Below are 119,322 nucleotides of genomic sequence, written 5' to 3'. Positions count from 1 at the left end.
CACCGCCGCTCCTGCTGCTGCTGCTGATGATGTGTTTTACGACTCTGGGAGAGAGGGGATGGAAAATTGCTCACTACAGCACATTTAGGGCGCGCAGATTTTCATATGCAAGATTTCCAAGACTAGGAGATTATTTGATTGCTGTAACTAGTCTCAAGCAAAAACTGGTGATTGTCGTGAAACCATTTATTCATCCGTTGCAGAGCATCAAGCAAACAGTACAACAACTGAACACACAAAATGGCTACGCAGAGAGAACAATGGTACAGCAAACAGAAGAGGGCTTAAGATTGCTTTGCGGCTGATGATAGCCATCTTAGAAAGTCATCCTGATAAAGTGATCCCCCACCATTTTCCTTCTCCCTGTCCTCCCCCCTCTTAATCAAATGAGCACTGTGCAGCTGGTGGGGTTGCAGCAAAAAAGGGGGTATGAGTGAGTTGGGCGGGGGGGCTTTGAGGGATGGCGTGAAATTATTGCCTGCTGGTGTATATGTGTCACTGGGGGAAGCAGGGTAGGGGGTTGGGCTGTGTTGTGCGTCTGTGTGTGTGGTGAGGGGGGTGTAATGTCATTGCCTGCTGGTGAATCTGTAGTGGGGGCTCATTTAGATTTAGATTGGTTATGTGAGGAGGGAGCTGAAAGGCCAGCTCATGTTTATGCATGAAGCCCAAAGCATGCTGTTGTGGTGGAAGCCCGAATTAAAGAGACAGAGCTGAAATACATTCGCACTTTTGTTGCTTTGCTTTTTCGGAAAAGGCTGCAAGGTGAAGTCACACTCTGCCTTTGTGTACGTGTAAAGTATCTAAAGATACCTGTTTGTGATAGTTTTGGGGGATTGTACGCACATATACAGATTGAGTACGCCTCGATCCAAAAAAAAACATTACATTTTTTTAACCACTATTCAAGTTGATTGTAGTATCTCCTACAGTTGTTAGGGCATAGCACTCAGTCATGCAACGAGAGTCATCAGTAAATGTCTCAGAAGGAGAGTTTGTTCAGCACTTCATCAGGTATAAAGTGGTTTTTATTTGGAAATTTGCTCCCTATCCATCTTTTAAATGACTTTTTAATGGTAGCCACACCATCCTAATCAATCATGTGGCAGAGCCGACCTGCACACGCAAATACACTATTTATATATCCGACATTTTGCTGCAAATGCTCTCTGCTTTGTGATTCCTGTTAATGAGTGGAACAATTGTTGCCACTGTTTTTTTGGATTTGACTGACTTTGGTCGAGACTTTTTACACTCAGTGTAAAACGAAACATTCTGTACACCAGATATAACATGGGCTGGATTAAATTGTCTACTTTTAAAAAGATAACAATCAGCTTTGATTTGTGGTCACTGAAAGGAGATACAAGAACATGGCTGCAATCAGAGTAGCTGGGGAAAGCGTTCCATTCCTACGCCAGTGACGAAATCCAAATTTGCTGGAATAACGTACCAACACAGTAGTAGTCATAATTACAGTAAATATTTGTGTGAAAAACACATCTAGGCCATAAAACAGTCCAATGAAAAACAGTAAGCACTGTATACTGGAATGAAAGTATTTTGGTGGTGGGTTAACATAATTGCCCTACGGAACTAAGGGCCGATTAATGTGTTCCATTAATGTGTTAGTTTTTGTTGTTCCGGACTTCTGGTTGACTTCCGTGTTTTCTTCCTAACAGCGTGGTCTCTTACTCAACATTTTAAAACTTGGGATACGTGCTGCGTTAAGGGGCAGTACAAGATTTTAAATCTGCCGTCTAGTAAAGTAAGACGCTAAATCGGTTGCAATTAAACGGACACGGTAACAACAGATATACGAAACGGCAGCACCTGCAAGGATATACTCGGATGAGCAGTGAAAATTTATCGTAGTATATATAAATTTGTAACATTAGATTACATATCATATTGGAATTAAAGTACACCTTTTTCACAACCCCTATGTAGCGGTATACATCTATACAATGTAACAAAACAAAAAAAACAAAACAATTATTTTCCTTATACCTATGTATAATACGCGACTTTTGATGAATTTCTTTTTGGAAAAAGCTTATTATACATTAGAAATTACGGTATATTTGTATGAAAACACTTTGAGGGCACTAATATAAAATATAAAATCAATCAACATTCCAACAGCTTCTTCCCTCCTGCAATCAACTTCTTAAACACCTAACCTACAATTCCATTGCAACATGCTGGCAATTTTTTTTGTCTTTTTGTCTTGAGTTTGTTGTCACATTTCTGTCAGGCCAATTATATATTACTCGTGCACTCACTGTAGTACTCTCACCACGTTGCACTATTTGCATATCTGTTGTTGACCAATACTGGCCACTCATGCCAGAGTAGCATCTGCACCACTTGCACACTGACTGAGGAGTATCTGCAACATTTGCACAATCAACATTGTCCCAGACTATTGTACTACTCGCTTGAAGTCTCGGCGCCCTTTGCACAATGGTCATTGCACGGGACTATTGCAATATTAGTCATTCGAACTGCTCTAAGTGCTAGACGACTGCAGCTTTTTGCACAATTGTCCAAAAACCATGGTCACCTATGCTAACGCAGTAGTAAAGTTGTAAATATTGGTATAAAAAACGTTTGTAGGCCATAAATATAAAACGAATGAAAAACAGTAAGTAGGGCGGTAACTCAACATGCCCGCTTGTGCCACATGACGACATATTCTTCAAAGTTGATTGCCTCAAAATGTTGTATGGCGGGACCGTCATAAACCGAGAACACGCTGTAGCAGTTTTGCAGCTTGAAACAGTCTTCTTACTTTGCCCCTCTCATGCACTCTCTCATGCACTTAATACAACACAATCACAATAAGAGGAACACTCTCCTTATGATGCAGTGCAATTCTCCAATGCTGCTAACAACACAATATAGTTCAACTGATGCGTAATGTTAGCCACTGAGTGTACACAGACATCCTTGTCTAAAGAAACACTGTGTAGTCCATAATAAGTAGTCTGTGGTTATAAATTCATGAAGTCGATGAAGCAGCTTGTCATTTTTTTCGGGTTGTTTTTCCATCCACTCTTTTTTTTCGGTGACGCCAAACCATCCCCCAACGGCACATGCCACCCCCTTCATAGTACTTTACATCTATAATGAGATACAAATACGCATCAGCAGGACAATGTCCTGCGCCACGCGTCACTGTGTGAATATTACTCACACTTATTAGCTGGATTATGTTAATCTTTACACTCCCTGCTCACAGACAACAGACTCGGCATGATACGGCGTGGTCACGGTGGCGTGTGTGTGTGTCGTGGTGGGGTGATTGCCGTGTTGTCAAACTGCTCTGCATGTGAAAAGGTGGTCTAATTATAGCACTTATGCAAATGTGTATGCGCGCACAAACATACTGTAGGTGCCGCAGCTCGCTTACTGCTCATGTCAAAAAGACAGCGAGAGCTATCGGTTTATTTTGACGAACAAGTGATGGCATCACAACAGCTCCGTGCCTTGGAACAGCACATTGTTTATTATTAATGGTAGTACGGATGTTTGGGCATTTCCGATGGCGTCGATAGGGTCAAACTCACAATCAACTGAAGGACTAAGTCTGTTCTTGGAAAATGTCAAGACTTTTTCTTTCCCAGACAGAAACATTGATAGTATCCCTGTTGGAATGATTGATTGAGTCTGACACATTTTAATTACCTCCAAATTAAATGAATTGGCTGGCAGACTATAAAACATTGCTGTTTAATAATGAGCGCCTCCATTTGCCATTTTTTCCCCCTTTCCTACATCCAATCCCATTTTGCCTGCCCGCGCCAAATAACCTCTCTCCATTTAATGATATGCAAATGAATTTTCATGAACCCCATGATCCCATGCGATGATTAAACTGAGATGGCATTAGCTGCCAACGACCGTGTTTCCGTCTGTCTCCGTCCTCTGCTCCTATCCATGCCATCTCGCTGCTTATCCACAACAACGGCCAACTTGTGTTATTAAGGCGGCCGTTCCCTTATGAATTTTCATTGGGAGAAAGGACATTTTGCATATTATTCCAGCCATTTGTTTTTTTCTAGCAAAATGTTGGTTCTCACTCGGTTAACATATTACAACAAAGTACAATTGCCATCATGTACTGTAGTCAAATCACACAGACGAATTTGGTAATCTTCCACATCCCCCCCTCCCACTGTTTCAATTCAGTCCGGAATCCAGTTCCAGATCTGCTGTCGTTTATTGTACTCCATTTGCATAATGAAGGCCGGGCTTAATTAAGATCCCACTGGAGTCTGGAGCCAAGGATGAAGAAAAGAAGGAGGAGGGGAAGAGGGAGTTCCGGCATTCCTCAGCTTATCCACACATTTCCAAATAGCAGGCGCAATCTAAGAAGGTGGGAGGAGGCGGGGGGGAGGGATGAGAAAATCCTTGACGAGCGATTAAATCGCTAATTATGATCGGCTGTTGGAATTAGTGTGTGGCGGTTAATTAGTTGCAGATCCGACGCCCAGACAGTTGCCCGCCCCTGACGGCGTCAGCTCCCTCCCTCCCTCACTGGCAAAAGCTTGTCACCCCGGAGATGATGCCAACACATCCCTGCCTTTAAGCCTGCCAGTGGCCATCCCTTTAAGAATGTCCCAGGTGTGCATGTGCAAGAAAGAGATGCTTCATCATACTCATCCACCGCTCCCGCTGTTCTTCATTAGCCTCAAAATGATCCATTCTTTGCAGGTCCACCTACTGCGCGTTCCCTCGTTCTTAGCTCTTCTCCGTAATGGAATGGTACGTCCGTTTGTCTTTGGAATGGGCAGATGCCTTCTTCTGGTGTTGGCACTCAGCAGTTGGCATCAAGGAGATTGAGTTTGTCCTGTCAATACAGCCCAGATGTGATTGTCTCCAGACTGCAACCGTCTGCAACTATTCAGTGTCCGCTTTTACGACTATTTCCGTACAGTTTCTCCTGGCGCTTGTAAACGACTCCCAGTTAACGCTTGGCACGCTGCCATCTCCGTTTCGTGCGCCTCCCTCGAGGGCATGCCATCTCTGAAAACACTGATGGCGAACGACAAACGCCCTGCTCACCATATGGGGGGCTCCTGTTTACAAATGTTTGTGCTAACTTGGCTTGGCAGTGTGCCATGTTTCTCCCTGTGCCCTCGCTGCCCCAGAGAAGATGCTAACATAAGAACACTGGCACACGTCGCTTTGGCACCGCTTGTCGTCTTTGTCTAAATAAACCATGACTAACAAGGGGAAATCCTCTGAGGTAAATCGGCTTGTATTCGAGTGGGACAGATGTCCACAGATCGCTTTAGCTTCTGGCCGCGGCAAGCACACTGGCATGGCGCCCGCCGGCTGGCACGCACTCGCTGGCATAGACGGATAGACCCCGTTTTCGCTGGCGTTCTCGTACGATTATTCATCACCGTAGCTCTTGAAATTAAAAAATGATCTATTTCATCGTCAACGTCTTTCATCCGAGGATTGCTCCACTGGCCGCTGGCATGTCGCTTGCATCTGTGCTCCAGCTATTGGCAGCTTTCCTTTTCTTCGCAAGCCGCGCTGGTTGGTCGGCATCGCCTCATCGCGCCTGTGTCAGGGTGGCATCAGGGTGGCAGTATACAAAGGTCTGCTTCTCTTTGCCTTTCTTATTCTCCTCGCCCCTTTGCCCATGCCCGCCCCCGCTCAAGCCCTGACTGGATGGCACTGTGCCAACCTGCCGCCGCCATCGCTCTCATTTGTAGCTCATCCCTTCGTCGCCCCCCACCCCAGTCACCACGTTTACATCGCTCTCTCTTCCTCATCCACTTTCCGAGTCATTAGTAGGTGTGTTTTAAAATGTGGCGTGTTTGAACAGCGTACACACACGAATGCAACTTTTCATTCTTGAGTGATTCTTTAGTGACGCCAGCAGTCGCGGTCCACTTTTGACTTGGGAGACTTTTTGGCACCTGAAGGAATGCCCTGCAAGTCTGGGCTGTGTATAATTACTGCAGCACTTATCCCACTGAGACAACAGGAGAGGAATGGCACGAGTCCCAAGTTTAGCTCCAGTTGCTTTAGTTAACTTTTACCAACCCCCATCGTCATACGTGCTCCACTTCATGTGTCCCCGCGCAAGTCGCAAACATAAAGAGAGCTGATCTGATTATCAATAAAACCCATTCTGTACAATTGCTTGTGCCCACTATACTTAAAATGACCCTTGCTCCTTTTGTTTTATTTCCCCCCCCCCCTCCTCTTGTGTCAGACAAAAGCTTTCAGCAGTGGTGAAGCCATTAAGCAAATACTCTCATTTAGTTCACAAAACATAATGAATATGTAAATGGGGTGTGTAATTTATGCATGGGGCTGAGAGAGAGTTCTCCTCTTTTCAGCCCTTGTTTGTATTCGCCGTATTGATGCACCCTTTTTTCTTCCAATTTCACATTCACACACCAAATGTCCTTCTTTTCTGTGGCCACACCCTGTGAATGAATCCACGACGGACCTCTTGGGATCTGGCGGTTGCGTGTTTGGTTTTGTCTTTTGCACAAATCTTTTGGTTCCTAGTGTCTAAATGTTCTCTCTCGGCGACACACTCTTTTTCTCTGTTTGCTTTCGTCTCGCTCAATGTGTTCTGGCCTAAAACAAATCCTGCAGAGACGCATTAAACCAACAACCGAGTGTTTGAACAAGGTCAGTCTTCCAGGAATATGAATAACGACTAATCTATTCAACATCACATCCCGCACTTGAATGCGGTGGGTTCTTGTGTTTCCCCCTTTGTCCCTCTGCGGTTGTGTTGATGTGTGGTCCAACACCGCACGGTAAGCGTGTCCTGATAGACGAGTAGCCTTGCGCTAGTCTACAATAAACACCTGTAATAATCGGCCTCCCTTGGCGATCACCATAGCAACAAACCACGGCACCGGCGTGAGTTGCATAGTAAGATGTTCCCCCAGCCCGCAGCAGACTGTACAGCAGTCGCAAAGCAGGTACGAGGAAAAATACCCGCTCAAATGTCTGACGCGCTCCAGGCCCATCCCTTCTGTTTATCGAACGACACGCACTCTCATATGCGCCTCCTTTCAGTCTCGGCCCGTCTTAACAGGTGCTGATGAGCCGCAGTCAATGATTGTAATGAGTTATCGATCACCGTGGGAAAACGGAGGGACCGAGTGGGGTGAGGGGAACCGGAGGACACTCACCAATAGAAGGAGGGAGGGAGGGGGGGAAACAAGAACTTCATGAACTAATTGGAGACGGGAGTATCGACAATCGCTTTAATCAAGTTCTCATCTACTGTTGTGCTGCGTGGAATAGCCAAGCGGCCTCAGAGGGTTAAAGCGATGTGGTTAGGATGACCACGCAGTACCCAGATGCCAGAGAAGGGCTAAGACGCAGTATCTGTATTTTCCTTTGGCTTTTTTTCTCTTTTTTTTTTGCCGTGTGAGTGTGTGCGTGGAGTGGAAGCAGACGGCTTTAGGGAAGGGGGAGGTGCGTCGTATGTGTCGGCTGGCGTTTCAGATAATGAAATGCAGCAGGGAACAAAGAGCTGGGGGCCCCCATTCTCTGGGCTGCGGCTTCATTTTCACTCCCGTCAAGTCTATGATTCTTTCACGCACTCGTTCTCGTTTCTTGTGTTGCGTACGTGTGTTTATGCTTGTGTGTATACGAGCGGCTTGCTGTGCGTACGACAACCCCACCCCTCCTCCTCCTGTTAGTATTCTGCATGGCAGATCCCTCTAATGTAATAACTGTGTCTGCATGTCTAATTTACAGCAGGAGAGAGTAAATAGCCTGTGGTTAATTACAGTACATGCCCATATGTGAGTGTGTGTGTGTGTATACATGCGTGTGTCTACATGCACGTAGGTGTGTCACAATGATTAATGAGTAGCAAATAGCTCCACCAGTGGCCCGTTTCTTCTCACTTACTTTTTAATCTGTCTTTCCATTAATTTTCCCTGAGATGTTATTATGGTTTTGGAGCGCCGTTCACGAGGATGCACATGTGCGGTTGTTTTGTTTTAATGAGAGCAAGGCTTTAAGTGCACCTGGACTGTTGCTTTTACCCAGTTTATGCTCCTCTCTGCTGACTGTTCAGGTCCCCCAGGGGCCGGATTCTAACGGCACTAGGGGTGTAACAGTACCCAGTAAAATTGGTTAGGTATGTAATAGGCATGGGCCGTTATCAGATTCTGGTAGTATGATAACAAGTGATGTACCAAATTTTCGGCCAACAAAATTGGCCCAAAGTGCATTTTCGCCTTTGGTCGCCGAGACAGGATGTTGCGATGACACAAGCAAAAACCGCAGCCATCGCACGCTTCTCTGGATAAAGCTCGGCGGGTCCACCAATGAAGAGATGGCGTTCTTTGTGGGGGTCTAAGTCTCGCTGTTTTGCGGCTACCACGGTCAGTCAAAATGTGTTTTAATTAGGGATGGGTGATGATAAAACAATAAGGATCCATATCTCAAAGTAACTTTTCCTTGATAAACATTTACGGGGGTCACTAGACTTGGATGAATTGCGTCCGTCCATGTTTTGACAGACAATACAAATAGCCAATAAAAATGCGAGTTGCTCCACACTGAACCAATCACATGGCGTCAGTAGAACCATGCCAAGTTATTTTGAAGCACACAGGCGCTAATATTTGTAGCCTACTGCTGCAGTCGTGGACGAGCACTGGGGGAAAAAAGGGAATGAGAGTACCCTCGGAAGAAACGAAGGGAGACAGAGCCCAAAACTGAACAGATGACATTGTTGACAAGAAAGGGTTGAAAAGTTGGTAGTGTGGAGTTTTTGGTTTTGTAAAGTCTGACATGAAACAGTAGCATGCAACCACCCCCATCTGAAAACAAACAAACTGTATCGCAAATGACATGTTACCAGTAAGCACAGTTGAAAATAAGGGATTTAAGTGGATTATGATTTAATTAATGGACCCTTGTTACCAACTCCCGGGGCGTAAATTGGAATTGGAAAACTTGAAAGCTGTTTTATGGTGTGGTTATACGTTCATGAATATACGTTTCATTTGTCTTTCAGTTATACAATGTTCCATGTCATGTTCACCTTTTGACATTAAGTTGTTAAGCGTAACAGGAAACATTTATGCTAAAAAAAAAATTAAAAATTCATTTGTTTCGTATTGTTGTATATTATATTTCCGACTTTGATTTCAAGCGAGGGCAAATGCTCCAACGTGGCCCGAGTGCCAGTACGCGTGTAGGCCACTTAAGCAAGTGTTTCAGTGATATGACAGTGGGTAGGTGATCACTGAAAATGCTGAGAATGCGAACCCTGTTACTGGTTTCATCTTGGTGGATTTCTACTTCCTGTTTGGCTTGATAGGATTCTCAGCTGGAGCTACTGTTGACCAACCTTTTGTAAATAAAGGACCTTGTGACTGGCATAGTGCATTTGAGTCCATCTGTTTGAGCCATTTGACCGAAAGTAGCCGGCGTGAAGACGTAGAATGCTGCATTAGCTACAAGCACTAGCTTGATGCTGAACGACTAGCTGTTATTAATCAACTTTTTGGAACAAAGGACTTTAGCTTTATCCTTTGGGATGGACGTGATGCTTAAGATTCCATCTGTTTGAGCAATTTTTGAAATTACTGCCTGCACGCTTACACAACACTACATACACTTTTTTGTTTGTCACATTCCATTACAGATACACACCCAGCTATTCTCAGAAACATATAGGGTACGTTCAGAATTTCACTCCAAGCGTGCTCTCTACACTCTGGAACGTTTGGAAACTCAGAGCGTAGTTGGAGTGTGTCGTTCGGTTATTCAGAGTGCGACATTCTGGGAATGCTCGAGTGCACTCCCGCCGCTCTGACTGAGGAGACAAGAACGGTCGGAGCGTCAGGCAGGACAAGATGTTTACAGGCAGAACTGACACCTTCAATATGGCGGACCCACTGACGTATCCTTGTAAATGGCCAACATGCTCGTTCCTAAATTCATAAAATATGGAGTGCCCTCTGCCTCTCTGAACATTGTACTCTTAATTAAAGGAGTACTGAGTGAAGATATTGCCTGCTACGTTAGCTTCCTGGTAGCCAGCCGCTGACTATCTAGCGATATCCTTCTACTTTAACGGAAGAGTGTGTCATGTTCTAACATTTCATATTACATTATGAGTTGACTTAATGTTATACTTGTGTGACAGTTAATTGTGTTTTGTGATCAGTATGTAATGTTAAAGCGTGAGATGTGTTGTTTTATTGTTTGTAATACTAGACTGGTTAACTTATGCATATCTATTTGTATGACAGTCACTAATGTTAAAATGTTACTTGCAGGGGGTCCTCGGCTTACCGACATGCGTTTAAAGATTACAAACAGTGGGCAATGAAGTAGTTTGTGCAGCGGTGTAAAAATAAGTTGTCAGGCAGCACAAGGTATGCTCAGTTAGCACAATATTTGTTTTTCATTTGTTTGTTTTATATTAATGGACTAGAAGTCATTTTACACAAATATTTACTGTAATTACAACTTTTTTTTATTGAAACAGTGTAAGTAAGTGATAGGGTACTGCGTGTTACTACTTGCATACAGATTCGGTTTACATCACCGCGCTGAATTTAACTGAAGACCCGCTGTACGGGCGAGGCTGTCAGTTGCTACTGAAACTGCGAAACCATGTCACTCTTTAATTTTTTATTTTTTTTTTATTTCAAGGGAGAGTAAGGGGTGCAACAACAGAATGGGGACTAGAGTATGATACTGCAGCAAGTTAACATTAGCAGGTGTCTTTTTGGTCACTTCTCTCAAATGTTATAACATACCAATGAGCAACCAGCAGTGTTTTATGTTGCCCAAATGGTATAAATTTCATTTGCTGCTGGAGGAACAATATCTCCGCCGTAAACCAAGGACCTCCTTCATTTTTTGGGATGTGCAGTTATTTTGTTAGGTTTTATGATGGCGGGAGTTTGGACTCTGGAATTAATGTTGATGGGAAATTGTGTTTTCAAGGGCAAAACACGACAGCGACCGAGCAGCATCATAGAATGGATTCTTTGTGAATTTATGAGTTCAACTGTAATTCCCCATGATGTGACACGTAATTCCACGTGGCAAAAGTTAAAGCATTCTCCGATAGCCCCACTAGTAAACAACCCTTCCATGTCGTTTGACCAAGGCAGAGTGATTGAGAAAACAAGGGGGAATGACTTGAGTGAGTGATTTTTCTCATATTTACAAAGGAATGTATGTCTGGCTAGCCTTCTTCTCAACCGCAGTAGTTTGACTGTGTGAAGTGTCAGTTGAACAAAAATATGCTATGTGAGGTAAAGTGCTTGGAAGTGAGACTTAATGCCGATTAATTCAAAAATAAATCTGGTAGAAATTCAGACATAAATAACATGACCATTGAGGGACTGGCTAATTCATTCAGGAATAGATAGCAATAAACTTAAAGACCCACCAAAGAGGCAAAAAAAAGTCTTATAAATTTGACACGCCACATAGAAAAGCATTGTTAAAAAGTCTGCCAAATTTGAATGAATTAAAAAAAATGAAAGTCGCCGTGCATGTAAAATAAGGGTCTGAAATAAAAAATGAAGTGCCGCCCTCGAGTTACAGGACTGTATGGGCGTGTCATCTGAAGGCGTTGGAGACGAGCCCTTCAGTTGCCAATCAAATATGTTCGCTGCCTGTAGGGAGTCAGCTACTGGCTGAATAATGTGTGACGCTGTGGTTACGGTTAATAAACAGTTAACTTTCCCGTGTCTCTGTTATGTGGAGAAACCCACACACAATTCCGAGCAAGGGCCTGATGAATGCAACAACCCCGCCATGGATGAGAGAGCTTAGCTCACGGTCTAGCGAACATAATAAACAGTTAACTTTCCCTTAGGTGTCTCTGATTGTGTGGATCTACGTGTCGCGCATTGAGCAAGGCTTTTGCATATTGGATGAAGCCAACGCCGGTCTGCTTGCGGTCCATGAGCCCTCTAGCTAATAAGTACTAACCTAGCCGCTAATAGCAGGTCACTTCGCAGTGAGCTGTCCAACTCGCTGTCAGCTCGCTGCATAATTGTTATGATCATTGAGGGACTGGCTACATAATTGACTTTTCTATTGCTCGGATTAATGGCACTGATGTGCTGTTTTGTGGCTGAGCGCGCTCTACAATAGAGCCAACGTTAGCTTGCAGGTTAGCTATTATATTTTGTAAAATTACTTAAAGACAACCCAACCAAACACATTCTGTCCCTTCCGAAGTGGCTATTACTCCACAAGGCAGTTTTGCGATCTTCTCTGTACAACTATTTACGACATCCATTTGGCAGGTTCTGCTGGATTAATTTGGATTTTTTTTGAAAAAAAACTCAATCTATTATGGGATATCTGGCGGTGCAACCCCCCAAAAAAGTTTTCATCATCGTTATCGGTTCAGGTCAGTGGTAGTCACTTGCGTCATGCCACCCAAAAGTACCCTGGCGCCCATTGTTTACAACATTATGAAAATGTATATTGTTTAAGAGCATAACTTGGCCGATGCACAAAGTTGCATCAAAGGCAACTGGCTGTCTTGGTCCATCAAAAAGCCTTCTAGTGTTTACTTTCAGTTGCTTTCCATTCAACTTATGCGGGTTCGCCAGGTTTTTTTTCTCCTGACGCCCATCTCTTGTGATACGTCGTCCCGTCTCTTCGCAAAATGCCTCAATGGACAGAACAGAGAGCTTTATTGACAGTACACGGCAGAACATGGAAACAGCGGGTCAATCCGTTTAGCCCAAGGGCCCATACACCAATTCACCAATTTGTCAGTGTTAGTTTGAGAGAGAAAAGCAGCTAATCTCTCCTCTCTGCTCTCTATTGATCACACACTTAGACTCCACTTCTCTGTCTAAACACTATTGATTCTCCCTCTCCCTCAATCTCATTCGCTCTCCCTCTCGCTTGCTGCGCATACCGCTGCTTTCAACACACTCCTCTTCATACACTGAACAATATGGATTGCATGTGGCCCTGGCGAATGAGTCACACACTCCTTGAACATATTTTAGTGGCAACAAACAAGACAATGAGTGATTCCTTTATCAGGAATTCTCGGGTTTGCTACACAGGAGTCCAAACTCTGCGCTCCCTGCTGTGCATATTCAAAAGCGTGTGCACTGTCTCATTAAAATCAAGCCATGTGCAGTGAATGATTAAAAATTCACTGCTTGTTACCGCGTCTGCTGCCTTTTGTTTTTTTGCAGCCTTACATCACAGGGGTGCACTTGAAAAGCAAGATGAAGGTGGTGATTCAAGTGAAAACAAGGGCAGTAGTTTGATCACATTTAGCTAGTGGAGACCCATGTCATTAATCTTTTTTTCCACATAGAAATTAAGTGGTTAAAGAATGGCCCAAGTAATCCGATGACTGTGTTATGTTAATGAATGGGGGAGAACAGAGAGGGTAATTCATCAATCAGTGAATTCTGTGAGTCTTTCTCAAAATGAACAAGAAATTCCAAGTGGTGATGCTGTTGTGTGGCGACAGAAAACGCTTGCCTGGCTTTTGAGGCTTGAGCTCCCCTTAGTGGTAATGCTATTTCCTTACAAATAATAATAATAATAATAATAATAATAAAAGGACAGGTTACAAAACTGGCTTTTGTGTAAATTCTATCAGCTGTTTGATAACAGTGGGGTTGTGCCTATGCAGCACATGTGGTAGGTATGCTTTTTGGGCCTTGGACGTGTTAGAAATGAGAAAGACGTATAAGCACCTTTCACTCGTTGGAAGATGCCTCAAAGTGTAGAAGAAGACAACGGGCTGATAGCGGTGAGAAGGCTCCTGAAGGAAGTGCTGCTGGGACGGGAGGATCCGGATAGCTTCTTCGCAATGTGCTTGTCCATCTTGGGTCACCAAGAGACCCGTACCCGCTTTCTGTCCGTCGTCCAACCGATCCCTGCACTCCGCTCTCCTCTCCATCTACAAGGAATATTTCGCAAAGGTCTTTCATTTTGTGACAACGTACATTTAAAAAATATAGCTGTCATTACGTCAAAAATGTGTTAAAAAAACGAGAACTTCGTTTAGTTTGGACGAAAGTTTTTGTTTTAGCTAGTGCAATTTGCTAATTCCTCCGTCCGTCCATTTTCGACACCGCTAGCTCCCATTTAGTTTTTCGACAAAACTGTCAAGTTTTCGTTTTTTCCTTAACGAAAAACAAACATCCCTGAATATACGATTTATCATTGTCAAGTTAAAAATATTAAGTCCATTAATGGTTCCTTTTCTCTAAGTGCCCTCTTGTAGCACTTGACTGCGACTTACCTTCAACAACAAAATTATTTGTGATTCATAAAAATGACATAACACACGTTATTTTCTTAGACTAAATTTATCAAGAGCACTCAAAAATTTATTTTATAATAAATATTTTCATATAGAACGATCAGTGGCTTACTCACCTGAAGAGGGTTAATCTACAACAGACACCTGTTCAAGCTAATGCAGTGACTCGATTAAAATGTGTCGTTAACATTTATTATAGTATGCAGTGTTTATCTTCTGTTTTGGAATTATTATTACTATTTTTTAAATTTTTTTTTTGGTGGGGGGCACCTATCCCTCTCTGAAAACTCACCTATCGCGGTTTTGTGCTGCTTCTGAAACACCCTAAAATGCCACATGGGACCAAAGTCCTCCCTAATGGTGCTTTCCCACCATCTTGTGACATCGCACACACAGAGGATGTAAAATTGCTTGTGAGGACAAATTAGAAATGTGAAAGATTTCTAATATAGATGAAGTTACATGGGCCAGTTCCACTGATTCCTCCTTTCGAACACCAACTCCCCTCATGTCTTCCCCTCACGACATCCATCAACCTCCACTTTGGTCTTTCTGTAGCTCTCTTGCCTGGCAGCTCCATGCTCATCATCCTTCTACCAATATACTCACTATTTCTCCTCTGGATGTGCCCAAACCATCGAAGTCTGCTCTCTCTAACTTTGGCTCCAAAACATAGAACCTTGGCTGTCCCTCTGATGAGCTCATTTCTAATTTTATCCAACCTGGTCACTCCGAGAGCAAAACTCAACATCTTCATTTCCGCGACCTCCAGCTCTGCTTCCTGTTGTCTCTTCAGTGCCACTGTCGCTAATCCGTACATCATGGCTGGCCTCACCACTGTTTTATAAACTTTGCCCTTCATCCTAGCAGAGACTCTTCTGTCACATAACACACCTGACACCTTCCTCCACCCGTTCCAACCTGCTTGGACCCGTTTCTTCACTTCCAGACCACACTCACCATTGCTCTGGACGGTTGACCCCAAGTATTTCAAGTCCTCTACCCTTGCCATCTCCTCTCCCTGTAGCCTCACTCTTCCCCCACCACCCCTCTCATTCATGCACATATATTTTGTCTTACTTCGGCTTTTTTATGGTAGGCTGAAGATGATGAGTTGGAACTTGCAGTGACCCTGGCTCTACTTGAAGCGCAAGACCATCCAAGAAACCCACTACAGACATATGATGGTGTATCCACTCAAAGTGGCCACACAAAGGAAATAGGAAGTGGAACTCAAAAGCTTTGGCATCAGAAAGACACAAATTTGAACACGTCTGGTACATGTCAGACTTTTTTCGCCATGCAGGACAAGGTCACAATAGGTGCCATGATGGAGGACCAGTCTGAGAAAACAAAAGCAGACGTCAGCTTCGAAAAGCGCTGGCCCAGCATGTCGTCAGTTTGCCCCAATCTCCATCGGGGGTGACGCCTATGCTCTTTGGGTCCGGAGGGACTTGAGGCTGTCTGATAACCCCGCTCATCGGCTTGCTGGAGGTGGGCGCCCTGTCATACCAGTCTTTATCTGGAGCCCCAAAGAGGAGGAGGGGCCAGGGATGACCGTGGCTGTGGGAGGAGCTTGTAAGTTGGTTATATCACAATGGTTGGGTGAATAATTGATTTTATTGAGTTTATAGACTTTTTCATCATGATGTCAGTGATACAAGTACTTTCAGGTGGCAAAAGCTCAAGCATTCTTTTAATAAACAACAACCAAGGCAAGAAAACAGGCTAAATTGCTTGAATGACAATTTCTTCTTCTTTACTCTTTTTGTGGGGGAAAAAAAACCTTTTATTTTAAGGTCATATTCCCCAGTCCAATATATGTCAATTATTATCTCCAATATCATCTGTATTAATTCTGGCTATCCCCTTGTGACAGGCAAATACTGGCTCCATCAAGCGCTGTCCTCTTTCCGTTCATCTCTGGAGCATATCGGCAGCCATCTGGTCTTCCTGGAGACAAACGGCGTTGGAGCCACCAGTCTGTGTACGCTCAAAGTGCTGGTGAATGAGACCAGGGCCCGAACTGTGCTGGCCAACGCCCTCTATGAAGCCTGGCTGAAGGAGCGGGATGACGCGGTGGTGTCCACACTGCAAAAAGACGGGGTCCAATGCAAGATGTTCCACTCGTACTGCACCAGAGACCCTTACTCTGTCAGCACGGAGGGTGTGGGACTCAGAGGTGGGTCACCCACTCAAACTGAAATGATTCATTGAATAACTCAAATAATTTGATTACAAAAATAAGTTGGAGCAAAATCTCAGCCTCAGTGCTCTGCCGTGTTCATTTTTTCACAAGGACTAATCTTACTACAGATTTAACGCACCACTCCAGGTAGAAATAAGTTGGCGCAATGGCCATGAGCCAGGAAGAAAGTGTGTCTAAAAGACTGAGAATGTCCAAAGTTAGGTATCATTTCACACCTTCATAAAGATACAGTGCAAGCGAGGATGACGATCCCAAGTGGACAACAATAACACTTCACATGCACATTTTATTGTTTAATAATGCAATATATTTAGATTTTAGGACTCGATGGGACACTTGGTAGAATAATCAATTCTAAAAATATTAGATCGCTGCAGCCATAGTTTTTAATTTGGCTTTACGACATCTCAATTGCCAGTTTCCTTTTTTCTCCTGAGTGATCCACTTCCTGTCATTTCAAAACAAAAGCTCATACCTGTTGAGCAGGTCACGGCTACCAAGACATGACATCGCACTTATAACATAAGGACTCACGGCAACGGAAAAATTGCGTTCACTTCTTATGTTTGTTAGGAATTGGATCTGTGTCTCACTTCATGAGCTGCTACAGACAGAACCGAGCAGGCCCCGCATTTGGGGCTCCACTGGACCCGCCCGTGTCTCTCCCCGCACCCTCCAGTTAGCCTCAGGGTATCCCCTTAGACGCAATGGGCCTGACACGCATGCCACGCAGGAAGGACGGTACCACGGTCAGTCATCACAGCAGAACAACGTATCAAACTACATCGAACCGTTACAAAATCTAGTCGTCAATTTTAATTCTTGGCTTTCAGATTGATTGGGCAGTGAACATTCGCTAGTCCTGGGATTTCAGTGAAGAGGGAGCACATGACAGGCTAGAAGCATTTCTCCATGATGCACAGACACTTTGTGATTTGCAATTTAAAGATTCCCATTCAAATGTATGTCGACACATACTGTAGACTTACAGAGCGTGTGGTGAAATACCTTCCAACGTGAGGTGTCAGACACTCTATTCCATTCATTTCCCCAGGTGTGTACAGATACGACAAAGAGTCCTTCGGGCAGGGCTGATGCCCCCAACACCAGCACTCTATCGCCGTACCTTCATTATAGTCAGCTCAGCCCCCGCTGGTTCCTGTGGGATGCCAAGGGGGCGCACTGTCAGCCACCGAAATTCCAACGCAAACTGGCATGGAGGGATTTGGCTTATGCGCAGCTCACGTTGTTTCCAGATCTTCCATGGGAATCCCTCAGGCCTCCATACAGGGTTGGCAAATAGTCAGCGTTCATGTGTTGGGGTCCAGTGTTTGACTACCTTTATTGGGGCAAGTCACATATTTGACATTAAAATAAGCGCAATAGAAAATGTATGGATGCCTCTTGTGATGTTTGTAGTGACTGCAGTGGAGCAGCGATCGAAGTTACCTAAAGGCTTGGCAGCGAGGCCGAACAGGCTACCCTCTGGTGGAGCCATGAGGCAGCTGTGGCTGACGGGCTGGATGAACAACTACACCAGACGTGGTGGCATCTTTCCTCATAGTGTGTCTCCATCTACCCTGGCAGGAGGGATACCGCTGGTTCCAGGTAAGACATGCAAATCAATATTTGCGTGCCAGTTTAGACTGTAATGTACAGCCAATGCGTGTGCGTAGGATACACTGGTGGACGCCGACGTTGCCATCGACACCATGACGTGGCAGAACGGCGGCATGTGCGGTCTGAATCACTGGAACTTCGTCATGCATCCTGTTGACGCCGCCATGACGTGCGACCCGTACGGCAGCGAAATGGTGTCCCGAACCCACTGAGTTGCCCTATGATCTTATTCACAGACCTTGGAAATGCCCGGCGTCCCTGCTGCGACGTGCAGGTAAGGCCTGCTGCGCACCTGAGACGGAACTGGACAATTCAAACAAATTACAATTGATGACTGACCTTTCCAACGTAAAAACTGCAACCCTTGGTGGTTACCGGGAAAAAACGTTTTGAGGCATCACATATATTATTAAACCACAAACATAGTGTGATTGTCAAGTAAGAAGCAGCTTGCCTTGACCCCTGTAGTTATGGTATAATAATACAAAGAGATGAACCGGGCGAGAATAAAGAAGAGTGTGGCTTTTTAAAAGGCTGTTGGGCTCATAGCCTTTTGGCTTTGTATTCTCCCATGGATTTAAGCACTTTTCCTCTTCCATATTCTAGAGGGCATAGTACAGCGGCCCATGATGGTGAGACATCATATTGCACATTTTGATTCACTTAACTGTTGCCGAAGGCCTTGTGACAGCTGACACTCACCGACTCCCCAACAGTCGTAATGTGTCCCTACCACATTACACCGACATTATATCATATTAATTGGCCAATTTGTTTTGAAACTTTGGCAGCAATTACAACCTCGTTTTTTTTTTTTTGATGATGCCACAAGCTAGGCACACCTATCTTTGTCCAGTTTTGCCTATTCCGCTCTGCAACACCTCTCAAGCTCCATCAGGTTGAATGGGGAGCATAGGCACAGCCTTTTTCAAATCTCTCCAAAGATGTTCAATCGGATTCTGGCTCTGGCTAGGCTGCCCAAATTGTTGTGTGTAGAATATTGAGGGGGGGGGGAATTAAATCTATTTTGGAATAGAATTGCAAAGGGCTGGAAAATTTCGGTTAAGCTGGAGAGTTTCGGTAATGTTACAAATTGGACAATTTCCATGAGAATTGTGACAATTTATGGGAATTACCGAGGGAAAAATACGGTAATTAATGAAAAGGTAAGCAATTCTAAACATTGTTTTGTCATAAGCAGACAAAAAAATGGGTAGATCTCTTTGCAAACCTGGGATGCAATTGCAACCCTATTTTGGAGTAAGGTTTTCCCATTAACAAAATGTGGAAAGTTTCCAGTGCTTTTGTGGTGTTCCCATTAAAATAGCCCTGTTCGTGTTTACTTAGGTGTGTCGCCCTGGTACAAAGACAACATTGAGAATATGTGGACAAACGCACGGGCTGCGACTTGGTGCCTCTGCCGCCCCGCCTGGTCTCTGAAGCCCTGGGCTTAGTGCACTCTCCCAGAAGCGAACACTTCCTTCTTCCCGTCATTACCCGCATGGAATTCAAGTACCAGCTGGACGACCTGGACGCAGACACCACCGCCAATCCTTACAACGCTCTGCTCAGGGGCTACGTTAGCCACAAGAGGGACGAGACCGTGGCATTTCTCAACGAGCTGACTTCGCCACCAGCGTCTTGCACGAGGGAGCCCTGAGTAGGGAGAGGCTGGAGAGCGACCGTCGCCGCATGGAGGGTCTCCCCCCCACAGAGGCTCCCGTCGCGGGGACGAGCCAGACACACCACAAACGCAAAGGACCGCTTTTCTATTTTACAGAGTGGGGCTATTCTTACTACACAGGTACGAATAGCCTGATACGCACTCACAAGCCCACTTTCCAGTCCAGTCAGGATTTCGTGGGCTTATTGTGATCGTTACGGCCTAAAATGCCCAATTTCATGACAGCACTTTACAAAAAATTTGGGATATGTTGTGATTTTTAAGAGCTTTTGTGATTAAAAATTAGCATTAAACTCCCCCCCCCCCCCCACACCGTTTTCCTCTGCTTGACTCAGTGACTTATCTTAGACACTCATGCATCGCATCTCTGATTACATGATACGTTCAACGACAGTAGTCCCAAGCCAGTGGCGTGATAGGAAATTGGGGGTGAGCATGTAATTTTCATCTGAATGGCATTAGGTGAGAAAGATTTAATGTTAGAAAGTTCATAAAGTGACAAAATAACCATGAGGTACAAATGTACGTACTGCCCAAGGGAACACCAATAGCTTAGTTTTATGTTACATAATGTAATGCTTTGAGTTCGTGTGGATGGAAATACGACGTACCAGTTATTTACTGTTTAAGTCAGTTGTCATCTTTATTTTATTTTGTTATTCCACTGAGTAGAATTTCCATTTTGTAGTTCAGACTTTTTTTGCTTCGACAGGATTTTTAAATGCAATTTGTTTACAATACTTAATTCCACACCACTAATATGCCATTGTTTTATTTGTTTACTTGGTTTGTACCACTGCTGCACTAGACAGACAAAAACGTATCATGTTGGGATACCTTTATTCAAATAAAACAATTTGGATGTAATTTCTTTTTTTCTTTTCAATATATTGCCTATCAGATCAAGACTCTCTATCAGCAGACCAAAGTAACTTGGACTGGTGCAAAAAATGTGACTGGGACATTCCGACATTCAACTTGATATTTTACAGCCAGATTTTGAGAACATTAACACAGAGAGAGAGAAATTAAATGAGAAAACAAATAAACAGATACCTGTACTTCCACTGAAAGGTAACCAACCACTCAGTGGCCCGGATTGCTGTGGAGTTCCCTGCTGCCACCTTGTGGCAGAAAGTCTGAAGCTTACTCGCTTGCAACACAACGCAAAACAAACTGACAAGACACTGCTGCGTAGGCATGAAATCAAAATTGGCCACTTAGACCTGCAGTATAAATCAAACCATACAGAAATACAGTAACATGTATGTTTAAATGGTGGCAAATATAGTAAAAAGACAAGAGTGTTGATTTTTACTTGTGAAAGCTCTAAAAAAAACAAAAAACTAATAGCAATCAGAAAAATATGTTAATCATGATGTTTATTGAAAAGATGTCCACAGTGAACATACAAATTCAAAGTGCTTTTTTGCCCAGGACATTTGTGTCTGCTTGACTGAAATATCAGGGAACAAATGGACTGACTTGAGAGTGACTCGTCTTCTCTTTTGGAGGCTGCAAGAACGAAACACTGGCTGGTCCCTGAAAGTAAGCATGCCTTTAGCAGCAGCTATTCTTCACATTTTCCCAACACTGGTAGAGCGGTCCGCCGAGCGTTTGTGAGGAGGAAAGAGGGAGCGGGTTTTAGTCCTCTATGGAGCGGATGTACCGCTCATAGGCCGCCTCGTCCATCAGAGAGTCGAGCTCAGAAGGCTTGGCAATGGTCATCTTCATTAACCAACCTGTTTTGAACACCGGCCATCAAGTGGTTAGATCGTGAACCGGCTGGACTCTGACAAATAATATCTCGTCTTTAACTTCCTTACTCATCCTGATACTGTTTGTTTTGGTACACTAAAAAAATGGTCATGACAGGTCAACTGTAAAACTAAAACTTTTACGCATCACAACACAATTATTAGCTACGGGTGTCCGAACTGTGGCCCCGGGGCCATCCATACTTCAGCATCCCACAACATACTAAAACGAACATTTGCTGCTGTGTCGTTTTCATCTATCACTTACTTGTTTTCAACCAATCACATAATCGCCAAGGTGAGACACCAAGTTCAGCTTAATACAGAATGATCCAGGTTTGGTTTTAGTAAATGTGATGTGATTCTGTTGCTGCTCAGTGCATGGGTGGATCTATTCTAGTGGGACACAGGGTCGCTGAATTTTTTGCAATACCAAGCTTTTTTTTTTAATATATACATACAGAAAGCTATAAATGAAACTAAATATATTATAGCTTTGCATAGCTTTACATTCACTGATGGGTTCTCCGTTGTTGTCTTTTACGATTGCGATGAAATAATGTTTTTTTTTAACCCTTGCAAAATACGTTATCAATAAAAAGCATTCTCTAGGAGTGGTATGTATTTTTTAAACTAACAGGTGATGCATCCAGCAGACGTTCAACTCCCATTCCAGTACACAGTGCAGAGAAAAAAGGTACCACCCCAATTCCAATGAAATTGGGACGTTGTGTTAACCAAATAAAAACAGAATACAATTATTTTCAAATCATGTTCAACCTATATTTAATTGAATACACGACAAAGACAAGATATTTAATGTTCAAACTGGTAAACTATTGTTTTTAGCAAATAATCATTAACTTAGAATTTTATGGCTGCAACACATTCCAGAAAACCTGAGACAGGGTCATGTTTACCACTGTGTTACATCACCTTTTCTTTTAACAACATTCAATAAACGTTTGGGAACTGAGGACACCAATTGTTGAAGCTTTGTAGGTGGAATTCTTTCCCATTCTTGCTTGATGTACAGCTTCAGCTGTTCAACAGTCCAGGATCTCCGTTGTCGTATTTTACACTTCATAATGTGCCACACACTTTCAATGGGAGACAGGTCTGGACTGCAGGCAGGTCGGTCTAGTACCTGCACTCTTTTACTACAAAGCCACACTGTTGTAACACGTGGAGAATGTGGTTTGGCATTGTCTTACTGAAATAATCAGGGGCGTCCATGAAAAAGACGTTGCTTGGATGGCAGCATTTCTCCAAAACCTGTATGTACTTTTCAGCATTAATGGTGCCTTCACAGATGTGTAAGTTACCCATGCCATTGGCACTACCACAGCCCCATACCATCACAGATGCTGGCTATGGTACTTTGCGTCCATAATAGTTCGGATGGTTATTTTCCTCTTTGGCCTGGAGGACACGACGTCCACAATTTCCAAAAACAATTTGAAATGTGGACTCGTCGGACCACAGAACACTTTTCCACTGTGCATCAGTCCATCTTAGATGAGCTCGGGCCCAGAAAAGGTGGCGGCGTTTCTGGGTGTTAAATATATTGTAGAACTTATCATTTATTTGCTTAGCTTGCATTAGTATTATGGACGATTTTGAGAAAGGAAGATGTCTCGCCTTCAAGAAGATGACTCAGCAGGAATCATCCGATAGAAGGGCGCCTTGACCAAGGACGTGGCCGGTGTTGGTCTCGTGTCTTCACCATGAAACCCTCCCCTTAGTGTATTGTGTCTTGTAGCTTAGTATGTTATGTCTTGTAACTCAGAAAGCTCCCTATTTCAAATAAATACAGGAGCGACGGGAGAGATTGTTTAGAGCGTGATGAAAGGCTATAATCTGAACAATCTCCCAAACGTCCTCCTCATGAGCAAAAGAAACCAGCGTCTTCATTCCTTTTGTGTCTATTTTTATAGGTGTTGGGTGAGATAGATCCAACACTGGGTGTTGTTGATAAATAGCTTTTGCTTTGCATAGTAGAGTTTCAATTTGCACTTACGGATGTAGCGCCGAACTGTATTTACTGACATTGGTTTTCACTGACAGTGCTCCTGAGCCCATGTGGTGATATCCTTTACACATTGATGTCAGCTTTTGATGTTGTGCCGCCTGAGGGATCAAAGGTCACGGGCATTCAATGTTGGTTTTCGGCCATGCCGCTGACATGCAGTGATTTCTCCAGATTCTCTGAACCTTTTGATGATATCATGGACCGTAGATGATGAAATTCCTAAATTCCTTGCAATTGTACATTGAGGAACATTGCCCTTAAACTGTTCGACTATTTTCTCACACACTTGTTCACAAAGAGGTGAACCTCGCCCCATCTTTGCTTGTGAATGACTGAGCAATTCAGGGAAGCTCCTTTTATACCCAATCATGGCACCCACCTGTTCCCAACTAACCTGTTCACCTGTGGGATGTTCCAAACAGGTGTTTGATGAGCATTCCTCTACTTTCTCAGTCTTTTTTGCCACCTGTCCCAGCTTTTTTGGAACGTGCTGCAGCCATAAAATTCTAAGTCAATGATTATTTGCTAAAAACAAAGTTAATCAGTTTGAACATGAAATATATTTTCTTTGTCGTGCATTCAATTAAATATAGGTTGAACATGATTTGCAAATTGTATTCTGTTTTTATTTATGTTCAACATGTCCCAACTTCATTAGGATTGGGGTTGTACTTCCTGCCATCTAATAGAAGACCATTCATTTGTCACTATGCCTCACTGGCATAAATAGATGAACAAAGATACATTATTTATTGTAAATATAATTTTGGAGCACTTAAGTACACAAGTATATACAGTAAATGAACAAGTCATCTAAATAGACACACTGCTCCATCTTGTTATCAGTTATCGTTTTTTTTTAAACTCGCTGATCGGCCCCAAAAATTCTGATCTTTTAAAACCTAGAAAAATATGGTTAACACTAATTAACGGCGCCTTAGTATGGATGGGATCACAGGGAAACAGACACGCCATGTTGGCTTGAGGTCAGAGGAGCGCGGTGGAAAGTCAGGATTTTCAAAACCTGCTAGCGAGCAGGTTAGGTTTACACAGTCTGTTACCATTTAGACTGACTCGCAATTTCTCTTACAGAACTGTCTGCATGGATAATTCAGACTTTCTCCCATCTGAACTCTTCTGAGTTTTCACATAACCTGCTTGCAGGAATAACCCTCAGCTCTTTTTTTTTTTGCTTACCATCTTTGTAGCAAGATTTGTTGACCAGGCCTGGTTTGTCAGCCAGCAGTGCGTTAACCTCCACCACCTCTCCAGTCAACGGGGAGAAGAGCTCACTGGCTGCTTTAACGCTTTCCAGAGCTCCAAACTCGTCTGAAACAGCACGGGTGGACAAATACTGGTAAGTGCATTTAATAGATATATAGCTTTAAAAAAGATGTTGGCTACCTTGTTGGGCCAGCTGCGTTCCGACCTCCGGCAGTCCACAGTAAACCACATCCCCCAGGGCCTCCTGCAAGCAAGATTTGGTATTGAACAGATTTGTCGTTGGTGTCGACATTCGGATAGATCACTTCATTCATGGTTGCTTTTAAGAGGACTGTTTATACACCTGAGCAAAATTGCTGATACCGACAGTCCCGACTCCATCTTCTACCCGAATCCATTCGTGTTTGTCGGTGAATTTAAGTACTAAAAGAAGACACAAAACACACACAAATGTTACAATACAAACAGCGCGCGCAAAAAAACAACAAAAAAAAGCTCGCGCGCACGTCCTTCAACTTTAGCTCGTGTTAGCTAATAACACGCTAGACGTTCCCATCCGGAAAAGAAATACCTGCTGACAACTGGCCCGACGACGAAACGCTTCTGAGGAAGAACGATTTGGGACATAAACGATGAGACGGAAGCGGTGCCGAGCGTGCAAGTAAAGGCAAAACCGGGGAAAAGTTGGAAGAAAAGCAGCAGCGGACAATTCTACAGGCGGACATCTTTCTTCTTCGTTTGACATTAAGCGGTGATAGGCAGTGGGGAAATACTCGCAGCTGTATATGAGCGCCGCCTGCTGGTCTGGAGAAACACAGCCATCGCTTGGTCAATAAATAAAAATCTTGATTCAATTTTTCTTTTTAGGTTGCCTAATGTGACGGTGTGTATTTTTAAAGACGATTTTGAATTTTCTCACCTTTTGTACATTACAGGGTTTTCCACAAAAACAATTTTTCAGTTTGGTGGGAAGTAAGTATACCTAATGCAGCCCTATGGGGGGCAAAAGCCAGTGCAAACTGTATGCCGGTTCCAAGCCCGGATAAATGCAGAGGGTTGCGTCAGGAAAGGCATCCGGCTTAAAACTTTGCCAAACAAATGAGCGTTCATCCAAATAATTTCATACCGGATCAGTCGTGGCCCGGGTGAACAACGCCACCGGCGGCGTCAACCTGAAGGGCGCCGTTGTAAATTCAGCTTCTGTGGGTCGAAGTCGAAGAAGGAGGAGAGGTGGAAAGCGGCAGAAAGAGAAGAGGAAAGCACAGAGCCTCGAACTGAATGTGGGGACTTTGAATGTTGGGACTATGACAGGAAAATCTCGGGAGTTGGTTGACATGATGATTAGGAGAAAGTTTTATATATTGTGTGTCCAGGAGACCAGGTGGAAAGGCAGTAAGGCCAGAAGTTTAGGGGCAGGGTTTAAATTATTTTACCATGGTGTAGATGGAAAGAGAAATGGAGTTGGGGTTATTTTAAAAGAAGAGTTGGCTAAGAATGTCTTGGAGGTGAAAAGAGTATCAGATCGAGTGATGAGGCTGAAACTTGAAATTGAAGGTGTTATTTACAATGTGATGAGTGGCTATGCCCCACAGGTAGGATGTGACCCAGAGGTGAAAGAGAAATTCTGGAAGGAGCTAGACGAAGTAGTTCTGAGCATCCCAGACAGAGAGAGAGTCGTGATTGGTGCAGATTGTAATGGGCATGTTGGTGAAGGAAATAGGGGTGATGAAGAAGTGATGGGTAAGTATGGCATCCAGGGAAGGAACTTGGAGGGACAGATGGTGGTAGACTTTGCAAAAAGGATGCAAATTGCTGTAGTGAACTTTTTTTTCCAGAAGAGGCAAGAACATAGGGTGACCTACAAGAGCGGAGGTAGAAGCAGGCAGGTAGATTACATCTTGTGCAGATGATGTAATCTGAAGGAGGTTACCGACTGTAAGGTTGTGGTAGGGGAGAGTGTAGCTAGACAGCATAGGATGGTGGTGTGTAAAATGACTCTGATGGTGGGGAGGAAGATTAGGAAGACAAAGGCAGAGCAGAGAACCATGTGGTGGAAGCTGCGACAGGACGAGTGTTGTGCATCTTTTCGGGAAGAGGTGAGACAGGCTCTCGGTGGACAGGAGTAGCTTCCAGAAGACTGGACCACTGCAGCCAAGGTGATCAGAGAGGCAGGCAGGAGAGTACTTGGTGTATCTTCTGGCAGGAAAGGAAATAAGGAGACTTGGTGGTGGAACCTCACAGTACAGGAAATCATACAAGGAAAAAGGTTAGCTAAGAAGAAGTGGGACACTAAGAGGACCAAGGAGAGGCGAAAGGAATACATAGAGATGCGACACAGGGCAAAGGTAGAGGTGGCAAAGGCCAAACAAGAGGCATATGATGACATGTATGGCAGGTTGGACACTAAAGAAGGAGAAAAGGATCTATACAAGCTGGCCAGACAGAGGGATAGAGATGGGAATGATGTGCAGCAGGTTAGGGTGATAAAGGAAATATGTTGACTGGTGCCAGCAGTGTGCTAGCTAGATGAAAAGAATACTTCGAGGAATTGATGAATGAGGAAAATGAGAGAGAAGGGAGAGTAGAAGAGGCAAGTGTGGTGGACCAGGAAGTGGCAATGATTAGTAAGGAGGAAGTTAGAAAGGCATTAAAGAGGATGAAACATGGAAAGGCAGTTGGTCCTGATGACATTCCTGTGGAGGTATGGAAGCATCTAGGAGAGGTGGCTGTGGAGTTTTTGACCAGCTTGTTCAATAGAATTCTAGCGTGTGAGAAGATGCCTGAGGAATGGAGGAAAAGTGTGCTGGTGCCCATTTTTAAGAACGAGGGTGATGTGCAGAGCTGTGGGAACGAAAGAGGAATAAAGTTGATGAGCCTCACAATGAAGTTATGGGAAAGAGTAGTGGAGGCTAGACTCAGGACAGAACTGAGTATTTGCGAGCAACAGTATGGTTTCATGCCTAGAAAGACTACCACAGATGCATTATTTGCCTTGAGGATGTTGATGGAGAAGTACAGAGAAGGTCAGAAGGAGCTACATTGTGTCTTTGTGGATCTAGAGAAAGCCTATGACAGAATACCCAGAGAGGAACTGTGGTACTGCATGCGGAAGTATGTTATAATAATACAGGACATGTACGAGGGCGGCGGCACGGTGGACGACTGGTTAGAGCGTCAGCCTCACAGTTCTGAGGACCGGGGTTCAATCCCCGGCCCCGCCTGCATGGGTTTTCTCCGGGCACTCCGGTTTCCTCCCACATCCCAAAAACATGCATGGTAGGTTAAATGACAACTCCAAATTGCCCGTGGGTGTGAATGTGAGTGCAAATGGTTGTTTGTTTGTATGTGCCCTGCGATTGGCTGGCAACCAGTTCAGGGTGTACCCCTCCTCTTGCCCGATGATAGCTGGGATAGGCTCCAGCACGCCCGCGACCTTAGTGAGGAGAAGCGGCTCAGAAAATGGATGGATGTACGAGGGCAGCAGAACAGCGGTGAGGTGTGCTGTAGGTGTGACAGACAAATTTAAGGTGGGTGTGGGACTGCGTCAGGGATCAGACCTGAGCCCCTTCCTGTTTGCAGTGGTGATGGATAGGCTGACAGATGAAGTTAGACTGGAATCCCCGTGGACCATGATGTTTGCAGATGACATTGTGATCTGCAGTGAAAGCAGGGAGCAGCTGGAGGAACAGTTAGAAAGATGGAGGCATGCACTGGAAAGCAGAGGAATGAAGATTAGCCAAAGTAAGACAGAATATATGTGCATGAATGAGAGGGGTGGTGGGGGAAGAGTGAGGCTACAGGGAGAGGAGATAGCAAGCGTGGATGACTTGAGATACTTGGGGTCAACAGTCCAGAGCAATGGTGAGTGTGGTCAGGAAGTGAAGAAACGGGTCCAAGCAGGTTGGAACGGGTGGAGGAAGGTGTCAGGTGTGTTTTGTGACAGAAGAGTCTGCTAGAATGAAGGGCAAAGTTTATAAAACAGTGGTGAGGCCAGCCATGATGGACGGATTAGCGACAGTGGCACTGAAGAGACAACAGGAAGCAGAGCTGGAGGTCACGGAAATGAAGATGTTGAGTTTTGCTCTCGGAGTGACCAGGTTGGATAAAATTAGAAATGAGCTCATCAGAGGGACAGCCAAGGTTCGATGATTTGGAGACAAAGTTAGAAAGAGCAGACTTCTATGGTTTGGACACGTCCAGAGGAGAAATAGTGAGTATATTGGTAGAAGGATGATGAGGATGGAGCTGCCAGGCAAGAGAGCTAGAGGAAGACCAAAGAGAAGGTTGATAGATGTCGTGAGGGAAGACATGAGGGCAGTTGGTGTTCGAGGAGGATGCAGGAGATAGGCTTACATGGAAAAGAATGACGCGCTGTGGCGACCCCTAAAGGGATAAGCCGAAAGGAAAAGAAGGAGGTGGGAAGTTAGTATACCTACAAATACTTTGTCGATGCAATTAAGTAGATTTGCATTTGTATTTTACTTGAGTATTTATTTTTATCACCACTTTTTACAATTATTCCCCACATTCGAAAATATATTTTTACTTTCTACCCCTAACTGTCTCAAACTGGATCGTTACATTTTCAAACTCCTCAGATGATAAAAAAAGAAGCCATTTTGCCACTTCTGTTTAGTTATGTGTAATTAATAATTAAAACCAAGCCATACATTATACTAGAGGTGCAACAATTAATCCAAAATTCATCGATTGTCAATCTACAACTATTCTGATAATTAGTAGTAAATATTCTCAGATTTCTGTAGAACCCCATGAAAAGACTCAAAATAAATAAAATAACCCTAACCCAAAATAAGACCTTTGCAAACATTTGCTTTTCCACTTTTGGAATTGAACTCTGAAATAAATTAACTTTTATCGAATATTATCATTTATAGAGACGTACCTGTGGTATTTCAAAAATAAAATTCCAATTTGTATATTTTCACAATGACATACCTGTGGTATTTCAAAAATAACATTCCAATCTGTATATTTTCAATCTAAAGTGTGCAATCCTCTAAATTGGGCATTTTAAATTTCATTCACAGTAATAAAATTACCATTAAAGAGGGAAATGTAAAATGGAAAGGCATTTGGTCCTGATGACATTCCTGTGGAGGTATGGAAGCATCTAGGAGAGGTGGCTGGGGAGTTTTTGACCAGGTTGTTCAATAGAATTCTAGCACGTGAGAAGATGCCTGAGAAATGGAGGAAAAGTGTACTGGTGCCCATTTTTAAGAACAAAGGTGATGTGCAGAGCTGTGCGAACTATAGAGGAATAAAGTTGATGAGCCACACAATGAAGTTATGGGAAAGAGTAGTGGAGGCTAGACTCAGGACAGAACTGAGTATTTGCGAGCAACAGTATGGTTTCATGCCTAGAAAGACTACCACAGATGCATTATTTGCCTTGAGGATGTTGATGGAAAAGTACAGAGAAGGTCAGAAGAAGCTACATTGTGCCTTTGTAGATCTAGAGAAAGCCTATGACAGAGTACCCAGAGAGGAACTGTGGTACTGCATGCGGAAGTCTGGAGTGGCAGAGAAATATGTTAGAATAATACAGGACATGTACGAGGGCAGCAGAACAGTGGTGATGTGTGCTGTAGGTGTGACAGGAGTTTAAGGTGGAGGTGGGACTGCATCAGGGATCACCCCTGAGCCCCTTCCCGTCCAAAGACCAAAGAGAAGGTTGATGGATGTCATGAGGGAAGACTCTCTCACACCAACTGCCCGTTGGTGTTCAGAGAGGAGGATGCAGGACATAGGCTTACATGGAAAAGGATGACAAGCTGTGGTGACCCCTAACGGGACAAGCCCAAAGGAAAAGGAAGAGGATGGTCCTGTGTCTCTTTCCAGCTTTGTTAGGGTGATGGTCCAGCCAATAAAACTCCCAACCCTTCTTTGTGTACCTTAATATTACAACACTTGTACAAGTATACTGTATACTATACAGTAATTAACGGCATGGATCTGTTTGGATCGTCCTTATGCAGTATCATACATGTCCATTAGAGAGCGCCCAGAAAACAACCCTGTCTTGTTTCAAAACATGAAAAATGACAAAATAGGAGACTAAACCAGGGTCTCTCAAATTCGCTTCCCAAACTAAAATCTATCATGTATTGCCATGGCATTAATATATACAGTACATTTGGATAAAGAAACAACACACTTTAATCAAAAAGCCTTTGAAATTGAACCTTTTTACACCCTGGATTATGCGAGAAGTCTTCCCCCAATGACTCAAAACCCTTATTTAACACTTTTATTAATACAAAGCAACATGATATATAAAGAAAATTTCACTCTGATGCCATGAGGAGTTCTACTGCTCTGAAATGCATTAGCTGCAAAAGTGGCATGTTTTTAGAAACAACAAAATAAAACAAACTCCCTTTGTCCTGTTCTGGCTTCTTAAAACTAGAATGCTGTAAAACAAAAACAAAACAAAACAAAACCAAAAAAAAAAAAATACACAAATGACTAATAAGTGTTCCCTCATCCCAGCTGACCCACCCTCGCCCCCACCCCCAGCCCACCTTTTCCTCTAGAAGCGGGCTAAAAATCTACAAACATAAATAAAGAAAAGCACATTTTGCTTGGCTTTTTTTTCTTCCCACAATTACACAGCTTGTTGAGAGTCCATCCAGTGTCCACTTTTCCTTCCCGTAATTCTGTAGGTGAAAACACAAACCCCCCGCAAAATACAAAAACAAGACACAGACACCGTGACAGTACGGAGAAAGGACAGCTGCGTGAAAACGCAAGGGAAGAAAACTCCTGTGTGTGTGAGTGCGAGCGTGTTGCTAGGTTAGGTTCGACTCGTGGTGGTCCTTGGCGTGTAGACAGTGGGGGGGTCTTTAGTCTGTAAAAGTCTCTCTCCTCACTGCGGGAAGGAATTGGAAGGTTGTGTATCTGTATGTGTGGGTCTGTGTGGGGTGGCGGGGTGGGAAGACAGGAAGTTCATTTTGGACCACAGTTAGGTCGCCACACACATACACATACACACACACACACACACAGCCTATCCGGTGACATCTAGGTGGTTCTCTCCTCGCCCTCTGTCTCCTGCTTGGTCCGGCGCAGGTTGCTTTTCATTTTCACAAACTCAGGAGTGTTCTCTTGCTCCTCCTCGTTCTTCTGTTGCTCCAGTTCCAGCTGCAAGGACGTGTAGGTTCGATTAAAAGCGGGCCCAGTGCAACGATTCAACACGCATGTTATAGATATATATTTGCACTACGATGTCATACACACTGTACTTCTGGGTGGCCAAAACTCCAGATTGCACCTCTCGTAAAAAAAACCCTGACATGTCAGTTGATCAAGGCAGAGCGATTGAGGAAAAATGGGAAATGATTGAGTGGTGATTTTAACCTTGTCTTTGAATGTGTGAAGTGTCAGTTGGAATGCTGATGTTGCGTGAGGTAAATAGCTCAAGAGGGGACAACGAATGCTGGCCGTAAGAAACATTTCACCAGGTAAGTGGATTAAAAACTAGACATGGTGGAATTTCAGACATACAGGTACATCTCAATAAATTAAACTGTCAAAAGCTTAATTTAGTTTGGTAATTCAACTGAAAAAGTATGTATAGTTTTGATGATTATATCTTATAGCACACGAAAACCCCAAATTCACCATCTCTAGAAACAAGAATATTACGTAACAAACAATCAAGAAACAATGGAAATGATTTTTAATGTAGAAATTAGGCAGGAATTTGCCATGTGAAAAGTATTTTCGCAAGTCCATCCCTCCATCCATTTTCAACACAGCTTATCCTGGTTAGGGTCGCGGGGCGCTGGAGGCTATCCCAGCTGACTGCGGGCGAAAGGCAGACTACACCATGAACTGGTCGCCAGTCAGTCGCAGGGCACATATAGACACGGACAACTATTCGCACTCACATTCACACCGTCACTGAATGGGAACTGAACCCACGCTGCCCGCACCAAAGACAGGCAAGTGGACCACTACACCATCAGTGACCTTCCCAAGTGTTTAATGAATCTACAGGATATAATGCATGAGGTACTGAAATAAATGGACTTTCCTAGCATATTCTCATTTATTGAGATGTGCCTATAGTTAAGATGAACCTTGTGGGACTAGCTAATTACAGTAGTACCTTGCGATAGGACTAATTTGTTCCATGACCACACTCATAACTTAAACTTGCATCGCAAATCATCTCTCTATTGAAGCAAATAAAAAATTGGAAATTCTATTAATCTGTTCAAGCCCCCCCCCACCCCCCCCCAAAAAAACAACAACCAATTGTGGAATGTGCTTTTTAATAAGGAAATAAATAGCACTTTATAATATTGTGCTTCTCAAAACATAATAATAACATAATTATTTCGAATGTAAAGAATTACAGAATTTGCACACTACGACTAAATCATTGCAACTCCTTCCGGTGTATGTGACTTGGCCACCAGGGGTGGGTAATACAGTCATGGAGACAAACAAAGAACACTTTCACAACGACCGTAAGTAGCTTGGTAATCTGCAGTAATATTTGTATTTATTTTCTTTTTTACTGAGGGTAAAGAATATATTAGGCTTTGCACGATCAGGATTTTTGAGACCGATCAGCGAGTTTAAAAAAACGATAACCGATCACCGATTCGATCACAAGATGGAGCAATGTGTCTATTTAAATAACTTGTTCATTTACTGTATATACTTGTGTACTTCATTGCTCCAAAAAATATTTACAATAAATAATGTATCTTTGTTCATCTATTTATGCCAGTGAGGCATAGTGACAGGCAGAACAAATGAATGGTCTTCTATTAGATGGCAGGACGTACATACAGTAATTCATGTATCCACTTTTTGTGACATTTTTGTTTGTTGGTGTGCCGTGAGATTTTTCAATTGGAAAATATGTTCCTTTGCTTCTTAAATGTTGGAAATCACTGCTCTAGTCAGATCGTGTATTCTAATCAGTCAGGTCAAACCAACATTACAACATGACAGAAATAATGGGTGCGAACTTACTGTAATTAAATTACTTTATTGTAATTAAATTACTTCACCCACACCAAAACTTTAGAGCAGGATTCGACAGAACGGCGGCATGTTTACATGCAACCGTTAGTGCTAGCACTAGCTTGCTAGGCTACATAACATTTTTGTTTCCTGCTTGCGAGCCGTATCGTATTAAAAGTAGTGAACATACCTCAAGCAATCCTTAAACGAATGTCCTCTCCTGTCCTGAGCACCGGTGACCACCAACACACGTTTTTCCGCATTTAGTCCTTATAATACAGTCGGCGCAATCCACTCTTGTTGTCGTCGCCACGGTAACGAGTGTATCCGGTCGCATTTGAGTTGACAAGATAAAGCCCAATGATCGTAAAAAATGGGATGGAGTGGTATCGGAATATTGCAGTAGTCTGACATAGTGCAATCGTGAAAGAGCAAATTTGTCTTGTAGTCTGATCCGGGCATTACGTGTTGTCTTTCTCAGACGTGTTGACTGTCCCACACCGCCAACATGTTTTTTTTTTCTTTTAAATAACTTTATTGGCCGTCAGATATTTACAGTACTACATCAAACGACACGCGACAAGGCTAAAAATAAACTAGCTTTTGGATTCAAATATACTGTGCATGATGGCGACGCGGAGTAAATGTCTTTTGTGGAGCCGATCGGCGAATTATGACCAAGCCGATCAGCATAAAATGATAATTATCGGCCGATACCGATCCGACCGATAAAATCGGTGTAAAGTCTATAATATATGCCTGCGAGTATTGTTATATTTTCTGTCTACATGTGTTGCTGCACAGTTTGTGGTCAAATATCTGTTCTTTTGGCCTAGAAAAACGTGAGCTGGCATCTATGGCCCTTAAGTCTTAAAACGGATTACTTGGTACCAAATTAAAGATGTTACCTGCTCCAGTTTCTGTTGCCTTTTCATTAACTCGATCTCCAAGTCGCTCCTCTTCTTGTGCGCCTCCTGCTCCTCCTTCTGAGCCTTGAGGACTTGCTCCCTTTTCCTCTTCTCCAGAACCTTCTGGAGTTCCGGTTTGTTCTGAGGAGCCAGGCCCCTGTGCGCACAAAAAAAAAAAAAACACAAAACATTCTGTTACCGGCGTGAAACAACAATAAGTATCAATCACATGAATCGCGCAGCAGATGAGCATAACCTTATTCCGTGTGACATGCATTCCCCTTTCCCAGTGTTTTGGATTAAAAACTTGTCAATGGTGTTCTCTCAAGTTTTGATCTGGAGCCAATTGCACCAAATTGTCCAGTCTGTGGACAAGATGGCTGCCAGCACTGGACCTTACCTTAGGGGAAAGTGGGATGAAATCAGGGTAAAATATAAACACTTTTCAAGCTCTTTCAAGATGAAATTTCAATCCTTGCCGGTACACTAGCCGCAGTCTGTTACATTACATTCCAAGACGCTGGTCAACCTCCTATTTTGGTCAGATTTTGAAACAAAAGATATAAATAATCTGTTCCAGGGTCAGATTGTCATCATAAAACCTAATGAAAGTAGATAGGCAGTATTTTAGGTTAACGCTTTAACACGCTAAACCAAAGGCAGCAAACATTTGTGCTCATTTGAGTTTTAAAACAGACAGAGGGGCCAGTTTGTGGGCTGAGGAAGATTGGAGAGAAGCAAAGGTGGAAATAGATTAGCACTAAAAACCTGAAGAGGATCAGCGGGGGCTCAATAAGGTTCACAGACTCTCACATTGATACACACTCATTTACACACACACAAACTCTCACTAACACATTCTCAGTCTCTCTTTCACACAATCATGTATTCTCACTCACTCACCCACCACTCACCTCAAGATTAAGAGCAACAAAAGGAGTGAGGCTACTCTACCTTTGTGGAGAGAAACTTCAACAATCCACCCCCACACACACACTTTGATGTAATAACAGGCTGTCTTCATGAGTAAGGCCGCCTTAATTAAATGTATCACCGATTCTTCAACATTACATAACCATGCTCACAATGTTCCCAGAAGCTGTGGGAGTTCTTTTTTTCCTCCCTCCAATGTGATTACTTAAGTGAAGAAGTGTGCGTGTGTGTGTGTGTGGTGGGGGTTCTTGTGAGAACATTTACTGGGGAATTAAAGACCTGTCTGAGATTGGGATGGGCATGCGACCACATGTCCTTGATTGATAATAATGCAATAAGGAATCAATGAAATAAATGGATTTAAAAAAATATACTGTATATTTTAAATGTGCTAATCTCAAATTTTTTTTTAAACTCCCGTTGTGATTCCAGTGTCGTGCTGAACAAAATGATAGCTGACGAGCGAGTAATGGATTATTTCGCCCAACCCAACTCTGAGGGTCTGTTTACATGACAACAATCTGGTAAACAATCAAAACACTCTTAATAAAGTTCTTCGGGAGTCTCGTGCAAGGGAGCCACTGCCCACCCCACCCCCTCAACTGCGGGGTGTGCCAACACAAGGACAGCTTCTGTTACCACGATGAGTCGCAACGGGGTGGCTACTCGGCAAAGAAAATAAGAGCTAACAAGTATCCATAAAGATGGTAAAAGCACCGATTGTATTTTCCTGTGTGGAGGCAGCACTTCATCACCAAATTACACTTGTCAATTAGTGTAACGGATCTGTTTACGTGGATCTGTTCATGTGGATCTGTATACGGGCAAATGCCAATCTTTTTTTTGGTCCTGTTTGGCTGTAAGGTCAAGCAGAATGGAGGATCTGTATTCCTTTTATGCTGGAACAGTTTTACTGTGTCACAGTGGAGATTTTAAGCTTCTCCTGTGGTTTCTTAGCATTATAATTGCAGTTTATTGAGAACCAGAGTCGAACAGAACAAAGTTTCTAGAGGGGAGAGAGAAACGAAGACAAAACACAAAGCACTAATTGTAAACAGGATGAGAAAAGTAAGTCATTACATTATCTACAACAATGAAACATTAAATATGAGTGTTGCATGGGGCTGTAGTGCTACAGCCTGTGAGGGAAGGACAGGACAAGCTTGACTAGCTTTTCCAGCGGACACAGTTTCAAATCCTTCTCCACCAACCACGTCGAATATCAAGTATGTGCCGCTTTTCAGACGCTGATGACAATGTGCTAATCTGTGCTTCCAACATTGGAGCTCTGCTTATCTCTTGGCTTTGACACGATAGCGTTTCCATGTAGTCGTCCGGCCATTGCTTGAAAATAGTGGATCTTCGCCCAGCCTAGCTTCCAAGTCATGGTGGGAGAATCTTTGTGTGGAGGAGCTATTATGTAACTTTTCCGTCTTGCGATGTCAAAATCAGGCAGACTTCAGAACGGCTCGCTCACAGACATATGCTTTTGCTTTTCAAACCGTCCATCCGTGTTCTATAGTGCTTGACCTTATTAGTGTTGCAGGTGAGCTGGAGCCTATCCCGCCTGACCTTCAGCGTGAAGCAGGCTACATCCTAAAGTGGTCGCCAGCCAATCGGAGTGCACATACAGTGGATCCCCGCTATTTGCAGGGGGATAGGGACTGGGCCGGACTGCGAATAGCAAAAATCCGCTGGTAATAGACGTGCTTTATATTTGCATTGAGAATTTTCTCTCTTTTCTTTTAAAACAAACAATTATTGAATAAACGTGAACAAACCACCAATAAGCGTTCTAAGATTGCCCCCCCTCCAAAAAAAGAAAAAAACTGAGAAAAAAAAATAGCGCGAGTATGCGGTGGTCCACTGTTTACAGAAACAACTATTGACACTCATATGCACACCTATGTACAATTTTGAGACTTCAATGAACTTAACATGCAGGCAAGCTGGAGAGAATGCTGGCCGTTTTTTAAAACGGCACGTGTATTATAAATGCATTCGTGGTTCCGAACAAATTCAATGTAACTTCCCCATTGAGATTCAAATAAAAGCTTATTCTAACCCCCACTTTGACTCACGTCTTCAAAGGTTTTCACTTTTAAGCTCCAAAAACACAGCTGCCAGGTAAACAAACCGTCTCTATCCTGTTTTTTTGTGTAACTGTGGAGGAGATCAAGGTCACAGAAAGTATTAACAGCAGCTGCTAAAAGATCCTTACGCCATTCTCCTCCCCAGCGTGCGGACAAATGTTTCCATGATTACAAACCCTTCTGGCCTGGTCGCTTTCCACAGTGGACGCCCCTCCAAGGTTTGTTCAAAAACGCACTGGAATTTTCTTAAAATTGCTCAGCGTCTGTGTGTGTGTTTGTGCACAGCCGAGGTAGCAGAGAGGCGGAGAAAGGCCCTCAAGCTGCGACTGTTTTGTAATCTTGATTACATAACGTGCCTTTTCATGCAACCGTCTATCCATCCGTGGATCCACAGCACCTCCACCCAACCCACCAGCACTCTCGTGGTCGTGACTAATCTGCTTTAAAAAAAAAAACAACAACACTGATAGATTCCTCGCACACGTCATACTTACATTCCCAGCATTACCAGGTACAGACATTTTCATAACGTAAGTCAACAATAGGCACCATGGTACGTTCTAGGTGGCAGAAAGTGATCGACTACTGCTGACATGAACAGAAAATGAAGACAAAAACATATGTCTTGGGTTGCACCATCTGTTGGAATCTTGGTATTGTTGTAGTTAGGTTTATGTGTTCACTGTGATGGGTAAAATGCAGAGAACAAATTTTGTGTGCATGCATGCATGTTCATGACAATAAAGGTGATTCTTCTTCTTCTTCTAATTGATTGATCGATAGTGTTTATCGTCTTCATTTTTAATGTCCCGTTTCTGTTGGCGGTCGTTGAATGCATCATCAAAGGGGAAAACGAAAGTATGTTTCTGCTTGTCTGCAGCTACTACTCGGCCGCGTAGGCTACTTTTCCAACATTTATTATTCTGTAAAAATGAAAAAAAGTGAGTTTAACCATTTGTGTAAAATGTTAATGCGCACATTTGCTTGCCCATCAGTTTATGCCAGCATGTTATTTAGGCTAATGTGCTCGCTAATACTACTGATGAGCCTCACGTGAAGGCGGTTTGTTTGTGTTGAATAATTGAACTACTAAATACAGTTGTTTCCGTAACATGATTTTTTTACATTTGAGATGCATGGCGTTGGTGCTTTATGATCCTCTCCGTTTCAGGTGACTTGCCGCCATCTTTTCACTACTTGCAGCAGGGTTGGGTCTCTGTCCCCCGTGAATAGTGGGGGTTCATTATACTTAAAAATAAAAAATGAATTCAGGGGAAGCACGGTGGACGACTTCTTAGCACATCTGCCTCACAGTTCTGAGGACCGGGGTTCAAATCCCGGCCCCGCCTGTGTGGCGTTTGTATGCTCTGCCCGTACCTGCGTGGGTTTTCTCCGGGTACTCCGGTTTCCTCCCACATCCCAAAAACATGCAGGGTACATTAATTGAAGACTCTAAATTGCCCGTAGGTATGAATGTGAGTGCGAAAGGTTGTTTGTTTATATGTGCCCTAAACGGAAGATGAATTAATGAATTAATTCTAGGGAAGTTGTAGGTGAGGAGGATAGATTGAGTGGATGACGTCGTAAATAGTTGTACAGAGAAGATTGCAAGGCTGCCAATAATCCTAGGAGCCCAGTTCTAAAGGGACAGACTGGAAACCAAAACTCCATCATCAGGTTTGTGGAAGGTATTTTCTGACAGGTATGTATGAAATTGTATTTTAGTAATTTAGCAAAATGTTGCAAGACTGCTATCTAATGTCGTGCTATCCATTTTTAGTGTCAAAAGAACAAGTCCGTGCAATTAATCCGAGCTAAAAAAAAGTCAATTAATTAGCAAGTCCCTATAAGAGCATGTGTGAATTTCCAACATCTATTTAAAAAAAAAATCAATTTCCCTGTTGAAATGTAAATAACTATCGGTGCTCCGTCTTCCTTGAAAGCAAATTACCTCACCTAAAATCATCTTTTCGACTGACACTTCACATTTTCTCACCACGGTGGTAGAGAAGAATAATTCATTTCCCATTTTCTCAATCACCGCATGAAATATTTTTATCACGTGATCTCCATCTACCATCTTGTTCACAACACGGCTCCCTGTGATGTAATATCTGTCGCTATTTATAACTCTGACACAAAGATGCCAGCCCCTGCGTCCCTTGAGAGGAACTGGGCAGTGCGGATGGGATGATCTCGTCACGCTGACCACACACCCGCTTGGCCCCACGCCGCCAATGATCCACGAGAGCTTTTTTGCATAACACATCTATGACACAGTAATGCACCGGAGCTTTTATGTAAGAGTTGCTGTGGAGGTTTCATGGCCTGCGCTTTACATAACACTGCCGCTGGAGGTTGGATGCCGCGCTCGGACTCACTCCACCCACCCAGCCTGCATCAGGAGGATCATAAGACCAAGGACGTCTCATGACGATTACATTACCTCAGCCTCCATCAGTGGAGGTCAGACTAAGGTGATGTGTACGTGGAGACTACCTGACAGCCTTTTTAAAAAGTCATACGATCGGAATGCCATCGGGCTGGGCGATCAACTCCATCAACTCCAACTCTTGATGCAACTGTTCAAATGTAATTGTTTGAAATTAGTGTTCAAGGGATATCACCTTTGAATTGAGTCCATTTATGTGCTTCAAAATCAAGGCGCAACCTTTCTTAATGAACTTGAGATGATGACTAATCACTTTAGTACTCTGTTAGTAGGTTTATGTGGAGAATGCTTTGGATTAATACTGTTGTGCCAATAATGTATAATATTAACCAGGACATGGGCTACTAAATACCAAAGAGTATTCGGACAATTAAATGCACTGACAAGAAAATAATGGCACAATGAAAGGTGAAAAATATTTGTAAAGGCCAAATTTTTCCAGGAAAAAAAAAGGGATTTTCTGAGAAATAAAATTCTGACGCCGCCTCCCCCCGATTCTGGATTTTCATTATTTCTCTCGATAATAACCAAGCTTTGAAAGAATAGGTTTTATCCCCCCAAGCATTAACTTGCATCAACTTCCACAGACATAACACAAACACAGATAATGTGAAAAGGGAAAAGAAGTGCTTCCTCTTGGATTTTCATTCTATGAAGGATTTTGTTAAAACGGGGCATTTCCTCTTAAAGGAAGCACTTTTATTTTCACATAATCGGTAAAGAATATTATATTAATTTCTAATCTTTCAGTGAAATTTGCTGTACAATTAATGGTAGGGGGAAAAAAACATCAGAGCCTGTGTAAGGTTTCAGAAGAAATACAGCAATATATCCCCAAAGAGGAAAAAAAAAATCCAAAAAGCCTAACTTGATGTGAGTAATGTAATTTTCTGTTACTTGTTATTGAAAAAAAAAGATTAAAATCATTAATCAAAGCTTGATTTTAAAGCCATATTGCCCAGCCAATACGTCCTACCATGCTAGACATACTGACCAAATTTAATGTTACAATGCGAGTAAAGTCAGGTATGCTATTGAAAGGAGATTCGCCTCCCAGGCACCCGCAGCCATTGAGAATGCTTCGAAACCAGATGCATAAACTGACCTCTTTTGGTTCATGAGCAGCTCCCGGTGCAGGTCCTGGTGGTTGCGGGAGTTCTTGACCGGGTTGATCAACTTCTTGGGTTTGATGAGCTCATCGCAGTCTCCCTCCAAATAGTCGGGCTCGGCCATGACACTCCTCCCTGGTGACAGCGACAGACCAGGGTCACGCGAATCTGAATCCAGACAGAAGACCACAGGCCACGAGGAATGAGATGAACATTTAAATATGGGCTGGAAATGGAAATGGTCACTTCATTGGGTACACATGCACAATCTAATAATATCACTACAGTTTTGAATGACACTATAATTTGGTTTACATAAGATTGTGTCCAGTGAATGTTTTTTTCCTTGGTGCTGTTTTCAATGAAGTCATCCTCTGGATTAGGTTCAATGATTGTGATGGACTCGTTACATAATAGGAGTGAAGAGAACATGTCGATGATGAACGAGCCACATGCAAAACCGAAAAAAAAAAAAAAAGACATGGACACATGCATTCACTTATTGTCTCTTTTTCTGCACATTTGCATTTATGGCCACACTGTTTGCAAGTCATTTCGGTAATCGTTGATATTTATGAAGCTACAACGCACATATCATAGACAATACACTTTTCAATATAGCCAAACACAACAAATGTATGCTTTTATATACGAAAACAAGAAGACACCAACCAGGATCATGAAGTGCTTTTATCCGGACTGTTGCAAAAAATTTTTATTAAACTTTGCTCTTGACATTTTACCATTATGAACAGGAATGAGGAATTTCACAGTGAATTCACCTTTATATAAAAGTCAGAAATGAATCAAGCATAACATTCACCCACTAAAACTCATACTAAAATCCGATAAAAAACATAAAATTTGACTTTTTATAGATTTGAATTTTTATAAAACAATCTAAAGCTTCACGGATAACCAGAATAATTTTATTTAATCATGACAAAACACCATCTGTGTTAAAGAGCTTTAACAAGTGTATTTACCAATAGAGAAACATACAAAAAAATATTTTGCTCTTAATTTAAGACATACGTCTTATATTGGTTGGTGGTCAAATACGTTTGTTGAGCAATGTGTACCTGTCTCACGCTCATCTTTCCATCAGATGCAATACTTATATTAAGAGCACACTCCAAGACATAACATTAACTTTTTCTTGCCAGGACCTTGCAATTTAAATATGAACAAAAAAAAAACCCAATTTACTGAATCAAATGACTGTAACAGTCCACGTAAAACAGTTCAGACCACTAAAACAGTCAAAACAGTGCATAAAAAAAGTTATTTAGCTCACCCCGCAGATGAGGAAAGACGGGGTATCTCAACATTGTCGCCATGGCTTCTATTTGGGTTTGATTGGCAAGTGAAAAAAAAAATTGAGAACGAGCGGTCCTTTATTATATATAATTTTGCCTTGCATGCACAGCTGTCTTCTTCTCAGAGAGTGAGTCAGAATTCAATGTCTGTTTTATAGCTGAGCTTACACACGCACACACACACTTTGTCCCTCTCCCGCCCCCCGCTTCTACTCCCTCCCACTCCTGTTAAATATGCTTTGAAAGGAAATTACAGTATTTTGCCTATTGTGCGCACATTATTGTATTCAAAAGCAAGATTCCCAAAAGCCTCTTTTCCAAGCAATCATTGCAAACACACAACGTCATCCTAATGAGGCCACAAAAGCCACAAATCACCAAACAAGCAGTACAGTACATTACACAGTAACACGCATGTGCTGTAGTCAAGCGTTTGGGGTGAGATTGCGTCCTCAAAATCCAAACAACAACAACATCACTGCGGAGGGTCGTTGTAAATGATGCAAATCGCCACTAGAGGTCGACATTCTTGCATAGGCGGCACGCCAACCATGTCGTGTTACATAACAAAGCTGCCTGTGATATAAACATGGCGTTTGATTGGCTGATTTCAAGGGGAGACGTCGCACACAAAAGGACGCTACTTGATGGGGACACACAGACGTAATGCTGGCTTGGATTGTTCGTTTGTCACCTTTTAAAAATGAAATTTGCATGTAACCAACGCAATTACTCAAATAAACTGGAAACAATCTGTCACTTTAAAAAGATACATTTGCTGAAGGACAACAGCCTCTTGCCCATCATTCATACGTGTACTGTACAGGCATTTGTAAGTAACAACTTAACAGACAGTGGTACCTTAATTTACAAGTTTAATTCAATTTAAATCAAGTCACTATAGAAATGAATTGAAATTCCATTAATCCATTAAAGACCCCCGAAACCATTAAAAAAGAAAAATGTTTTCACCTCATTCACTGCTAGCCGTTTTCAAAGCAGAGTTCCCCATATTTCCAACTGTTTTAGAGCATTTTGACGGATCTCCCACAGAATATTGTGTTCTATGACAAAAACAACCAAACGTACCCAGAGAAAGAGTAGACTCTTCTTTTGCCAGAACATAAGTTTGTTTTTAGCTTTTTCCGTTCTTGAGTAATCAGCAGTAAGTAGTACATGGGTTGGTTTAACCAGAAACACTGGTTTCTGACCAAAAAAGTGGCGAAATCTTTTTTGCGAAATCTTTTTTGTCAAGCAAAACAGTGACTTTCACAATATTTTGCTTTTGTGACACCTCAAACTATAAAAGAACAACAAACAAGACTGAGAAAGGGCTTTTCTCCTCTAAATAATTTATTAGCATATACAATTAAGAAACGCACCGTCAGCGACGCCGGGACGGGAGTGGATTTTGACTCCTGCTCCCTCCCACTCCTAAAGTTATTGATCCCATTCCCTCCCAATGGCGAGCCAAAATTTTACAGAATCACGTGAAAACCAGGGTTTCCACTCCCCGTGATGTTGTTGTCATAGTTAGCTGGTCCCGGTGACTTTCGTTCCCGCTCCCAGTGATGTTCGTTTCCGCTTCTGCCCAATCCCGTAATTAATAGTGAAATTCACTCTCATTGCACTGGACTCCGTGGGAATCCGGAAAAATGTCAGTTGGTAACGCTGACTCACTGAATGGCTCGAGTGTGACTTTTTTACATGACATTCATCATTCACTCCATGAATTGCATCATCTTTTCTCTCGATAGCAACAGACACTTTCTTCTAAATACCACGACGCATTCTCTATTTATACCATACATATACATACACGGTTCAAGTGTAAGGTGCCTAAACTTGTCCGACTTCCAACATGTTGGCATTTTTTTCCCTCATAACCAACGTGACAAGCAGAGATGAGATTCACCGCCTAATCTTTTTATTCACCGCCTAATCTTATCTTCTACTCAAAAGCTGTGCTGATGTCAAATCCAAAGTGATGGAACGCCACCATCTACAGGGATCTGTTAGTCATTACAGTGGTTTGCAAACCTGAATTTAACAGACAAGCGGAGAGAGATCCCCCTTCCACTCCTACCTATTAAAAAATTTACTTGACAAATATAAATGTCCACAGCAGTGAATGGGCAATTACAACAAAATTGGCGAGGTCCATTACTCGCACATTTTGTCTTCGCCTCGGCGCTTGTTCCTTAAAATGTCAGAGGACAAAGATTTTAATTTCTTTCTTGATAACTCTAGAACCCCTTTACAAACCACCACTGCCATTTCGAAGTGATTATATCGCAATACAGCAGTTAAATCGATAAATATGATGCAGAATGCGCCTTCCGGTCTTCATCTCTTTCCGGCGCTGTGACGTCACACAAGCCAAACATCCTGTTCATCCGGCGTTGTGTGCTATTGTTCCATGCTGTTGTTCCAGTCCTTGTATATTTGTAGTCGTATGATTTAACGATGTCACGATGGTTTATTGTATGGCATTTGGCTGTACAAATGGTTCAGGCAGCGCCAAGAGTTTTTTTTTTTTGGGCTTTCCAAGTGAAGAAGGAATACGTGACCAGTGGATAGGGAAAGTCAATCGACAGGGGAAGAGACGTGGTCAGCTGTGGGTGCCTAGCAATCATTCCAACTGTGCTGATCACTTCAAACCGCTGTGTTTTGAAAAATACTTAGCAGAAAGCATTGGATACAGAGGCAGAAGCTGAAACCAGCTGCGGTGCCAACTATTTTTCCTACGGCCATCGGGACCTCAACTGCCAGCAAGAGAACCAAATCTCGCAGCCGCCACGGTGCAGCAACGAAGCGGCGCAGACAAGAGGTGAGCATTTCCTTGTATATACCTACGACTCTATTATGGTTACTATGCACCTACTCCTATGGGAGTAGGAAAAAAGACCCATGCAGTAGTTTTCAGTACTGACGTCTGTAGCAGACACACGGCAAAGACTGTGTGGGGTGTGTTATAACGCAACTCGAGCGAGGGGCACACAATATATAGGAATACTGCATACTATGTAAAAGCTTGTGCCGTGTCACTGAAACATATCTGAAAATATACGCAGTCGTGCTAAAAAATATTGGCACTCCTGGGGTGGCATTATTTCAAGCCATGAGTGTATAAAAAGACATGCTTTTGACATACAGTCACATCAAGCCAGTGGCCACTCTCTTTTTCTGTTGTACAGCTGCGACTTGGCTGCTCGTCATCGTCACTGCGTGATCGGCTCAAACATGTACGTTTTGACGATGCCAAGTTCAGTGCTCCTGTACATCAAAATCCTCCTCCTCCACATATTCCAACACGTTGCTCGCCATTGCGTATAGTGCGTAGCGCGCTGTGTTTGGCAATTGCCACGTCACTTCTGGTAGCCCTTGCGCTGGATAGAGTAACCTCACCCCGGTGTCTTGAGCTTCGGGTATGTTCGGGGAGGACTCAATATGCTTCATAAAAACCTCATTTTTAGCTAAATTATTGTTGAAAACTTGCTGGACGTTACGTGCATGTATTACATAACATATAAACAATGCAAGTATGAATTTTAACTGACCCCATAACATCTTTGTCATCTGACCTTTAAAGCCAAATAAAAAGCAAAATAGCAGAACAGGCCACTCCTTCAATCCATGCTGAACCAAGCTTCAGGGGCGTTGAGCTTGAGAGGTTGTATGTAGGGATGTGCATAGACGAGCCTGGAAATGGGGTCGTTGGGGTGTGGGGGGGGGGGGGGTCTCGGTCTTCGTGTGAGCTCACGCATGCTGTGCACATCAAAGGTGGGTTTTGTTCGTGCCACTAGCAGGGGGCGGAGGCTCTCAAAGGATGGCAGTGTTGTCGAAGTGTCCGTTATCTTAACACATGTGCTCCGACTTCCTTCGTGGCCCCGGGCTGAGGGGAAGTGACATCGTGAGTTCAAAGGGGTCTCGCAACCTCAAATTGGAGCCGTGCTTCACTTCTGCCCTTACCGCTGCTGGCTTTAAATATTCTATTTACTGTCACTTCTGGTTCCATTTAGAATTATATTGTACACATGCGACATCTGTTAAAACACCTTAAAGCAATGGTTCTCAAAACGTTTTACACAAAATATCACCTCAAAAAAATAGCTCTCTAAGTAGCACCATCATGACCGACAAAATACAGTAGTGTAGTAAGTCCATCCATCCATTTTCTGAGCCGCTTATTCTCACAAGGGTCGCGGGAGTGCTGGAGCCTATCCCAGCTATCATCGGGCAGGAGGCGGGGTACACCCTGAACCGGTTGCCAGCCAATCGCAGGGCACATAGAAACAAACAACCATTCCCACTCATATTCAGACCTACGGGCAATTTAGAGTCTTCAATTAACTTCGCATGCATGTTTTTGGGATATGGGGTAGGAGACCGGAATGCCCGGAGAAAACCCACGCAGGCACGGGGAGAACATGCAAACACCACACAGGCGGGTCATCATAACTGTGAGGCAGACGCTCTAACCAGTCGTCCACCGTGCCGCCTAGCGTAGTAAGTGTTTCTAAAAAAAACATAGCAGAGGTTTTAGTCCTGAAAAGTAATACAACCGAACTGTATCTAACAAGAGTACCTTACTGGATTAGAAACAAGTTCAAGCCACTGTTACCTTTTGCACGAACTGAACATTTAATTCAGCGATTCTCCGTGTACATCAAGAGGCAGTCTGCATACCACATACTTAGAATTACTGCCTTTAGAGCAATACACTGTCAATAGTTAACATGCCCACAAGAACACTTGAATTTTTAAACCAAATAGTGTTTGGAATTTCATCCATATGCAAAGAGTGCAACGTGAACATATTCTGCCCTTTTGTGTTGAATATTGCTTTCTCCATGAGACGGTATCGTCAATATGGCTTTTCTGATTTTGAATCACTTTAAAACGGCCTTACCATTCGAGGTATTGGCACAACCTGTTGCTTTTGAATGTTCTTAACAGCTTGGTACAAGTGTTTTTATTCCAACCACAGCCACTTCAAACAAGCAATGCCTTGTTTAGTGAATTTTACCATTGCAATCTTCCAAATACTGGTGCCTCACATCCTTGTTCTTGTTGGTTCGTACAGAGCATGCCTACTCCAATGATGCTAAATATGTCTCGAAATGACGGTCAAGTATGAGCATGCATTCACCTCCAATGTCATTCTTAGTTGAGTCACCTTTTGCAGCCATTAAAGCTGCAAGAGTCTTCGATTATGACACTAAAAGCTTGGCACCTCCAGCCACTGGGATGATGGCCAATTCTTTAGAGTGAAAGGCTTTCAGTTGGAAAGGTTCCACTGATTTTTTTTTTTAACCACAGAACCGGTTGTTTCAGTGGTCGTCCTTAGGATTCAAGCTAAAGCGTCTCCATCCCAACACTGTGGGCGCTACAAAACAACCTCTGCGTATTTAGCTTCCTTCTATTTATATTAGATATTGCTGCGAAAATATCCATCCATCCATTTTCTGAGCCACTTCTCCTCACTAGGGTCGCGGGAGTGCTGGAGCCTATCCCAGCTATCATCGGGAAGGAGGCGGGGTACACCCTGAACTGGTTGCCAGCCAATCGCAGGGCACATAGAAACAAACAACCATTCGCACGCACAGTCATGCCTACGGGCAATTCAGAGTCTCCAATTAATGCATGTTTTTGGGATGTGGGAGGAAACCGGAGTGCCCGGAGAAAAACCAACCAGGCACGTGGAGAACATGCAAACTCCACACAGGCGGGGCCGGGGATTGAACCCCGGTCCTCAGAACTGTGAGGCTGACGCTCTAACCAGTCGTCCACCGTGCCGCGCTGCGAAAATATAGATAATATAATATATATGTAGTGCTGTTGGGCACATACTGTGCAGAGAAACAGATACTTTAACACTCTTCCCAATTTCATGTTTGAGCTCTACCGCTCCAAAGGTTAGGAAACATTGCTGGCCTTCCACCGCAATCCCTGGACCAAAAGGTCAGTGCATCTCTTAAAATATTATTAAAAATAATAATAATAATATCCATCCATTTTCTGATCCTCACTAGGGTCGCTGGAGTACTGGAGCCTATCCCAGCTATCAACGGGCAGGAGGCGGGGTACACCCTGAACTGGTTGCCAGCCAATCGCAGATAATAATAATAATAACATAAAATTAACAATGTTAACACTGTCAATAATGTTAATAATAATAATAATACAATTTATTTGGAGGCACAAATCGAGTCACCCAAGGTCACCTTACAGAAGAGTCAGGCATAAAAGTTTAAGAACATCTAATAAAACTGAATATTAACATAAAAAAGTGAAGTGCACATGATGCCATTGTGAACAGGTGAGTTTTGAGTTGGGATATGAATCATGTCATAGATTCTGAATGTCTTATGGGGTTTTGAGTTTTTACTTGCCCAATTGGGGGGTTTAGATTTGGGGATGTCGTCAATCATTGCCAACTGTGGACCTGTGAAGCCCTTTGAGAGTCTTTCGTGATTAAGGGCTATACAAATAAACTTGACTTATGTGTAGAGGGAGAGAGTTCCAGAGTCTGGGTGCTGAGCAGCTGACGGCTCAGGCGTGACGTGGAGATGTTTAGCAGTCCAGTAGAGGTTGAGTGGAGGGTACAGAATGGAGTGTATGCATGAAGGAGGTTGGAGAATTAAGTGGGGGTTAGGTTGTGGAGAGCTTTATAGGTGAGAAGAAGGGTTTTATAGTGGATGCGGTATTGTACAGGCAACCAGTGGAGTTGCATGAGAACGGGCTGATGTGGTCAGATAATTTGGTGCGTGTGAAAATCGGGGTGGCTGAATTCTGAATGATTTGTAGTCTGTTGATGATTTTGATAGGGAATCCGGTGAGGAGAGTGTTGCAGTAGTCATTGCGAATGTGCCAAATGAGTGAACCAGGATTTCAGTACTGAATTTGACTCTCAGGCATTTCATACACTGTTTCAGGGTTTTCTTTAGTCATCTTCTTGTTGAGCTTCGGATATGTACCGCTCCAATCAGAGAAATCCTCTTGTCACCTCAACCTTTGGACCAAAGACCTATACATTTCTGAAGTTTAACAATTGTTAAGTCTTTCATACACCATTTCATGGTTGTCTTAGGTCTTTTTGTTGTTGATCTAATCTGTATTTAGCCAAACGTTAGTAGAGAGCCTTGGTCTTCCACCACAACCCTAGTACCAAAGACCTGTATCTTTCTCAGGTCTTACTTTTGCATGACTTTGTACACCATTTAAAACGTTGTCTTTACTCATTTTGTTGTTGAGCTTCTGATCTGCACTGTTCCAAACGTTTAGAGATCTTTGGTTTGCAACCTCAGAACTACACTTTTTTTCAGGTTTTCCTTTGGAAGATTTTCTACTGATATATTCTTCTCCTAAAGTTCAGAGAGGTTTTGATCTCCTACCTCAATTATAGGGCCAATGATGTGTGCATTGCTGAGGTTTTACAGTTGCAAGACTTTGTAGGATTTTTTTATGTGGTTTATCCCCTTAAGGGTCAACAGGAAAGCTCTCCCAGTTGGTTTGAAAGGTGGGCTTTGCACTGGACTGATCGTGTCCAGACTATGTATTTTCCATTGTAACACCTCTATGTGCCTCCCAGTGTGCCGCTTTGGGACAACATTCACTGCTGTTCCAGGAATCCCATTACAAGACTTTTGTTTATTGCTCTTGGGAACGAACACACCCTCCCATCCCCAGGCAACACACAGAGTAAGGCAGAAAATGCAATGAGCCTTCCAAAAGAAGTTTGTGAGCTGTGTCTAGAAGAAAAAAAGTAAAGCATTCATAAGGATACTAAAAGAAAGGCATTAAAGTTGGAAGAAAAAGGAGTAAACTGGGTCAGACAGTCACCGGGAAGTGGAAAGGGGAGTTGGCCCAAGACACATTTCCACTGTTTACTTCACCCCTTCTTTGTCATCTGCATGGCCTGCACTGACTAATCTCACAGACTATAAATCATCACACTTGTGACCGAATAGTAAAATGTCTAATCAATCAAGAGACAAAGCACCCTATTTCACTTTACATGAGTGACAAGTTTTAGGAAACAAAAGAGGAAGTAAATAAATAAATTACTGAATGGGGAAAGTGTGCTTGGCAGGCGCAGAGATTATGCCAACTGATATTACAGCGGACCATTCTCTAATTCCTTCCTGATTTCGCCAGCCCCGAAAGAAAAATCAGGAATTCAACCAAATTCTGGGGAAGTGGATTCCTCTAAAGTCGTCCTCAACTAAATTCAGAAAAGCCAACATGCATGATGTCTTGTTGTCTTTTACTTTTTCTTTGTATTTGGACTAACAGCCACAGTGGAGGTGGTGTTGCATGTGCCACAGGCATGGACTTGACAAGTGTAATTTCGTAGCTTGGTGATAAAGTGCTGCCTCCACGAGTGAAAATACAAACCATGCTTTTATGAGCACTCGCATCAGTAGAAGTAGAACTCCTACCTCCGCCCCTCGTCATCTTCTTCTTATTATTTTCCTTTGGGCTTGTCCCTTTAGGGGTCGCCACAGTGCGTCATCCTTTTCCATGTAAGCCTATCTGCTGCATCCTCCTCTCGAACACCAACTGCCCTCATGTCTTCCCTCACGACATCCATCAACCTTCTCTTTGGTCTTCCTCTAGCTCTCTTGCCTGGCAGCTCCATCCTCATCATCCTTCTACCAATATACTCACTATTTCTCCTCTGGACGTGTCCAAGCCATCGAAGTCTGCTCTCTCTAACTTTGTCTCCAAAACATCAAACCTGGGCTGTCCCTCTGATGAGCTCATTTCTAATTTTATCCAACCTCGTCACTCCGAGAGCAAACCTCATCATCTTCATTTCCGCCACCTCCAGCTCTGCTTCCTGTTGTCTCTTCAGTGCCACTGTCTCTAATCCGTCCATCATGGCTGGCCTCACCACTGTTTTATAAACTTTGCCCTTCATCCTAGCAGAGACTCTTCTGTCACATAACACACCTGACGCCTTCCTCCACCCGTTCCAACCTGCTTGGACCCGCTTCTTCACTTCCTGACCACACTCACCATTGCTCTGGACGGTTGACCCCAAGTATTTAAAGTCCTCCACCCTTGCTATCTCTTCTCCCTGTAGCCTCACTCTTCCCCCACCACCCCTCTCATTCATGCACATATATTCTGTCTTACTTTGGCTAATCTTCATTCCTCTGCTTTCCAGTGCATGCCTCCATCTTTCGAACTCCTCCTCCACCTGTTCCCTGCTTTCACTGCAGATCACAAAGTCATCTGCAAAGAACATGCTCCACGGGGATTCCAGTCTAACCTCATCTGTCAGCCTATCCATTACCACTGCAAACAGGAAGTGGCTCAGGGCTGATCCCTGATGCAGTCCCACCTCCACCTTAAATTCATCTGTCACACCTACAGCACACCTCACCACTGTTCTGCTGCCCTCGTACATGTCCTGTATTATTCTAACATATTTCTCTGCCACTCCAGACTTCCGCATGCAGTACCACAGTTCCTCTCTGGGTACTCTGTCATAGGCTTTCTCTAGATCTACAAAGACACAATGTAGCTCCTTCTGACCTTCTCTGTACTTTTCCATCAACATCCTCAAGGCAAATAATGCATCGGTGGTAGTCTTTCTAGGCATGAAACCATACTGTTGCTCGCAAATACTCACTTCTGTCCTGAGTCTAGCCTCCACTACTCTTTCCCATAACTTCATTGTGTGGCTCATCAACTTTATTCCTCATTAGTTCCCACAGCTCTGCACATCACCCTCGTTCTTAAAAATGGGCACCAGCACACTTTTCCTCCATTCCTTAGGCATCTTCTCATGCGCTACAATTCTATTGAACAAGCTGGTCGAAAACTCCCCAGCCACCTCTCCTAGATGCTTCCAGGATGTGAGACGCATCTTCAAACAACAAAAGATTAACAAAGCGGCAGGCCCAGACCATGTGTCCTCATCCTGCCTCAAAGTCTGCGCGGACCAGCTCGCTCCAGTCTTCACACAGATCTTCAATAGATCTCTGGAACTGTGCAAAGTACCATCCTGTTTCAAACGCTCCACCGTCATTCCAGTCCCCAAGAAACCTGCAATCTCGGGTCTAAATAACTACAGGCCTGTCGCTTCGACATCTGTGGTCATGAAGTCCTTTGAACGTCTCGTGCTGGACCACTTCAAGAGTGTCATAGGTTCCCCTGCTGGACCCCCTGCAGTTTGCCTACCAAGCGAACAGGTCTGCGGATGATGCAGTCAACATGGGGACTGCACTTCATAGTAGAACACCTCGACAGTGCAGGGACCTACGCGAGGATCCTGCTCGTGGACTTCAGCTCAGCGTTCAACACCATCATCCCTGAACTCCTTTCATCCAAGCTTCTCGAGCTCAGCGTCTCACCTGCCATCTGCCAGTGGATTTACAGCTTCCTGACGGGCTGGACACAGCAGGTGAGGCTGGGGGAGGCCACCTCATCCACATGCAGCATCAGCACTGGGGCGCCCCAAGGTTGTGACCTCTCTCCGCTGCTCTTCTCTCTCTACACGAACGACTGCACCTCAGCACACCCGACTGTCAAACTCCTGAAGTTTGCAGATTACACCACTGTCATCGGCCTCATCAAGGACGGTGATGAGTCTGCATATCGACAGGAAGCGGAGCGGCTGGAGCTGTGGTGCGGCCAACACAACCTGGAGCTGAACACGCTCAAGACTGTAGAGATGATCGTGGACTTCAGGAGGCATCCTTCGCCACAGCTGCCCCTCACGTTGTCCAGCTGCCTTGTGTCAACCGTCGAGACCTTCAAATTCCTGGGAATTACAGTCTCTCAGGACCTGAAGTGGCCGACCAACATCAACTCCGTCCTCAAAAAGGCCCAGCAGAAGATGTACTTCCTGCGGCTTCTGAGAAAGCACGGCCTGCCACCGGAGCTGCTGAGGCAGTTCTACACAGCGGTCATCGAATCAGTCCTGTGTTCTTCCATCACAGTCTGGTTTGGTGCTGCTACAAAAAACGACAAACTCCGACTGCAACGGACAATCAAAACTGCTGAAAGGATTGTCGGTACCCCCCTACCCACCCTTGAGGACTTGCACGCTGCCAGAACTAAGACCAGAGCGTGCAAAATCCTCTCGGACCGTCCGCATCCCGCTCACCAGCTCTTCCAGCTCCTTCCCTCAGGTAGGCGCTACCGATCAATGCAAACTAGAACTAGCAGACATTCCAACAGCTTCTTCCCTCTTGCGATCAACTTCTTAAACACCTAACCTAAAATTCCATTACAACATGCTGGCAATTTTTTGACTTGAGTTCGTTGGCACATTTCTGTGGGGCCAATTATACATTACTTGTGCACTCACTGTAGTTGTCTCGCCATGCTGCACTATTTGCATATCTGTTGTTGACCAATACTGGCCACTCATGCCAGAGTAGCATCTGCTCCATTTGCACACTGATTGAGGAGTATCTGCAACATTTGCACAACCATCATTGTCCCAGATTATCGCACTACTCGTCACTTTAAACCGCATACACTCCTTGAAGTCTCGGCGCCCTTTGCACAATGGTCATTGCACCGGACTATTGCAATATTAGTCATTCGAAGTGCTTGAGGACTCTGCATCTTTTTGCACAATTGTCAAAAGAAAAAAAAAAATGTACCGGCATTACCAGATAACAAGCAACCCTTTACTGCTCAGTGACTGTTTTGTTTTTTTGTCAATGTCTTTATGTCTCAGAAGTGTTCTTTGTCAATTGACTGTCTGTTGTCGTACTTGAGCGGCTCCAACTACCGGAGACAAATTCCTTGTCTGTTTTTGGACATACTTACAAATAAAGATGATTCTGATACCTCCACAGGAATGTCATCATGACCAACTGCCTTTCCATTTTTCATCCTCTTTAATGCCTTTCTAACTTCCCCCTTACTAATCATTGCCACTTCCTGGTCCACCACACTTGCCTCTTCTACTCTCCCTTCTCTCTCATTTTCCTCATTCATCAACTCCTCGAAATATTCTTTCCATCTAGCTAGCACACTGCTGGCACCAGTCAACATATTTTCATCTCTATCCTTAATCACCCTAACCTGCTGCAGATCCTTCCCATCTCTATCCCTCTGTCTGGCCAGCCTTTATAGATCCTTTTCTCCTTCTTTAGTCTCTAACCTGGCATAAATGTCATCCTTTACCTCTTGTTTGGCGTTTGCCACCTCTACCTTTGCCTTGTGTCGCATCTCAATGTATTCTTTTCGCCTCTCCTCGGTCCTCTCAGTGTCCCACTTCTTCTTAGCTAACCTTTTTCCTTGTATGATTTCCTGTACTGCGAGGTTCCACCACCAAGTCTCCTTATCTCCTTTCCTGCCAGAAGATACACCAAGTACTCTCCTGCCTGCCTCTCTGATCACCTTGGCTGCAGTGGTCCAGTCTTCTGGAAGCTCCTCCTGTCCACAGAGAGCCTGTCTCACCTCTTCCCGAAAAGCTGCACAACACTCGTCCTGTCTCACCTTCCTCCACATGGTTCTCTGCTCTGCCTTCGCCTTTCTAATCTTCCTCCCCACCACCGGAGTCATCTTACACACCACTATCCTATGCTGTCTAGCCACACTCTCCCCTACCACAACCTTACAGTTGGTAACCTCCTTCAGATTACATCGTCTGCACAAGATGTAATCCACCTGCGTGCTTCTACCTCCGCCACCCTATGTTCCTGCCTCTTCTGGAAAAAAGTGTTCACTACATCCATTTGCATCCTTTTTGCAAAGTCTACCACCATCTGTCCCTCCAAGTTCCTTTCCTGGATGTCGTACTTACCCATCACTTCTTCATCACCCCTATTTCCTTCACCAACATGTCCATTACAATCTGCACCAATCACGACTCTCTCTCTGTCTGGGATGCTCAGAACTACTTCGTCTAGCTCCTTCCAGAATTTCTCTTTCACCTCTCGGTCACATCCTACCTGTGGGGCATAGTCACTAATCACATTATACATAACACCCTCAATTTCAAGTTTCAGCCTCATCACTCAATCTGATACTCTTTTCACCTCAAAGACATTCTTAGCCAAATCTTCTTTTAAAATAACCCCGACTCCATTTCTCTTCCCATCTACACCATGGTAAAATTATTTAAACCCTGCCCCTAAACTTCTGGCCTTACTGCCTTTCCACCTGGTCTCCTGGACACACAATATAGCAAACTTTCTCCTAATCATCCTGTCAACCAACTCCCGAGATTTTCCTGTCATAGTCCCAACATTCAAAGTCCCCATATTCAGTTCTAGGCTCTGTGCTTTCCTCTTCTCTTTCAAAAACATTGAAAAAAATGACAAAACCCTAACAAATCTGGTAAAAAAATAGACTAATATCTGAAAAAAATACGGCAAAGCTGAGACAAAAATTTGACAAATTTCAGACAAATCCATCGTAAACAATCAGTTTGACCCTAGAACCAATTACAGTAAATCCACTTACAAAATTTTCTATATGGCAAAGTCTGTTTCGTAATCTCAACACATTGGTGGTTAAGCAGCATTTATTGTTCACCCTTAGAGGTTCCACTGTATAGGTTGAACTATTTGATATATAGAAATACATATCACAGACTCTCAACTGATTTTCCTGCTCAGGCTACTAACAGACATGGCGAGCAAAGAGGTCGAGCAGCTGGCGGTCATCTTCACCATCTGACCCCTCTTTCCTGTCCACGACGTTGATGTGAACGACGGAAGGCCTCTTCAGAGCTCGCCGCAGGGCGGGGGGTAATCTCTGTCAGCTGGGTGCTGCCGACCACGCCCATTCTGTCATTAACACGCCTGGATGAGTTTTCCACAGGAAGACATATGGGGGTCATGTTTGCAAAACAGACCGGTCGGCATCTTGCTGTTTGTATTCTTTCTTGAGTCGTAAAAAGAAGCTGTACGAATGTCCTCATGCTCACTGGCCTTGTGTTTCATGTTAATAGTAACGCTTCATAACTAAATAGTTAAAAAGAAACAACTTATGTACATACTGTATGTGTCCCATTTAAATCATCTTTCTCACCCAGTTTAAAAAATAAATAAATAAATAAAATTAAATTAAAAAAATTCTGATCGAGATTCTGTCTTTTCTACTTACAGATGGGAGGTCCAGCCCTCGGGGGGAAATAGCATCATCAATACCCTAAAGCTAAACCCCCGCGCCCCTTTTCTCTCTAACTCTCTCTCTTCTCTCACACACACACACACACACACACACACACACACACACACACACGCACGCACGCACGCACGCACGCACGCACGCACGCACACACGCACGCACGCACGCACACATCCACCCCTTGTGTTACAAGCCGGATGGATCCGGGTACGCGCCCAGCAGCTTGTCTGTTAATGAAGCGGCCATTCAGCCATAAACAGGAGAGGCCCTAATTAAAGCACACAGATAGATAGATGGGCTTGTAAGTGACAGCTGGGGCGGGGGGGCTTGAGTGCGTGTGAGAGAGAAAGTGTGACAGAAAGAAGTCCTTGGGGAGTGGGAGCAAGCAGTAACAATGAGCTCACTTCCTGTACAGGCCATGTGTACGTACGTGTTACCCCCAAAGATAAATCACAGCGGGGCGGTGCGGTGACGCACTTGGGAAAATTTACAAACAATTGTATCGTATATTGTCGGCTGTCACACAAATGAAATCCTTGTCAGCGCATTGGTACACTGTGTGCTCATAGTTTGGAATCACATGCACTGAAAACGTGCAAGCACTTCACTCACCCTCAGGAAGTGGTGCCAATGTGTGCAAAGACAGAAGGAGCTCATTGGATAAGGAAAAAAATGACTGTGAAGAAGGGCTGGACATTAGAACGTTAAAAAAAAAAAGTTTAATGCCACTCCTGGTTGAAGTTTACAACCAAATAACTGCCTTGAAGTCCATTAGCTTAATGCTAACACATAATGGGACACGCAATACATTGGCTAACGTAAAGCATCAGTCTCCCGGTGTTGTAACCCTATGAGCAATGGATAGATATTTAACATTTATTTAACAATTGGAGACAGATAATATATAGAAATACTCACAGGCATATATTAATTTGCCAGGAAGCATTCTAGGAGATGACAACATAAAACAATTCTCGTAATCGTCTTTCTTTTTTCCACCTTATAGGTCCGATATTTAAATCAATCGTCTTTCTTTTTTTCCACCTTATAGGTCTGAGATTTAAATCAATCAAGATCTCCACCACAGTTGAGTTTACCTCTCTCTGTTTATGTCTTTTTATGTCATGCCATCATTTTTGAAGGTTGGAAAAAAAAAAATAGCCAATTTTGACAAAATAAGGAGTAGAAAGTTACAGATATCCGCTTTCCAATGTAGGCAGTGAAAGTAAAAACTCGTCGGAAAAATAAACACTCAAGTACAGTACAGACACATGAAAGAGCCACTAAAGTACAAGCCCATTTTCCCCCTTGTCAATTGTGATTAAGTATCTCAACTTTTCTAAATCCGTTGAGATATTACAAATCGGTATGGGGTACCCCGCTTTGAGCTACTGCACTGTGTCGGTGAGGAATAACAAGAGATTTGATTCTGTTGCATTTCCTCTGTGCCTCAGACCTCGGCGGGACGGCCCCCTCCTCTCCCAGTGTGATGATGTTACCAGGGAGATGCTGGGTTATGGGAATTCACAACCACGGCTTTAGGGTCGTAAAACATAAGATGTGCAGCCATACGAGCACACAAGGCCAGCATGGTGGCAAGAAATTGCGAGGCATCTGAGCTTTGTGCGTGAGTATAGTCACCATACGGCACGGGTCAATCTACTGGTCTGTCATCTGCTCCCCATCAGGCACGAGGATTGTATTTTATTGTCGGTACTGTGGCCAGAATGAATTATCACAGAGGTCTGCTGAGTTGCCCGTGGAAAATAGTAACATGCACCATAGTAATCAGATAAAAATAAAATTTCCGACCAGTTTGTTGTGTGACACATCGAGCCACTTTGACGACATCACTTTGGGGACGTGCAGAGGAAAACCATATCCTCAGACCAAAATCACCAAACACAGCACAGTTCACTCTTACTTTCCTTTCTAAACAAGATGTTTAAGTGGAACATCTCTGCAGCTGTACAAATCTTTCGAGATGTGCTTTTTATTTGTGTTTTTTATTGTGATGCCACCACATTAGGGTACCATTGAAGGAAAACTGTTTGTCCTGGTCCTGCTCAGTACAATTTGACGACAACATCCTCCGTACCGCTTCTCCTCACAGTGATTAAAAAAAAAAACAACAAAAAAAAAAACAAATGCATGCCAGAAAGTGAGCTGCATCTAGTTTTTACTAGGCTTTACACAATCAGGATTTTTGGGGCCGATCACCAATCAGCAAGTTTAAAAAAAACGATAACCGATCACCGATCCGATCACAAGATGGAGCAATGTGTCTATTTACATACTTGTTCATTTATTGTATATACTTGTGTACTGTATACTGTATCCATCCATCCATCCATTTTCTGTACAGTTTATCCTCACAAGGGTTACAGGTGTGCTGGAGCCCGTCCCAGCTCAAATTACTCTCTAGCATTTTAGACAAAAGTTAAAACACCAATGACCTCTACGGGGCATTCAAGGGTTGGCCACTAACATAAGTTTAGGTCAAATCAAGATTACAATACAGAAATAATTGGTGCTAACTTACTGTAATTACATTATTGCAATTAAATTACTTTAATAAATACTGTTAATGACGTGCTTACTCTAACTTTGTCACTGTCCCAGCTATATGGACGGTGTTGTCCAGAGTTTGAGTCCGTTTGATTTAAAAAAAATTATTGGCCGTCAGATAGTTACAGTACTACGCAACAATACACGTGACAAGGCTAAAAATAAACTAGCTTTTGGATTCATACGCGACGAAGACGCGGAGTTAAATGTCTTGTGCGGAGCCGATCGATGACGTCATTGATCGGATTGCCGACTTATGACATGAAAGCCGATCAGCATAAAATGCTAATTATCGGCAGATACCGATAACACCGATCAGATCGGCGTAAAGTCTAGTTTTTACCCAAAGGAACAAATCAGTAATCTCCACTAGTTGGTTCAAAACTGTGCCCATCATAACGTTGATGGCGGTATTTTGGTTAATTAAATGGATGCATTGCAAATTTATACCAAAAAAGTCAGAGTTCAAGCTTCCAAGTTCCATTTAGGGCTGCTGTTATCGAATATTTTTTAAAATCAAGTAGTCTACAGATTAGTAATCAGGTACAAATTTATTTTGCATGATTAAACAATATCATGCATGGGAGGGGCAGGTATTATTAGTAGTAGCTGTGACTTTGAGCGTTTAAGGCTTTAAAAGGCAGGGCCTGGCCTGGTGAGTGACATGGGCGTCAGCAAATGAGAAGGTAGAGTTGGCTGGCTGTTAACTGGCGAACCCGTTATGAATGTGCTTATTACGTGTTTGTTTTGTTTGCTTAATAAAGCAATTGAAAGTGCACAGGGGGCCTTACAGTACGTTCCAACTCGCAATGGTAAGCTATATTAAATAATAAATTGCACTTCATCTTCCTTGTTAAGTGAGAAAAGATGCCAAACTTTGGACATTATCATTTATCGACCCTTTTCTCTTGGCTCGCCACCATCCCGCCAACTTTTTTCTACACAGTGATGTGTAACAGCAGTAACATTAGTTTATTTGGGAAAAATTATCCCTACAACGCTTTGAGGAAGAGATTTTACTGCACTCTTTTTTTTGTAATAGTTATTTGCTTAATTGTTTCGGTCTAGTTCCACTGTATGCTTATTATCAGGATCGGGGGGAAAAAAAAAAAAAAAAAAAGTAAAAATCTTAACTTTTCGCAATCTTTGTAAAATTCAGCCGCCAAATCAAGCAGTTTCGGCCACAACAATCACAAAAGTCTGCAAAATCCGTGAGAACTGAGTAACAGCTTCCATTTTACTCACATATTGTTCATGTTTGGCCAAGATCCAGCCCCGACATAGTTGTTTTGTTTCCCCACACAGCACCAGCATCGCGGTGTGCTGTCGCCACACGTCCAGCCCTGCGGGGGCTTGAGGCAGATTACAGAATGAATGGTGGCGATTGAAAAGGCGGAGACGCCACGTGGACTCACGCTGTAGGAATGTGATGAACCTGCAAAGTCATTTGTGGCACAACTGTATGGATATCCAATCACGTCTTTTTGGCTGCTTTTGAGTGACAGGAGCACGTGCATGCAAGGGACAGCCACTTTTCTTTCAAAATGTTCAAATCCAAACGCTTACTCAAAGCAAATTTTCAACACATGGACCTGAAACTGGGTATAGTTTGAAAGGGGGCTGATGTAGGGTACAATGGGGGTGGGTTCACACCTGTCAATGCAAATCGCTCTATACCATAGCCCTCTGCTGCCTCACAGCTGAGAGTGGCACATGTTCCTATACGTACATATGAAAGCCTGGTGGGAACAGGTGGCCCGCACGTGTGCGCAAAGCCACACACAAACTTGAGGTGGGAACCTCGTGAGACATCAGCTCAGTGGGAAGCTAAAAGATTACAACTGTTTGCTTTTTCTATGAGTTTTTCGTGTGATGCCACCACTGAGGAGTACCACACTAGTGATGGCAAAGTGTGACAAATAAAATTAACTATTTCGAGTGATTTGATCAATTAATTGTTTTTCCATTTCTCAGGATGATTTCTTTTTATAGATTTTTTTGTTGTTGTTTCTGTAATTCAAAGAGTGTCCCTGTTGACAGGCACTGCTTAAACAAACAAGAAGGCTGTGAACAGAGTTTACAAAAGTAGACTTGGTGTTGCCAACTTCGCGATTTGGTCGCTATATTGTGAATCGCGCTGAACATATGGTGCCCAATTTATACGCTGTGAAAACAGCAAGTTATCAACAGGTTGGAAACTTTTGACCCAAGGTATGTGCTTGGTATGTTCATGCCACAAATATTTTGCACAGCCAAGCCATGCAGTTTGACGTTTCATTTTAATCTACTGCATTTTCAATCAAAACAAAATGTCATGTTAAATTTTTAAACATTTAAAATGTTAGTTTCTTAAGGATAGTGTTTACATACATGATTTGAAGAAAAAAAAATCCCCTTTCACATCGATAAAGAAAAATCTATTTCCGTTATTTCTGTCGAAACTGATGCAAGATAATGCTGGAAAATAGTTCAAAAATTTGATCGGCATAAGGAGAAATAGGCTTGCTGGCTAGGTAGCACTGGCTAGTTAGAAAGGAGGCCGCTGGTCCATGGCAGCAAGGATTCACGGCACTGACAGGTGTAAAACCAACATGGGTTTCTACCTTTGGCCAAGGTACGGAGAGGGATCCTGGTTAAAGTAAGACATTTTAAGCTTAAAAGAAAAACTTTTCCGGAGGGAGACGCGACAGCCCAAAGGTGCCAGCGTACCTTCTTTCCGTTTCAATAGAGAGCCGACTGGTAGTTTTCAAATAATCAATTTGGATTTTGTTGGACTATTATTTCAGAATAGTAAAAGGAGTAACGAGTTGATTCTTACTCAGAAATCATTCGTTACTGTCAATACAAATAGCAAATGAGGATTGAGAGCCCTAGTTGTTATCAACACTCTTCTCTGTGGTGTGTCAAATTTAGAAGATATTTATTTTTACTTTACAGGGGTTTTAAAGGCCATATCGCCCAGCCCTTCTTTTGTCTTATTACACAGTGGTTCACGGTACAGCCCATAAAAGGTTTTACAAAGGGGATTATTTAAATTTCCATGTCTTCCTATGGGGAAAAATCTGAACAGATTGTGTTGGCCATCAGGGGTTCTACTGTACCCAAAAGCATGAAACAAGTTGCATCCGGCTGTGCACTGTCAACGGGGTTTTGATGAAAACAACCTGAGTCTTTGTACGTCTGTTCCACTTCCACATTCAAAAGCTTTGTGCGCTACTACAGTGTCCCCCCACCCCCCGCCAGCAGAACGTCTCCCTCCTCGCCTTCCACTGGCTGAGCCCGGCGGGGATCTCCAATCTCATTGGCTGCACTGGCACACACCGGGGAGGATTTGGGAGGTTCTCCTTTGTTTACATGCTGGCTGGGAAAACCCAATAACAACTGTTACCTTGGGCAACCAGACAATCCACAGTTATCCAGATGAGAGCGCTCGCACACACTAACACACAAAAAGTGGAGTCCACATCAACCGTCTTTGTTCTCTCTGATTCATGGCACTAAATATGGCATACATATGCATATTTTTAGTCAGTAAGGCAGACTATTGCGTGTTGTCTTGCAGTGAAACAACACACTGAAGTTGGGTTAAGGCTGTAACTGAAAGAACTGGCTGCGTTCCTGCTTGTGTTTACAATAAGATCATATATCTTGAGACTGGCTAACAAAGAGCTTAATCCAATACACGGCAGCCTAGATGCTCAATCTCTCTATACTTGACCTCCGAGGCTGGGAAGAAGCTCGGACGCTTAGCGTCGGCGTGCCATCCGTCCTCCTGGACTGCTGCAAAGTGCCCTCGCACGCTAATGGATCCATATCGTGATTGAAGCCCTGCAAACCTCGAGCTGAATCAATGGGGTTCTTTGTGAAAGCCACTTCTCAATAGGTTTGTGACTCAATATTGAATGCTTATCTTATCTCACTTATGAGGGAATCAACATACAGTGCCGAGCAAACAAACCGACTCTGTATGCCTGACTTTTACATGCTGCACATGCATCGAAAAGTCAATACCTGAATTGTGATATTATAATCTAAAGCCGCAGGATAAACGTAAACCAAGCTTTTGTCCTGTTGCGTCACACTTGTTTACTTTACGTCCTAACACTTATTCATAAGGCAAAATGGATTATACAGACAACAACAGCAGGCCAAAACACAAAAACAACAGAATAGTTCAATAAACGGCTATAGCACGATACTAATCAAATACTGTGCACTCTGTGGCATTGGATGTATGAAAGAAAGCACATCTGCTCTTAATCACTTGTGTCATAAAAAAAACATTCATTCTCTGCAAAGTAGGCCGGGTCGGTTCTTGATTCGAGGATCATGAATGTGTTTGATTAGATATTTTCTTGAACAGCAACTTAAACCCATCCATCCATCCATTTTCTGAGCCGCTTCTCCTCACTAGGGTCGCGGGCGTGCTGGAGCCTATCCCAGCTGTCATCGGGCAGGAGGCGGGGTACACCCTGAACTGGTTGCCAGCCAATTGCAGGGCACATAGGAACAAATAACCATTCGCACTCACAGTCATGCCTACGGGCAATTTAGAGTCTCCAATTCATGCATGTTTTTGGGATGTGGGAGGAAACCGGAGTGCCCGGAGAAAACCCACGCAGGCACGGGGAGAACATGCAAACTCCACACAGGCGGGGACGGGGATTGAACCCCGCACCTCAGAACTGTGAGGCTGACGCTCTAACCAGTCGGCCACCGTGCCGCCCAACTTAAACCCATTTTATTTATTTTTTTAAATGTGACACAGCATTCACAATTTCACAATACTATTTTCAAAGTTTTGTTTCCATCAAGCAGTACAGTAGAATCCGGCTCATGAAAATTAACAATTATTCGACCAATAATTTTTTAGATTGTGATTTTTGTGAGATAGGAGATTATCCTTCTGACGTCATCACTCGACTGTTGTACTTCACTCTATTTTGCCTCAATTTCTTCAAGATGCAATAAATCAACATCAGTTCCACATCATTGACGTGTGGGGGGAAAATTTTTAAAAAAAATAAAAAAATTAAAATCGATTGAAATATTTTCATTCATTCATTAATTTTTTTCATTGTAAATTATAATTAGGCTTTAGCCTGCATGGATGAAGTGACAATTCAGATTTTTCTTTTCACGTCACACGTTATCCTGTATTTTTTTCACATCGCAATTTATATTGCGGCGGCACGGTGAGCGTCTGGTTAGAGCGTCTGCCTCACAGTTCTGAGGACCGGGGTTCGATCCCCGGCCCCACCTGTATGGAGTTTGCATGTTCTCCCCCGGGTTTTCTCCGGGCACTCCGGTTTCCTCCCACATCCCAAAAACATGCATGGTAGGTTGATTGAAGACTCTAAATTGCCCTTAGGTGTGAATGTGAGTGCGGATGTTTTTTTGTTTGTATGTGCCCTGCGATTGGCTGGCAACCAGTTCAGGGTGTACCCCGCCTCCTGCCCGATGATAGCTGGGATAGGCTCCAGCGCGGGCCCAGCCGCTCATCCTCCCTTGTGAGGATGAGCGGCTCAGATAATGGATGGATGGAATGTATATTGCAAAATGAAAAAAAAATAATAAAAAAATCACAATGTCATTTTTTTCCCAAAATCGTGCAGGCCTACTCCTAATGCAGCGTAAAGGCACAGATGGGATATACCCTGTAATAGAGGGTACGACGTATCAATAAGTATTAGCTTTGTTAGCCCAGCTATAGTGTTTTGCAATGCGTGTTACCATTAAGCTAATGGACTTAATAAAATAATTCTCTTTTGTTTTGTGTTTAGTTTGACAGTAAACCTCAACTGAGAGTTGGAATAAACAGCTTGAAGACTTTTTTTGTCAAGAATTGTTACCCATCTGCCGAACAATCTAGGGCTGGTATGTCAATTTTTTGCTCACAAGCAAAATAAATAAATAAATAAAAATACATAAAAAAGAAAACTGTTGAGCGACGGCTCATATCTTGAGGTCCTTTTCAAGTCTAGGTACCACCATATTGTCATCATATTTAATGCTCTACGCTTTCACTATAGATTAGATTTACATTTAATTTTTTAATGTGTTTATTTGTGTTGTTTGAGCAGACAACATGCGTCACCAATTGGTGTATTTTGATGACGTCAAGCTGGTATTGACGGGGTATATCCAAGGTATCAGTTGAATTTGACAGATGTCCGATAAGCATCTTCTGATCTCAAGATGTCCGATTCCATGTGTATCCCCCCACCCCAACCCCCAATTCACCCTGACATGAAGCATATACAAATTGTGCCACTTGAGAGCAAAAAAAATTATAAGTAAATAAAAAATTCTCATGTGTTACTTAAACCATTGTAGCGCAAATCCAGCCTATGACACCTGGGAGCTAGTTAAAACTAGACTTCACACCGATCTGATCAGCTTTATCGGTATCGGCCGATAATTTGCATTTTATGCTGATCAGCTGTAATGTCATACATAATTCACCGATCCGATCAATGCTCTGCAAAAGACATTTACTCCACGCCGCCGTCGTATACAGTATATTTTAACCCAAAAGCTAGTTTATTTTTAGCCTCGTTGTGTGTCTTTTGACATAATTTACAATCACCGGGCTTTGTCAAATCAAACGCGACCGGGTGCACTCGTTACCATGGCTACAACAACAACAATGGATTGCGCGTGTATTCTGTTGGTCAAAAAAGAACAAAATGGGGAGAAACGTGTGTTGGTGGTGGTCACCGGTGCTCGGGAAAAGACGTTCATTCCAGGATTGCTTGAGGTATGTTTAGGTACTTTTAATACGATACGGCTCACAAGCAACCAACAAAACGTTATTTAGCCTAGCAAGCTAGTGCTAGCACTAACGGTTGTGTGTTAACATGGTGGCATTCTGTTGAATCTAAAGTTTCAATATTTGTGAAGTAATTTAATTACAATAATGTAATTTAATTACAGTAAGTTAGGACCCATTATTTCTGTCATACATGACCAGACTAGACAACATTTTTGAAGATACTCAGTATACAGTACACAAGTATATACAGTAAATGAACAAGTCATTTAAATAGACACATTGCTCCAGCTTGCGATCGGATCGGTGATCGGTTATCGTTTTTTTTTTTTAACTCACTGATTGGTGATCGGCCCCAAAACGCTTGATCGTGTAAAGCCCATTTAAAACGTGAAAGATCATCTCCAAAGTGAAGTCGTGAAGGGTTTCACTCTGAAAGCAGCTCCCGACGTCACTTTCAATATACAACAAGGCATTCTTTGAATTGTGCCAACAAAAGACCTAAACACTAATCTCAGCAGTCTCAAGTAGTGTTAAGTCTTATGAATCAGTGCAATCTGCTGACTCACATACTTTGTACCCACAGACAGACCTGCAGGACTGTTTTCAGATAATACCATCAACACACACACACGCGTGGTCACCCCTCGTGAACACACACCCAAATTCTTACCCAAATACCTTGTTTTTTCTAGGTCAAAATACACACTGCCAACTCGGTAATGATACATCTCGAGAGATGACCCAGAACCACTAATGGACATGTAGTGCCGTCGAGAATGGAAAATGGGGGTATTTCATTCACAGTGAAATTCCTTCAAGCGCAATAACCATAGGAGCATTCCAGTAGTAACACTCGCAAAAAACAAAACAAAAAAAAACGCACTGACAGCATCCACCCTTATGGGAAACAAGAGACGGAAAGAAAAGAGAGGGGAGGGGGTTCAAAGATCAGAAAACAGATGTAAATCCTTTAGCAAACGCCACTGCAAATGACTAACACATGTGAGCATGCCTTCTATTCGTAGCGCACTAGGACAACTCCTCGACAGCACAGGACAGGACAGGACACCGGCTGGCGCTGACACCTGATCACCCTACCATAAGAAATTGGTGAAAGTAGCACATTACACTTTAACCGTTTCCTGCAACACGCTTTTTTTTTTTTTTTTAAACATTGAATTTGACCCCAAAAGTTTACATAACTTTTTTGGGTTAAAGTTTGAGTAAAAAGTGAGTACTGTGAGTACGCTTTAACAGACCTGTTGCAACATACAATTGCACAACACTGTGGGGCCCTGATGACAGCACACATGTTCAATGCACTCATGACCCATGCACAGATTCTTATTTACCTTATGACATCTTCATGACCATTCATTATTTTTTACCTTATGACATCTTAATTTATCATAAAGACATCTGCTGTATGTATCACTATATGCAACATTAAGGCTACGAAGACACCAACTAAACGAGTATTTTGTTCACACAAGGACTACATGAATTCTTAAGTGTTCAAAAATAGTAGAATTTGTGAAAAGTGACGAAACTGTACGTCTGAACTACATAACATGCTTCTTTCACCTTCTACTGTCCCGTCCGCTGACTGTCGCGCCACAACAAAAGGAGAACAAAAGAGTTTGTATGTTGAAGTTCGCCCTCATTTTTCCGCTTCTTCTTGTTTACGCTAAGCTAACGACCCCCCCCCTGTGTCCACACACACACACACACACACACAAAAAGCGGCTTCAAAACACCCACCCTTAACGCTCAATCACAACCGGGCTGCTTTTGTTACAGGACGCTCGTGAACGCAACCCCAAACCAGCGCGAGACCCAGACACACACACACACACACACACACACACACACTCTCACACACTCACCACGAAGTCAAACGGCGACACCACTTCTTCTTCTTCTTCCAGGTTTTTACAAAAAAAGTGGGAGAAACGGTCAAAAGGAGCGCATCTCACGGTCACGGGTCGGCTTCGAGGCGTGTCTTCGTCTTTTGGAAAATGCTCAACTGCTCCATACGAATGCTCAGCCGGGAACTACACGATATGTAAATCTCGGAGCAGTGGGAGTGGCCGGGTGACGTCACATAAGAGCGACTCCCCTTCCTCTCACCCTCACACACACAGCTGGGTTGTAACAAAGTACACGTACCTTGTTACTATACTCAAGTAAGTCATTTCAATTCATTCAAGTAGATTTGTTTTGCTTTGCTTGAGTGTTGATTTTTCTGATGGGAGTTTTACTTTAAAAATACATATCTGTACGTTTTTTACTCCTTTATTGAAATAGGCTCCTTATAATGACACAATGTAAAAAAAATTAAATAGAGAGTGATAAAGTCAATTGTGGTAGAGATTTTGGTTGAGGCAGAGATTTGGGAATTTATAAGGCAAAAAAACTACAAAAACAGATGCTCACTGGTACTGTTAATACAGTACCAGTGAGCATTAACAAGTATGATGCAACAGATCGGTAGAGGCAAGATATTCCCCATCTGGCCTTATTTAAGAGATTTATTTATCCGTTGTATTTTGTGCCAGTAGCATAACTGCTAGCATCGACAAATTCCATCTAATCCCCCCCCCACCCCCCAAAAAAAAAAATTTAAATAAAACAAGCCATATCGGTAAGGCCTGTCACACACTAAGCGAAGTGGCCTAACTCGACTGACGTGGACCGTCACTGAAAGATAACAGTTGGTGACTCTTCGCCGCACATCAAGGAGTTAAGCACTGCACATCGGTCATGTATCAGGTTTTAAGGTGCCACATACATCATAATGTAGTACTGTTTTTTTATTGAACCAATAAAACATGGCGCAAATGTCAAGCAAGAATCGGGTGGCCACAAAGAAGAGGAAACAGGCGAGAATGAGAGGAGAGCGAGGTTGGCGCCAATGAGCGATCGCCAGATTCATTGACTGCACCGATGCATTTTGGTGACAGAGGTTATTTTTATTCACAATAAAAGCACTATGCAAGTTAATAAAAGAGGGACACTATTTTATGTACAGATGTTTTTGTTGTGCTGTTATTAAAACAGGTATTGTAGAAAACAGTCAAGAAAATGGATGGATTGACTTTTGTACTTACATTACATACACATTAGTTAAATTTTGGAGCCTGTACATTTTTACTTCAGTCAAGGAGTTGACTCAGTAGTATTTTATTTTTTTTACAGTATCTGCTTCTGTTGTTTGCGTGCCATTCTAATGTAAAATATGCGTCTTGGCTCAATAAAGATTGGGAAACACTCATCGGGATATCTTTCGTGAAAGAACAAGCCCTTCAATTCGACCAAATTTGCTGCTTGAAAACAATCTTTGACACCATACTCCACATGCATGACAGCAGTTCAAACTCAAGTTTTGTACACCTTTAGAGGCATACAGTATATCCAACTTAACATATATTTGTCTGATATGTTGTTGAAACATACTTTAAAAAATAACATGACACGCAAATGTGCTACTGTCTGACTGAAACGTATCGACAGCAGTGAAATGACGATTAGCCAGCTGGTGAGTTTCAATGTGTTTATACACCAACATTCTAAAAGACGCTCCTCGGTATAAGTGATACCTCTCGGGACGTTTGGTTGGGAAAACTTACGTAGCGAAAAGCCTATTATGTGTTGCAAATTAACGCTAATGCTGCTCATTGATGAAAGTTTGCTATCATGTTCACCACATCTACCATGTTGTATATCATGGTATAAACTTGTTGTAATTCCTGTCAGTTACCGGGAGGGTGGGGGTGGACTATGGTATATACTGTGTATCAAACGGATATTATGTAACAATCTTAAATTGGTGGTGCGGTTTGAATGAATGATATTAAAGCATCAGAGCAAGTGTTGTTTAAATTATAGTTCTGTGGAAAAAATAGCTGTAGCTGTAGTAAAAGTGATTCTGAAATATTATTTAAAATACCAAATAAAAACAGCTTTTTCCGCCCTCTTGTCCCCCACTCTTGATGACCAAATTACATATCAAAATAAGAGATAAAACAAATTTCAAATCTGTTTTTTGGGGTACGATTTTGTTGATTTGCCTTCCTTTTAATAGTATATAACTTTTTAGCCATCTAGAGGAGGAGGGAAAAAAGTGAGCTATCTTACTCAGTAGGATTGACATCATCAAGCTAATAGCGCTACCATGGGGAGACCTAAATCCTCTCTTCTATTTTTCATATTTTTACAATGTTTTTCATGTTTAACGATGTTAAGTTATTTTGTTGACCAGTTAGCATAACAACTAACACAGCTAGCATGCTTTTGAGCAAAAACTCTTGGCCTTAGCATTGATTTGCTGCCCTGTATCTGTAATTAGAGTGATACTAAAATTAAGTTACTATTAGAATGCAATGTAACTTTCTTCAATTTCAAAGGATTGACTCAGCAATATTTTGAAAATGTGTTTTTTGGGGCTGAGTATCTAACAGGGTTGTGCCAAAAACAGGAAAATTTACAATATGACAAAAAAATATATCATACAGAATTAACTGTTGATGGTTCAACAGGATGAATGAAATAATATAAATGTTTATTATTGCTTTTCGTGAAAACCTAGCAAAAAAAAAAAACAATCTAAAATAAATGGTTTGTCTTTCAAAATTGTTGGTGGTTGCCGTAGGTTTCTCCCCGGCTTTAACACAGTAGTGGCGGTGTTCATCTGTCATTCGCTACTTTGATTATAGCAGATCAGCGTGATCACTCTTCTCCTTTAATTACAGCACCCTGGTCAGCTGTTTGTCGCAGACTGAATATCCCGAGTATTCTTTGTGATGAAGAGTAATCTTCTTAGCGATGAAGGGTCAGGATATCTACTTATCCACCATCCTTCTGTTAAAACCGCTCTATAGAAACCTCGATTTTAATGGTGTATGTTGCCCTGCTGATTTCCTGGAAGCATAACACCCAAGGCCTCTGCCGCCATTCAAATTGCCGCTAAAACCTTCCAAGAATTACTGGAAATGACCAAAATAACACACATTGGTGGTGGTGTGGGGGAGTGAGGGCTTGTTTTTAAGTGAAGTGTCCTTGATGACCTTCTCATAATTTAGGAGCATGTGACTAACATGAGCACCGGGTTGAACAATAGGATGAGTCACCAGAGGGCTCATCTCTGACAGAGGTGACACTTCCGTCCAAGGACCTGCCATACACACTACGCAGGAAACAGATGTGTGTGTGGAAACGAATAGCGTGGGTCGAAACATGCTGTTGAAGACAGAATCGGCTGACTAAAACGCAAACTTTCACTGTCTGAAACGTGATAGAGATGTAACAGGAAGTGTACACTTAAAGTGAAGCAAGCTCTCTAACGTTGCCCGCCACATTTTCCGTTTCCCATGGTTACAGAAGTTCAGTCCTCCTGTTAGTACGCAGCTATGATGTAGATTCAAGGCCATATGTGTCGAGACACACCCGGAATTCTGGTTTGAGCAACATTTTCACAGTTGTATAAAATACTCTAAATTCCTCCTAAAACCTCCATGCTATTTACACAGTTTCCTTCGTGATTTACCTTCACTATTTTCCTTGTGCCCAAAGGTGATAATTACTCAAAACTTGACACTGGGCGGACCTGTGTGGACACTTTTCAACATATATAACATGAAGTCTCGGCGCCCTTTGCACAATGGTCATTGCACCGGACTACTGCAATATTAATAATTCGAACCGCTCTAAGTGCTAGAGGACTCTGCATCTTTTTGCACAATTGTCAAAAAAAACAACAACAAAAAAATAATAATGTACTGGCATTACCAGATAACTAGCAACCCTTTATTGCTCAGTGACTGTTTTTCTCAATGTCTTTATGTCTCAAAAGTGTTCTCTGTCAATTGACTGTCTGTTGTCGTACTAGAGCGGCTCCAATTACCGGAGACACATTCCTTGTGTGTTTTTTTGGACATACTTGGCAAATAAAGATGATTCTGATTCTGATATAGACAAGGGGAAGCAAAGTATGGCCTACTGAGTATTTACAATATCAAGAAGAGTCCTGTAATAATTGCAGCATTTTTTTAACTTGTTTATCTCGTTAAATAATTGTATAATCTATTTATTGGTTAATCGACTATTGTAAATGAGAAATATTTATTGACTTGTGAATTTACGAGAATTTAATCAGCATCAATTGCGTTTTTTTTTTGCTATTAGCAATTGTGTATTATCTATTATTAAAATAAAAATGTTTACATATTTTACATAGACATTTTAACGTTTTTATTTACAAAGTTTGTAGATCAGCTATGAATTACCTGACAAAGTCCCCCGGGCAAAGAGAGCCTTGTCTGTATACAACCATGTTGCTGCCTCTTCCTGTGTACACAGTGTATGTGGGGCTCGGGGGTGGGGCTGGGGGGCGTGTTACAGTATACTGTATGTGGGGAGCTGGAGAGGGGGTCACGATCTAGAATTGGATTTCTTCGCAGCCCCTCACCCCTCCGAGCTACACTCCTAATGTCGGAGACAGATGTTTCTGTTATCGTTTAGGGTTTCCCACAGTTCTCATGTGTGCATATGTATATGGGGGTCTCGCATGTGGGGGCCCGTGTTTTTTTGTTTTGTTTTTTATAGACAGGATATGGCGGTTATCTGCAAGTTAGAGGGTGCACTTACACCGCATGGTTCAAGTGACACATTTCCGATGTTTTGCTCTCAAGTGGCACAATTGAGATATACGTCATGGGAGTGTAAAAAAAAAAAAAGAGGGGGGGGGGGGGGAATGTATGAAATTGGAATCAGGCCTATGTATTGGATATCCGCAAATGCGAATACAGCGTAAACTCATGGATCGGATACAAGTTGTCAATTGCATCTTGATGTTGTCGAAATACAACAATTGGTGGTGATAAAATTGTGGAACGAACTATGTCAGCACATCCGACATCTTTACCTGTTTTTAAATCACTTAACACCTAGGGGCCTTTGACACCCAGTGAGATGTTGACTGATTTTTGTGATTCCTATTGTTTTTATTTCTCCATTTATGACTGACATTTTTATCTTTTAATTTTATGTATTTACCTTTGTGTTTTATGTGAACCACTTTGTTTGTGGTGTTATTTATTTACTGCTTCGTGCAGCAATTTGGTGTACTGTGTTGCATTTGCATTTAAAGTGCCTGACAAGTATAATTGGATTAAGTAAACCGTAATTAACATGATCATTAAGTGACTTTTCTGTTGTTCGGATTAATGGCACGGACCCGCATGAGCTGTTAGTTATCAGACTAGCCATTATGTTTTGCTAAAATTGCTCAAACACAACCCAACCAAAAACTTTATACATACTGTACCTGTGAGAAAATGTCTTTCTCAAACCCGACAATCAAGGTCTGGCTTTCCCATTAGAAGTCTTGTGATCTTCTCTATATTTACAATATCCACTCAATTTATGCTCACAGGTTCTGTCGAATTCTTAGAAGGAAATTGAAATCGGCCCAATGTTAAACACAGCAAGTTTTTGTAATATTTTCAGTTCAGGACAGCAGTAGTCACTCACCTTTCAGCCACCAAGGAAGTACCCTGGCACCTGTTGTTTACGAACATTATGAAAAGCTCTAAAGACAATTAAATATGGTCTAAATATGCTACATTAGTGGTCAGCAAAATAACAGCCAACGGTGGTCAGTGGACTAATGTTTACATCATTAAAGAGAAGAATCAGCACAGGCCAACCATACACTATGTAACTCTTAATATTTGTATAATTTATAATGTATTGTCAACTTCTGCGTTGTAATTATGCTGTGTTGATGCATGTGGATTTATTTACATGCAATTTGGGAAGTTCTTCAATGTGTTTCGTCAGTATAAACAGTCATATATTACATACGCGTCACTTAAAATGTACAGGTGCAGGTCCTCACACTGACAATAAGAAATGCCTCTTCCTTCATTTATGATAGGATACTTGTCTCTATAATTATACTGAAGTGACTGATGAGGACTTGTTTTTCTACCATTAAGCTGCAATAATGAGCAGCTTGGTCGAGCATGTGCCACCACAGGAAAAGGAGTAAATGTTAATAATTGCGTGAAATTGTAGTGTACATAAAAAACGCCAATCCGCCCCCCAGGGGCGACCTACTTTGAGATGACTGCTGCTTTTGCACCCGTGATACTCCCACCATATGCTGGCATGCGCAAGAAGCATTGTTTGCTGTTTTCTGAAAAAGCCCATGATAATTTTTTTAACAACTTACAACCAAAAACAGAGTGGGGAAAGTGTCAGGTTAAAGGCTAGTAGGCATGCATTTTTATGACCCGCAGTAGCCAATTGAGGCCATTGATCGGCTTTTATTTGCTACATGAAAACGAGGGTGAGGAAGTTGTTTGCATGGCCTTGATCAACCCGGTGATTACAAAGAAATAAAATTAAATGAGCCACTGCCTGCCTTGTCTGTCATTTGGATGTGTTTACCTATTCAGTGTGGCTGCTGAAAGTCAAGAATGCATCCTGCGAATGAAGAAATTCCATCTTAGATTCGGACAAGCAGCTTAAAGAAATACATTCACTGCTGGAGTGTCGTGAGTTGGCCACTCCAGGGTGTGTCACCAATGATGTGTTCTCTCCCGTCGTGGGTAGAATGTCGATGTCATATTCCATCCTGATCCAAAAGCATACAAAGGAAACTCTAAAGTTCAACAACAGCAGTCAGTTACATCGAATTTTTCAGCCCAAAATGGTCAATTCCCTGTTTAGTTTCGAGCATGGGTCCTTGAGAATTTTTTAGTGTGTCCTGTTTTGATAGACATGTCCAGCCACTTTCATGTAGATTGTGGAAACTGTTGTCTGGGGCCATTTTCTTTTCTTCAAATTTTCCAGGGGGCGCTACTGAGAAACTTTTTTCTTCACCCCTAAAACAGTGGCTCCCAACCTTTGTTAAGCCAAGGCACATAATTTACATTACAAAAAACTCACAGCATAGCACACCAACAAATACAAATGTCAGAGAAAGTATATATATACAGTGGTACCTTGAGACTGACACGGCTTGAGTTATTTGAGATATGAGCCATCCCTCGGTCAAGTTTGTGTCTGTAGTTGCGAGCCAAATATAAAACAAAGATAAAGACACATTTTGTATTTAATCAAACCACATTACCTTTGTTTTATGAAAGTCCGCTAGCTTAATGCTAACACAAGGCAAAATACCACAGATGGGTTAACAAAACTAGCATTGATGTGGTAGCCACACGTGGAGACAGAGCATACGACAATACTCACAGCCATATATTCTTTATCCTCTGTGAAAAACGACTAATATTATTTTAGATTCGTTGCGACAGTCTTCTGTCATTGTCATTTCATCGTCAAATCTGCATGCAGGATCTTTATGTATTAGCTAGCTGGTGGCCAAGATGCCCACACTAGATGCGCAAACTGTTAAATTTTTTGCATTCCATTGAATTATGTTATTATGTAAAAAAAAATTTCTGGGGCATCACCCAAAAAGGTGATTCATTTGTCAGAAGAATAATAAACAACGATTCGAGGATGGCTTTCACACTGCCTGGGTGCTTGGGAACCTAATGAGTCTTAGCCCAAGAAGGATAAAAGGGACTCTTCTTAAAGCGTTGCCCATTCACAAAGAGCTGCAAAAATGCCTGAAGACACTTTCATTTGCATATCATGGCCCAGATACGCTCTCACCAATTGCTTGTTCTCCCAGTTTTTTCCACAAGTGCATTTATAATAGACCACTCAGGATATATTTCGGTTTGAATTTGAGTTTAATGTGTAATTTGTCACCAAAGCTAACATTGAGTACACTGTTGATTAAGATATTTTATTTTAAATGTATCATCATATATCTATGATTCTTTTTTAAAAACAGTTTAAAACCAGCTGTCATAATAACCTGTCTAGCCTGTTTTGAGGAAGTGGTCCTTCCTTATGCAAATGACCGCCTTCTACTTTTGCTTACCATGACGACTCGAGGTTGAAACCAGTGGCGAAGCAAGTGTGAACTGCAAAGCATATGTGAGTCGCCATAAAGACAGTAAAAGCATACACAGTATTGTATTTTCAGCCATGGATGCAGCACTTCATCACCAAGTCGCCAAATTCCACTTGTCATTTAGTTCATGTCCACTTGTCATTTAGTTCATGGATCTGTGTATGTGGCACATGCACCCCCGCTCCTCCATCCGCAGCTGTCTGAACTATCAAGTGCGTCTTATCAGAAGCTAACGTTGATAACGCCGTCAGCTAACACTAATCTGTGCTTCCAAAACCGCAGCTCTGCTTATCTCTTGGCTTTAACATGATACTGCTTCTGTGTAGTCACTTGGAAATGGCGTGTCTTCACCCTGACTGACGGCAGAACAGATTCATTCCATTTCGACGACTATCCATTTCTATAGGTTTAATTCGTTTAGATTGTATACACAAATTGCACTGTATTTATCTAGCTTACTCATTCAATCACAAAGCTGTGACCTCTCCACTCACACACACAGAGCACACGTCCACATGTACCTCAGTGCCTGGCCCGATGAGGCTTGTGAGGTCAGCGGTGTGTCATTCCCTCGGCACACTTGTGAATTGATGACTTGTTCGCCGGCTCCATTAGCCACTCACACACACTCACCCTGAGAGCGTGAACAGCCGGGCCTTTCCCCTCCCGCCCCCTTCATGCACGCTCATACTTTTTGTTCACATCACTGTGACGCCAACCGTTCTTTTGCTAATTACATATAGCGTGTCCACACTTTCTGCCATCCACGCAAAGCCAGTGGTGGCAAGTACAAATACTTTGTTACTTTACTTGAGTAGATTTTCCAGGTGTCTTTACTTTTACTTTTCTTTTTCTGATGACTTTTGACTTTTATTTCGTAGTCTGTACTTTTTCACTTTTACTCAAAACCCCTGTGAAGTCAAAAAAAAATGTCACGCCACTGAGAAGTATTGTTGACAATCATGCCAAATGTGAATGATTAAAATAAATAAATAAAGTATATAAAATAGGCTTCAAAATTCAGAAAATTTTAGTCATTCTCTCTGCTCTCAGACACTGGGGGTGGGTCCGCCGAATGCTCTGAAACAGTGTCCCGTTTACTGTCAACTGTCACTACTAGTCCTTGAAAAAAAGGTTGTTACTTCGTCCAGTATATTTTTATTCCTACAGAAAACGTATATGTTTGAGTTGGGAAAATATATGTGCTTAAAGCCTCCGTTGGCTAGAGTATATCCCACCAGGTCATCGCGGAGTTTTTCCACACTGCGACAACGAGGCGCTCTAAAATGACTATGTCAGAGTGAAGTCCATTTCCACACGCTTTCTGTGAAGGTAGACTTTATAAAAACAAACCCTCAATATTCCGTCTTTCTCTACACACTCCTTGTCGACAACGAGCTGCTCTAAAGCACCCAAGCCAGCGGACAATAGGAAGGGAAAATGCATTTTTAGGTTGTACGCATTGCTAGCTGGCTAACTGCACGTCACAACTGTGTCAGATAACCGCTGATGCCAACGAAGGCACTCGAGTTCTTATGTAGCGGGGGATGAGCGACTCATGGACTCCAAAGTGCGCCATGCCCCCAGAAAAATCAAGAAAACTGAAATGGTGAAAAATACTTTAATCGTATATCTCCCAATTCTGTACTATATAGTTCTCATTTTTTGAAAATTTTCAGCTATTATCTTTACAGGGTCTTTAAGCAAAGGAGTTAAATGAGTACTTCTACTTTTACCAGACATTTTATTTTTTTTTACACAAGCTTAAAAGTGTGAAAACATTTGCCACTTCTGCGCAAAAGGTGACAATAACTACAAATATATTCTATTCAGGCGGCACGGTGGCCGATAGGCTCCAGCATGCCCGCGACCCTAGTGAGGAGAAGCGGCTCAGATAATGGATGGATGGATATTCTATTCAAATGACTACGCCCTGCGATGCAGCACACAGGAGTAAATTACAAACCATATGCCATTATGTTTTTTTCTCAACCTCTGCATGTCATGTTTGCATGCATGTTCACATGCGTTTTGTCAAAAGAATGCGAGCAGATGGCTGTGTTGCCATACAGTAAAGGATGAAATATCAACTGAAATGGACTCCAGTGTCTGACACATAGGGTGCCGGTTGAAGCACACCGTCCTTAAGTTTCACAGTTAAATGGTTGGCAAATGTTTACAGCATTAAATTATGTTTACTGTTTTGGTATCGCTTCAGCTGGAATTGCATTAGAAAGTTCTTCAGGTGCACCGGTATTGTCCAACCATCCATCGGCCCGAGCATCTCCCATCAAACTTTGGGCGAAAGGTGATGGACACCGTGGACTAGTTACCAGTCAGTCGCAGGGCACGTACACATACGACCGTACAATTCAACCATTTGTGGGGGACGTGTGAACCATGATTCAACCATGATACCCGCCTGCACTATCTAATAGCATTTGGTTAAAATTCTGGCTCTACCAAGATAATCTACACCACTGCCAGCTACAATCCCAATAATAAACATACGGAATTGCTAAATTACTACCTGTCTGCCAATATTGTTTAAAACTGGGTATTATTATCTTTGTAAACAGACAATATTTGATACAGCTTTTGTATTGGATTGCATTAGGTTGCATGCAAAAATCTCATTACACTAACTAACACAAAAAGATTAGTTTTGAAAAACAGAACAACAGTTTTTTTGTGTTATGTTTTCAAGAAAAACAGTTAAACCATCAACAGTTCATTTTTTTATGAGATATTTTATCTTTCTTTATTTGGCACAACACTGTGACAGATACTCAGGCACGTGAAAAATATATTAGCAATTAGCTTGACAATGTCATATCTACTGAGTCATGCAGCTCACTTTTTTCTCTTCCTCTACATGGCTGAAAAGGTTTTAGTAACAGTGTTGCGCATATGACACAACATATGTATAATAATTACATCATTACAAATATGTGATAAAACAAAATGTTTTAACAATTACAAGGGAGATGCCAACAAAATCATACCAAAAAATAAAAAATAAAATAAAAAGCTGGCTTAAAACTTAGTTTTCATCTGTTAGATTTGATATGGAAGTTGGTCAGCAAGAGGGAAGGACAAGAGAGAGAGAGAGGGGGGGAAAAGCCATTTTAGGGGTAGAGGAGAGATTTTTGGTATTTGAAATGATATGTAGGGATCACTTTTACTAACAGCTACAATTCTGGAATGAGCCCTCAGCTTGTCTGTCTCTGCATTTTGGTGTGAACAAGCTGAATAAGCAGGTTTTATTGGGCAGAAGGGCCCTTCTGAAAACACATGCTCTCTGGTGGCAGGAAATCAAGCTCAGTGTGGCAACTGTGTGCACGTTTGTGGGAGTGCAGCACTCACACAATTCTCTAGGGCAGGGGTGTCAAACCTTTTACACCAAGTACCACCTAAAAAAAAAAATCTTAGCACTCCAAGTACCACCATCATGACCAACATTCAAATGCACTAGTGTTTTAGGCCTAGGTGTGCATAAAAAAACAAGGAAGAGGTTTTATTCCTAAAAAGTATATATTTAATGCAAATTCAATTTAACACTGCACTGAAATGTATGAAAACAATCTGTACTTAATTGAGTCAATGAAAATGGACGGTGGACGACTGGTTAGAGTGTCTTCCTCACAGTTCTGAGGACCTGGGTTCGATCCCCGGCCCCGCCTGTGTGGAGTTTGCATGTTCTCCCCGTGCCTGCGTGGGTTTTCTCTGGCCACTCCGGTTTCCTCCCACATCCCCAAAACATACATGGTAGGTTAATTGACAACTCTAAATTGCCCGTAGGTGTGAATGTGAGTGTGAATGGTTGTTTGTTTGTATGTGCCCTGCAATTGGCTGGCAACCAGTTCAGGGTGTACCCCACCTCCTGCCCCATGATAGCTGGGATGGCTCCAGCACGCCCGCGACCCTTGTGAGGATAAGCGGCTCAGAAAATGGATGGATGGAAAATGGACTGCACATAAAATAGCCCTCCTGATCCTCTTTCTTTGCTTCTATTTTTAAAGTGGTGTTTGTAAATTTTGATCTCACTTCATTTTCTTGCCATCGATTGATAAGATATTTTCATTCATCGTCACCTTCCTTTTTTTCAGCAACGCAAAAAAAGTGACCCAAATACTAAATATACTGTATTATTCACCAATTTCAGGGGTAGAATTCCAGGATCTGTTTAGGATATAAGTGATTTTAGCAGAGGTATACACAATATTGTATTTCTTGTTTTAAACTTCCTTCACCTCATTTATTTAAGTAAAACAAATAATTCAGTGATTCTTTCACGTACTTGAGGGAGCCCGTGTACCTCTACACTTTCAGAATCGCTTCCCAGGTGCATAAATAATTTTGGTCCTCAGTAAAGAAACGCACATTGTTTAAGGTCGCAATTATGAAACTCACAGTGCTCATTACCCGACTCTAACAGAACATTGTGTCACTTGTTGTTTTTGTTTGTCAACGTCTTTGTGGCACAGTTAAAGGTATTAATCCTTTAAAAGCAGCTCCATACTGGGCTGGGTCAGAGAAGTATTACTGACAGATAGCTCGTGGAGTGAGGTTAAGTATTTACCCCCTTACTAAAAAGCAGTGCCTTCACTGCCTTAACCGCTGGTAATATAACAGGGAAACGGCACAACATAACAATGCCTGTCTCATCTTGCTGCCTTCTCCTCACACTCAAATATGCTTTTATGTATTTATTTATTCATGTACAGTTGCCATCGGCATCTACATACATTGTATTTATTAATCATATATCATTACTTGGCACTGACAATACGGCTGACTATTATTGCTGCCTTTTATTCAAATCCACATCTGTATTTATCTTTTTTTCCTCAGTTTCCACATAACAATGTGACTGACTATTCTTGCTTCCCATTCTTTACATCTAAATCTGCTTATATAGTATTTATTTACAAATGTACAGCTGCCAATGACATGCATATATCATTTTTAATACTCATATGCAGTTGACATAAAATGCTGCCTTTTGTTCACATTCACACCTTCTTATATAGTCTTAATTACTCATGTACAGTTGACACATACTAGTCTTATTTTGATAATTTTAATCAATTGGTTTTGTAAATACAGAATGTACATATTGTATATTTCATCCATCCATCCATTCTCTACCGCTTATCCAGGTCAGGTCGCAGAGGCAGTAGCTTCAGCAGGGACGCCCAGACTACCCTCTCCCCAGCCACTTCATCCAGCTCTTCCGGGGGGATCCCGAGGCGTTCCCAGGCCAGCCGAAGGATGTAGTCTCTCCAGCGTGTCCTGGGTCGTCCCCGGGGTCTCCTCCCGGTGGGACATGCCCGGAACACCTCACCAGGGAGGCGTCCGGGAGGCATCCGAATCAGATGCCCCAGCCTCATCTGGCTCCTCTCAATGCGGAGGAGCAGCGGCTCTAATCTGAGATCCTCCCGGATGACCGAGCTTCTCACCCTATCTCTAAGGGAGAGCCCGGACACCCTGCGGAGGAAACTCATTTCGGCCGCTTGTATCCGGGATCTTGTTCTTTCGGTCACGACCCACAGCTCATGAACATAGGTGAGGGTAGGAACGAAGATCGACCGGTAAATTGAGAGCTTCACCTTTCGGCTTAGCTCTTTCTTTACCACAACGGACCGATACAAAGTCCGCATCACTGCAGACGCTGCACCGATCCGCTTGTCGATCTCCCGTTCCATTCTTCCCTCACTCGTGAACAAGACCCCAAGATACTTGAATTCCTCCACTTGGGGCAGGATCTCATCCCCGACCTGGAGATGGCATGCCACCCTTTTCCGACTGAGGACCATGGTCTCAGATTTGGAGGTGCTGATTCTCATCCCAGCCGCTTCACAATCGGCTGCGAACTGCTCCAATGAGAGTTGGAGGTCACGGCTTGATGAAGCCAACAGAACCACATCATCTGCAAAAAGCAGAGATGCAATACTGAGGCCACCAAACCGGACCCCCTCTACACCTCGGCTGCGCCTAGAAATTCTGTCCATAAAAGTTATGAACAGAATCGGCGACAAAGGGCAGCCTTGGCGGAGTCCAACCCTCACCGGGAACGAGTCCGACTTACTGCCGGATATGCGGACCAAACTCTGACTCCGGTCGTACAGGGACCGAACAGCCCGTATCAGGGGGTTCGGTACCCCATACTCCCGAAGCACTCTCTACAGGACTCCCCGAGGGACACGGTCGAATGCCTTCTCCAAGTCCACAAAACACATGTAGACTGGTTGGGCGAACTCCCATGCACCCTCGAGGACCCTGCCGAGGGTGTAGAGCTGGTCCACTGTTCCACGGCCAGGACGAAAACCACACTGCTCCTCCTGAATCTGAGATTCGACTTCCCGACGGACCCTCCTCTCCAGCACCCCTGAATAGACCTTACCAGGGAGGCTGAGCAGTGTGATCCCCCTGTAGTTGGAACACACCCTCCGGTCCCCCTTCTTAAAAAGGGGGACCACCACCCCAGTCTGCCAATCCAGAGGCACTGTCCCCGATGTCCACGCGATGTTGCAGAGGCGTGTCAACCAGGACAGCCCCACAACATCCAGAGCCTTTAGGAACTCCGGGCGAATCTCATCCACCCCCGGGGCCCTGCCACCGAGGAGCTTTTTAACTACCTCGGTGACCTCAAACCCAGAGATAGGAGAGCCCGCCTCAGAGAACCCACACTCTGCTTCCCCATGGGAAGGCGTGTCGGTGGAATTGAGGAGGTCTTCGAAGTATTCTCCCCACCGACTCACAACGTCCCGAGTCGAGGTCAGCAGCGCCCCATCCCCAATATACACAGTGTTGGTGGTGCACTGCTTTCCTCTCCTGAGACGTCGGATGGTGGACCAGAATTTCCTCCAAGCCGTCCGGAAATCTTTCTCCATGGCCTCACCGAACTCCTCCCATGCCCTGGTTTTTGCTTCAGCGACCACCAGAGCTGCATTCCGCTTGGCCAGCCGGTACCCATCAGCTGCCTCAGGAGTCCCACAGGCCAAAAAGGCCCGATAGGACTCCTTCTTCAGCTTGACGGCATCCCTCACCGTTGGTGTCCACCAACGGGTTCGGGGATTGCCGCCACGACAGGCACCGACCACCTTACGGCCACAGCTCCGGTCGGCCGCCTCAGCAATGGAGGCGCGGAACATGGTCCACTCGGATTTGATGTCCCCCGCCTCCCCCGGAACATGAGCAAAGTTCTGTCGGAGGTGGGAGTTGAAACTCCTTCTGACAGGGGATTCTGCCAGACGTTCCCAGCAGACCCTCACAATACGTTTGGGCCTGCCACGTCGGACCGGCATCTTCCCCCACCATCGGAGCCAACTCACCACCAGGTGGTGATCAGTTGACAGCTCCGCCCCTCTCTTCACCCAAGTGTCCAAGACATCCGGCCGCAAGTCCGATGACACGACCACAAAGTCGATCATCAAACTGCGACCTAGGGTGTCCTGGTGCCAAGTGCACGTGTGGACACCTTTATGCTTGAACATGGTGTTCGTTATGGACAATCCGTGACGAGCGCAGAAGTCCAATAACAGAACACCGCTCGGGCCGTTCCTCCCAATCGCACCCTTCCAGGTCATTGCCCACGTGAGCATTGAAGTCCCCCAACAGAACAATGGAGTCCCCAGCGGGAGCGCTCTCCAGCACCCCCTCCAAGGACTCCAAAAAGGGTGGGTACTCTGAACTGCTGTTTGGTGCATAGGCACAAACAACAGTCAGGACCCGTCCCCCCACCCGAAGGCGGAGGGAGGCTACCCTCTCGTCCACTGGGGTGAACCCCAACGTACAGGCGCCGAGCCGGGGGGCAATAAGTATACCCACACCTGCTCGGTGCCTCTCACCATGGGCAACTCCAGAGTGGAAGAGAGTCCAACCCCTCTCGAGAAGACTGGTACCAGAGCCCAAGGTGTGTGTGGAGGCGAGTCCGACTATATCGAGTCGGAACTTCTCGACCTCACACACCAGCTCGGGCTCCTTCCCTGGCAGAGAGGTGACATTCCACGTCCCTAGAGCCAGCTTCTGTAGCCAGGGATCGGATCGCCAAGGTCCCCGCCTTCGGCCACCGCCCAGCTCACACTGCACCCGACCCCTATGGCCCCTCCCACAGGTGGTGAGCCCATGGGAAGGGGGGCCCACGTTACCCTTTCGGGCTGTGCCCGGCCACCAGGCGCTCGCCTTCGCGCCCCACCACCAGGCCTGGCTCCAGTGGGGGGCCCCGGTGGCCCGCGTCCGGGCAAGGGAAAACGAAGTCCATTGTTTGTCGTCATCATTAGGGGTCTTTGAGCCGTGCTTTGTCTGGTCCCTCACCTAGGACCTGTTTGTCATGGGTGACCCTGCCAGGGGCATAAAGCCCCAGACAACTTAGCTCCTAGGATCACTGGGACACACACACAAACCCCTCCACCACAACAAGGTGACGGCTCAAGGGGCATATTGTATGAGAGTTTCAGCCTTTGCATGTGCACATATTGTATATTTGTTTTTCTTAATATGATTTTCTTATCATTGTGTGCTACTACTGGCCCTTTTGCTAGTGTAAAACCATTAGAGAACTAATTTGTTTTTGTTCTATTCCATTGTATTCTTTATGTAGGTTGTTTTTCGCGGGAATTATTTGAACCCCCAACGTGCAAAATCATTAACAGCTATCAAAAGAGGCCATGAAACAAAAGCCCAACAACAAGAGGCTGCCAGCAGCTGGGGCAAGCACGTCTTTGTTCCACGCCATCCCGTAGCTTTGCTTTAATATCCATTTAGCACGCATGGCCACACATTGACAATCACATTATTATGAATCCGCCATTTAACTCTGTGGTTTGAGCGCACACTTGTCATGGAAACTGCCAGTTCAACACGCACGCATACACCCGAGAGGTCACAAGTGTGTCACCCTGTTATTTCCTCTCAAATACTTTCCCATTCGTGTCCAATCCAAGTTATTTTTCCATCAGCAAAGGAATATCATACCGGGGACCTTTTTTTCCAGCTCGTATCACAGCCGAAGTAGGCAAATGAGCAAAGAGGAGGAAGCTGGTGTTGTTTTTCCATACCTGATAACGGCCCATCCTCTGTCTCGCCGCTGTAGGCTGTCCTGTCAGATGCCGTTTCCTGGAATGGAGTGTGTGTAGGAAGAGAAGACAAAGGGGATTCAAGTCAGTCACCATAAGGTCATCGCACCAGTGGCTATATATTAGCATCATGCTACTCAGTCCATGTGCTTCATTTATATTTGTATAAATATTTTCAAATTTTTACAAACTCAACAGCCGCATCATTATCGGAGAATCAGAAATGAATAATAACTCATCAATCTATCCATCCATTTATACATCCATTCATTTATCCACCCATGTACCCATCTATCTATCCAGCCATACACCCATGCATCCATCCATTCACATCTAGCAATCTATGCGTTCATCCATTCACTCATCAATTTATACCACAGGTCACCAATGTGGTAGCCCGCAATGCCACATGAGTAGCCTGCGGACCTATTCTAAAAACCAGCTCACCAGTGATGGGACATTGTGATTTCCTAGGAATGTTGTAGAAGTCATCATTTGAAAGTGTAAACACAAATTTATAGAAATGTGACTATTACTGTCGTTGCTGCGGCTGTTGTTGTGTCCATTGTTCACTCTAGAATCTGATGAATACAATTTATTATTAATAGCATCATATATTTAAAGGTAATATGAGCAAATTTGAAACTGGTCACCCTACGCATCCATAAATGTATTCTTTCATCCACCCATCTCTCTATCGATCATCTACTCCCCCACTCATCCATTCCTCCATCTACCTATCTATCATCCATTCATTCACTCATCCAGTTATACTGTACATCCCCCCATCCATTCACCCATCTATCCCCCATTCACTTGTCTGTCCATCCACATCCAGCTATCATTATTCAATCATGCATCTATCCATCCATCCATTTATCCACCTAGAAAGCTTGACCTTATCCCAGCTGATTTTGGGCACATAAAGCAGATTATACCCAGCTATGTGAACCATAACACTACCCGTGGTCAAATTAACTATTTTCAAATCAGTTGCTATGGAATCATTAAAAAATCAAGACAGACTCCTACCCAAAAAGACTGACTCAGCAGTGTTGCTTCATGAACAGAAACACATACCTTCTACTTAATACGTAAGTAAAAGTGGTAAAGTGCACCCATGCGTACTGTGGCAATCAAAATACTTTAGTGCTAAATGTCTGCATGTATCTCAGGTGGTTTTGCATGGGAACACTGTGTTTCGATATGAATGTTCTACTGGGAAAAGATCATGTTCTTCTATGCACTTTGTTAAAAAAAACAACAACATTGCGTTTTGCTTAATAGTCGTGCTTTGTAATGGTTTATTATGCACTGTCTGTGTGTGAGAGAGAATGTGTGTGTGTGTGTGTGTGTGTGTAAGCCACACTAAAGAATGTTGCTATCATATCAGACATTCTTGTGTGAACCGTATCGTGACTACTATGCATAGACAGATAATTTCAGATGAGAGTTTCAGCCTTTGCATGTGCACGCATGTCATATGAGGGGTCAGTGATAAATGCTCGGTTTGCACAATGCTATTGGCACACACGAAAATTGAACTTTGAACCTTTGAGAGGAATGCTACGTTCACTGTGCTAGATATCAAAGCCGACATTAGGTTATTGAAGTGAATGGGAGACATCACTTTAACCATAAGTCACTTTTTCTGTCATGTTTGCACATTTTACAGAATATTACTGTGCAGCTTGTGACCATGTAGCTAAATGACAAAGCAGGCAGATTATTGTGGTGTTTGCTCAGGAAAAAGTCATTTTCTTCCAGCCGATCAGCAAAAAAAAAAAAAAACAATAGTACATGCATCATGACGTCACAATCACATGTCGTGCAACAATTTTCTACCATTTATCTTCCATTTATTTACCATTTATCTATTTCTATCCATTCCAGCCAGATTCAGTCAAGAAACCAGTAACTAATTCTAATAAAATCTTTTTTTTCACCCACAAAAGCAAAAGAAAATGTGTAATGTACTCCTATCTTGTTCTAGTCTGGAAACTACATCAGATCCTTCAAGAAAGTCGAACACAATCCGTGTTCATTCATCACAATTCTTTCCGTAACTTATAATGTAAATTGGGAAGTACGTGTCAAGCGGTAAGCACATCTGCCTCATGGTTCTGATGTTCGGGTTTGAATCTCTGCTTCCTGTGTGGAGTTTGCATGGTTTTGTACAAAATGAAAACGTGCATGTAAAATAGTGAATTTTAAGTTAATGATGAAATGATAATTCATTATCATGTTTTAACTGTATTATCTATGATTAACATAGTTATAATGAACCAACCAATTATTAAACATAAATACAAAAAGCTAAATGTGTAGGTGCATTTTACTTTATTCTTTACAATAAATAAATTAACCAATTATTTTTTATGTAAAGTATAAGTTCACATTTATTTCAGTAATATTTTTATTTTTGAATTTGCAATAATTTAATAGGCTACATGAATCCATCCATCCATTTTCAACACTGCTTATCCTGTTTAGGGTCGCGGGGCGCTGGAGGCTATCCCAGTTGTATTTGGGCAAAAGACGGACTACACCCTGAAATGGTCGCCAGGGCACATTTAGACACAGACAACCATTCGCACTCCCATTCACACCATCACTGAGTGGGAACTTCACCCATGCTGCCCGCACCAAAGTCAGGCGAGTGTACCACTACACCATCAGGGACGGCTAACTGAATAATTAAATTTTTTTTTTTTTTTTAAATTAGATTACATCCTCCAACGAAAGACCAAAGCGATGCACTAGTATGTGGCACCCGGGCCACACTTTGCCCACCCCTGCGCTAACCTATCATACAACTCTAAAAACATGACAGTTGTTGAATGAATAGTGACAAGAAATCATTACTTAATCCCCTTTTATTTCCATTTAGTCATCCATCTTGCTGCTGTCTCCCGTTAGGCATAATTTCCAGCATTCCCACTCAAAACACACGCTTCCTCCTCCCCTCTCATCATTGGGCCATTTCCCAGTGCTGATCAGCATTATTGATCGGCCCCTGTGAACACAGTTTATAGTACATCATGTGTCATCCCTCCCTACATGTAGGCACACGCGCACAGATTATGAAACACCATCTGAACACTGTGACCCCTAAGTGGGAGTGCGACGTCTGGGTGTTTACAGTAAACAAATTGACAGGTACGACTGAACTGTGGTCTCCTGAGATGTAACAAAGTACAGGTATATGAAGTAGATATCTGTATTTTATTTATGCATTGATTTTTTTGAAGTCTTTTTACCCAAGGATTTGTACTTGCACTTAAGTGCAGAGAGAGTGTGTGTGTACTTTTTATCCACATCTGCTGAGATGGCCAAGCAGGCATTCTCAGCCAATGGATGACATCATTTTGGTTATCACGCCTCCTTGTGATCATACAATGCATGACATCAACTGCAATGACAACACAGGAGGATGCTAAGGGAGGGCAGTTTTTTTTTGTAATTTTTTTTACCTTGGGATGTCTTATAATAATGGACGGTCTGGGGATATGAGAATACTTGAGCTCCAGTTCTGCACCAAAATCCTTATCATGATCGCAATTGGAGCTGGGGGAGAGGCAAACGGGATGATCTTCTTTGTCCTGTGTGTTGCACGTAGAGTTAGTTCCATTCGTTTCTTGTGGAGAGAAACAGACAGTGTTCTTTTGAGACGGCGGCTGTGACGTCACGGGGCCCAGCCGGTGATTTGGGCACTGGTTGGATTCTGGAGCGAGAGCTGGATCGCTGTTAGTGTCGGAGGGGGAGCCGAAACAATGGCTTAGGGACGGGCAAGGAAGGTCGTGCATGATGGAGGACAGGCCCAAGATCCAGTGGACCAAGGCGGGTTCCTAATGTAGCGGCCACAGTAGCTCATCTGTAAATAAAATAAAATACAAAAAACATTCCACTGATGGTGTAATGGTTCACAGATTGTCTGGCGATCAGTCCAGGTGCCTGTGCCTTTCACCCAGTATCATCAATGATAGGCTCCAGTTGGATGTAAAATATAAAATTCCACTTTTGGTGAGGTGCAGCGTGATTCTCAAACTGTGTACTACTCGTGGTACGCGGGCTCCCTCTAGTGGTGCGTGAAAGAATCACTGCCTAACAGTTGTATTTCATTCTTTCGTACAACACATTTGCATTCAATTTGAAACCAATTTTAAAATGTATCAAAATTGATAGCATTTAAAACATGAAATACAATCAAACATGTAGCTCGTATAGAATAGAATGAAGCGTGTAACTGGGCATACAGCCTGTTTATTACTTTTTATGTACAATATATTTTACTTTTCAAGTACAGTACATTTTATAAATACAGTTCAGTTGGATTTAACTTTCAGGTACAGTACTATACATTTGCATCTAATTTTAATAAAACATTTCAGTATGTTTTCTTAAATTTGATGTGCAAAACATTTTATTTAAGCACAGTGTTGATGTTAAAAGTGTGCCTAATGTTACGTGGCTTACAATAATTTAATTTTTAAGAATAAAACCTCTGTCTGTGGCCAGTACGCTAATGTATTTTAATGTTGGCCATGATGGCAGTTATTGGATAGCTATTTTTTAGGATTTTTTTTTTTTTTTTTTTTTTAAAAGGTGGTACTTGGTGTAAAAAGTTTGAGAACCACTGATGTCGTGGTTTACTTGCCTGATGTCCGTGCTTGACTGGTGACCAGCCTCGGGTGTGGACTGCATTTACAGGATAGGCTCCAGTTAGTTGCAAAACAAAACAAAACAAAGATGTGGCTCTACAGTGGCCAGTTAATCCAGAGTGGTCTTTGAACAGAAAAGAGGGTTTTCTATGGGAATGAAACAGAAAAGATGCACTGCAGCGAGAACATCCTCATCCTTATCTCCAGGCAGTCTTCCCCTTGTCCCACAGCAGATTTGTCATTCTTAGATGTATCCAGAATCCCCCCTTAGTCCATCAGCAGGTCATCATTCTCTCAGTGTGTCACATTAGGAACATTCCCAACCATCACAAGCCTTTGTCCTGCAGCTTGCCATGTCCTCTCAAGGTCTTAGTGTGAGTGTGTGTTTGGTCACAAGATTTCTTTTATTACTCCATCAGGTAGTTCCTGGTCTGTTCGGACGGTGCGGCAAGGGACACGAGAGTCCACCCATGGAGAGGGGCGCTCCCATTACCGGCTGATCTGAGGTCAGTTGATAACACGCTTACCCTGCACTTGGACAGCGTGACTGAACGATTGATCTGACCGCAGAGCAGCGTAAAAGAAGAGCGTAGAGGTTATCGTAAGGTTACGGATGGTTGAATACGGAGGCGGACGAGGAGGCTCAGGTTACCGGCGGACGAGGTAAGTGATAGGCAGAAAGAGAAAGGAGAGGAGGAATGGAGCTTTTCCTCATTCGTTGGCCCCGTTACAGAGTGTAGCTTGACAAGAACAGACACAAATGAGGTCATGTGTAAAAGGTACTCACTCATATTGATGTCAAGGCCTGAAAACTGTAGACAACAGTGCTGGGAGGTGCTGGCAAATGCAACACAAAAAGATCAGATTGACATCATGCATAATGTAGCAAAACATGTCATAGCAAACCTTATAAGATTGTTTGTTGTTGATTATGTCTTTTTGTTGTGCTTTGCAAAGAAATGTGGCGTTCCCTTAATAATGTTTTAATTGAATACTGCTCCCACTGCTGCTGTTACTCCTACTACTACTTCTCCTCTTAATATTACTAGTAGTACTACTCACCCTCCTCTTCTTAGTACTACCACTAGTACTACTCTTTGTCTTGCTCCTCTTCTAATACTGATATTCCTCTTAATACTACTACTACTATTAGTAGTACTTCTACGACTCTTCATCTTTCTCTTCCTTCTATTTCTCCTCTTCCTTCTCATACTCCTTCTACACTTCCTCCTCTTACAACTACTACTAGTACTACTACAACTAGTAATAGTTAAGTATTACTCCTACAACTCCTGGTCCTCCTCTTAAGACTATTACTTGTACTACTCCTACGGCTTGTAGTACCCCGGTAGTAGTCCTACAACCCCTCATCTTCCTCCTCAGAATCCGAATCATCTTTATTTGCCAAGTACGTCAAAAACACACAAGAACTTTGTCTCCGGTAGTTGGAGCCCCTCTAGTACGACAACAGACAGCCACTGTGACAAAATACACTTTTAGGACATGAAAGCACACTACGGAGAGTCACTGAGCAATGAAAGGGTACCAGTAATGTGCTCATGCTGATACAATGACAACTGTACTGCTACTCCTACATCTCCTAATACTCTTCATTCTCCTCTTTCTCCTCCTCGTCCAACCACTACTCCTTTCCCTCCTCCTCTTACTACTAGTACTACTAGTACTAGTACTACTAGTTCTACTCCTACCACTACTAGTAGGCTACTACTCCCAGTCTTAGTCCATTTTGTTAGTTCGTCTTCTCTGACGTCCGGTGGTCAACGTGAGCACTGCAATGACAATTTTACACACACACGAAGTATTACAAAAAAAAAAATATATAATAAAAAATCGACGTCAAATTGAGTCACCGTGTACAGCATAGACCGTAGAAACCCAAACGAGCACGCTAATCGTCCATTACAGGCCACACACATTTATTCAGAGTTGAGTCAGCTTTCCTTTCAATCACAACGATAACAATGTAGTTTTGGGTATGCTAGTACCGTATGTTTAATGTTCATTGTTCGCCGTAAGATAATTACTTTATTTTTTCCTGGTCGACGTCACTGAATCGTCACTCGCCTCAGTGGTTCGCGACACATTCAAGTCAGATACTGTCGCGTAACAGTTAACGCGCTCCAATGTTTTAGCGTTTTGCCTTCAAAATAAAACAAATGTTGTAAGCAAAATGGATGGCTGGTGTTAAAACTAAATAGGAGGGCCCTGCAAGTCTTCAAGGACGAGTGAACGCAGCGATTATTTTACTTTGAAATTCCATATTCGGAAGTTTTATGTTCTCCACGCTAACTCGACAGACGCGAAGCTCCGCGGGAGAGCGCTTGTCCGAGGATAATCGCAGGTGGCGAGCTTGACAAATTGGCGGACGACAGAAACATGCGTTTGGACGCCATTTAAACGAGGGGGGAAAAAAACAACGAACATTTATTTATCGCTCTTGCTCCTTGGATAAACGACAATGCGCTCGCCGGCTCGGTTCGTCGCCAGCTGGGCTCTGACCATCCACATCCAACACCTCCTCCTCGTCCTCCTCTTCCTCTGCTGCACGCTCAGGATGATTGACGGGGCCGTGAAACCGCGGCCCTGCACGGAGGTGAGTGATGCACACTTAATTCATGCTCCAGTCACCCTTAATTCCGTTCACCCCCATTTCTACCTTAATTGCCGCTTGTGCACTGATTGGGCCGCGTGAGACGCTCAATGTCCTCATGGGGGAAAAAAAGCGAACATTTCCGGTTCCCTAAAAATAATTCGGAAAGCTGATCAGCAGAACACAGGGTTGTCCAAAGTTGTGTTTTCCCCAATGGCCACATGCAGAGAAATTAAAGGATATAAGGGCTACTCTGACGTCCTTCACCCATCAGGGGCGGAGGTAGGGGCTGGCAAGGGGTGGCAGTAGCCACCCGAGGGTGTCGGGGATAATTTTCCAATCGAAGTTCGATCTGCAGAACATACATGAAGCACAGAGCGAATGACATTTAAGCGGTGTGAGAAAAGGCACGGCCGAGTTTTAAATAATAATAATCTATACAAAATTTTAGAATTTTTTTTGTGAACCAAGGTTCAACCTCAGTTGCTTTTTATTTTCACTTCACTGGAGCGGTGGAGGGTCTGAACTTGGCACACTCATAACTGAAGTCATTGCTCGCAAGTCAAGGCAAAAATCATCTCGTAACTTAAAAAACTTGTTCAGGTAACCGCTGTAGGCGAAGCTATGCTAGGGATTTTTTTTGTTTTGTTTTTATATATATTTTAAAAAGAGTAGGGTGATAAAAGCAAGAAGATTCTTCAGGATATTGGGGTGGCCAGCGTCGTCCCTGTTTCCCAGTCGAACAGATCCACAGAATCGCCACATTTAGAACCAAAACAAAAGCAATCTGTGCTCAGGAAAGTCGAGAAAGTAGTGCAAACAATCGCTATTTGCTGCTGTAATAGTTATCTTATTTCATTGTGGCGTTATGAATAGAAAATGTTACTACTTTTTCTTCCCATTTTTGCTAATTTAGTAAAGCTCTGTATAAAACCAATGTACAAACTACTTCTGCTGCTTTGCTACCCAGTGTAGAAAGTAAGTTCTCTAGGACAAACCGACGCGTCATGTAAATTGCAAATTTTAGTATACTTCTTCCTCTTCTTTCCTTTCGGCTTGTCCCTTTAGGGGTCGCCACAGCGCGTCATCCTTTTCCATCCCTGATGCAGTCCCACCTCCACCTTAAATTCGTCTATCACACCTACAGCACACCTCACCGCTGTTCTGCTGCCCTCGTACATGTCCTGTATTATTCTGCCACTTCAGACAGTACCACAGTTCCTCTCTGGGTACTCTGTCATAGGCTTTCTCTAGATCTACAAAGACACAATGTAGCTCCTTCTCACCTTCTCTGTACTTTTCCATCAACATCCTCAAGGCAAATAATGCATCTGTGGTTCTCTTTCTAGGCATGAAACCATACTGCTGCTCGCAAATACTTTTAGTATACACTTGGCAGAAAAATAAAATGTCAGCGGGCCACAAATGGTCCCTGGGTTGTAGTTTGGATACCACTGCCGTAATGACTTATGGGCCCTTCCTCGCTCCAGTGTGTTGAACTTGGGCCACTGTGTGCTTATCAGTTTCCTGCATGGACTGTTTTATTTCCCGTCCAACTGCTCTGGATCAGCTCCACACCTCCTCTAAAGCCCACACTGGTGTCACCCCGGTCCCGAAGATGGAAGAGCAACATTCCTGAAAGCATTCACTGCCTACTAGGGCTGGGCAATATGGTCATACAAAATAAACTAAATCAGATTTTTTATTTTTTTATTTATTTAAAAAAAAAAAAAAAAAAAAAAAAATTCAGATTCAATTCAGATTTTCAATTCTAATCGTGTTTTTCCCGAATCACGCACATTTTCACGCTGTGTGTTTCTTTTTGAAATAATGAAAACAGTTTGGCCGTGCTACTACTCCCGTTGGTTGCAACAGCCTTTAAAATGTATGTGGCAGCGGACGGGCTGTTATTTGCTCATTGTGTAACGCTGCAAATTGGAACAAATTCCAAATAACTGACGAAAACTGTTTATGTAAACTGTCTGCTGCCATGTTGCCAGTGTAATATTAGTGGGGATTTCAATTACAATGAAAAAAAGTTTTCAGATTTAAAAAAAAAAAAAAAAAAAAAAAATCGTCCTGAGCCAAAAACGCCATTAATCGCCCAGCCCTACTACCTAAAGACACATAAAATGACATACAAAATGTTTGTGGAAAAAAAAAAAGTCATGTTATTGAGAGAGTCGTATATTTTTTAGACTAAAGCTGTAGTATTACATGAATAGAATTGTATTTTTTGGAGAATGACATATTTTTAAAAAATTTTTTTTTACATAAAATGTGGTGAACTGTATCTTTTAGATCAAAATAATAATGTTATGAGGTTAAAGTCAAATTTTTGTGATTATAAGTCACATTTTCAAGATAAAAATATGTACTTTTTCCAGAAAAATAAAAAGTTTTATCTTTTACAGGTTAGTTATAATATTGTGAGAATAAAGTAGTATATTTTCAAGAGGAAAGTAATGCATTTATGAGATTATCCATCCATCCATCCATTTTCTGAGCCGCTTCTCCTCACTAGGGTCGCGGGCGTGCTATTCCAGCTAACATTGGGCAAGAGGCAGGGTACACCCTGAACTCATTGCCAGCCAATCGCAGGGCACATACAAACAAACAACCATTCACACTCACATACACACTTACGGGAAATTTATAGTCGTCGATCAACCTAGCATGCATGTTTTTGGGATGTGGGAGGAAACCGGAGTGCCCGGAGAAAACCCACCCAGGGATAGAGAGAACATGCAAATTCCACACCGGTAGGGCCGGGGATTGAACACCGCTCCTCAGAACTGTGAGGCAGACGCTCTAACCAGTCGTCCATCGTGCCTGATTATTAATATCATTAAATATTATTATTATTTTCCAATGTAAGGAATGTTATTGACCAGTCGTTCACCGTGCCGCCTTTATGAGATTAAAGCAGTTTATTTTTTTTTTAGATTAAATGTGTTCTATTTTTTAGATTATAGTCATATTTTGTGGGATAAAAAGTACAGTAGTATATTTTCAAGAGGAAAGTCATGCATTTATGAGATGAAAGCAGTTTATTTTTTTAGATTAAAAGTGTTGTATTTTTTAGATGAAACTCAGATATTTTGGGGTTAAAAAGTAGTATGTTTGAAATTGAAGTAATACTATTTAGAGAATAATGGTCTAGTTTTTCAAGGACAATGTATATTTTCGAGATTAAATTTCTTAGTATGAAATAAAAAGTCTATTTTTGACATTAATATTGTAATACGAGTAGAGTTATACATTTTCAAGTCAGTTTTATATATTTTTTTAGATTAAAGAGTTAATATTACAAGAATGAAGTCATACATTCATTGAATTCTCATATTATTAGGACTTTAAATATACACTTTTTGCTTAGATAAACAGTATAGCTTTGTTCTCGTAAGTTTCCAACTTGAATTTCGAAAATAGGACTTTTTACCTCGAAAATATACGACTTCTGTCTTTTTCTTTTTCAGTGAGGCCTCAAATCAGTGACGATGCAAAAAAAGGCTACCATCTAAAACCAGTTAGTTGTTGTCATGGACGTGGAGGCGGAATGTTGTGCATCCAGACAAACCAAAAGGAGTGGTAATTACTTGTAGCGCGGGTTCGTATCAGTGGACGCAACGAGGAAGAGCTTTTGGCTTGTAAATGCAGGCGCTTCATCTTTTATTGTTCAGCAAACCAAACACTCTCACTCACATAAAAGTGGAGGAGGAGGGAGAAGCTGTCTTTTACTCTGCCTCATTAAACACACCCACAACAGTTTATTAGGTACATCTAAACGATCTACACTATACAATCATGTTCAGTTTCGATGCAGGTAAATGCTTGTTAAGTTAGTATTGGGAGTTTTGTTTACTGCGTCATACCAAGAGTAACGCATCATACAATGTGATATTTTAGCTGACGACAAAATAATATCACCTATAAAATGTGATGATAGAGATGCAACTGAGAAAAGGAAAACGTAAAAAAATGCACTTCTCTATCATAATTTCTTTGATAGCTATACTGTCGACTGATCATGTAAAAACAGCAATAGTATTGATATTTGATGCTGGTTTGTCACTATTGACAACAATACGATATGTTGCGATATCGATATTTTGTCCTGCACCTAATATTGTATTTGATGCTGGTATATTGATACTGTATCGTAACAGACGCCGATACATTGTGATATCATATCTTCTCCCGTCCCTAATTTTGATGTTTGATGCTGGTGTATCCATACTGTATCGTAACAGATGCCATTATGTCATGATATCAAATTTGATGCTGGTGTAACAAGATTATATCAAAACAAACAACAATATGATTTATTGTGATATTTTTTCCCCACTCCTGATATTATTTGATGCAGGTGTAACAATACCATATCATAACTGACAATGAAATTCCCCGTAATATCAAATTTGATACTTTATCGTAACAGAGAACGAGACATACATTTTGTATTGATAGTTTGCCCTATGATATAGATATTTAATGCTGTTGTATCGTAACAATGATACGGTGCAGCGCGAAAGCAAAGGCCGGTGAGTCAAAACTATCATAACGGACAATAAGACACATTGCCATATGAATATTTTGTCACACCAGACACGTCTCACCGTACATCGTGATATCAAATTTAATGCTGATGTCGTGATTCCATAATCGCAATGGAAAAACATTGGAATACATTGTAATATTGAAATTTTGTTCCACCCTTAATATCAATATTTAATGCTGGTGTAGCTATTCAGTTTCGTCAGAGATGATGATATGGTACAACGCGATATCAAATATTAGGCTGGTATGTCAATACTGTATCATAACAGTAAATGATAACATAATTTGCGATTTTATTTTGTCGTTTTCTTTGTCTTTATTTTAGCGACAGACTGTAACAGTCAATTTTGATATCCTAATGTACTGTATATGTACAGCAGGATATCAAAATTGATGCTGGTCTGTCGATATTGTGTTATAAGAGACAGTGATACTTAATATTGTAGATGCATGTGCTCCGATTTTGGGTTAATTTGTGGTCTTTTTTAAATTATTATTTTACAGGAGGACTACTACTTTGAGTACACCGAGTGCCGCAGCTCGGGCTCTCGGTGGCGGGCGGCCATTCCGCACGAGCCCGGAGCCTGCGTCGGCCTGCCTGAGCCGGTGCGTGGGACAGCTTGCAGTAAGTCGCTTGAGTGTTTTGCTGTGCGTCCATCTGTGTGAGACGCGCATGTGTATGCGTCAACGCCTCTTTATCAGCGGCCTGGAATTTTCCAAAACGCATCTTGACCGACTCTGTTTGGAACTTCTCCAAAGCCAGAGGCCAATGAACGCAGAGCTAAAAAGAGGAGCAGCTCTCCTCAGAGACAAGAGGTTCGAAAAAAGGGATGGGCCTGTTCAATGATTAATCTGTCAATTGTTTGTTAACATTAACATCATAATATTAGGTGAAGAAAGTTGTATATTTTCGAGATTGAAGTCCTAGTATTATGAAATTTAAGTTGTGATATTACAAGAATAAAGTTGCATATTTTTTAGAAAAAGCATTTTTTAGTTAGAAAGTAATATATTATCCATATTGGAGTCATGATATTACGAGAATAAAGTTCTATATTGTTAAAATACTGCGATTGGCTGGCAACCAGTTCAGGGTGTACCCCGCCTCCTGCCCGATGACAGCAGGGATAGGCTCCAGCACGCCTGCGACCCTAGTGAGGAGAAGCGGCTCAGAAAATGGATGGATGGATGTTAAAATAGTTGTAGTATTTTTTGTATTTTGTATTATTTAAAAATAAAAATAAAAATATATATATATTTTTAAGGTGACTCATAATATAATCTTTTTTTAGAGAAAAACAATTCTTAAAAAAAATATATATATAATAATAAACGGCGGCACTGTGACGGACTGGTTAGAACATCTGCCTCACAGTTCTGAGGACCGGGGTTCCAATCCCGGCCCCGCCTGTGTGGAGTTTGCATGTTCTCCCCGTGCCTGCGTGGGTTTTCTCCGGGCACTCCGGTTTCCTCCCACATCCCGAAAACATGCATGGTAGGTTGATTGAAGACTCTAAATTGCCCATAGGTGTGAATGGGAGTGCGAATGGTTGTTTGTTTATATGTGCCCTGCGATTGGCTGGCGACCAGTTCAGGGTGTACCCCGCCTCTCGCCCGAAGATAGCTCGGATAGGGTCCAGCACGCCCGCGACCCTAGTGAGGATAAGCGGTGAAGAAAATGGACGGATATAATAATCAAAGGAAAAAGTCATTTTTTCTTAGTTAGGACATTTTTAAGATATAAAACCATATGTTTTTAAGATTACCGGTAAATTGTAATATTACGAGAATTAATTTGTGCTCTCAAAAATGCAAAATTTCACCAGGATACGCCCACTTAAAAAACTGGTCAGTTTTCAGGGATTGTTGAGGCCTCTAAAAAGGCCACACATTCGTCGGAAGAATAAGCACAGCGATTACCTAATGTGTAGGAAATCATGAGTCTTATACGTTAATTAAGTGAAGCATGAAGCAGGAAGTAAAGCTTGTTAAACAGCTAATTAATGTGGTAAGACCAGTTGCTTGGACGTGACTGCTCACAGGTTTGTCCCGTACTGCATCAACAACGCTTCACCTCCACCAGTGCTTTGTTTTCTCCTAGCAACTGCGCAATGCAGTATTTAGTGTATATGTGGACATAATGATGCCATTAAAAAATTCAATCCCCAAGCATCCTACTAAGCCTTTTGCCACACGACAGTGTGTATGACATCATGGTGAAAAGGTCACGTCATGTTTTTTGTGTGTGTGTGTGTGTGTGTGTGTGTAGCCTTTTCTTGCAAAGCCGGCGAGTTCCTGGAGATGTCGGCCCAAGAGTGCACCCGCTGCGCGGCGGGAAGCTACTCCCTGGGCAGCGGCATCCGCTTCGACGAGTGGGACTCCATGCCGGCGGGATTCAGTAGCCTAGCAACCGCTCTGCAATTCGGCGCCCACAGAGACGGCGACCTCGCGTGCAACAGGTGACACAAACACGGTTTGTTTTTGTGCTTGTATGTGGCATACACAGTATGTGAAATATAGTGACAATAACTGTGTAACGTTTGCAAAGAAAGTATAAATGAGATTTTCTGCCCCCCTCTTTTGAGCCGCTACCTTGTCGATATAGACCCCTGTAAGTTATGTCGCGGGTCAAACTGACCCTTTTAAAACGCTAGAAAAGATATTGTTAAAAAAAATCTCTTGCTGGTGTCATTTTTGCATTATTTTTTCCTCTAAGTTGTGTTTTTTTACAATTATTTTTGAATTTGCAAACAACCTTAGCTACAGGTGCATCTTGATTATTTCAGTAATTGAGCAATGTAGCGTAGTCTTTGACCCCCGCCCCCCCAAAAAAACGGTTTGTAATTGCCTATAGATGTCACAAGAGGGCAGCAAAGAACTACTGATCTCCAATGGAAGCATCCATACGGTACAGCCATCCATCCTTATTCTGAACCGCTTAGCCTCACTAGAATACATTTAAAAACCAATTTCCCCAATAATCCAAGAAAATACCCATTCCATATTAAGCATTGATACCATTTACTAGTTGGTCAACATAGGTCTGATACCAAATTCAGACCATATTTAACAGTCAATGCATTTATGGTATATTTTATTCATGTGTGTATCTGAGCTTTGCCACGTATAATCCACTGTTATTCTTGCCCCCCCCCCATGCAGCTCTTCCTGGGTGCCCCAAGGAAGCTATCTGGAGTCCAACAGGGACGAGTGCACAGTCTCGCTCGTGTACTCGGTCCACCTGAAAAAGCAGGGATCCGTCACCTTCGAGTACCAGTACCCGGACAACAACCTGTTATTTGAGTTCTTTGTGAGTAGTGCACACATGCTTACTGTTCACCAAGGGGTGGGCAAACCTTGGTGCCCCAGGGCCACATTTGATCTTTAAAACGGGTGAGATAATTTTTAGATGCGGTTAAAAAAAATAATAATAAATTTAAAATGTCCATGTTAAATAGTTTGTTTCAATAAAATATTTTATTTTCAAATTCTTTATAATTATAATTAACCAAATGTTGGCAGTTAAAAAAAAAAATAAATACAAAAAGTTAAAATGTCCATGTTAAATAATTCAGTTCAATAAAATATTTTATTTTATTTTCAAATTCATTATAATTAACCAAATGTTTGCAGTTAAAAAAATATAAATACAAAAAGTTAAAATGTCCATGTTAAATAATTCATTTCAATAAAATATTTTAATTTCAAATTCTTTATAATTATAATTAACCAAATGTTTAATAAAATAAATGAGACATTGTTTATATGAATATATTATTTAAATGTCCATTTTTATTTCATTAATTTTACTAAAAGTAGCAAATTTAATATATTTTAATAATAAAATGTCAAATGTATGTACAGTAATTTCTTATTTATTTCTTTTATTATTGACAATAAATGAAACTGATTTAACACAATAATGTACATGTATATGTAAAATATACTGTTTTTAAATTGTTTACAGTAAATTAACCAAACATTACATGCAAAAAAATGTTGAATGTATATGTATCATAGTTTCTTTTGCTAATAATTATTTTATTATTTGAAGTAAATGAAATAGTTATTTAATGAATGACTGAATTAATTAAATTATAAAAACATAAAAAGAATAAATGCATTATAATTAACACATTTTTTTTAACGCTAAGTTAATGCAATGTTATTAGAAAACGTTTGCAAGCAAGGGGACAACAGGCAAACATCAAACCTGGATCTCCAGATTGGGAAGCAAGCAGGATAACCATTACCTCACTGTGCTGCCACCCCAGTGTTACTCAAGACCAAACTTAAAAAATAAATAAATAAAAAAATAAAATAATATGTATGTAATTTAAAACAGAAAATATCAAAAACCAGCATAAAAAGTTTTATCCTTTTTAAATGTATCCTTCGTTATGGTAAAATTGAGTGGAATTGCATGCAGATCCAGAATGACCAGTGTCAAGTGATGGATCAGGCTGCAGAAACAAAGTGGCTAAAGCTCACCAACCAAGGAGAGTGGGCCACCCACACGGTGAGTTCTCAAGTGGGTTACCCCACATACCCATTTTTACCATCTTTTTAACATTTTTATAATGGGGGACAACCAAAACACGATGAGAAAGAAACCGGCATGTGTGTGCTTACCTTACTGCTCTTATAGTGTTTGAGGTACTCAAGTGAATTGATTTTCTCCATGTCCCCATTGACCACAGGACGAGGAAGAAAAATCAGTCAGATTATTGCTATGTGTGTACACTGCTTAAACACCTCAGACCAATAGGATTCTTTTCTGGGATAACTTTTAAGACATTAGATACTCTGGAATTTGGTGTCTTTGGTCAGCAATTGGCAAAATGGTGACAAAAACAGCCCCATTATCTTTATATCAGACTTTAAGGATTTGCAATTGTACTTATTGAACTGGTTTAACAGTTACGATTGTCAGCCTGGACTGTTTCCAAGATGACTGGGGAGGGAAAATCGTTCTTAATGTACCACACACCGCAGAATAATCAATCAGGATAATCTTCTCCAGCCGTGATTTTCCAAGTGTGAAATCACTAGTTGCATGCGGGCTCCCTCTAGCGGTAGATAAAAATCACTGAATGAAATGTTCAAACTGTGCATAATGTGTTTAAACTTTTTGTTTTAAATCTAGTACAGTACAATTGTTAAGTACAGCTCAGTTGTATTTAAGTACAATTCATTTGGTCAAATTCAGCCCATTTTTCAGTGTGCGTGTACCAGAGGTGGGTAGTAACGAGCTACATTTACTCCGTTACATTTACTCAAGTAACATTTTCGATAAACTCTACTTGTCAGAGTACTTTAAATGCACTGCACTTTTAACTTTTACTTGAATATTTGTCTAAAAGGATTAATACTTTTACTCCGTTACAATGATCGACATGCCGTTCGCTACTTTTATTTATCCATTCGTGCGTGTGCGCGTCTATTTTTAGACTCCATCTTCGACTTCCGCATAGGGCGCCCATTGCGCCAATCAAACGTGAACAATAATGTAATTTGACTCCAATTCACCAATCAGATGACACAAGGCAGTCACATGACTGCGCACGTAGTTTTCGCGAGCCAATCAGAATGACTCATTTAAAAAAAAAAAAAAAAAACAGCTGCTCGATTGTGTTTACAGACTCCAAAAAAACAACAGCTTTGTCATGCTCTTAAATTGTGACTGGCCAAACTTGGATATCTCAGCCCACTTCTAACTTGAGAAAACACCTTGCGGTAAGTTGCAGATGTTTTTGCTGTTTCTTTTTGGCAGTGGATGTGGCACAATTAGCACACACACGCACACAATCACTAAGTCTGGACAGCAAACAGCTACTTCATGAAGTCCTTTAAGCCAATAAAGCAAATACTGTTTCTTTAGGGCCTAATGCATGTGTTGTTATTTTTTGGTCAGTTAAAAAATTGAAACGGTGGCAGCTGTGTGTCGACTCCCATGTTTTTTAAATTTGATCTTCATGCTCTCATTTATAAAAAAAAAAAAAGTTACTCACAAATTACTCTTTACTTGAGTAGTTTTTTCATTGAGTACTTTCTTACTTTTACCTAATAATTTGTAGAATTAAGTAAATAAGTAAGTAGGCATCATAAGTAGATAAGTAAATATTTGGATGACTACTTTTTACTTTTACTTGAGTCATATTATTCTAAAGTAACAGTGGTCTTACTTGAGTACAATATTTGGCTACTCCACCCACCTCTGGCGTGTACCCAGCTTCAGACAAAACTTTTATTCTGGAATGCTTATGTCTTTTTGTTCCGTTCACCAGGTGAACCTCCAGTCTGGCACAAACACCATGTACTGGAGGACCGGTGCCGTCACGATGGGCACCAAAGCGGTGAAGCCTGCTCTGCTGAAAAACGTCCAAATAGAAGGTTTGTCTTCATCCTCATCTTCTCCTCTTGGAATCACGACTCCATCAAATATTCCTCCTTTCCCTTTCGTACCTTTGCTTCACATCTCCAGGAGTGGCCTACACATCCGAGTGTTTCCCTTGTAAGCCCGGCACGTTCAGCCGAGTGCCGGGCTCGTCTTCGTGCGAGCCCTGCCCTCGGGACACCTTTTCGGGCCATGGGGCCAGCTCCTGCTCCCCCTGCAACACCGCCACTCAGTATGCAGGTAGACACACACGCTCATGAACACACGCACACACTCATAGGGGACAGATTTACTAAAGGTTTGCACATGCAAAAATGGGCACAAACTTGGTTGTTCATGCAAACAGGAGGCAAAATGAGAGGAGAATGAGAGAACAGATCTTTTCTGCTCATGTAAACATTTTTGAAATGCCAGAAAGAGAAATGATCAAGACATATTGTCTATTCAGAAATGCAATTTTGGAGCTTCTGAATGACGTTAGGGCTGACTTTGAGCCAGTTACAAGAAGGAGTCATGCCATGCCATCACAATGCTTGACAATGCTTCACATCGATTTTGGTAATTGAATGGCCGAGTTGCGCATTTTTTTCATACAAAAACCTAGCACATGTCCAAAAATCGGGACAAAATTTAGATTAAAAAAATCGTCGGAACCAGGATCATTCAAAAACTAGGCCCAAAGTTTCACTGTATTTTATTTTTTGCAATATAATCTCTCATTTTTGATGAACACTTGCCTAATATGCTGCTGTATTTTAATGTTGGCTTATTTTTTAAGTAGCACTTAAAGTTTAAGAACCACTGTGTTGGAGTGAATTTAGCTTCCATTACAGTATTTGGAAACTTGGCGCATAATCTTTGATTAGGTGGGTTAATGTTGATTACTTGTGTTGTCTGGCAGATGAGGGGTCTGAAAAGTGCAAAAACAGACCGCCATGCACCAAGAAGGACTTTTTCAACATTCACACAGCGTGCGACAACGACGGCAAGGTGAGGACATCTGGTGACTCTTAACCAATCACCTGGAAATCCTGACACGTTTTTCGCTGTAACTCCAGACCCAGATCCGTTACAAGTGGATCGAGCCCAAGGTCTGCTTGGAGAAGCTGAATGGAGCGGAGACGCTGCCCCCTGGTGGCGAACGAGAGCCCTGCCCTCCCTGCAACCCCGGTTTCTATAACAACAACACTTCCGTCTGCTCACCCTGCCCCGCCGGGACGTACTCCGACGGGATGAAACGTACTGGGTGTTATCATCATCACTTTTATTTCTTCATCATCTCCTCTTTGTCTTCTTGGTCATCTGTTCTTTTTCGTCCCCCTCCTCAGCGTGTCAGTTGTGCCCGGCGGGCACCGAGCCCACCCTGGGCTTTGAGTACAAGTGGTGGAATGTTGTTCCCGCTAACATGAAGACGTCCTGCTTCAACGTGGGCAACTCAAAGTGTGACGGCATGAACGGTGAAGACAATAGAGAGAAAAAAAAAAAAAAAAGCTAGATGTCCAAAAAGTAATGACACACTTCTTACTCAGTCAGGCCTCGTTACCCTCCTGTTACATGAATTTAAGGTGAAAAGCTAATATACAATGTCTGTGTGAATACCCAAAATAATAAAAAATAAATATAATACAAAAATTGAAGAAAAAAACAAGTAAACAAGTTTTTAAAGTTTTTTCTTTACATTTGAAAAATATTCGTATATATATTTTTACATTTTATAACTGGGTGTTTGCAAAGCTGCAAACCATTTTCAAAATGTGCAGTAAAAGTTTCACATTTTTTATTTATTTATACATTTTAAATTTCTTTACATTTTCTATTCTTTTTTTTTTTTTAAATAGATTTTTATAAAGGGTCATTTTGACCTGCAACATAACAGAATGGGTAATATACTATCTGAGGTATATAGTATCTGGGTTTTTGCAAATATATTACAATGAATATAGTGTAATATTTAAAAAAAAAAAAAAAAAAAAACCTCAATATAAAAAGTAAAATTGTTATATACATATAAAATGTAAAAAAATACAATAATATATATATATATATATATATATATATATATACAACAACGTAACATTGCATTGGAAGGGTCTTTCTGCCCTGACCTCAACCCCATTAAGGACTTTTGGCAGACGCACCTTGTGAGCCTGGTGTCCCGATACTTTTGTCAACATAGTGTATTATTTAGGTGATTTTTAAAATCAAGATCCAATTCATTGACACGCCTGGACATATTGGTTTGCCTCATGATTCCAGTCAGACCTCATTGTCCCCCCCCTCCCGTCTTTTTAGGCTGGGAGGTAGCACGCGATCACATCCGGAGCGGAGCGGGAAGCTCAGATAACGACTACCTAATCCTCAGCATCCATGTTCCTGGCTTCAAGTGAGCGCCACATTCTTATCATTCACTATTGCCTCTCCGCCTGTCTTGACTCTTTTCCTTCCTCTGACTTCCACCAGGCTCCCGACGTCAATATCTAGTCACACGGGCACAGAGTTTGGCCGGATTACGTTTGAGTTTGAGACAGTGTGCTCCGGTGACTGTGAATTCTACTTTATGATGGTGAGGGTAAACTCCTGTCAGTGTAGAACATGTGTGTACAAACTTTATCTCTTTGAATGTGTTTAATTTTTTTAAAGGACGTGAACCGGAGGAGCACCACCGTCGTGGAGTCATGGGAGAGGAGCAAAACCCGACAGTCGTACACACATGTCATGACCAAGAACGCCACAGTTTCTTACACCTGGGCTTTCCAGAGGACCAATCAGCCCAAGGACGTCAGTACCGTAATTTCTCGTGTATAATGCGCACTCCCAAAGTTTACCTCAACATTCTACCTGTTGTATAATGCATTTTTTACAATGCATGATTTTGCTTCTACCCATATGATCAAAACATGAAGTATTATCTGTATTTTGTTAGTTTTTTTTCAAAGAATGATTCAGAAGTTAAGCGCTTTATTTGAATACGTAATCCTTTTTTTTTTTATTTAATTGCTCTTATTTTGAAATTCACAACCCTACTTTTATTTAGTAAATTAGAAAATACACAGTTGTGCTCATATGTTTGATTACCCAGGCAGAATTTGTAAGAATCTACAATTCTTTAAAGAAAACATGAAGGACCAGGCGAAACACATTTCATTTTATTTTTTCATTTCAGAAAAGCATTATCATTGAACAAAACATAACCATAAAGAAATTAATGATGGTTGTTTTTCAGTCATATTAAAAAAAATGTATATTTCACAAATTCTGCCTGGATATGTAAACTTATGAGCACAACTGTACATATATGCAGTCATATGTACCCCCTGTCATATTGGAATGAAAGTGTAGGCTATACTTTTTTTATAACCACTAGGTGGCGGTGGCATTCTGGAATGAAAGTGTACAGCTTTTTCATAACAACTAGATCGCGGCATACATTTATAAAATGTGAAAGTTTTTTTTCCATTTGCTCCTATACCTATGTAGAATGCGCACTATTGACTTTTGACAATTTTTTAGGGGAAAAAATGCACATTATACACGAGAAATAACGGTAATACAACACTAACATGCTGAATGGAGTGTGTTCTAGTGTCAGTCAAACATAACGTTCACATCCGTCCATCACGTGTTTGGCAGGTCCGTCACTACGTCAACGACGTGGCGCGCATCTACTCCATCTCGGTGAGCAACGCGATGGATGGGGTGTCGTCCGAGTGTCGCGCCTGCGCCCTCAGCACGCAGCCGTCCGACTCTGCCTGCGTGCCATGTCCGCCGGGTCACTACATCGAGCCGCGGAGCAGCCGCTGCGCCGAGTGCCCTCCCGACACTTACCTGCTCTCTCAGGCCACGCCGGGGCCGGACGCCTGCAAGCCTTGTGGACCGGGCAGTCAGAGCAGCAAGGTTGGTTGAAACTTATCGTTTTATATAGTAATATAGTCAATTATTTTATTTACCATGCGGTTTTCTGGAACGTAACCCCCGAGATCAACGAGAGTTTACTGTATACACAATGTACACATCTGTTTATTGCGTCACATAAACATGGTGGCTCATCTCCTTCGAGTCATTGTCACACTGTGCTTTACGGTCACTTTTAGGATCACCACTTATGCTACAGCGACTGTCACTTCACACACATGGACGGCAACGTCACCATGACCTTTGACTTCAGTCCGCTGGGTTCGGTGGGAACGCTGATGAACGGGCCGAGCTTCACTTCTAAGGGAACCAAATACTTCCATCAGTTCAACATCAGCTTGTGCGGCGGACAGGTGAGAATGCATATGCGTTCGCCATGGGAATCTTAAAGGAGACATTATGCTTCCCCCCCATAATTTCAAACAGTTCCCAGGTGTTTGAATTGAATGTCTGATTAAATTATTAAATGCAAATGCATTGCACTTAAGTTAAGCACAACAACAAATGTACTGTAATGGATTAAAAAAACATACAAACAAACAAAAAAAAAAACTAACATTATACACAGTTTGAACATTTCATTCAGTGATTATGTGGCGTACCACTAGAGGGAGCCTCCATACCACCAGTGGTACTCGTACCAGACTTTTTAAAAATCACTTCCTTTGTGCATTTGTTTTTCATTCTTTTATTATTCTGGAACTGAGAAAAACAAATAAATTCACTGAAATAGTCATATCAAGCTGCATGTAAGATTTGTGTCACATCTACAACCCCAATTCCAATGAAGTTGGGATGTTGTGTTAAACATAAATAAAAACAGAATACAATGTTTTGCAAATCATGTTCGACCTATATTTAAGTGACCACACTACAAAGACAAGATATTTAATGTTCAAACTGATAAACTTGATTGTTTTTAGCAAATAATCATTAACTTAGAATTTGATGGCTGCAACACGTTCCAAATAGGGTCATGTTTACCACTGTGTTGCATCACCTTTTCTTTTAACAACATTCAATAAACGTTTGGGAACTGAGGACACTAATTGTTGAACCTTTGTAGGTGGAATTCTTTCCTATTCTTGCTTGATGTACAGCTTCAGCTGTTCAACAGTCCGGGGTCTCCGTTGTCGTATTTTACGCTTCATAATGCGCCACACATTTTCAATGGGAGACAGGTCTGGACTGCAGTCTAGTACCCGCAATCTTTTAGTACGAAGCCACGCTGTTGTAACACGTGCAGAATGTGCTTTGGCATTGTCTTGCTGAAATAAGCAGCGGCGTCCATGACAAAGACGTTGCTTGGATGGCAGCATATTTCTCCAAAACCTGTATGTACCTTTCAGCGTTAATGGTGCCTTCACAGATGTGTAAGTTAGCCATGCCAGCTTTTTTGGAACGTGTTTCAGCCATAAAATTCCAAGTTAATGATTATTTGCTAAAAACAAGAAGGTTTATCAGATTGAACATTAGCTATCTTGTCTTTGTAGTGTATTCAATTAAATATAGGTTGAACATGATTTGCAAAACATTGTATTCTGTTTTTATTTGTTTAACACAACGTCCCAGCTTCATTGGAATTGGGGTTGTAGATGTGACACAAATCTTACATGCAGCTTGATATGACTACTGATTTTTTTCATTCTTTAATCAGCAGTAGAACATGGCTTTGTTTCACCCAAAACACTGGTTTCTGCTCAAAAAGCTGAGAAAACAAGCTTTTTGTGACACTAAAATGTCAGTGACTTTAATACTAATATTATTTTGTGACACCTAAAACTATAAAACAGCAAAAGCAAGGCAAATTTATTTATAAAGCGCATTTCATACACAAGGTAACTCAATCTGCTTTACATGATTAAAAGCATTTTAAAAGACAAAAAAAAACAAAGTAAAGAAAAGTAAAAACTAAAAAAAACAAGACAAAGGGTTTTTGATTGCAAAATAATTTATTTACAGATATACAACCAAGAAACGCGCCATGCCTTGAGTGGCTTTTTTACATGGCGCTTGCCATTCACTCCTTGAACTGCGTCCTCTTTTCTCAAGTTTGCGACACACACTTTCAACTACCTACCACTCCACATACTCTGTTCGTACATACACATACACTGTTCAAGTGTCAGTTACCCAAACCTATCCAATGTGTGGCCATTTCTCTCCCTCATAATCGACGTGACAAGCCGAGATTCACCCTCTGATCTTTATCTTCTACTCAAAAGCTGTGCTGATTTCGAATGCAAAGCCATGGAGCGCCACCATCTACAGGGATCTGTTAGTCATTACAGTGGTTTACAAACCTGAATTTTACCGCCAAGCTTGGCAAGACCCTCTTCCACGCTTACCCGTTGAAAAACATATTTGACGTACATATGTCGGTGGCAGTAAATGGTTGGATTCCAATTGACGAATGTAAACATCCACAGCAGTGACGGAGTTAATATCCACTATCCACTCCTCTCTTAAGGATCAGCTGGCCTCGTGCAAAGACAACGTGACGGACTTGTCCGTCAGCGATTCTCCGAGTGAGCGCGGCGACGGGGTCAACTCTGTCAAGGGCTTCATCTGCCAATCAACCATAATCCCAGCCAGCGGACGAGGCTTCAACACGGCGCTCACCTCGCAGTCCATTAACCTGGCTGACACCTTCCTCGGTGAGTAGCGGGGGTGGACGACTTACTCGACCGCGGCTGGCCGCAATGTACTGCTAAAATCCCGATGTCGTGTTGAACAGGCGCAACGGTTGACGGTATACTCGCTGGTATTCAGGCAAGACCAGAGCTGTACCCCCGCACCTCCTTGAAAGTGCCAGATGTCAACTTCTACTTCCGGTACACCTTTTTAATCACTTTTGTATTCTAAAAACGCACTTTCTTTGGTGCACCAAAAATGTGCACTGGTCAGTGTGACCTGCTGTATGTTTAATAAAAATAAAAAAATCTGGCCCCAGCCAGTTGTCACTGCCAGGTCAATAAAAAGGGGCATCTTAATACATTATTATATCGTATTATTAGTTCCGTTGTTTAATGTAAAAACTGCATTGCAGTTCATTAAACACATAGGAAAAAATGTTTTTAGAGGGCCAATTTGTTCCTTATTTATTAAAAATAATTTTGATTGTTTCTTATGTAACATTCTGATTTCTCACTTGTGAATTTGGGTTTTTTGCTAGCTGTAAAATGTAATCATCAAAATTAAACATTAAATTAAAATTAAAAAGTTGTTAAGAAGGCTGAAATAATCATTGAAACCATTGACCTTGTTCTTCGCAATTTTTGTCTTTTATTCGTTGTGGTGTACCTAACGCAATAGCTGGTTAGATGATTATTGCATTCAAAAGTGATCACCGTGTTTGTTACCAAGGTCTTTTGAGATCACCTCGTCTTGCGAATCAGGCCGCAGCACAGTGGTGTCGGTGCGCTGTAATCCCGACAAAAGTGCCAAAGGAGAACTCTCCGTGCCCAGGTAACGTCATCGACGTCGCCACTTGATGAAAATGTCCATTTATTTCCCATGAATTCCCATGGAAATTTTCCAATTTGGAATATTTCTGGAATTCCCTGTCTTAACCTAACACTGAAATTTATCAGAAACTTTCTCAAAATTTTCCGTAATGTTCCTTTGGGACCCTGCTGACAGCACGCATCTGTTTCAGTACGTGTCCCGCAGGAACGTGCGACGGCTGCACCTTTCATTTCCTCTGGGAGAGCTCCGCGGCGTGTCCCACGTGCTCTGAGAGGGACTACCACCGTTTAGAGGGAGCCTGCAAGGCGGGACAACAGGTTAATGGAGCCTCTCCAGTTTGATGATCTTTTAATTCTATTATTTTACTCTCACGAGTTATGTATCCATCCATTTTCTGTAGTGCTTATCCTCATGACACACGGTTGTCAAAATACTTTACACCAATGACCAATAATTATAGGACTATTTTAGGGCTGTCACTAGCAAATCCTTTTCGAATCGATTGTATCGATATTTCGTTGTGTAATTAAGGAATCTGCGTTACCCCCTCACCCCCACCCCCCAAAAAAAGAAAAACCCTATCTCAGTACTTACTACTAACATGGATTTTATTTTTATTTATGAGGGCTGGACTTCTATGCTTAAACTGCATATGTTGGTACTGTGTATATGGTACAAACTCAAAACAGGATTTGAGACCGCTAAATCAGCCTATGCTAAACGCATTCGCGATCAGCATTAGCGCGTTAGCGCTTACCATTTTAAGTAGGCTTTACATGATCAGGATTTTTGGGACCGATCAGCGAGTTTAAAAAATCGATCACCGATCCGATCCCATGATGGTGGAGGAATGTGTCTATTTAAATGACCTGTTCATTTACTGTATAAACACACAAACCAAATTCCAACAAAGTTGGGACGTTGTCCATCCATCCATCTATTTTCTACCGCTTATCCGAGGTCGGGTCGCGGGGGCAGTAGCTTTAGCAGGGACACCCAGACTTCCCTCTCCACAGCCACTTCATCCAGCTCTTCCGGGGGTGATCCTGAGGCGTTCCCAGGCCAGCCGAAGGATGTAGTCTCTCCAGCGTGTCCTGGGTCTCCTCCCGGTGGGACGTGCCCGGAACACCTCACCAGGGAGGCGTCCGGGAGGCATCCGAATCAGATGCCCCAGCCACCTCATCTGGCTCCTCTTGATGTGGAGGGTCATCGGCTCTACTCTGAGATCCTGACGGATGACCGAGCTTCTCACCTTATCTCTAAGGGAGAGCCTGGACACCCTGCGGAGGAAACTCATTTCGGCCGCTTGTATCCGGGATCTTGTTCTTTCGGTCACGACCCACAGCTTGTGACCATAGGTGAGGGTAGGAATGTAGATCGACCGGTAAATCAAGAGCTTCACCTTTCGGCTTAGCGCCTTCTTTACCACAACGGATCGATACAAAGTCCGCATCACTGCAGACGTTGCACCGATCCGCCTGTCGATCTCCCGTTCCATTCTTCCCTCACTTGTGAACAAGACCCCAAGATACTTGAACTCCTCCACTTGGGGCAGGATCTCATTCCCGACCTGGAGAGGGCATGCCACCCTTTTCCGACTGAGGGACCATGTTCTCAGATTTGGAGGTGCTGATTCTCATCCCAGCCGCTTCACACTCAGCTGCGAACTGCTCCAGTGAGAGTTGGTCACTTCTTGATGAAGCCAACAGAACCATATCATCTGCAAAAAGCAGAGATGCAATACTGAGGCCACCAAACCGGACCCCCTCTACGCCTCGGCTGTGCCTAGAAATTCTGTCCATAAAGGTTATGAACAGAATCGGTGACAAAGGGCAGCCTTGGCGGAGTCCAACCCTCACTGGAAACGAGTCCGACTTACTGCCGGATATGCGGACCAAACTCTGACTCCGGTCGTACAGGGACCGAACAGCCCGTATCAGGGGGTTCGGTCGAACGCCTTCTCCAAGTCCACAAAACACATGTAAACTGGTTGGGCGAACTCCCACGCACCCTCGAGGACCCTGCTGCCAAGGATGTAGAGCTGGTCCACTGTTCCACGGCCAGGACGAAAACCACACTGCTCCTCCTGAACCTGAGATTCAACTTCCCGACGGACCCTCCTCTCCAGCACCCCTGAATAGACCTTACCAAGGAGGCTGAGGAGTGTGATCCCCCTGTAGTTGGAACACACCCTCCGGTCCCCCTTCTTAAAAAGGGGGACCACCACCCCAGTCTGCCAATCCAGAGGCACTGTCCCCGATGTCCACGCGATGTTGCAGAGGTGTGTTAACCAGGACAGCCCTACAACATCCAGAGCCTTGAGGAACTCCGGGCGAATCTCATCCACCACTGGGGCCTTGCCACCGAGGAGCTTTTTAACCACTTCGGTGCCATGATTGGGTATAAAAGGAGCTTCCCTGAATTGCTCAGTCATTCACAAGAAAAGATGGGGCGAGGTTCACCTCTTTGTGAACAAGTGTGTGAGAAAATAGTCGAACAGTTTAAGTACAATGTTCCTCTTTGTACAACCCCAATTCCAATGAAGTTGGGATGTTGTGTTAAACATAAATAAAAACAGAATACAATGATTTGCAAATCATGTTTTCAACCTATATTTAAATGAATACACTACAAAGACAAGATATTTTTTTGCCTGCTTGCGAGCCGCATTGTATTAAAAGTATGGGACCATACCTCAAGCAAGCCTTAAACAAACGTCCTCTCCTGAGCACCGGTGACCACCAATACACGTTTTTCCCCATTTAGTTCTTACAAACACACGGCACGATCCATTATTGTTGTCTTCGCCATAGTAACGAGTATATCCGGTCGCGTTTGTGTTGACACGATGAAGCCCAGCGATCGGAAAAAACGGGATGCGGTGGTATCGGAATACAAGATTTTATTGCAGTAGTCTGACATAGAGCAAATTTGTCTTCTAGTCTGATCCGGGCATTACGTGTTGTCTGTCTCAGACGTGTTGTCTGTTCCACACAGCTGACTTATTTTTTGTAAAATAACTTTATTAAGGCCGATAAAATCGGTGTAAAGACTAATTTTAAGTAAGACAACAATGCTAACTACCATCTATCATGTTATATGTACATTAAACATCTAATAATGTCTTAAAAATCACTCACAGATGCTCCTCTGTTGTTTTCGGCAAAGTTTTTCACGGGCCTGCGTCCATCTGTAACAAATGTCCATGTGGTAAACATGGACAGTGGCCAAATGGTATATGTCTAGGTATAGGTATATAATATGCTTTTATTAATATTTTTTATTGCCTTGAGGAATTTTTTTTTTTTTTTCCTTGCGGTGACCAATTTTAGTGGTTGACTTAGCCTACACCTCTACTCTGGGGCCAATGATGAGTAAGGCCTTCATCACTATGGCGACAGGGGAGCCAGGGGTTTTTGACAAGGGTGAAAAAAAGCGGGCACCTGGAAATACAGAATAAACATGGATTGTATTTTCACTCATGGGTGAAGCACCTTGTCACCAAGCTGCCCAATTACACAAATACCGCCGCCCCAAAGACATGCTTAACGCGTGTTTGTGTTCAGGACGTGTTGTACGTGTGGACAGAGCCCAAGATTTGCATGGGAGGCGTGAGCTTGCCCGACAAGAAGACGTTGCCGTGCGAAGGGATGGACTTCTGGGTGCGGCTGGGCGCGGGATTGGGCGCCTTCACCGCCGTGCTGCTCGTCTCGCTCACCTGCTACTTCTGGAAGAAGAACAAGCGGTACGCTATTTATTTATTTTTTTTTAATCTGCTCTTCTCCAGGCTCAGGTACCTATTCATTAGGTTCATCTCTCGTCTGAGTTCCAGTACAAGAGCTGCATCAAAGAGGATAATGCTTAGTTATGATTATAATAGCTCTTTGTTCTTTCACAACCACACAATGTACATATCTGTCCTTTCACACAAGCAATGTACACCTCTATGTTCACATACAAGCATACTGTACAATCACATACTGTAGTGTACCTGTACAGCACAGGTACACTACAGTATGTGAAAAATATAACAAAGCTGTCACGTTTAATTTATTTTTTAAACTCAAGTTGTTGAAAATGTTTTGTTTGTGCTTTATTATTATTATATTTCTTGACTTTACTGTAATTGAAATTTACAGTTTGGCACCGAACTGAAATATTTCATTGTGACCAAAGGATTTTAATTTAATTGATAAACGGTATGGAAAATGGATGGATGGATGGATGAATGTGATTTGCGCTAGCATTGCAGACTGGGACGGAAGGAGCAATGTTGACATTGATAAGAAAAAAACTAATAAACTTTGCATTTTTGGTATCGTTACAGTTAGTCATTTATGTTTTTAAAACATGTACAGGTATCTGTCCTTGACTGGACATAATATTCTGCCCTTGAATCTGACATATTTTTGTCCAGAGTGCGCTGGCCAAGTAGACGTTAGCATACTGGGGACGGGAGGAGCTGCTGCTTAAACGTTTATGTTTCTCTCAGATAAACCATAAAATGTTAAATAACAAAGGTAAAATTGTGTTCCTTGTGTGAAGCGTGTATGTGTATAAGCGTGTATGTGTATACGCACTGAACCTCGCTGCTGTGCTTTTAAACGAAACTAAGCTAACTGAGCAAGAGCTAACGTTTTGGCTAACACTGGTAATGTTTGTTCCAATGATCAAACACGGTTTGCACGAAATAAAAATGTTCAGGTTAAAGTTTCAGGTTACATTAAATTAAACCTTTTCATTGGATCATAGCTAAAATATTAAATGTGACAGATTACCTCTTTTTTTTTATTTTATTTTTTTATTAAATTAAGCAATGTTTATTTTTTTTCCAGTGCATATTTGTCCATCCATTTGTCTAAAGTGTTGTACACACATAATACACAATAGTATATATCTGTCCATCCTTTCACATAAAGTACTCAGCTGTCTATCCTTTTACACACACACTGGATCTTTGGAATTAGATCGTACCTAATAAAGTGACTTCCTCTGCCAATTTTCTCTGCACTCCCGCAGATTTTTTAATCCCTTGAGTCCCTCCTGCTCTGTTCTTTTCCCGGCTTTGCAATGACTCGTGTTTACTCCCCGGTGTTGACTGTGTGTCATCTGCGTGGCAGGTTGGAGTATAAGTACTCGCGGCTGGTCATGTCCGCCAACAGCAAGGAGTGCGAGCTGCCGGGCGCCGACAGCTGTGCCGTCATGGAGGGCGAGAACGAGGGCGACGTGGACGACGAGGTGGTCTACTCCAAACCCTCGCTGCTCGGCAAACTCAAAGCCATAGCGTCCAAGGTGAGTTGAGAAAAAGTTCGGGATGTTCAGTATTCGTGTGACTTTACCGCTCAACTTAATTTAAGACGTAACATTTTGTCCAGCTCTTGAATGTTTCAGTGCTTTTTGCACAATTTGCTGCTCACAAACATGGAACTCAATGGTAAAATTCACAATAGGCGTTTGATCTGTGAAAATTTCCAAGGATGTTCATTTCTGTGCCTCTTCCAGTCTCTCTTTTGCCGCCTGCCGATGACACTCAAAGCTCAGTGTCCACTTCCTGTTTGAAGCCTCATACTGTTACTCAATTTGTAGGTGTCGTCTTAGTCTTGTGATGAAAAGGATTGTTTAAATACAAATTCTAATTGAACTAGGATGTTTATTGGTCCATTCAAGGATCAACCGCTTGAATATCCCTAACTTTTTGTCCGTACTGTCATTTTATATTGCTACAGTGAGCCCCCGTTTATCGCAGTGAAAATTCACTATAGAGAGACCATATAAAACATATTATGCATTAGAACACATTCAAACATTAAGATATACTTAAATCTATTAAAACACACTTTTTAAAGTATTTCTTAGCACCTGTTGTCACACTATCGCTGTCAAAAAATCACACGGCATCACTTTGAGGAGGAGTTCAACACGTGTGGAGCAGCAACACATAAAAGGAAACAAAAAGAATTTCCATTTAAAATTCAAGCCACGACAATTTGTTAGCTTCATTCTAACTTATAATCAGAAGCGCCTTAGACAGGCTAACATAAATTAGCATAGATGTCACGGTATTTATAAATGCTACTTTAACACACTCAAAGCAGCAGTACAAACAGAGCATGTAACAATACCCGCAGGCATACACGCACACACAGACACAGTATTAACGCAGCAAACTATTAAAAACAACAATAAATTATGGCTTTAAGCTGCCGATTTTCCCAATATAGCGAGGAAACAGTTTTATTTTAAAATGACTACCTGAAATTTCCTCTTTATTTTCTTTTATGCAGAAAAATGGTGAGAGCTATGAAAACATGCAGCTAAACTCTTCTCATTCCAAAGCTTTGGTATGGAGTTAAAGCAACGGAGAAAGCAACAGGGAGAGACCCTCAGGAGATGTCCACTGGTGAAGACCCCTTTAAACCAGGCATCCACCCTTATGAGCTTTGCTGGGCACACACACACACACACACACGCACACAGTGGCCTTCAAGTGGGTACGAGTGGGTAAGAGCTCAGGGTAAGATGAGGAGCTTTGTCATTTTGTGTTTTTTTCGTTTTTAATTGAGTTGAGTCATTTTGTGTGGTGCCCCGGTCCCTCGCCCCACCTCAGCTGCGGCCACTCGTCATCTGTGTGTATTGTTTTTGTTTTGCTCCAATTGTATGGCTACGTTGACGCTGTGAGAACGTGGACATGTTGAGGTTGTGTACTTCAAATAAATTATGACTTATTTATGTATAAGTGGACCCATGTTGGTTGCTTTTTATTCTCTTTGGGAGACCGGAAATACAATAAATAGTTTTTTTTTTTTTTTCAGTATTTATAGAGATGTAGAATTTATGGAAACTAATTACAAAATTTAAATGAAAAACAACAAAGTAATAGATTTATATACAGTAGTTAAATATTTTAGTATAGACTATGGAATTCAGTTAAAGTAAGTGAATCATGGCATAAAATATTGTTAAATTAATACAAAAAAAAGTTTTTTCCCCCTAATGTATAGTATAGAATTTACAGACTATAGCTTCATGTTTCAAATTAATTGGAATGTATATTTAAAAATAAATCCAATGATTTATTGTATTAATATCTTTAGTGTAGAATTCATTGAATATGGTTAAATACTTTTTAAATTAATAAATGCTTCTAAACATCTATTAAAGATGTTACAAAATACAAAATCAATTTTTTCAAATACTTCATTTTTAAATGAATGAAAATGTTGAATGTCTAAAATTTATTACAAAATGTTTTTTATAATTATATTTAATCAAATAGTACAAAAAATAAAATCAAACCAATGCAGAATGATTAGTTATCTTTTGACTAAAGAATTTATAGAATATAAATGTTTGAAATGAATTACCCAAATTATACAGGAAAAATACAAAATAAAGACTAGCACTATTGGGACCGGTGTATCTTGGTGTATTAATAACTTGCACACAATTAGTAGAATTATATTTGCCGTATTTCACAACTTCAGTGCGTGCGAAAGTTAATGTAATGTCCCCAGCTACCACTAGAGGACGCGCTAGCATGAAACAACAAGCCTCAGCACGACACTCCTGCTACAACCACACTTTTTTTTTTTTCATAATTATGTTTTTTTTTTACTCGTAATGTTTCAGCCTGTTACCCTATTAGCACAGTTGCCCAAGTCATATATGAACATTTTCGATTTTTTTTTTATAACTGTAAGTAAAAAAAAAAAAAAAGAAAAATTGGGCAATTTTGCTATGAGGTTAACGAACTTTAGTTATATATTTTTTTAATTTTGGAAACATTTTAATTTTGTTTTCTTAAAAAGAGAGAGATCTGTTTTTTGGACGTTGTCGGAGTCTCAAAGTCTTTGTTGAAAAGCGAGAGTTTTTTTTTTTTTTTTTTGCACGCACAGATTTATTTTTAGGATGTCACATGCGGTTTGCTAAGTCAAATTGCTTTGTGGTTAGGGTGAAAGAATTCAGTGGGTTTAAGAAATGAATTGTGCACACTTGCAATTTGGTATTACATGTGATGCTTAAAAAATGCAACATAAAAGCAGATTTAATAAAAATTTTATTGGATTCATCTGAGCAACAGAAAAGTCAATTAATCAACCAGTCCCTTAAGTGATCATGTTAACTATGTCGGAATGATTTTTCTTTAAAAACAAAAACAAACTTTTTTTCAACTTGACTGCTAAAATGTGAATCACAGAAGTATTAAGTAACGGTACAAATACTTTGTTACTGTACATAAGCAAACTTCACTTGTATCCCCCTACATTTCCTGAATAAAATGTATAATTTCACTCGGGTACTTTTGCCCAAACCATCTTGCTTACAACAAAATAAAATGAGAAAAAATGGTTTGCACTAGGTAGCAGACCCGAAAATAAGACACAATTTATTTGGAAATATGGATTTATTTTATTTTTTTCAAGCTGCCGGTTGCACTGAACATGTTGACAAGTAGACTGCAGTTTTTTATTCATGACTATTCTATATTGATATTATTTGAAATATTTTATCTTGTAATATTTTGACATAAACTGTCATAATAGTTAGACTTTTCCCCCTC

At 42.2% G+C, this 119,322-nt stretch overlaps 4 protein-coding genes and 3 long non-coding RNA genes across 12 annotated transcripts; 3 read left to right on the top strand and 4 right to left on the bottom strand.

The window, feature by feature from the left end:
- The first annotated feature begins 5,094 nt into the window (after positions 1 to 5,094).
- Positions 5,095 to 20,610, top strand: si:ch1073-390k14.1 (deoxyribodipyrimidine photo-lyase). Its single transcript, XM_061773260.1, is given in 16 exon segments — positions 5,095 to 5,612; positions 15,387 to 15,647; positions 15,650 to 15,719; positions 15,722 to 15,865; positions 16,167 to 16,469; positions 17,070 to 17,245; positions 17,330 to 17,426; positions 17,561 to 17,787; positions 17,916 to 17,985; positions 17,988 to 18,036; positions 18,038 to 18,104; positions 18,173 to 18,303; positions 18,305 to 18,464; positions 19,444 to 19,735; positions 19,738 to 19,841; positions 19,843 to 20,610. Coding segments are annotated over 16 exon segments (2,367 nt in total). The 5' UTR covers positions 5,095 to 5,489; the 3' UTR covers positions 19,936 to 20,610.
- A 13-nt stretch (positions 20,611 to 20,623) lies between these two features.
- Positions 20,624 to 25,758, bottom strand: LOC133477908 (glycine cleavage system H protein, mitochondrial-like). The gene is made up of 6 exons (XM_061773251.1): positions 25,733 to 25,758; positions 25,385 to 25,617; positions 25,157 to 25,236; positions 24,994 to 25,057; positions 24,787 to 24,918; positions 20,624 to 21,542 (listed from the first exon to the last, which is right to left on the bottom strand). The coding sequence occupies exons 1-6, from the start codon at positions 25,741 to 25,743 to the stop codon at positions 21,445 to 21,447; spliced, it is 618 nt and encodes a 205-aa protein (XP_061629235.1). The 5' UTR covers positions 25,744 to 25,758; the 3' UTR covers positions 20,624 to 21,444.
- A 5,217-nt stretch (positions 25,759 to 30,975) lies between these two features.
- fam107b (family with sequence similarity 107 member B) lies at positions 30,976 to 68,115 on the bottom strand. 6 transcript variants are annotated; one of them, XM_061773259.1, is made up of 4 exons: positions 67,969 to 68,115; positions 41,308 to 41,446; positions 34,725 to 34,881; positions 30,976 to 31,977 (listed from the first exon to the last, which is right to left on the bottom strand). In XM_061773259.1, exons 2-4 carry the CDS (start codon positions 41,433 to 41,435, stop codon positions 31,858 to 31,860), a joined length of 405 nt encoding a protein of 134 aa, XP_061629243.1. In that variant the 5' UTR covers positions 41,436 to 41,446; positions 67,969 to 68,115; the 3' UTR covers positions 30,976 to 31,857. The 6 variants fall into 6 exon arrangements, with proteins under 6 accessions (XP_061629243.1, XP_061629238.1, XP_061629242.1 ...); XM_061773254.1 differs by having other exon boundaries at positions 41,308 to 41,479; positions 67,969 to 68,114; XM_061773258.1 differs by lacking the exon at positions 67,969 to 68,115 and adding an exon at positions 67,667 to 67,687 and having other exon boundaries at positions 41,308 to 41,479.
- A 24-nt stretch (positions 68,116 to 68,139) lies between these two features.
- On the top strand, positions 68,140 to 90,478 carry LOC133477913 (uncharacterized). The gene is made up of 3 exons (XR_009788517.1): positions 68,140 to 68,268; positions 90,234 to 90,320; positions 90,385 to 90,478. It is a non-coding gene; the product is annotated as an uncharacterized LOC133477913 (long non-coding RNA).
- Positions 89,050 to 91,952, bottom strand: LOC133477911 (uncharacterized). Its single transcript, XR_009788515.1, has 3 exons — positions 91,860 to 91,952; positions 91,686 to 91,775; positions 89,050 to 91,604 (listed from the first exon to the last, which is right to left on the bottom strand). It is a non-coding gene; the product is annotated as an uncharacterized LOC133477911 (long non-coding RNA).
- Positions 91,953 to 92,146: 194 nt separating this feature from the next.
- On the top strand, positions 92,147 to 117,503 carry elapor2a (endosome-lysosome associated apoptosis and autophagy regulator family member 2a). The gene is made up of 22 exons (XM_061773250.1): positions 92,147 to 92,428; positions 97,490 to 97,610; positions 99,255 to 99,444; positions 100,148 to 100,295; positions 101,415 to 101,504; positions 103,273 to 103,378; positions 103,470 to 103,622; positions 104,284 to 104,372; positions 104,441 to 104,621; positions 104,711 to 104,839; positions 105,675 to 105,765; positions 105,843 to 105,945; positions 106,023 to 106,160; positions 107,013 to 107,276; positions 107,474 to 107,647; positions 109,765 to 109,951; positions 110,032 to 110,128; positions 110,661 to 110,762; positions 110,953 to 111,079; positions 114,329 to 114,507; positions 115,883 to 116,054; positions 117,047 to 117,503. Exons 1-22 carry the CDS (start codon positions 92,294 to 92,296, stop codon positions 117,113 to 117,115), a joined length of 3,045 nt encoding a protein of 1,014 aa, XP_061629234.1. The 5' UTR covers positions 92,147 to 92,293; the 3' UTR covers positions 117,116 to 117,503.
- On the bottom strand, positions 92,280 to 93,867 carry LOC133477912 (uncharacterized). Its single transcript, XR_009788516.1, has 3 exons — positions 93,712 to 93,867; positions 92,492 to 92,777; positions 92,280 to 92,418 (listed from the first exon to the last, which is right to left on the bottom strand). It is a non-coding gene; the product is annotated as an uncharacterized LOC133477912 (long non-coding RNA).
- Positions 117,504 to 119,322: the final 1,819 nt, after the last annotated feature.

The sequence above is a fragment of the Phyllopteryx taeniolatus genome, chromosome 5 (genome assembly GCF_024500385.1).
Source record: "Phyllopteryx taeniolatus isolate TA_2022b chromosome 5, UOR_Ptae_1.2, whole genome shotgun sequence".
Classification (NCBI taxonomy): domain Eukaryota; kingdom Metazoa; phylum Chordata; class Actinopteri; order Syngnathiformes; family Syngnathidae; genus Phyllopteryx; species Phyllopteryx taeniolatus.
Note: the sequence above shows the minus strand (reverse complement) of the source record. Positions and strands in the feature narration are given on the sequence as shown.

Bases quoted from the DNA above. Each gene is read 5' to 3' on its own strand.
- fam107b (XM_061773252.1), bottom strand. From the start codon at position 42,651: ATGGCGACAATGTTGAGATACCCCGTCTTTCCTCATCTGCGGG. The intron at 41,480-42,608 runs GTGAGCTAAATA...GTCTGGATTCAG, and splicing joins CGTCTTTCCTCATCTGCGGG to ATTCGCGTGACCCTGGTCTG. The intron at 31,978-34,724 runs GTAACATCTTTA...ACGTCCTTGCAG, and splicing joins GGCAACAGAAACTGGAGCAG to CTGGAACTGGAGCAACAGAA.
- elapor2a (XM_061773250.1), top strand. From the start codon at position 92,294: ATGCGCTCGCCGGCTCGGTTCGTCGCCAGCTGGGCTCTGACCATCCAC. The intron at 110,129-110,660 runs GTACACCTTTTT...TTTGTTACCAAG, and splicing joins GATGTCAACTTCTACTTCCG to GTCTTTTGAGATCACCTCGT. The intron at 114,508-115,882 runs GTACGCTATTTA...TCTGCGTGGCAG, and splicing joins TTCTGGAAGAAGAACAAGCG to GTTGGAGTATAAGTACTCGC.
- LOC133477908 (XM_061773251.1), bottom strand. The intron at 25,058-25,156 runs GTGTATAAACAG...TCTTGCTTGCAG, and splicing joins GTATCAGCAATTTTGCTCAG to GAGGCCCTGGGGGATGTGGT. The intron at 21,543-24,786 runs GTAAGCAAAAAA...TGTTCAAAACAG, and splicing joins CAAATCTTGCTACAAAGATG to GTTGGTTAATGAAGATGACC.